This window comes from Girardinichthys multiradiatus, chromosome 3 (assembly GCF_021462225.1).
Source record: "Girardinichthys multiradiatus isolate DD_20200921_A chromosome 3, DD_fGirMul_XY1, whole genome shotgun sequence".
In the NCBI taxonomy this organism is placed as follows: Eukaryota; Metazoa; Chordata; class Actinopteri; order Cyprinodontiformes; family Goodeidae; genus Girardinichthys; species Girardinichthys multiradiatus.
In genome coordinates, this window is record NC_061796.1 from 31,437,697 (window position 1) to 31,559,164 (window position 121,468).

Sequence of the window (121,468 nt, forward strand, 5' to 3'; positions counted from 1 at the left end):
ACATCTGGGGGTTTATTCTTAGCAAATCATCAGCGGTTTTTTTCCAGCATGGAGGAGGACATATGTGAGGTCATAAATGTGAGATATAAGATGCTAAATGTTTTAAAACATGACGCTCATTCAGATGCAAAACAATCAATATTGGCATAGTTCTTTATTTTCTCTCTCATTTTAAGTCATCTTCTTCCTTTCTTTCTTTCCTGCTCCTTTTTCAGTTTGGTCATGGACCTGCATCCATTTAGTCATTCTCTGCGACTGCATGTATTTAAAGCTCTGTGTCATGTCGCCCAAAACATAAACCCACAGTGGAACATAGTAGTGGCAACATCATGCTGTGGGGATGTTTTACTTCTGCAGGAACAGTGAAGCTGGTCAGATTTGATGGGGAGATGAATGGAGCTAAATAAGAAATTCTGTTAAGGGCTAGAAAGACTTGAGTCAAATGTTCACCTTCCAGTAGGAAATCAACCTAAATGTACAACCAGAACTGCAATAGAATAGCTCCAATAAAAACATATTCATGTCTTTAATGGCCCAGTCAAAGTCCAAGCCTAAATCTAATCGAGAATCTGACGATGCTTGAAAACTGCTGCTCACAGATGCTCTGAATCCAATCTGATTGAGCTTGAGGTGTTTTATAAAGAAGAATTGGCAAAAAATTCAATCTCCAGATGTTTAAAGCCAATAGAGACAGCTCTACTTACAGTAAAAGTTGTTTTTTTTGAAGATATTTTTTCAGCACTTTTATTTTTTCAACAGTAGGTAGACAGGAAAGGGAGTAGAGAGAGGGGGAGACATTTGATAAATGTCACCAGGTCTGGGACTTGAACCCAGGACAGCCACCTTGAGGACTGAAGCCTCTGTACATGGTCGCGTGCTTAACCTCTACACCATCAGCGCCGTGCCAAAAGTTGGGTTTTTAAACAGGCTTCCTAAGTAGTCTTGAAAACTCTGAAACAGTGTGGAGTTTTATATTGACATTTTCCAGGAATGGAATAAAAGAAAGTTTGGGTTTCCAGACTTTATTTGTTATTCCATTATCTAAAAGATCTGAATCTGATCTTTATTTTCTGAAAATAAAGGTCTATTTGCATGATTTATACCTGACCTTCAGCTCTGGTTTGCTCATCACAACTTGAGTTTTCGTTCAGCACGTTGATCTTTTTGCTTTTTGAGTTAAACAGTTAAACACAAACTCTCAGTCATGGGGTTGGAGGCTGATTCATTGGCCTCTTGATCCTTTTACATCTGGGTTTTAAACTGGACCCATGGGCGGGCAACCTTGAACAGGGGATCAGTTTAGATGCCAAACCAAAACACAAATCCTGTTTTTTGGAATTGTGTAAAATGATGGTATCATAGATAAAACTGTTATAAAGAAGGTTAGCATTTAAGATGTCAAAAAACAGGGAAATACACCTTTACCACACTGCTGAATTGAAAGGCAGCTGTTTAAGGGTTTGTGAAAAAACTGATAAAAGAAAGAACAATCTAGGTAAATCTAAACATCCATAATAATATGAAAACTGACTAAAGAATCTAGAAAAAATTTATAAGAATATTATGCAAAGTTTTGACTCAGAAGAGCCGAAAACAAAAGCAGTACACCCTTCATCAAATTTTATTAAACTCTGTAGCCTTCCCCACTGCAAATTAAAGGTGATAGATGACAAGGGGTGGGTTGCAAAAATAAACCTCAGTTCCAGATTATAGATTCCCTTCGTAAGGCCACATGGAGACAAGTTCTTCTCACTAGCCTTTTGGAAACACTCACATCAAGTATTTCTCAACTATTTTCATGATCAACAAAACAGTGGGGCTACTAACAACTAAGTACTTTCTTGGCAGTTTTCGTTTAGCTTTGTTTCGTGTAGTTTAGCAGCCTGTCTGAGTTAAAATGCCATCTTCAGTAAATGATCTGTTTTATCTCATGTTCCTGTTTGTTCTTTTTACATTTTGAAGCTTATCAGCTCAAAATGCAAACAGTTTTAACTTTTCCGGGTCTTAAGATTTGGATCAGGAGTGTATTTGAGAAGCTGAATCAACATTGCTCTTCCTGTTACACACACTTGCTTGATTTTTACCGATCATACTAGAAAAGGATGAGGATGAGGGCAGAGTATGGGGCTCAATCATTTATAGTTTTTCTGTAGATAGTGCACTTTAATTATTTAAAATAAATGGAGATGATGCTGAAACATACATATTTGTATGTATTTTGTTTCTTGAATGTATAAAATACCTGTAATGCTGCCAGTTTGCACCCTCTCCTGCTTATTCTGCACCATAGTTCAAGAACTGCACAGGGAGAACATGCAAACTCCATGCAGAAAGAACCCCGGGTCAGGATTCAAACCCAGGACCTTCTTGCTGCAAGGGACAGTGCTAACTACTGCACCACCATGCAATCCACAACCAAAATGATTGATGGACAATTAAGTGCTTCTTTCTGTAGTTTAGGGTTGATTAGGTGTTGGTATTGTCAATCAATCATTTTCTACCACTTACTCCATTGTGGGTCACAGGGAAGCTGGTGCCTATCTCCAACAGTCTATGGGTTAGAGACAGGTCACCAGTCCATCGCAACACACAAGCAACCACACACACATTCATTCATTCATACACCTAAGGGCAATTTAGAGTGACCAATTAACCTAACACGCATGTCTTTGGACTGTGGGAGGAAGCCGGAGTACCCGGTGAGAACCCACGCATGCACGGGGAGAACATGCAAACTCCATGCAGAAAGACCCTTGGCTGGGAATTGAACCCAGGACCTTCTTGCTGCAAGGCAACAGTGCTACCAACTGCGCCACCGTGCCGCCCAATTATGTATTGTTTTAAAATAAATTTTAGAAATAAAAATCTGAAAAATGTAGCTTGAATTTGAATTCAGCCCTCTCAGTTTAATACTTATTAATTATTTTAGTGGGTTTGCTTGTTGCCCCCCATCTCGTGTTGGGGTTTACCCCAGTGGATGAGAGGGTCGTATCCCTGCGCCTTCGGGTTGGGGATAGGTCTCTGACTGTCTCTCGGCATACGGGCCGAGTGGTAGTGCGGAGTACCCGGCCTTCTTGGCGTCCCTGTCGCGGGTGCTGGATAGTGCCCCTCCCGGGGACTCCATTATTCTGCTGGGGGACTTCAACGCCCACGTGGGGACAGTGACACCTGGAGAGGCGTGATTGGATCTGAATCCGAGTGGTGTTTTGTTATTGGACTTCTGTGCTAGTCACGGATTGTCCATAATGAACATCATGTTCAAACATAATCCATCGGTCCATCGGTGCACTTGGCACCAGGATACCCTAGCCAGGAGGTCGATGATCGACTTTGTTGTGGTATCATCAGAACTTCGGCCGCATGTTATGGCCACTCGGGTGAAGAGAGGGGCTGAGCTGTCCACTGATCACTACCTGGTGGTGAGTTGGATCCGCTGGAGGAGGAAAAAGCCGGACAGACTTGTCAGGCCCAAGCACATAGTGAGGGTCTGCTGGGAGACATAGAGTCCGAGTGGACCATGTTCTCCGCATCTATTGTCGATGCTGCTGCCCGTAAGGTCTGCGGTGTCTGTCGCGGCGGCAATCCCAGAACCCGGTGGTGGACACCGGCAGTAAGGGACGCTGTCAAGCTGAAGGAGTCCTATCGGCTGTGGTTGGCTTGTGGGACTCCTGAGGCGGCTGACGGGTTACCGTGAGGCCAAGCGTAGGTATTTTTGGCAAATAAATTAAAGCATAACTTGAAAACTGAATTATGTATGTATTCGGGTTACCTTTCATATTTCAATATCTTTGATATAAAGCTTTTAAATGTGACAAACAAGCAGAAACAGAAGAAATCTGTAAAGGGGCACAGAGGTTTTCACAGCATTGTGCTGAATGGATTCCCCTTTAAAAGATGCAGACTGAGAACACTGACATTTCCAGAGAGGAAATAAATCCACACTCTTGGAGAGCGATTATATTAACGCGGCCAAATGCTTCGGATTTACAGGATGTTATGAATGAAAGCTGCCACTGCCCCCTACTGGAGTATAGTGGGATTTTTACTCTGCAACATAAAAGGGGGAAAAAGACAGACTTTTCAGAGGCAGTGGGTTAAATTTTTATTCTGAAATGATACATGGACCGTACATTACGTAAAAAGGGTCGTTTTACACAATCAGTTCGCTATTCATAATTAATGTACACAAGGCTTAATGGGATTCAAGCATACTCAGTACTAGATACAGTAAACCTAACACTTATGGTTTCTAATTAATTCATACGCGGACATGTAATTACAGTATAAATTTGCCACCCGGGCATTAACATGGACTTCATACTTGTACATTATCCCTCTTGTGCACACTTCTCACGTGTCTGCCAAGAGACTCCATCCATTTAAAGGACTTGCCACAGTAAGCACATATATAGCGTTTTCCCTCGGTGTGAATGGTCTGGTGTCTGTTCAAGGCGCTTGTGGTGATGAAGGTCTTCCTGCAGATGTCACACATGTAGGGCCTCTCTCCCGTGTGGGTCCTGATGTGGGCTGCCAGGTGGGAGCAGTTGGTGAACCGCTTCTCACACACGGAGCAGATGTAGGGCCTGTCTCTGCTCTCCTCGCCGCTGCTGCTGCCTCCGCCGTTGGCGTTGCTTAGAAACTGTTGGAAATGCAGGGCTTGGTCGTGCAGACTCGTTGCCAGGCCGGTGTGGGGTGAGATAAACACCTGCGCCTCTGGTTCCGGGTCCTCCTGATGCTCTGTAGGGTCGTCCACCATCCAGAAGTGCCTCTTGGTAGCCTTTCCCTGCTGCTGCTGGTCCTCTTTGACCTGCGAGGTCTCTGGGAGCTCCTGATCCACGCAGCAGACCTCATCCTCTTCCTCTTCCTCCTCACCCCGCTGATGCTCCTCATCATGGGGAGCAGCCACTGCAAGGGGTGACTGATGGGGCTGGACAGAAGGAGAAACAGAAGGAGGGGGAGGAGAAGGAGAAGGAAGCTGCTCGGATTCAAGATAAGTGTCTGATTCAGGCTCTACAAAAAAAAAAAAAAAAAAAAAAAAAAAAGATACCACAACAGTGTAACTTTTATAAAATCTAACACAATGGTACACGATTTCCATGAGAATTATACCAGAACCCACCTGACTTGAGGAGCTTCAGCTGCATCCTGAGCTGCCTGATTTCTAAATCTTTGGAGCGTAAAATCTCCTCCTGGTACACCACTATTGTCTTCTCCACCGCTCCTAAAATCTCCTCCGCCACCGCGGACAGTCTCTCGTTAAGGAAAACTCTGAGGGGCAGCATTTTGGCTGGTTAACCTGAAAAACGGAACGGTCTTAGCGGCGATTAATGAGGGATTTCTGCGGGTCCTTGAACGTCACGCTTCGCTTGTAAACACGGACGTGAAACCGAGAGTCACGTCAAAAAGGTACAATGTGAAATCACAGCCGCCCCCTTGTGGATTGGAGGGCAAAAGCTAAATTCGAGGCGTTAAATCCCATAATTAAGGCTTTCAGGTTTTGTAATCAAATAATACAAATTATTCTTTATTTTGGTATATCTAGGAAATAATATAGAAAGTGAAGTATTTTTATTTTGTATAAAGCTTGTAGTCACACATTGGCAAAACCTGTAAACAAGCGATAAATAAATGGCACATCCCCAAACATAAATAAAATTAAAGGGATTTTTCTGATGGAAATATTCTGACCTAAACCATTCTATTTTAGCTCTGCCCAGTCTTGTCAAAATAGTTCAAGCCCAGTCAGATTGAATAAAGAGCATCTGTGAACATCAATTTTCAGGTCTTGCCACAAGTTCTTGATTGATTCAGTCTGGACTCTTACTGGGCCGTTCTAACACAAACATGCTTGGACCTAAACCATTCCATTGTATCTCTGATTGCATGTTTAAGTATCCCCATAGCATGATGCTGCCACCACCGGCTTCACTGTCAGGATGGTGTTTTCAGCCACACTTCGTGTTTTGCAAGTTGGCTAAAATGTTCTTTATTGGTTTCATTTGAAGAGCTCCTTCTTCCACATGTTTGCTACACGATTTGTGCCAAAACTTTGATTGAACTTATCGGTTTCTCAAGATGGCTTTCTTCTTGCCATGCTTCCATAAAGGCCTGAGTAATGGACTGCACAACTACTAGCTTTCCTGCTTCTTCCACTTGATCTGTGGATCTCTACAGCTTCTCCACAGTCTTCCATGGGTATCTTGGCTTCTTCTCTGATTAATGATCTCCTTGCCCGACCCGTCACTTTAGGTGGAGGGTTATGTCTTTTTGTCGTTGTGCCATACGCTTTCCATTTTCGGACAACCGATTAAAACAATGCTCTTTCAGATGTTCAAAGCTTGGGATATTATAACCCAACCCTGCTTTAAACTTCTCACCATCTGTACCTTTGACGTTCCTGTTGTGTTCCTTGGTCTTCTTGAAGCCATTTAATCACTAATGTTCACTAACAAATCCCTGAGGCCTTCACAGGAGAGCTTATTTTATATTGACATTATATTACATATGGGTGAATTCTATTAATTAGGTGACTTCTGAAGGCAATTTGTTACCCCCACATTTAATTTCTCAGAGTAAAGGGGAGGAATAGAAATGCTCACAACACTTCAGATTTTTATTTCATTTTGAAACCTTCCAAATATGTGGAACTTTATGTTGGTCCATCATGCAAGATCCAATATTGATGCTTTATTGTGAAAATGACCCCTTGAACTTTTTGACAGTTTGAGTATTTTTTTGCAAAGTACTGCATGTGGTTGCATTCACTGAAAGGGCATCAATGTTAATGCTACTATGTGAGTGTTTTCAGTACCGTGAGATTATAAACTAGACAAAGATCCCCCATCTTTGCATTGATAGCAAATATTTGGGACCTTTTGTAACCAAGAACTGCAAGGAATCCTGGAAGATTTTGACCTCAACCAAAAAGTTTAAAAAGGCCAATTTATATTCTTACTCTACGTGGCCAAGACTTTATGTTGCATTTTTATTCGTCCCATCAAATTACCTTTACAGCAGCTTTATTTTTTTAAGTATTGTGGGGTGAAATAAATTGTTTCTATACATTAATCCAATTGACAATGCCATAGATGTAGAGTTCATATTCTTCCCCTGTTGTCTTACTTTAGCCTTAGGATAAAAATAGCAATGAAGTCTTTCCAGATATTGTCAGTTCTGTAATAAGACACCCTCATATCAAAAATACCAACCCCACAGCCATCCTAGCAACACTTACCAGCTTGATGACTCGGCATATGGACAACAGGACTTTCCTTTAAATAAACTAATCCTATCTAACATTTTATTGGAAAGTCAAGGTAGATGTCACAGAAACAACAAAGAAGTATCCTCTAAACCATTTATTAGAATATTTTCTTATAATTTTCTTTTCTACCCGTAGGTCATGACACAATACATCCAACACGTGATATCGGCATAACGAGTGAACAAAGTTGGATCGTGCACGTCTACATCAAGGGAAAAAGCCACAGATCTTCACAATCACACAAAGAGACACCAGAATAAAGACAAAGAAATGTAACGAGAGCTGAGGCACCGTTAAAAAAAAAAAAAGAACAACAATTAAAGAAGTTCGTAAACCTTTCAAGTAAAGGCGGAGGACTGCACGTCCACATCTGGTAGTCAGCCTTTACAGCTTGAGCACTTTGTGTGGAAGTTAAGTTTGCACCCGGGCTGTTCTCAGTAGACTCATCAGTGCAGCAACAGTGCATGTGTCAGCCTGTCCCTTTTTTCTTTATGGAAAAATGTACCAAAAGATAAAAAGGAAGAAAAAAAAAAACAAGGGAATGACAACAATACACAAATGGTTTAAACAGAGCAGGGGGAAAAGTACTGCGAGTTGAGGGACCTGATCTGGTTGGGTCTTTATGCCTTGGCATTGATGATGTCAATGAATTCTGGCTTGAGAGAGGCTCCACCCACAAGGAAACCATCGACATCCTTCTGGGAGGCGAGTTCTTTACAGGTGCCACCAGTTACTGAACCTGAGAAGCAGCATTGATGTAAGAAAGGCGAATAATGTGCAGCAATTATGTCATAAGTTAGTTTTTTTATTCATCCAGCTCACCTCCATAGATGATCCTTACAGAATTGGCTACAGCCTCAGACACGTTGGTCTTCAACCACGCTCTCAGTTTCTCATGAACTTCCTGAGCCTGAGATATCACACAGAAAACATGTTTGAAACCACAAAGCAAGGCCCTTTGTGGTGAAACATTCAGTTATGTGCAATATTTACCTGCTGTGGAGACGCAGTCTTGCCGGTGCCAATGGCCCACACCGGCTCATAAGCAAGCACAACCTTGCTCCAGTCCTTTACGTTGTCTGTCAATAAGATAAAACTTAGTATTGTGCAAGCAGACATGTTTCCAAATTCCTTCTCTCGGAAAGGAGGTTTAATCAGACCCTGTCCTGAAAGCTGCATACCTGCGATGACTTTAGTCTGGGCAAAAACCACCTTCTCAGTGATGCCTCCCTCCCTCTCGTCCAGCTTCTCGCCGATGCAGGCGATCACGCAGAGACCACTCTCCAGAGCATGAGCGGTCTTCTGACCAATCAGCTAATAATGCAGGCGAAAAAAAACTGCTAAATTTGTCTTCAATTTACCTCTTACAGGTCTAAACCACAGGAGTAAGATACGACCATCTTGAATTACCTCGTCGCTCTCTCCAAAGACGTGGCGCCTCTCGGAGTGTCCCAGGATAACCCAGTTCACACCGCAGTCCTTAATCATCGCAGGGCTGCAGGCAGGAAAATGGTAACGATGAAACCAAATCTGCATTAAAGTTCTGTTAAGGAGAACCAATTGGACGGTTCTCTTTTCCTTACCTGATCTCCCCAGTGAAGGCACCCTTGGGAACTTTGTAGCAGTTCTGAGCTGCCACACCGAACTTGGCATCCAGTTTAGACCTGGCGAAGTCCAGATATATGGATGGGGCACCACACACCACCTCTATTAACAAGATACGAAACAAATGAAAGTTTTATAAAACAAAACAATTCATCCAACTGCAATCCTCATAATGAAGCCTTAACGAAGCCCGGTTACAGGGTGTTATGACGTTCCTGCAAAAAGTGACGGAGTGGCTGTCGATTTTCATCACTATGGCATATTGAGTAGCACAGTTACCACTTCCCTACATATTGCTGCACATAGTCCAATTAGTTTTTTTTACTACAACTATAACATGTAAACAGAGGGGAAATATGCTGCAGGTACTTTGATAGAGGTAGCAGCTATTACTGCAACAGAATTTAAAGGAACTGCAACATTATAACTAAGAAAATGCATTAAGGTACAAGGTTGACGCATTTATTGAACAAAATATATTTGTTTTCCATTTTTGACCAGGCGATCATCCATCAAAGTCAAAGGAAGATTGACCTATTCAGATTCATTGGTACATCTCTATTTAAAAAACTAAAATCAATGACATTATCAGAGCTTTATAAACATTACTATTTAGAGAAATTTAGTGTTGAATATTTAAACCTCAATCTAGAAATGGTTAAAAAAAACTCAGCGTTTTAAGAATGTTACATTGCATCTTTAACACTGTGTAGCAATAATATGCTTTTAAAGATTTTGCCAGTTGACATCAATTTTCAACAACTTAATCTTGTGTTTAAGATAATTAAAATCAACAAAAATTAGATTAGTATACAGTTGATAATCTGCAACACTTTGTTGTGAACTTCAGCGGCATCAGTGAAGTGAGTACAGTGAAGTCAAGACACTGGCATTCACAATGTAACTGTATCTTTGGGGTTACGAGGATCTATATTAGACGCTGCATGGTATTACTAGTTTGGCGAAAGGTCATTTGTCCAGGGCTGGAGTCATCTGAATAAAGGTCTGAGTTCAGCTTTTAAAAGGTCACCGAGGAGGCTGCATTCTGCAGAGGTCGAAGACCAGTCATGACACCCGAGTTCAAAAGCCAAATGAGTAAAAATAACTAAAGTGAGAAGAAGAATGTTTGGGAAAAAGAGGTTAAAAATTTGACAGGTGGGAAGAGTGTATTCATGGATTAGGTTTAGCACTGTAAAGGGGTGGATTCATTTGGGGAGCAAGATCCAACGATAGTTCGTTTGCTCCTGAATAGGCCAGGCTTGTTCCACTCAATAATGGAGTTGCATAACGGAGAGTTGCAAGAGGGATTGACACATTCAATTTCTGCCAGCAGGCTCTTCCTCCGTCTGGTTTGTCTCCAGACTGCAGATGCAGGCAGCAACTGCGCAGGCGCTGCATTCAGTTCACGTTGGAAAAAGATCTGTAGGGCAACTTTTTACAAAATTGTCACTACAAATGTACAATGTGAGCGCTTGTGTTATTTACGGCCTTGTAATAGTGTATCGTACTGTATTGCCGGTTCTTAGATTACCACTAATAGACCAAGAAAGTGTAAAATGACGTTCACCTCCGCTTGAACATGAACGCACCCTGGCAGTCAGCGGGACTACGTGCTGCTGTAAGCGCACACCCACCACCGACATGACGGGAGCCCTCTGTGTCCTTCATCCGTGTCCCCTCGCACTGCTTAGCCTCTGATCTAAAGTCGGCTAAGTTACAAGATAAAATACCGAGTTTAACTGTTATTAAGCGTATGAGATTAAGGAAGAGGAGATTTGTGATGCTAAAAGTCTCACTTATTCATTGAATTACCGAGCCGTTTCCGGCGTAAAATTAGACAACTACATAAATTCAAATGTTTGGGCTTGTTAAGCATTTCAAATAAGAAAAATATGACAAACGTCGGAGAGGAAATGGAACTGCTTTCAAAAATCACTACGTACCGACATTGGGGTCCACTTTGCCTGCGTTCAGGGTCTGGATGAGCTCCCCGAGGCTTTTCTTGTCGCCATTCATTTTCCAGTTGCCACCGACAAAGAATTTCCTGCTCATGTTTGCGGTTTCTTTAAGCAAGACTTTACTGGAAAAATTAAAAACGACTGAAAGCCAGAGTCCTTCTAATCTGGGGCGAAAGAGCGGACGGCAGAGGGCAGCTGTGGGTATTTATGTAGACGGAAGTCCTGACTCCTCCTCGACTTTAGGGGGATTGGTTCGTGTGGCAGGACGCCCCTGAACGCATCTCCATAGACAAGAGACGAAGAAGGGGAAGAGACAAATGTCATGATACGTTCACGTGCTGTGTGAAAACATCATGTTACAAACCTCAAGCATTTACACAACATTGTTTAAACTCTCTCCAGTGTTAGCTGGGTTCAAAAAATTATGTAAATGTTTTATGTAATCTATCACAAAACTGGAAAACAGAAGCGCCTTAAAGCTTTTAGAATTGTCAGAGGAGTAGGCATAAGCTAAACGCAGTAAGGTTTATTACTATTACTCATAATATTTATTGCGCTTTTGTATTGTTTTGTATCGTCTTTCGTTTTGCATTGTATTATCTGCTACTACGAAATGGTGAGATGAATGTCTGGAATGCTTCAGTTGTATTTTTCAACAAACAAGCAGTGAAATGCATCTTCACTGAACTCCAACGTGTCACTTCATGCACTGCCACCTGCCGGCCAATGAGTATAAATTCACAGCTGTCATTAATGCACATCCGATGTTGTGACGCTAGAGGACGCTGTTTTTCTTTACACCTTGCTGCACTAACATAAAGAGCTGGCCTAAAATACTGATTGTTATTTATTCTGAAGGCGGAAAAGGTAAAAGGTTTTCGCCTTTCGCATTGCTGGGTCGTAATAAGGCTTTAAGATTAACTTCAAAACGCATTTAGGAAAAAGACGAAACAGGAGCAAGATACAAAAAAATATATAATGGGTAATTTGTTGCACGTGTAAATGTTTAAATAATTTGTGTATAGAGGCATTTTGCGTGACACCTGTTGCATGATTTTGGCTGAAAGAAAAAGAAAAGAAAGTTTTCAAAATGCATTCAAAGAGTTAAAACTTCACTAAAGCGTTACATTTCTGAGCTGCATTCAGAGATTTCTGACAAACGTATACAGTTATTACCAGGTGGGAAATATTTGTATAAAGGTCAGCTGTTGCTAAGATTTATATTCATGAATAAAAAATCCCAATGGTAAAGAGCAGAGTTATGAAGGCAAATATGATATTTTGTTAATTCTTAAAAATCCCGTTTGGTTGTGGAGTAACCGGGAAAAATCGCGATACGCCATTTGATTGGTTGCGAGGAAATTAGTCCCGCCTTTTTGCAACAATCGGGTACGTTCCAATTGGACAATATATGTAGCTCCTGTCGCTTTGTTTTGCATACCCAGGATGCATTGCGCCGAAAATAACGTGTTTATGCATCTGAACTGCTTTGAATTTATGTTTAGTGTATAGACGATTATTTTGTCAAAATCGCCTATCAGCATTATGTCTTAGTAAAGTATTGTTTTGCCAAATATGGTGGGTTAAAATTTGCACCGTGACGACGAGTGTGTGTCTGATTTATAAGTACTATCCAGCCTACAGTCTTGTCAGGAATCTTTGCTCTTAAGATATTTGTCTAGTAGGTTTCTCATAATGAGAAGCCCCCAATTTGTGTGTAAAATGATTTTATTTGATATAATGTGATCTTTGGTTTCTTTGCAGTGCAGAAGTGCACTCATAGTATCTAGAAATTAAGAAAAATTATTGGGCATCTGAAAATACATGATGAAAGAAAAGCTTTCCACTTAACAAAAATTAGAAATGGGACTTATGGCTCTTTTTTAAGAGAACCGAATCTCCAGGATCCGTTCAGTTCAAAGAGCCGTTGAAATGATCCGTTTTTGAAAATTTGCATATTTCGAAGAACAAGCCGTTTTACCCTTAATGTAGTATTAAATATATACATTTTTGGTAAACCTAGCATGTGTGGGTGAAATTTATAACTAAAGCTGAATCATTTGTATTGTGTAAAATGAACATTTCTATTTAAAGGGTGCAAAAGAGAACGACAGTATGTTCATGGAAAAAAATCTCCTATTTTCCATAAAATTAGGTATAAAATATCCAAACAAAAATATCAAATACCCATGTAGTTCTTTACTAAGTGTTGTGTGCATAAATAGCACTTTAATGCAATATGTAATATAGGAACAAAATAAAGAAAAATAAAACAAAAAGAGAAGAAGAGAAAAAAGTCAAAAATCGCCAACTGCAGCATTAAATATAACTATTAAAACGCATTCATGTGAACAAGACTAAACTGCAAACATTAACCAAATAAAGTGTGCCGACTTTTTGTTGCGTCACCCATTGTTTCGTCTTCGGGCAAGAAACACACTGTGACCGTACTTCTCCTCTCTCCCACTGCAGCCTCCGGACACACTACCGTCATGACAAGTGCTCGCATCTACCATTCTTTCGGTTTTCGTATTTAATTGCCTAATTAATATAACGAAATTTAAAATTAAATTGAAAAAGTAGCATTATAAACAAGCAAATTAGTAAAAAACAAAGAACGGTTCTCACTAAGACTCGAGTCCTATCGTTCAAGGTAAGGAGCCGTTCAAAAGAATCGATTCGTTCGTGAACTTCACATCACTAACAAAAATATAGATAATGAGACCAAGAACAATGCATTGTAATGTGTGCAAACGCTGGCTCACATGCCTCCATGTGTGGTCTTTAATAACGTTGGCCAAAAACGGATTTAGAGCTGGGCAGCGTTATTAAAGAAAATGAGATTTCTATGTATTTTAATTCAAAATCTGGATAAAAATTCTTCTACAGAAGGGGTGCCCAGGTTTAGTCCTCAAGAGATACTATCCTGCAGCTTTTAGATGCATCAAAACAACACCTGTACAGTAGCTCTGGAGAACAGGTGTTGACAGAAAAACACAAATTGTACACAAAAACATTTTTTTTTTTGTTCAAAAAGAACAAAAGAAAACTGCATGCTTTTTTTTTTACAACTTTTTCCAAAATAAAGAAATGTTGCATTCAAGGAAAATGTTTTCACTCTCTCTTTGTTAGAGATTTGCAAGCTTCATCAAAAGATTATACACAAATACAAATACAGTAGGAATGTCCAGTCATCATACTGCTCAAAGAGGATACAGGTTCTATTTCCCAAAGATTAATTTGTGTATCAACATAAGATACTGTTACATACTGACATGAGCTGAAAGGCCACTCAAGGAACAAGAAGCAATTACTCCAAAAGCAACATAAAAAGCTTCATTATGGTTTGCAAATGCACTTCGGGACAAAGACCTTAATTTTTGCTGACACGCTCTGTAATCTGATGAATTAATGAGCATCATTACATTTGGAGGAAAAAGGTAAAGTTTCAAAGCCTGAGAACACAATCCCAACTGTGACTCTTTTAAATGCTCAAAGAAACAGCCAGTCAGTTAGAAAGTGTCTTAAGGAAAACAAAGTCAATGTGAAGGAGGAGTGACTATCACAAGGCTCTGATCTCAACCCCATAAAGACAATTGTGGGCAGAGCCAGAAAGCAGTGTTTGACTCAGTTATACCAGTTCTGTCAGAAGGAATAGGCCAAAATTTCAGCAAACTATTATGAGAAGCTTGTCAAAGGACATCCAAAACTTTTGGCCAAAGTAATAGAATCTAAAAAGTGATTTGGAGAAATACTAAACAAATGTACATAAACTTCTGAATATGACAAAAAAAAAAATCCTAAATCTTGATTTCTTATTACCCTTGCAGTTAGTAAACAGGACATTTTTGGCAATGCTAACTGACCTGAAAAGATTTAATATCAGACAATGAGGAAAAAGAAGTTTATGTCTTTTTTATCAGGTGTATGCAAACATTTGTCCTTGTTTGACACGGAAAACCTACTCCTAATTGTTACGTGGAAGTGACAACAATTAGGACAGATATCTATTTGAACCTTATACAAACCAAATATGAACTCGAGTAACATTTTGTTGATATGGGTGAAGGGTCCCTCCTCTTTCTCATGCTATCCCAACAACCAATCACCATCCAGCCGGTAATATTCACACTCTGGTGGGAGTGGAGTATGATGGTGGGGGGTTGGATTCTTTTCACTTAAAATATATATTTTTCCACATTTCTTTGGATAAGATTTTTTTGGATAATACATTCTAGTTAGAAATCATATCAATAATCGGAATGAAGGAGCTTTATACATGTTTTCTAACAAGGTATCGAGTGTCGATATATGTTGTTCCCTCTTCTGGCCACATGGGGGCAGACTTGGGACAATATTCTCTCGTCTGGTTTCAATGAACGTTTTTCTTTTTCGCTTCCTTCACCATCAGGCACGCCAACTGCCTGCATTTGGATGACTCGTAACAGAAATTTTAAGAAATAGGATTCAGAAAGAAAAGGTTGATATAGTTGATAACGACATTAGAGGTGGACCTGTAGGAGGAGATGACCTGACAGTTGGAGGAGGCCAAGCCTTTAAAGCGTCCATATGGAGTTGAGCTGTTAAAAAAAGCGTACCCTCCAAAGTTCACTGACTCGTCGCTGAAGATAGGATCCCGCCCACAAGAAAGATGGCGGCTCCCTTGCTGGAGAAACTATCGGAGTCTTTAGGTTCGCCGGAGCCAGCGGTTCGCCTCATTTTATCGGTTTTAATAGGTGAGTTTGGCTTGATTTGGAGGGTTAGCTGAGAGAGCTGACGGCGGTCTGGGTGACAGGCTCTGACTGCTGCCCGTCTTCTGTGTAACTGTTAGTGTCAGGTAACTCAGCCAGACTCAAACCAGCCTTTATATGTGTCTGTGACTGAATCAGTGATATTATTTAAAAACGAAAACACCCGTCCTCGTTATATAAGCTTAATATCTAGGAGGCTAGGACTAAAACATTCAAGTGTTTTCCTACAAAATATCACAACTAAAGGTAACGATGTGGCTGTGGAGTTAGGTAAATCCATTTGGTGAAAATGATCTGTAGGGCTTGGGGTTCGGTTGTGAAGGTGTAATGTTGGGGGAGGGAGAACATGTGTATTACTGGCTACCAAAATGCACCCATTTCCCAGTTTGAGAGCAGTGGAGGTCAAAAAGTGCCACAATTCAACTAAAACCCATTGAAAAAACAGCTTGAAATTGTTACATACTGGTGCATCTTAATAAATTAGAATATCATAAGTCATTGTATAACAGTAAATCATAGAGTTGCGTTTTTCCAAGTGTTTAGTGGTATACAGTTAAGGAAAACCCAACAGTAGGTTTTTCAGAAAATGTCAGAATTACTTAAAATCAACTAATAAAGGTTTTAATACAGGAATGCCACCCTACTGGAAAGTATGTGCAGGACTCAATACTTGGTCTGGGCTCCTTTTGCATGAATTACTGCATCAGTAAAGTGTGGCATTGTGCCAATCAGCCTGGGGCTCTGCTGAGGTGTTAAAGAAGCCCAGCTCGCTTTAATGGTGGTCTTCCTCTTGACAATACAGCGTAAATTCTCTATGGGATTTAGGTCGGCGCAATTTTATGACAGAACGAACACTGTAATATCATGGTCATTAAACCAGACATTTGTACTTTGGGCAGGATGGGCTCTGACCTGCCCTGACTTTGGACTTGACAAAGGCAGTGCACCAGCACCACCAGATGTTGAATCTCCTCCACATTCTTGCATCACATTCCTCTTAAGGCAGTGGTTGCCCCTGTTGCTGGTGCACCTTTTCTTTCCGCGCTTTTTCCCTCCACTTAACTTTCCATAAACGTGCTTGGAAATAGCAGCCAGCATATGACATTGTACTTTTATGAGAAAGTGAATTTGGGGTTTCATTTGCTAAATAAGTAAATTATTTATTGAAATTAAAAAATTGACGTTATTATATAATATTTTTTATCCCATATAGTTGTATGTAGCAACATAAATTCTGCTTGCTTATTTTGAATTGTTTTTAACTGTTACCCTTACTAATCAGTCAGTGGGTAAGGCTAAAACCCCTTGTAGTGAGGACGAAGCGGACTAATGCCACGTTTTATTTGTCCTGGAAGTCAGTGCCTGGATCTGGGAATAAAGTTGCACCTGAGTTGAGCGCAATCTAGTTGCATTTCTGTAAGAAAACAAAACAGTAAAAAAAATCCAGTAAGATTAGCTAAATAATACTGCGTTAACTACTATCAGCGTTGAAAGTGGAAAACAGCAAATTTCTCTCTATTTTAGGCATCAACACACTAAAGTAATATGTTCACGAACAGATACTATGTAGTACTGTGTGCCAGAAGTGCTAATACATGCCTAAACCTGTACTATGTTTTCTGTGTGGCGGTCATATTGGAGTCTTAAGTGGGAGCTGGTTGGTGACCTTGGAATTTCAATTCCAGGCATTATTGTTGTATTTCTGACTGGGAACTTGAAATATTCCAACTAGAGAACAAACCATTGCTGTTCAGGTTAAAAACAAATCAGATGTTTATTATATTTTATTATGCACTGCAGTAAAAGAACCATGAAATTTGTGAATAAATACTGAAACATGCATAATAAGACAAACTCTTAGGTGGTTATTGGTAATTTAAATGCTAGGACAGGTAAACCACTCATTCTGATTCCTTTTAAAGCACACTTTAAAACCCTTGGCTTTACCCTCAGACCTGCAGGTTTATTATAGGTATAACAGGCAGTCCTGATTTGGATATTGCGGCTGTGTTGATGTACTAGTAAGGCTATTTTTGTGCATTCAAAGCAGGGCATGTCGATGGGTTATACAAACCCAGAGACCACCTCCAGCATATTGAGTTGGGAAGCGGTCCAGGTTTGTGAATGCAGCATGACACAGAGTAACTTTTCCAAAATGTGTTACAAATGTTTGCACCTCTGTGGGCTGGACTCTGAACTTTGCTCCAGCACATGGACATGTCTGATTTCCTCTGGACTCCTGCCAGTATTACTATATAGTCTGAACGTGGCCATTCAGATGAGACTTCGGTTGTGTTAATCTCTTGAGTCATCCTCTTGCATGTACATGCTGCCTGTTGCTTAAGGTTTTTTGCGTAATACAGCCGTCGTATAGTAACTGCCTAGCACTACTTGCATGAATTTGCAGGAGCTTCTCTTTTTTTTTTTTTTTTGCAGGAGCCTGCAGATTTCTTCTGTTTTTTTGTTTTGTTGCTTTTTTGACACACAAATGTTTCAGATCAACAAGCCAATTTTAATAAGAAACAAAAATAACAAGATGTAGTTTTGCAATGATGACTTCATTTATCAATGGAAAATGATTATTGGTAACAGCTACTTGCATGTGTTTGTTATAACTGGCAATGAGTCTTTTGCTGTGGAGGAATTGTGGCCCACTCTTTGCTGAAGTCTTCTAATTTGGTCACACTGACGGGTTTTTGAGCCAAAACGGTCTGTGTAAGGTCCTGCCACAGCGACCCAGTCGGATTTAAGTACAGACTTTGACTAGACCGCTCTAAAACGTTCCTTTTTATTTTGAGGCAGTCAATGGTGGGCTTTCTGCATTGGAGCATTGTCTTGCTACATAGCCTAAGTGGGCTTGGCCTTAAGGTAATGAACTGATGTCAGGACATTCTCTGAATTATCTCAGAAAGAGCAGAATTCATGGTTTCATCACTTACCGCTCGTTGTCCATGCCTTAAAGAAACAAAGCAGTGGGGTTGTTTGGGGATAATCTAGATGCTTTCTTTGCAAGTGTCAGATGTGCCTTTGTGCTTTTTTGCTCAACAAGGTTTTTTGGTTTGGAAGTTGTCCCTTGGGTACCATTTTGCCCAGTCTCTTAGTTATTGTTGAATCATGAAAACAGAGACAAGTGAGGCCTGTAGTGCTTTATATGTTGTTCTGGGTTATTTTGGAACCTCCTGGATGAGTCAGTAATGCTCTCTTGGATCCTGGTTGGAAGGCTGACCATTCCTGGTTCACCACTGTTTTTCTCTCCATTTCTGAATAATGGCTCTCAGTGTGGTTTGCTTAGAAATATCTTCGAAGCTGAAGCTTTGTTTTGCTTTCTTGAGATCTTTTAGCCTACTTCATGTTGTCAGACAGGTTGGATAGGTTTTTTTCGCTAGATAGGTACATTCATCATTTGAAAAGTAATGTTGTTATCTTTTATAAAGAGGTCAACAATTTATTGAATCATAATCATAATTGCAACTCATAAGGGATTGCTTCTATGTAATATTTGTAATATTTTATAATATGTAAATCTTGACATTCTGACTTAGAGTTTTCTCTCACACTCATTCTACTTTATGCACGTTTGTTTATCCTGCAGATTTTAGATTGTGCTCAATCCAATCAGATGAATTTATTCTCTGATAAATGTGAGTGAATTTGATTGCGCCCTCAGTATAAAGCCAGACCACATTCCCTGATTGAGTTTACATAGCTTCAACTAGTCCATGTTTTGTGAAAAATAAACTTTACACTGATCACAGTGTTAATCTTTCTCTCTGCCATGCATCAACATGCAACACATTCTCACCAGTGATTGTCAGGGGCCTCATTGTGGGTACATGCAACTCGCTTCACCACAAGGTCACTGCTGTTGATATCAGGAGGAAACTGTGGCTCTCTTGGCTGATGTGAAGACGCGCACTGTGGCCACACTAACATATTTTTCTTGTCACTCTTTTTCCCGCAGGGTATGTCTTCGCCCTGGTTTACCGGTGGTTCCTCTTCTACCAGCCCGCCACAGTCATCCACTTGTTCCACATTTGTTCTGGATTGTCGCTAGCAGCGTTTAACTTTGGTGAGATGAATATGTGTAATTGCAGAAAATATTTTCATGGTATAAATTGTTTATTTGCATCTACAAATGTGGACAAATTAGATCGCATCCCTGGTAACAATATGCAACAAGCAGAAGCATGCAGCCTTTAGTTTCTGTACATTTGTTCAGTAGGGAAAATAATCATGTTAAGAAATAAGAGTTTTTAGCAAAATCACCAGGGATGCAGTTATTAATACGTTCTTTTAACCACTGGCCACAATGCTGGACGAGGACCCGGGTTTATGGTCCCACCACGCACAGTAAGCAGGACAAGTAAGACTATCTACAAAGCTCACTGTTGGAGAGCTGCAACAAAGAGTGACATCTTGGGGTCAGCACGTCCACTATAATAACTATTTGGTGTTATCTAGAGACTGGTTGTTTGGAAGTCATGCCTTTACAAATGGAAACATCTGGTGTTTGGTAAACTTTATCTGGAACTATGTGCCCTTTAGCAACAAACGCTCCAGGTTTGTTTGGCACAAAACAAAAGATCAGTATGTGGGAAAACGACCTCATGCCCACTTGTAAGTATGGTGGAGGACTTGTGATGCTGTGGGCCTGTTTTTCTGGGAACCTTGTTAATGTATGTGGCATCATGAGCTTTTTTAAATTCCAGGACATTTTAAATAAAAATAAAATAAAAATCTGGTGGACTCTGTCAAACACCTAAAAGTGAATCAGCACTGGGTCTTTCAGAAGGTCCTAAATACAGGTCCTTCTCAAAATATTAGCATATTGTGATAAAGTTCATTATTTTCCATAATGTCATGATGAAAATTTAACATTCATATATTTTAGATTCATTGCACACTAACTGAAATATTTCAGGTCTTTTATTGTCTTAATACGGATGATTTTGGCATACAGCTCATGAAAACCCAAAATTCCTATCTCACAAAATTAGCATATCATTAAAAGGGTCTCTAAACGAGCTATGAACCTAATCATCTGAATCAACGAGTTAACTCTAAACACCTGCAAAAGATTCCTGAGGCCTTTAAAACTCCCAGCCTGGTTCATCACTCAAAACCCCAATCATGGGTAAGACTGCCGACCTGACTGCTGTCCAGAAGGCCACTATTGACACCCTCAAGCAAGAGGGTAAGACACAGAAAGACATTTCTGAACGAATAGGCTGTTCCCAGAGTGCTGTATCAAGGCACCTCAGTGGGAAGTCTGTGGGAAGGAAAAAGTGTGGCAGAAAACGCTGCACAACGAGAAGAGGTGACCGGACCCTGAGGAAGATTGTGGAGAAGGGCCGATTCCAGACCTTGGGGGACCTGCGGAAGAAGTGGACTGAGTCTGGAGTAGAAACATCCAGAGCCACCGTGCACAGGCGTGTGCAGGAAATGGGCTACAGGTGCCGCATTCCCCAGGTCAAGCCACTTTTGAACCAGAAACAGCGGCAGAAGCGCCTGACCTGGGCTACAGAGAAGCAGCACTGGACTGTTGCTCAGTGGTCCAAAGTACTTTTTTCGGATGAAAGCAAATTCTGCATGTCATTCGGAAATCAAGGTGCCAGAGTCTGGAGGAAGACTGGGGAGAAGGAAATGCCAAAATGCCAGAAGTCCAGTGTCAAGTACCCACAGTCAGTGATGGTCTGGGGTGCCGTGTCAGCTGCTGGTGTTGGTCCACTGTGTTTTATCAAGGGCAGGGTCAATGCAGCTAGCTATCAGGAGATTTTGGAGCACTTCATGCTTCCATCTGCTGAAAAGCTTTATGGAGATGAAGATTTCATTTTTCAGCACGACCTGGCACCTGCTCACAGTGCCAAAACCACTGGTAAATGGTTTACTGACCATGGTATCACTGTGCTCAATTGGCCTGCCAACTCTCCTGACCTGAACCCCATAGAGAATCTGTGGGATATTGTGAAGAGAACGTTGAGAGACTCAAGACCCAACACTCTGGATGAGCTAAAGGCCGCTATCGAAGCATCCTGGGCCTCCATAAGACCTCAGCAGTGCCACAGGCTGATTGCCTCCATGCCACGCCGCATTGAAGCAGTCATTTCTGCAAAAGGATTCCCGACCAAGTATTGAGTGCATAACTGTACATGATTATTTGAAGGTTGACGTTTTTTGTATTAAAAACACTTTTCTTTTATTGGTCGGATGAAATATGCTAATTTTGTGAGATAGGAATTTTGGGTTTTCATGAGCTGTATGCCACAATCATCCGTATTAAGACAATAAAAGACCTGAAATATTTCAGTTAGTGTGCAATGAATCTAAAATATATGAATGTTAAATTTTCATCATTACAATATGGAAAATAATGAACTTTATCACAATATGCAAATATTTTGAGAAGGACCTGTATAAGTTGAATTAACACAGAAACATTTCAGTTCCCAGGCCTAAACCATATAGAAAATCTTTGGGGTGAGCTGAAGAGAGGACCGAGGACTCTGAATGCTATCAAGAGACTATGCAAGATCTCTGTCTCTGTACCTGGTTAGATGTTATGAGTTACTAACCCTCTTAGTAACACTCCATCAGCACAAACTGAATGTTTGTTTAGGGGGATTGTTTGTTTTCTCCTTCAATTGCAATTGCACACAGTCAAAACACACCTTAACACTGAATAACTGCCGGATTCTGAAAGTGGACATTGTCTTGGTAAGATAGTTTGAAGCATTCACTCATTGGACATTTTTTTTATGTTTACAGCCTTAAAAATCAAAATAAACCCAGGTGGCCCTTATAAAAATAAGGCCATAGGTAGATTAAGTGATATTCTTTTGGCAAAAATAATAAATTTACAGCAAGGATACGTAAGATTTGGTTAAAAACAATTATTTCTTAAGTTCTTAACTACTAAATAAATGTACTTAAATTAAAGGTTTGATTTTGTTTTCTTCTAAAATGTTCAGTGTGAGAATATGCAATTGAAAGGTAACTTATCTTAAGGCTTTTTATACATCTGGACTCAACAAAATGTTTTCCTTTCATCTGATGTCTAGTAATCATTTTATCCCAACATTTTTTAATCTTGAATTGTAGAATAATGACGCCCTTTTTAACTTGCTACCCCCTCTCTCCTTTCCTCTGCTTCGGTTTCTGAATCATACTTGAAGGAAATAAGAAAGTCTTGAAATTATTTCGTAAATTTTAGCTGTTCAGAACTTATCGTTCAAAAGGCTTTATGTCTCAAAACATGCCAATGAAGTTAGTCATCATCAGCAGGCTGTAGGACTTTTGGAGAAAGATGTTAAATTAACTTTCAGATAGAAAAAAAAAACGAGCAAAAACAGCAAATTCTGACACTTTGAGAAGCAAAAATCAAACATGCTCAAAATAAATGAAACGGCTAATATTCAATTAAGTGGATGTTCAGTAGTTATTTCATTATATTAAATTTTTGCACCTTCCTCCTAAACTACTATAAACCTTTTATATGGTCAATATGAACCTTTTCTAAAAGGTATAAAAGTTTAAAAATATCAGTAAAGATTTTCAAAAAAGAGAACCGATTTCATCCTGCAGATTTAAAAACACAAATTTCTGACATCAACTTCTAACAATTTCCTTTTTTTGGATCCACAATGTGAGGTTGTCCTATGAAGCCTATTAAAGATTATTTAAAAATAATCTTCATTAAAACTTACAACGACAAAATAATTTTAAACAATTAAATCATTTAGAACTCTGAAGTTCAGCAAATATTTTGTTTTTATTAAATGCAGTCATATTAAACTAAATATTTTTTAAGTGTATGCATTTTTATGACAATAAATGATTCATGTTGAATGAAAGCACAATGAAAAGGTCAACAGCAGGTCTAGAGACAAATCTCAGCTATTTCATTGTGCAGTATGTGGAATTATAAGTGTTTATATTTACCGGCTGGTGACAGGTTTAAGTTAAAGGGTTGCTATTTAGATCACAGATTTTACAGTCAAAGGTTTTTCTGTTAAAAGCAGCCAAAAACCAAGACCCAACTCAGTGAATTCAACACGTCATCCAACCTGACTTCACTTCACAGTAGAGACGTGAATTCATCAGCTACTTCCGCTCGAGGTTTACAGGCATTAACTGCAACATATGTGCGAGGCTGTCGCTGCTTCTGCTGGATAAGTCTGTTTAAACATCTTAGCTTATTTTTCAGAGACTTGATAGAAACATGTAACTGTCACCGGTCTGAGACAAAATGTGAAGCCTGACATTATCTGTAGATCTACAGACCGGTCTCAGTGTTTTGCGTGTGGATGAATCATCAACTTCTGTTTAGTCATTTCTAAGAAACTCCGTTTGAGTCTCTTTGGCTTTGCCGGCAAGTTTGACCACAAGGAATGTGCATCTAAATGAATGTTGGCTCAGACATGTTGCCTTTGTGTACAGTACAGGTAAAATACTGTAAATAATTCATTCAGTTCTCTGAAAAAAAGCCAACATAATTAATCAAAACTTTAATTCTGTTTAGTTTAGATCTGAAGTAGATAAACAGAACAGTTGGTCTCTAACTTCTGCATTTCTTTTGTCCTTTTTTGACTTCTGCAGCTCTAATTTAAAATCTATTATATATAAAAATACTTTTTATATGTAATGGATAACAATCAAATCGTAATACTAATTACTTGAATATATTTAAATGCTGGACTTGTTCCTGGAAGTGTTCCTTCTTGAAATATAGACCAGAGGCGCTCAAATGTTTTATAACATGTACCACCTCAGGACAAAGCAGGTCTCTGGAGTGCCACCATTTAAAAACAGGGGAACAGGGCTTTGACTTTTTCACTGAGTTAGTTCAGTAAAACAGCAACAAAAAGAAGTATTCGTACAAATTTGGCACTTCAAGAATGGTTGAAGAATGTGGTTTAAACACACATTTCTTTAAACTGATAGGATTAATCTTGGTAGAAATATCTAGACAATACTACCAATTATTGTCTCGATAAATGAAAATAATAGTAATTCTAACTATAATAGACAATTACCCAAACGTTTGTCTATTTTTAAAGCTGTTGGTTTGATTAATTAGTAAATTACTAGGGTAAGAAACGTCGCCCGTTTCAGTATGGACTTAAGATCTGGTCTTTACTGTGTTCTAAAGTTACTTATTATTATTATGTAAATTATTATTTATCTAACCTCAAATGTGTCAAAACACAGACTTTTCATTTTTTTTCTAATCAAAATTAAATCAAAATGGAAAAGCTGTGTGTAAAATAAGTACACCCCAGCCTTTCACATATAATTTAAATGGGAAAGTATCAACCTGGTAACTTATCTTGACCTAGTGTGACCTTTTTCTTTTTTTATAAAAGCCGGGGTTTTGGCATTTTTCTGGTCTGGATCATAAAGGTGTATTTTAACACAATGCCAGGGTGGAAAGACAAGAACAATGACCTTATTGAAGCTATTGTTATTGTCCACCAGTCTAGGAATGTCTATAAACCCGTTTCTAAACAAGTTGAAGTCCAATATTTAGAACAGTTAACCGGTTTTCCCAGGTGTGGTTATTCCAGAAAATTCGCCTCAAGCTCAGATTGTGTGAAGCTTAGAGGAAATTTAAAAAGCTCAAAAGTTTTCCCAACAGTCAAATCAGAAAAAGTCTGAACAGGTATAACTTGTTTGGAAGGGTTACAACGGGATAACACACCCACTCAATCATTCACACACCCACAAAAAAGGGCATGGAAGTGTGGGTTTGGTTATCCGGTCCTAATGAATCACAAGAGTTATGGAACAATACCGATTAGACAGATGAGACCAAGGTAGAGGTGTCCAAATGGGAATGTTAGGTGTCATGTCTGACAAAACCCAAATGTTATCAGCACAAGCTCATCATAACAGCCTTTAAGCACGGTAGTGGTGCGCTGGTGATTTGGACTTGTTTTATTGCCGTAGGACCTGTGCACCTTGCAGTCCAGCACATGTCAGAGCCAAATGTGAGGCCGTCTGTTGGAATTGGAAGAAATGGGGTAATCGATTGAAAAGAATTAAGACGTGCAATGGTATAGTTAAAGTCAAGACCTCAGCCTGATTGAGATGCTTAGGTGGAACTTTACTAGAGGTGTGCAGAAGCAAATGTTTACAAACCCCAAAGAGTTAAAGCGAAGCTGCGAAGAAGAGCAAGCCAGAAATCTGCCACTAGAATATAGGAGGTTAAGAAAGTCATAGAGAAAACGAGTACTTTATGTGGTTACTGTTGAAGTTGGTTCTGAATAATGGGATGTACTTAGTTTTTAACACACAGCTTCACAAGTTCATCTTTGTTTAGTGAATAATGACTTTAAGGAATGACAGACAGTGTGGAATCCGTTGTGAGGAGTTTCTCCCCTTGAGATTTGATTCAAATAATTTTACAACCCATTAAAAACCAGATCATTTTCATCATGTTCTGATATGTAAAACCCAAGAACTGAAGCAGGGTGGAACATTATTTGTCTATTGTTTTGTGGCTTCACCTAAGATTAGACCGGTAAAACGTCTGCAGTGATAATAATGTGAACAACTGGGCCTCATTGTGGTCAAGAACTATGCTAGACTTAATTCTAATTCTAATTATTAAACATTTCTGTCTTTTGTTTCTTTTGTGGCTCCACTTGGATTTTACAGCAGGTCTGTAGCTTCTATCTTTCTCCTTTTAAAAACTTTCATGTTCTGTTTGTGTCTTTGCCTTTCTCTGTGTCAGCCGATACCGAAATGAGGAAAACGCTGTTGACGTTTTCAGTCCAACAGGTCACACTCAACTGCACTCACCTTCATCCCCTATCCCCCCCTTCTGTCCATCTCCCTCCCAGGCTCCCAGCTGTATCACTCCGCAACATGCGTCTTCGTCCAGTTTCTGATGCTGAGGCTCATGGGGAGGACGGTAACAGCCGTCCTGAGCAGTTTTACATTTCAAATGGTGAGTGCTTGCTTCCGTCTCATTTTCATGTGGCCTGATTACTTGAATTGTTTTCCAAGCACCAGATTCAGGCGACATGTTTCTAAAAGTAGACTGTGAGGTATTTGCATTTTGACTTTTCTTTGTGGCATACTGCAATATACTATACCATCAAAATTGCTTCCTTTTCAGTCTGGTATGGCTTTAAGTTTTTTATTCAGATGATTGGTTACCCGCAAAAGCAAAAATCGTAAAATCAAAGTGCTGCCCCTTTTTTCCGTAGTGGTATTATGGAAATACTAAGCAGACAGTTATCTTTAGGATATAAAAATAATAAGAAACTGGTTCAAAATGATAATTTGCTCTCCAGAGTTAGAATAACTGAAGTATTGCTAAGGAGGCCAAAACGGTTAGGATTTATTTTCACACAATTGTTCATAATTTAGACAGATTTTGTCACGACAACAGATAGTATGAATAGTATACAGGGATGGTTGTAAGCAACTTTGCCCCTTCTGATGTTATGAATTAGTATAGTAATAATTATCTTGTCTTCAGTTGCTCTTTAAAGTGAGCTGAATACAACCTGAGCAATAAAGATATAACATAACAAAATTAAACCAAATGCGGCAGGTAAAATTTAAACTCTTCACTGCTTTTGCAGGATTTAAAAACATAATTTGACTATTAAAATGCACTTCATAAAGAATTTAAGGAGATAATAAAAACTCAAATATTTACACACTTTGTATAATATCAATTAAATGAGTCCACTCCATGTATGATAATATACTACAAGCAAGGAAAGCTGTTAGTCGTCTTTGATTCAGCTGATTGACGATGCTCAGCAACAGGTGGGGGAAGAGCAGTTCTGCATTACTCTACCTTATGCACTTTCTCTGGCTTCTCCTTAAAAGGACTTTATGAACAGTAGGACTGCTATTCCGAGCAAGTTTAGCAGGTCTGAAACCGTTTCTTTTTAAAACCTTGGTTGTCATTTACACCCAGAAAGCAACCCAAGCCATTTAAAAGCGTAACGGACCCGCCTCATATAGCTTGTCCACTGCAGCTTCAAATATTTCCCAAAAATGTATCTTTCTTTTAAGCAACTAGGATGTTTACGAACCTTCTTTAAGCCAGCTGACGCGTAGAATGCTGCAACGGGTGGGGGAGGGACAGCGTTGCATTACTGTGTGCTTTACACAGCTGGAGAAATCTCCAGTCAATCTCTGGCTCTTTCTCTAACTTCTCATTAAAAGAAGTTCAAACCAACGGAATGCATGATTAAAAATTGTAGAGGTTTTTGAACCGTGGCGTTTTAAAGCTTTGAAATATCTTGATACCATCAACTGGCCCATGGCTACAGGAGGTTCATGTCTTGTCCTTCATCTTTGGCAGTTATCACATTTTAGAAGCTGTTAATGACCACGTTTTTTCCCCTTTAATTTTGTGGTAAAATATAAAACCTTAAAACTCGGGTGCTCGAGAGCCGATCTCCTGCAGTTTATAGACGTGCCCCTGCTTAAGCACACACGATTCAGATAATTAGCACACCAGCAGGGTTCTCTAGAACTTGAATCCGATGTGCAAGTAAGCTTTTGGTGTGTCAGACCAGGGACACATCTAAAAGTTGTAAGACACCGGCCCTGGACAGGAGCTGTAGACTCCTTGCCTTAGACTTTACAGATGCTGACTGTGGCTTGTTTTCTTTTGTCTTCCTGCAGCTGTACCTGCTGTCAGGGTATTACTATACAGCAACAGAGGAGTATGACATCAAGTGGACGATGCCTCATTGTGTCCTCACTCTTAAACTTATTGGTGAGTAGATCACAGCGCGGTAAATTAATGCAGTAACTTCATTTTCTCATTTGATTTAATATTGTCTCGATGCAGATGTTCTTCTGCCTTTTGAGTGAACCCAACTATGACGAGCTTAGATTAACTAGTTGCTGACAGCATCTGCTTGTTCTGATTCGCAGGTTTGGCGTTTGATTTCTACGATGGTGGCAAAGAACCAGTGAGTTAGTTATAGTTGGTCATTATATTATTCATCTTAGGGGTTTTTTTGTGTCGCTCTCTGTTTGCTCTTGTCCTTCACAGTTTCCTGTTTTTCTTTCTGGTTGGGTTGAGGTTTGTCTAACATATGAAGCATATCATATAGTTAAACTTGTGCATCTGCAGGCCCATATGTATGTGTTATAATGATAATCTTTAATACTCATATATCTAAAACTAGGTTTCATATAAGATACTTTTTTAATAAAAAGGTAGGCATGTAATTGCGATTATGTTGCTGAATATTGCATTGACTCCTTTTATCGCTCCTTTCTTTGTTTTCCTCTATCACATTGTGGCCAACACCTTTTTATGAGCTTTAGCATCTAATCCACTGAAATATATATCTAGTGTAGGTGCAGAGGGCAGTGAAAGCTAATCCAAAAAGCCTAGATATATTATTGTTGTTTATAATTTGTATACATGGCACTTAAAATATATTATCCTACCAAACATTGCATCCCAGCAGTCCTTCGCAGTTGTGCTATCGCTCACTTGGATAGATTGTGCGGCTCTCTTTAAAAAATATACCTTTTGAAAACTTTGCAAATTAATAAATGTAAACAAGTAGATGTGCTGGAGAGTATGTGAAGACCTTTTTTTAAATCTTCTCCAGACACTTATTCAGCAATAGTAACAGACAATTGGAGGCAGGGGGACATGGTTTATGGTAATTAAAGAAAAGCATCTTGAAAATGAAGATTCATCAAAATCAATATCATTATCGCAATTTTCAGCAACAGCGTCTCAATTCAATATTTTCCTGGAATCGTTCACCCCTAAATGAGACCCTATCTGGGACAGCCAGTGACAGATTTTACTACTGATCTGCTCAAACGGTTCATCTTCAAAACAACTAAAAACAGGACGGACTGCAATCCAGGCCAGGAAAACAAAAGGGCCTTTGTGTAGAGAGGAGCCGGCCTGACCCTTTACTCTGATCAAACCACAACACTTTCCCTTCTAATTGTACATTTCAGTACATGTGATAAAGCACAAATTGTTTTGTTTTTTTATCGTACAACTTCAGTCACAATTATCTGCAGTTATTTGTGCCTGACTTCACTTTAGGCAGCTTTGCACATTTAGAGACTGAAATATTTGCCCGTTACTCTTTGCTAAATACCTCAAATTCAGTCAGATTGGAATGGGAGCATCTGTGTGCATCAGTTTTCAAGTCTTGCCACAGATTTAGGTCTTGACCTTCACTGGTTGAGGATAACATGAATATTCTTCAGTCTAAACCCTCTATTCTAGCTCTGGGTGTATGTCTATAATCGCTTTCCTGCTGGATGTTTTTTGCAGCCTCTAATCAAGTTTCGCCACTACCATGTTTCACCATAGAGATGGTGTTTACAGGGTGATGTGCAGTGTTACGTTTCCCCTTCACAGTGTTAGCCAAAAATGTAATGTTGAGCACCTTGATGTGCCCCTACATGGCTTGTGACAAAGTTTAAACAGGATTTCTTGTGGCTTTCATTCAACCGTAGCCCTTTTTTTTGCCATTCTTCCATAAAGGCCAGATTTATAGATTACAGGAATAATAGTTGTCCTGTTGACAATTTTTTCCACCTAAGCTTTGCAGCTTCCCCAGATTTGCCATGGACCTTTTGGCTGCTTCTTAACGCTCTCCATGTCCGGCCTGGTAGTTTAGGTGGATGGCCTTGTCTTGTTAAGCCTGCAGTTGTTTTTATCTGTTTATTTTACTTTTGTATGTCTTATCTTTTTAATTCATTTCTGCTATTCTTTTTTACTTTTATTTCCTTGCTTCTATTTCTTTTAAACCCAATCAAAGCTGAACCCAGAGCAGAAGAAGGGCGCTCTGGCATCAGTGCCCACACTGCTCGAGGTCTTCGGGTTTTCCTACTTTTACGGAGGGTTCCTGGTGGGTCCCCAGTTTACGCTGCGCAGCTACCAGAGTCTGGTGGCGAGGGAGCTCACCGACTGCCCCGGAAAGCCTCCCAACAGGTACGTGTGAGGAAAATCATGAGTGATATAGAGAAAAATGAGCAGAGAGACTATCTTAATTAAATCTCCGGTTAAAAAGACAAAGCAGCCTCCCAGTGACACAGTCCTTCAGGTAACCTTTCTCTTTCCCCTTTCTCTCTTAATTTCTGTTTCAGTGTTATTCCAGCTTTGAAGAGGTTTGCTCTGGGCTTTCTCTGCCTGGCGATATATGCAATATTTAGTCCTTCTTATCCAGACAACTACTTTTTGACAGATGAGTACGAGGTGAGAACATGAGCCGTGATATGCAGTTTTAATTGATATACAAGAGAAAACATTTCTGACTTTGTTTTTTTATTGAAACTTTCTAAAATGATTTCAATTTCTGTAGGCTCAGCCATTCTGGTATCGCTGTGTTTTTATTCTGCTTTGGGGCAAAGTTATGTTGTATAAATACGTCAGCTGTTGGGTTATAGCGGTAAGTCATCTTTTTGTTATCTCAACTTCTACCAGCTTTAGTTCGGTTCGACATTTGTTGTAAATTTGCTCTTTTTTAATATTAAAAATAAAAGCATTTACATTTTTATGTGAGGAAGGAGCACTAATCTATAATCACGGACACCTCATGGTAACTGCGAAAGATATGAAAATCCTATAAGAGATCATATTGAGAGGGAGGTTACACTGTGAAGATGCCTCGAGGAGGTGATGATGTGGTGGAGGTTGGAGTAGCTTTTTAAAAAAAATAGTGAAGAGCTACAGGATAACCTGGAGCAATCTGCAGAGCTCAAACTATATCCTGCATACTAAGATCCATAGAGCAGAGGCCAAGGAGGAGACTAGTTATGAAAGAAAAACGTGAACTAACACTAAAGTTTTAAAAACTTCTGTAGATTATCTTTAAAAGACTTGTATTGTGGGAAGAGGGAAACTAAAGCAGACCTCCGCAGGACGCATTGTTGCAGTGTGTTTGGTGAGAATCTTTTCATAGTAAAATACTGGAGATGGCCTGTCGTGGTTTATAGGTGTGTTGTTGTCTTTTACTGAAGATGAAACATTTATATAATAAGGTTTCTGCAAGTTCCTTAAAGGTCTGGAATTAGTTTCAAGTCTTTTGCAGGGATGGAGGTATGATAGATGAATTTTTATTTTCCCATATTTCTTTTTCATTTCCAGACTAATTCTTGTCCCTCAATTTTCAGTGAATCTTATATAATATGCTGTTCCAATTAGGGCACATTTTATTCCAGGTCTGTAAAAATGATGCACATCGTTACCATGATGTCCTTCTTTTACTTCACACACCGCATCAGCTCTGCGTTTTTATTACTGGCATCCAAGTATCAGTCTATTCATCCATCCAGCCAGTGTTTTGAAGAACTATAATTAGACTAGTTTGAGAAAGTATGATCTCTAAAGCTTTTTAAATCTATTGAAAAACAAAATATATACATGCATATTTTTAAAAAGGTTCTATTGTTTTGTTTTAATGATCTTGCATGAAAAATATTGTGGTTTTGTGTTTTGTTTTTTTTGTCACAGGAGGGTGTTTGTATATTGGCTGGTCTTGGGTACAATGGAGTAGTGGATGGGAAACATCAATGGGATGCCTGTGCCAATATGAGGGTTTGGCTCTTTGAGACCACGCCCCTTTTTGGGGGAACCATTGCTTCTTTTAACATCAACACCAATGCTTGGGCTGCAAGGTCAGTGTTGAATGTGACTTCCCTAGGGTGAAGTCAAAGCGGTGTCCTAAAAGTTAAAAATTAATGAGCTATCAGTGAAGCAGTGAAAAACCAGTTCAATGAGTTATCCATTCATGGCTTTTCTTCACAACAGAGAACTAGCATACGATCAAGGTCCACACTTCATAGAATAGTCACAAGAAGGAAGTAGGCATCTAATTCAAAAGGAATCATTGAGTTTTCCAGCTGAAGTTGTACTCATTAAATCCCTTCACCGCCTGACCCAGTTCAATGAAGAACTCAGCAAACAAAGCAATTTATTTATCGAGCATATAGTTTATTACACGGCCCATTTCCACCGGATGCTGTAACAACTTTTGCTTACTCTTTCATTTTCCACTCTTCAAACTGCTTACGATGCAGAAAGCCGAGGAAGGAGGGCGGTTGGCTCTGAAATAAAAATTTTTATATTAAGGGGGTTGAAATGTAGCTGATAATCTGCCTTTAGTGAAAGCAGAACATACTTGGCACATGAATGATCTAATTAATTAACCTACAAATGCCTAATAATAGTCTCATCTGCACCACTTTTGCTGTTCTGCTCCCAGCACCTCAATAGAAGCTGAGTTTAGATTGAATGGCTTTGTGTTGGAGTGCTATATAATATTTAAAGCTAACGTCTTCAGCACCAGTCAAAGATTTACATGCACTGTTGATTTGCATCAATGTTATATTAATTTTTCTCTGTTAATGAGGTATTTGAACTGTTCTTTTATTCTGTATGGAGTGATTATACAAAATTCACCTGCTGTGAATTTTAAAAACTAACTGGGTGTGCAAATTGGAACTTACTGTGAATTTTTCTTTATTTTTTTTTTACTTCACATAGGTTATACATATAGGATAAAATATATACATGCACCTAAATAATATTTGGTTTATTTGCCCCATATCCAATGCAGAAAAGCCTCACTTTCTGTAGCAGTTGGCAGCTTCCTGGCATATTTTAAGCTTTAGGTTTTGACCACTTTTCTTATCAGAAATGGTGGAGTTATGATTTCGTATCATGAACTACAATGGCTACAATTTTACACATTTTTTTAACAGGATTGAGATCGGACCAATCCAGAACCGTAATGTCTGCCTGCTTCGCTCAAACCCAAACCAGTTTTGATGTTTGTTTTGGATCGTTTTCCTGTTAAGAATCAGCTGTGTCCAAGTTTTTTGTAAAGCAACAATAGGTTTGGTTTGGCTATGAACATCTATTAATAAGTGCCAGGGGCAATTATATTGAATTATATTACTGTTGACGGCTACAAGAATGTGTGGTTTCTCTGCAACTTGCTCAGGGACCTTTAATTAAATAGCAATTTAATTAAAGTCTGTCTGTATTCAGTCTCATTATGTTCTATTTTGACCCCTCTTTGGATTAGAGATAATCTCCAATGAATTCAATCTTGTGCACCTACATTTTATTTCAAAAAGAATCGAAGTTCTGTGTTGTATCATCATTCCACCTTGAGAAAATAAACGGCTGAAAAGCATAATGGAAAGCCTAGAATTAATGACATTCACTGCTATGATGAACTATTTACTTATGCAAAGGCAATAAACTTCAAGATAAAGGTAAGCATTCAAACAATCAGTGTATATTTTTATTTATTCATTATTTCTGATCATTAAGAATTGGGTTGTCGGTGTGAACTGGTACTTTCTAAAGCAAAGACAATGTCGATGTTGGTTTATGTTGGCATAAAATCCTGGCAAAGTAGAGAGAATGATGGGCGGAAACTAGATCCAGTTTCTTATCAGCTTTTATCAGTTTGAGGAATGTTACAAATTTCTCCTTAGTTTCATTTAGAAATAAAAAAACTGAGAGAAATGTATAAAAGTATGTAAGAGCTTATGGCCAAATCAAATTTTGAACAGGGGCGCCTCCAGAAGATGTAAGAAGGGCTGGTCAGATGGGAGCCACTGATAATATTTGGGTGGCCAACCAGTGGTGGTGTAGGGGTTAAGTGTGCGACCCACGTATAGAGGCTACAGTTCTTGAAGCGGCCGTCCCGTGTTCGAGTCCCGGGACCCGTGCCGAATGTCTTCCCCCTCTCTCTCCCCTTATTTCCTGTCTGCCTACTGTTGGAAAAATGGAAAAATAAAGGCTAGTGTTGCAAAAAAAAACACTTGATGAAATAAGCCTGCTGTTTGAGTGGTCATGTTTTCCTGTAAATCTGACCACAAATGTTACTTTAGTTAGCTAAGTAACATCCATCTGCGCAGATTTCTTATTTAGTCCCAAGATGTCATTGTGTTGCGCTCAAATCTCTGGTTTGGAAAGATGAAGGACTGATCTGAAACCAACCTGAAGCTCTGAAAGTTTCTCGGGGAGATTGTTAGCCATCTAACAAGCAGTGGGTCTGAATCATACTGAGGCATATCTGAGTCTTTTAAATGGTTGCTCTAAAGTTTCTTGTACTTATTTGTCAGGCCCTCGCCCAGCAGCTAATCTAGAAGCCTGTCATCAGTGCTTTGTCTGCGGGGAAGCTCTGATATAGAAACACAATGTGTGAACTTGAAATCTTTTATAAAGCAACACTGGATACTTTCATAGAAAATGTAAAGTTCAAATGTACTAATGAACTCAGTTGCTATGCAACAACGACTTGCAGCTGAAGTGTTTCTGACTGTTTTGTTCATATTTGTGCACAAATAGATGTTTCATGACTTTGGCTTTTCCCTCTTTTCAGACATGTGTTTAAGCGGCTGAAGTTTCTGGGAAACAAGACCTTGTCTCATGTGGCCACGCTGTTCTTTTTAACCATTTGGCACGGTCTTCACTCTGGATACATCCTGTGTTTCTCCATGGAGTTCTTCATCATTACTGTAGAGCGGCAGGTATGTTTTTTACACAGCAGAATTATGAGATACCATTAATTATCAAATTTTTAAAATAAAGGTTTTAGCTACTCCTAATTTCTCTATGCTCTTCTTCCATTTTTTTCACGTTTTTTGGTAATATTTCAAATTAGTCCTGATCCGTAGTTCTTCAGGTTTTCAGGTTTGTTTGTTTTTTTTGTCATTTTCTGTACCACACCTTGACGTGACAACATATTGTGTAGTGTGTGCTTTAACATGAGGAAACAGGACAAGTGGAAGACAAAAAAAAGAGACCTGAAAAACAACAAAAAGTACACCGCTTTGCTGGTCAGAAGTTTAAATAGCCTCATTATAGACCTGAAACTCTTTATTATGGCCTTTAAATTATTTCTTTAAACCATTGTTGTTCCAGGTTGAATTGGTCATACAGCAAACAACTATAAAGAAATTGAAAAACAAGGTGCACACGTTTAAATTTGGTGATGTTCTCTAATCTAAACATATTCAAAGTAACAGATACACACTCAATCATGAACCATACATGTATACCCAGCATATCTGGTTAAAACTGCATTAGCAAGTTGCACCTCTGCTTCATGCTTTTTGCAGCCTTCAGCAGGATCTGGCGTAATTCTGGCTGAATATTTGAAAAGTTGTCTTGGTCAAGCTCATTTAAATTGTTTAGTTTACTGAAACAGATTTTTTTAATATATATTTTTATTAGTTGAAACTTGAAAACAATTTAGCATCCAACAGGAGAACAATCCAAAGCAGAACTCTAATACGGTTTCGAAAAGGATTAAGGGGACCAACATCAGGCTACTGGAATGGTTATGACTTCAACCCAATTGAAAAGTTCTGGACTCTGTTTAAAAGCCAGGTTTGTGCTTTGAAACCAACCAATTTAAATGAACTCTACCAGTTCTACGAAGAAGAGCGGTCATATATTTAGCAACCGCTATACCAACAGCTTGCATCAGGGCAAGTATCATTATTCCGCCCTAAGAGGAAGAGTTCCAGCGCATCAATAGAAGATAATTAGTAGTTGTCAGAATGACTTTATGCAAACATTTGACTGGAGCAGCAGGTGAACAGTTTCCAAAAGTCACATCTTTAATAAATTAGGGGAAAAGTCCAGCTGACCCCTGAGACTGAACCTGAGAGATTCATCATTCTGCTGTTTGCCATGTTTTCAGTTTATAGTGCTTTGCTGCTAAAATACTGTTAGGTGCTTTTGGCTTTTTATATATTTCTTCAATAAACAAATAAGAATGATTTCTACTTGTGACTAGCTGCTTGTTGTATGTTATGTATAGACACAGTGTTTCCCCGGTTTTAGGAGCCTTTCTGTCTGATTCATTGGTCAGATTTAGGGACTGGGGTACCATAGGCCCTTATTCCACATAGACCACGAAAAACATGACTTGCCAAGAATGTCAAGATTTTAGGATTCTTAGGTGAATCGTAATAAATTCCTAACTTCGTATCTGATTCATATTTTATTTGTCATTTCTTGCAATGCTTTAGTGATCTGGAATTTGTGGCAAAGGTTTGAGCTGTTAAACATTTTGGTGCCGAACTCCCAAATCCCCAAAAAACTCAGTTTATTCCTAACAAACTCATGGATCATTCTTAGGTATAGTAATTGATTCCTAAATGATTCGTAGGCATCCCTATGTGTTCTTAACTCACTCAGTGATTCCTGAAGCATTACTTTGACCATTCAGGGCCACCGTACACACTGAAACTGCCCAAATGTCTCTTTTCCCCTGTCAAAAATGAAATCATTCATGGTCTGTGTGGAATAGTAGCATAAGGCAAAAAAGACTGAAGACCTTTGAACGTCACTGTAATTTAGCAGGTGCCTTAGTATTTTACTTGTCAGAAACAATTTTCTTCTTTTTATGCATTAAACACAGCAGTTTATGTCTAACATCTATTGTATCTTGTTAATAAAAAGCACACTGTTGCTGCACCCCACTTCTGACTCTGCTGGTTATTTTAAATCTTGGCTCAAGATGTGCCCTCTATATATATTTTTGTTGTGTTTTGACTACCATTCATGTATTATGTATGTGTGTGTTTGTGTAAACAGGCCCAAGCTCTAGTGCGGGACAGTCCCCTACTGACAAAACTGGCCAACAGCCACCTCTACCCTCTCATTTACGTAATTCAGCAGTTTATCCACTGGCTCTTCATGGGGTATCCTCTGGTGCCATTCTGCCTTTTCACCTATGACAAATGGCTCAAGGTAAGACACATCTCCTGAGGCCACACTACTCAGCAGATAAATCTGTTTGAGGATTTTTACTCCGCTTCTATTTTCCATTCAGCTCAGGTAGTGCTTTCAGTATCAAATGCAAAGCAGATCTTTAAACTCCAGTGGTGTACTGTAAATAAGAGCACAAAGCGCTTGGCTTGGGAGGAATTTGCTCCTAATACAATGTTAAAATATAGCCCAGGGTCCCATTTTAGTGAATTTCTAGTGTGCAGGCTGCAGCGGGATTTTCCTATGAAATATTTTCTCCTCTTTTATGATGGTTGGTTGGATGCCCAGACATTTCTGTCTTTTTTTTTCTCTCTCTTTTCTCCAAAAATATTCATACGCCTATACAACCAGTCTAAAAGCAAATGAATTTGTGAAGCATTTGGTCATTAGTTTTCAAGTTTAAAATTTTGCCATTAGACTACCCTGTGGTTTGCTGTACTGTTGGAGGCTTTCACAGTAAATCTTTGTGTAATCTGCTTGAAACAAATTAATTAGACTGAGCTCAGCTTTTGTCTGCCACGTCTTACTGTTTTGTTGCATCAGGTTAGCTAAACTCTTTGTGGCAAAGGACCTAGCACGCTTTTGAGTCAGAACCTCCGCTGAGCTAATGAAGTGTTTTATTAAACAGAAAGATGCTGCTTTACAAAGCTGTGTTGTCCATTTATTCTAGAGAGCCTTATTTCTCTATAAAAAATGGACATGCAGAAACAAGAAGAAAAGCTTAAATATAGGAAGCAAAGGTCAAGTTTATACCAAAAGAGAAATTATTTAGTCCTGATAAAATGTATGTTGAGGAAAGATGCACAGATCAGAATTGTGGCTAATTCAAATTTCTCTTTGAGAGCTATAAATACTGTATGGGATGCACAACTGTGTTCAAATTGATAGCAGACCAACATCACTAACAGGTTACTCACCAATTTAGGTAGAAATCATATTTCTATTGATCAAATTAATGAAATATAGTAGAATAATAGCAAAACAACCGACCCAGCAGTAACAACATGCATGCTGCCGGTTCTGTGTTATTGAATAATTTATTAAAGGGACGTGTTCAAAATAATAGAAATGTGAAGTTCAGTCAGTGAGGGGAAAAAACTGGAGTCAAACAGTTGGCCCTTATTAAAGCAGCATGCTAGTTATGAAGCTTTCCTCTCAACATCTGAGTAGAGGAGTTTATTCCAGACATTGTGCTGAAGAACAGTGTATTTTGATTCAAAGTTAAGAGTTAAAAAGTTGATTTGGAGAGGGGAAACCATATCAGCTAAAGTATCTGTGATGCCAAAACCAGACGATGTGGAGGGAAACCAAAAGCTACCAATTCAATGGACAGAATTGCAAGAGCTCAACGATCAGCTGCAAGGTGACTTAAGGAGGTCTACAGTTACCTGTGAGTGTTGTAACAGTTAGACGCCTTCCCCAAACAAGACCCAGTGCTAGAAACGCAATGTACCGAAGAAGTTACGTTTTGTCAGATAACACACTGACTGGCCGGCTTTAATGGACTGATTTTTTTCGTTTTGGTCACAGACAAGCCCCAAACACTGAATTCAAGCCAGAGTTCACTGTGAGGCGTGGTGACTGAGGTTGGTTGTATTGTGGTGTCGGGTCCATTACCAGGGGTCAGGGATCAGTTTGAATACATCAAAATGCTTGAAGAGTGCTTGTTGCTTTATGTTGAAGGGGAAACGCCCGTGACAGAAACCCCATTTAGATCATCTGTTTGTTCGACTGAAAGGTCCTAAAGGGAATAGGGGGTTGAAGTCAACCCACCAACATTACACCCACCTTGGGACAAAGTCACAAACCCATAACCGCTATGAACTGGAGGAGGTTAAATGGGGCTGCAAAACAAGCCTCATAGTCAGTCAGTCAGTAATTTTCTACCGCTTACATTGAATCATCCTCCACAGTCCGTTTGATCTGAGAAATAAAATATGTTGAACCTGATGCAGATAATAACATGCTGAGGATAACACTCAACAACTTAGCCTGTTTAGGGAAATCCCACACGCCTTATCCAGGTAAACGTTGCAATATGTAAACCTCAGCCCTTTTGTTCTTTAATCCCAGCTTCATGATCTGAAAGCTCACACAGAGTATGATGTCGGAGAATTACCTTGTAAGATGTAAATGTGGTCAACAACCGGGGAATTTTGGTTGTGTGTTTATTGTTGGATTGTTATCTGAAAACAAACCAGTAAGCAAAGTTAATGTTATGGAGCTGCCAGCCCAGTCCCTCAACCTTGTTTCAATAGAAAACCTTTGGGGTGACATCAAACATCCTGTTTCTGAGACAAAATCAAGAAATCCACAAGGACTGGTGAATTTAGTCCAGTCGTCCTGGGCTAAACTACCAGTTCACAGGTCATCACACAACACGGGAAAGAAGCAGTTCTCAGAAACAGTGGGTATACAACTAAATGTTAGTTCAATACGTCAGCGGAAAGCTAAACCTTCAGTATTTTTCAGTTTATGTGGAAAACGGTTCTGCATAAAACATCAATCCAACAGCTGTGTCTGATCCAGAACGCTTGCTGCTGCCCGCATGCAGGGCACATAAACCCAGTTCTAAAGTCCTTCCACTGACTCCCTGCGTCTCAGAGAATAAACTTTAAAATACTTCTGTTAGTTTATGAATCACTGAATGGCTTTGCATCAAAATACACTAAAGATTTTTGTCGTCTCAAACTTCCAGACCACTTGTCAACATGTGATTTTTCAGTCCGTTGTTGGCTTTTTTGTTTTTCAGGTGTATTCTTCCATCTACTTCTGTGGTCACGTGTTCTTCCTCATGGTTTATTTAATTCTGCCATTCCTCCGTAAGACTCTGGTGCCTAAGAAAGACCAGAGCGAGAAAAAGCAAAACTAAAACCTGGTTCTGAGCCCTGGAAAAGGTATGTAGGCATATTTTCACCTTCTGATCTGCTGTTTGCATGAACCCAGAGACAAACCATGTAAATGCCATCTCCTTTTTTCTTTCAGGTCGGAGTAAAGGCTGAATATCCTCGATCCTGAAAGGGAGATGTGACGTTCGAGGAGCAGAATAACAACCTATTTAAAAGCCTTTAGTAATATATAAATATGAATATATGTTCATGTAAAAATAAAATTCTATATATTTTTGTGTTTTTAAGTGAGAGAGCTGGTTTTTATAAACATTGTGAGAAATGTTTACAGGAAATTACCGCTGTGCCACACAGGGTAATTGTGAGCCAATTGGGGCAGATTCCTGCTTGTTTATCATTATCACTCTCTTCTTTTCTGGGGGGGATTTTAAGATGCGTTTGACTCGTGGAACGTGAGAGACTTTCCATGCTGCCAACACAGGATTGCACTTATGAGTCACAGGTTCTGAGTCTGTTTTTAGGCTCCTGTCCCATGTCTGGCACTCATATTTAGCAGCAACACTAAGCCTGAACACAAGGTTTAAGCACGGTGCCACCATATATATTTCCTGATGTCATAATACAACATTCACACATTTCTGGGGAAAGACTTAAAGGAAGATGGGCTTGTTTTCTCTGCAAATGGCTGCTAGTGGTTATACAAGCACTGTAAAATCACACACTGTACAACTAACACCCAACTCTAAATGGCCTTGAATCAATGAATGTTTCTGCCGTTCATTTTGTCTGATTTAATTTGATTTGTAATTGAAAAAAGGTATTGTTTTTTATGAAGTTTTATGAAAATGAACACTTTGTAGGTTGTGGATTAGATCCATCAGTCTCCTGCCTTTCCTTTTTTGATTCATATCAGTCAGTTTTCATCTCTCTTCCAACTCTGTGCCACCCCTTTGTCCAGGAACCCTAATTCAGTTACAACCCTCACTTTTAAATGCACAAATGTGAAAGTGAATCGCATTCAGTGATTCTAGTCCCTCTGAAGTCCAATCTGATCTGTGTGGAAAGAGGCCATACGCTGTTTTTGAACGTGCATCGGCCTGCTCCTGTGTTTCTAACAGCAGGTTGTAATTAATCAGAGTCAAGGATCATACCCCAAATGCCTCTTTGTAATGTATATATTTTCTAGGTAAGGGTGAAATATGCTGCTGCTGCCACCGTCCTTTCCCACACTCGAGGACAAACCTCACTGTAGCACCGGCCCAGATTTCAATGATATTTATACAGAACATGCTGATTATTAATTGATGACTTACTATTTCAAGGGACTCCTAATTTGCCTTATCCGAAGCAAATGTACAAATGAAAAAATTGGGATATAAGGGGATATAAGTGATTCTAAATATACTTTTGTACTGTTCAATAAAATGATGCATTTAAGGCAGGACCTCTGCTGTTTTTCTGTGGCATTTGTTTCTCCATGAGCAGTATAATTACAGCCCTGCAGTGCATTTGTGTTTTTGTTGACAAATGTGCATTGACAATAACACAGCTGGGTTATGAAGTATGGATTTCCACTGCAGGATTTGACAAAATACAGTTTTAAAAAGCATAGTGAAAAAACAGCAGTTTTCTGCTTTGTTTGTGCATGGGTTGATGACATGGTAAAAGCGCTCTGCACTTGTATAGCACTTTATGCTATAATCAGTCACTGGAGGCATTGGTAAACATGGTGGATCAGTGACTTGCCCAATTTCAGATTAGAATCTGAGGCATTTGAGATGTTTCTGAGCTGCAAGGGTTTCAGCCTCGTGTTTTGAACCAGAGTTTGACTCTGATTAGCCCCAAGCCATGATGGAGGCAGCTGTGGGTGGAAAATATGAAGATGATGGCGATGGTCGTGTTCAGAATTTTAAATGGTGTAAATCTTTAATTTCATCTTTAAATTTTTCCATTTGATTGGTTCTCATATATATTCACTAGTTGTATGTGCTATGCTTTGCTTGAATCGCCTCAAACAGTTATGTGATCTGCATGCAGTGTAGTTTTCTTTTGGTCTTCGACCAGACCATGTGGTGGTTATAATGAGAAGATGGCTGAAGATCTTTGATTAGGAATGTCACATCAAATGCTTTATTGTTGTGGCGCAGAATCTATAAGCTTTGTATGAGCTTGTTTTGGGAGAGCAGTTTTCAAGTTGATTACATAACATTTTACAGTATAATAGAAAAAACTGTTATGACTTGCAAAATCATTATTCACATTTTCTTATTCATGAAATAGTACAGAATAAAGTAGTGCAAATAATACAAGGTTTTCAGTTTTATATACTAAAAAAACTAGTGAGTTTGTGTCTTTTTGGGTATGTATCTGCTTTGCACATCTAGAAAGGGATACATTTATCCATTCTTTGCAAAATACCTCAAGCTCAGTCAGGCTGGATAAGGTACAAATACTCTACTGGAATAAGATCTGGACTTTGACTGGGCCATTCTAACACATAAATATGTTTGAGTCAAACCAGTCCCCTGTAGCTCTGGTTGTATGTTTAGGGTCATTGTTCTGCTGGAAGAAGATGAAACTTCACCCCAGCCTCAAGTCCTTTGCAGCTTCTAACAAGTTTTCTACAAGGATTGCACTGTATTCAGCTTCATCCACCTTCCCATTAACTTTGACCAGCTTCCCTGTCTCTGATGAAGAAAAGGATTCCTGCAGCATGATGCTGCCATCACCATGTTTCACCAAACAGCTGCTGTATTCAGGAAGTGGGGTGCGGTGTTAGTTTTGCACTACACATGAGATTTTGTTTGTTGGCTAAAAAGTTACATTGTGAACTCCACTTCTCCACAGCTTTCTCCCTAACCCTTCTGCTGTGTTCCTTGGTCTTCATGATGCTGTTTGTTCACAAATGTTCTCTAACAAACCTCTGAGGCCTTCAGAGAACAGCTGGATTTCATACCGCCCTTAAATTACACACAGGTGGGCTCTATTTTATAATTAGGTGATTTATTTAGGGGTTTCAGAAGAAAGGGGGCGGGCTTCGGAAGTATGCCACACTTGCACACAGGTGAAAAAACGCATCTAGAGTGAGTCTGTTTGCTTTTACAGAATTAGCTTTGGAGGAGGGCAAAAACGGGGTGACATGACGTCATTTTGCAGAGAGGCACAGACCGAGTGAGCAGCGTGAAATGCGTGGAAACGGATAAAAACACGCAGAAATAAAACGACGAGGTGGGCAAGTCAATACGAGCTGGCAGCTGAAAGGTGACGGGGCTGAGTCAGAGAGGAGGAGAAAAGAGTCAGGGCAGCAGTCTGCTCAGGAAGGGAGAGGGAAGAAGGACGCAGTGTGGGCGGGTTAAGAAACGCCGAGAGGGAGGGCACGCCAGCGAAATATTCCCACCGCTTTTTTTCCTCCTATCCAGTGGGAAATAAAGGGAAAAAACAAGGACGTCCGTCGGTCTCCTCTTCTTCCCCACATTTTCATCCCTGACTCCTAATAACCAACCCGTCCTTTCTCAAATAGCATCCGCCCGCTTCCTTCTCCTCCATCCACCTGCACCTCAGAGGCTGCGGTTTGGGTTTGTTGTCAGCCTACAGGAGCCGAGCCGAGCGGCAGGGGCGTGAGAGGCGGATGCTGCGAGCGTAGAGGCAGGGTACCAACAAGGAGCATCACCGCACTCACCACGGTAATATCCCACATTTTCCTGCATTAAAACCCGTTATTTCGGCAACATTTCCTCCTAAACGTCTTTACGCATTTACGTGCGCCCGCCGGTAATGTGTGTCATCTTGCAGGTTGGCTGGTAATTGTCGCATATCATGTTTTTAATTCTGAATCATCTTTACATGTCCCTTTTTTATCTTGTTAATAAACACAACGTTGGGTTGTTTGTCATGTTAGTAAGGGATAAAAAAAAAAACACGCAAGACCTAATTTTCCCATCGGCCTAAACAAACCAGGAGGGGAAACCATGATAAAACACGCAGCTCTGCCACATGCAGAACATTCCCCACTCATGACCAGGTTTGTGTGTGTGTATAAATATAATGCTATTCTGGGCGGCATGTCAGAGTTGCATAATGCTGAAATGCTCCTGGATTACAGCTCCAGTCGTACAACTCTGAGTTTAGTTTTGCAGCCCTCATCCATGACACTTCAATTGTGATTTATTGCACAGACAATGTGAAACCCCCTCTCCTCCAAGTGCCATCTGAAATGCCTGATCTGCTCCTTGTTACTGTTCTGTCCACTCCACTGCTGATCAGTTGTTGATGCATGAACTGTAACCCCCCCCCCCCATTCTCCTCTCTGGCCTCTTTCTTCACCCCCACCCTCTTATCCTCCCCTCTTTCCTCCTTCAGATGGACAGAATGAATTTTCTCACCTTCCTCCTCCTTTGCTTGACTTCGGTTGCCAATTGCAACAAAGGTCAGTTTCTCATCCTTTTTTTTTCTGTTTTTGTTTCTGACTGTCAAGTGTTGAGTGAGGTGATAGTTTGCATTGCCGTAGAAACACACTGACCTGTCGAGGGTATTTTTCCAGGAACAGCCATGAACCCAGTGACATATTCCTGTATTGCATAGCTTGAATTCCTCATACATAACCAGGTGCACACATAAACATCTTTGCTTCTCTTGTTTCCCAGCCTGGTGTGCATGCATGTGCCCTTTCTGTCTGCGGTGTGACTTGTAGATGATGGATCCGTTTCCCTGTCTGTGGCAGATTTATCATTAACTCTGATTCAAGATCATTGTTACTGTGATTGTCATGCTGAGGGGGAGGCAGACGAAACAGACGCCGTCGTGCAGGAGGAGAGGGAGAAGGTGGGTGAGGGCGAGGAGATTGAAGGAGATAGAGCAGAGGGTAAGATGAGGAGGGAGAGGTGGTACGTGAGATCAGGTGACGGGAGGGAGAAAAGAGAAGAGAAGGTTGAGATTCAGGTCCTGTTTGTTCATACAGTATGTGTGCGCTGGTGTAAAGAGGCTAAATAAGGAGGGGTTGACGGGTGAGAGCTTTGGCCTGATGGATAGGGTGACAGAAAGAGGAGCAATGCCACGGGGGGTAGACAGAGAGATGGAGCGAGATGCCTCTCAATCTGTAATCCCGAATGTAATCCACAGGCCTGATGCTCAGATTAATGCTACATAACGGAAAGGGGTGGGGGAGGGACGGAGAGAGGAGGGGAAGATGAGCAGAGGGGGACAGAGGGCATGAGATAAATGACCGAAAAAGAAACACATAAGCTGGGGCGTGGAAACACAGGAGGTGGAGGGGATGATGAATAACTGTGATTATGCCTGGGTGTTGACATCAACTAATTTTCGTGCCAGCTAAAATTTTTCCTAATCAGAGTTTTAAAAGCTGACTGGAATGGAAAGCTCAGGGAGAATTTGGGTTTTTCAGATATTTTTACATAATTAAATCCAAATGTTGTGATGATTAGGGTTTCTGCTGGGTTTTAAAAAGTTATAGAAAGTCTCTCATTTAAAGTTGTTTAAAGTCACTTTAAGGCCTTAAAAATTTTTTTAATATGACAGATATTCATAATAGGCCTTAAATTAAACATAGTTATGTCTTGGATTTGTACTTTTTGTCACTCGTTGCTTCTTTTAGTCTTTTAGGCCTGGGGATTCACCCTTCCCTAAATTTTGCTTTCTGATGTTTATTTTGTGAATTAAAATCAAAATTATTAATGCAACAGTTTTAGGTTTAAAGTAATATTTAAATTTCACCAAGATATTTCTGCTGACTAAAAGTCATTTTAACATTTTGAAGTTGTTCAGCCATAGTCCTGACTTGAATCTTTGGAAGAAGCTAAAGATTAGGGTGATGGTAGGGAGGCCTTCCAACCTCAAAGACTTGGAGCTCAACACCAAATATAAATTGTCAAAATATCAGTGGAAACATGCAAGACACTGGTCAACATTGTAGGAAGGGTTCAATTGCTGCAATGCAATATTTCCACCGATTATTGAAAATGGTGTGAATAACTAATAAATATAAAATATCTTTTGAGCGATTCCTCTCATTTCCGATCAGAAACAAACTTCTTGATTGAATAAAAAATTTAAATCTAACTCTGCCAGGGGTTTGAAACTTTAACCTTATTGATTCTCACATGTTAGTTATTAACTCACCCGAGTTTATATTTTGCAATTCGTTTAGGTCTTTAATTTAAATTTGTAGAGTCTGAAAAACATCTAAAAAGTTATTAAATTTACCTCACTGAAACTATAAAAATATCTATGCCCTGAGAAGTTTTTCCCATTCTGTGATGTTACGTCCACAAATTTCAATGGACCTTGCTGGTATTTTATGTGAATGGCCAACACAAAGCAGTTGTGGAGATGTTTAAAGCAGAGTTGGGGTTAAGAAACAATATCCTAACTTGGAATGACTCAGAGACCTGTTTAATGCATAATTTAAAAAATGGAAATAGTTTGGCACTAGGGCTGAATGATATTAGAATATACTGGGATGACAATATCATAAGCAATAAATCCACATTTTCCTCCCTTTACTCTTTCTCATCTGTCGTTAAGGTCACTCTCTGTGACATTTAGTATCATTGGCACCATCAACAGTGTTAGATGTGTGATGTTCTTTTGTGAGACTCCATCCAGATGTTGAAATATATTACTGGCATGCAAAGCTTCAATTCCTGATACTTGGAATATGTTAGCCAACAAATATTTCATGGCTTTGCCATATTAATATTGACACTGATGTGATTATACAGGGGTTGGACAATGAAACTGAAACACGTGTCATTTTAGTGTGGGAGGTTTCATGGCTAAATTGGACCAGCCTGGTAGCCAGTCTTCATTGATTGCACATTGCACCAGTAAGAGCAGAGTGTGAAGGTTCAATTAGCAGGGTAAGAGCACAGTTTTGCTCAAAATATTGAAATGCACACAACATTATGGGTGACATACCAGAGTTCAAAAGAGGACAAATTGTTGGTGCACGTCTTGCTGGCACATCTGTGACCAAGACAGCAAGTCTTTGTGATGTATCAAGAGCCACGGTATCCAGGGTAATGTCAGTATACCACCAAGAAGGACGAACCACATCCAACAGGATTAACTGTGGACGCAAGAGGAAGCTGTCTGAAAGGGATGTTCTGGTGCTAACCCGAATTGTATCCAAAAAACATAAAACCATGGCTGCCCAAATCACGTCAGAATTAAATGTGCACCTCAACTCTCCTGTTTCCCCCAGAACTGTCCGTTGGGAGCTCCACAGGGTCAATATAAACGGCCGGGCTGCTATAGCCAAACCTTTGGTCACTCATGCCAATGCCAAACGTCGGTTTCAATGGTGCAAGGAGCGCAAATCTTGGGCTGTGGACAATGTGAAACATGTATTGTTCTCTGATGAGTCCACCTTTACTGTTTTCCCCACATCTGGGAGAGTTACGGTGTGGAGAAGCCCCAAAGAAGCGTACCACCCAGACTGTTGCATGCCCAGAGTGAAGCATGGACGCAAAAGGAGGCCCTACACCATACTAATAAATTATTGTGGTCTAAAACCAGGTGTTTCAGTTTCATTGTCCAACCCCTGTACAGGTCCTTCTCAAAATATTAGCATATTGTGATAAAGTTCATTATTTTCCATGTCATGATGAAAATTTAACATTCATATATTTTCGATTCATTGCACACTAACTGAAATATTTCAGGTCTTTTTTTGTCTTAATACGGATGATTGTGGCATACAGCTCATGAAAACCCAAAATTCCTATCTCACAAAATTAGCATATTTCATCCGACCAATAAAAGAAAAGTGTTTTTAATACAAAAAACGTCAACCTTCAAATAATCATGTACAGTTATGCACTCAATACTTGGTCGGGAATCCTTTGGCAGAAATGACTGCTTCAATGCGGCGTGGCATGGAGGCAATCAGCCTGTGGCACTGCTGAGGTCTTATGGAGGCCCAGGATGCTTCGATAGCGGCCTTTAGCTCATCCAGAGTGTTGGGTCTTGAGTCTCTCAACGTTCTCTTCACAATATCCCACAGATTCTCTATGGGGTTCAGGTCAGGAGAGTTGGCAGGCCAATTGAGCACAGTGATACCATGGTCAGAAAACCATTTACCAGTGGTTTTGGCACTGTGAGCAGGTGCCAGGTCGTGCTGAAAAATGAAATCTTCATCTCCATAAAGCTTTTCAGCAGATGGAAGCATGAAGTGCTCCAAAATCTCCTGATAGCTAGCTGCATTGACCCTGCCCTTGATAAAACACAGTGGACCAACACCAGCAGCTGACACGGCACCCCAGACCATCACTGACTGTGGGTACTTGACACTGGACTTCTGGCATTTTGGCATTTCCTTCTCCCCAGTCTTCCTCCAGACTCTGGCACCTTGATTTCCGAATGACATGCAGAATTTGCTTTCATCCGAAAAAAGTACTTTGGACCACTGAGCAACAGTCCAGTGCTGCTTCTCTGTAGCCCAGGTCAGGCGCTTCTGCCGCTGTTTCTGGTTCAAAAGTGGCTTGACCTGGGGAATGCGGCACCTGTAGCCCATTTCCTGCACACGCCTGTGCACGGTGGCTCTGGATGTTTCTACTCCAGACTCAGTCCACTGCTTCCGCAGGTCCCCCAAGGTCTGGAATCGGCCCTTCTCCACAATCTTCCTCAGGGTCCGGTCACCTCTTCTCGTTGTGCAGCGTTTTCTGCCACACTTTTTCCTTCCCACAGACTTCCCACTGAGGTGCCTTGATACAGCACTCTGGGAACAGCCTATTCATTCAGAAATGTATTTCTGTGTCTTACCCTCTTGCCAAGGAGAAGCAACCAAAAGGCCCACGCTAACTCTGGAGGAGGTGCAGAGGTCCTCTGCTCAGATTTACCTTCCAGCGGGAACTACTATTATGGGTTTGGATCAAGGAATATTTAAGTTAGAATGGTCCAGTCAAAGTCTAAACTTAAATCAAGTCGAGCATTTGTTTAAAAAACTGATGTTTTTTCTTATTCACAATTATGCACTACTTTATGTTGGTCAGTCAATAAAATACATTAAAGCTTGTGGTTATAATGTGTGAAAATGTGAAACAATTTGAATACTTTTGCCAGGCTCTGTAGATATTCTTGATTTTGGTATCAACAGGCTGATGCAACTGATCTCTATTAAATACACGTGTCAATGTGCAACTCTTACAAAACCAGTAAAAATGTGTCATCACGGCAATAAACAAAAGACGTGAAAATCTTCCCTGCTGCTTTAAATATTCATATTACCTGAATGACATTTGCTCTATCCAAATCAATTGTTTTTCTCAGTACTGCTGCTAAGCAGTAAAGCTGTATTATTAACATTTCAGCTCAAACACACGAGGGTCCTGCCAACTAACTTATTGGATGAGGGTTTCTGTTTCTGTGAAATTCTCATCCAGATCCATTAATATCCTGGTGACTCATGGAGCCGTTTCTGGTTTTTCATTAAGTTTAAATATTTTTATAGTAAGTGGATGGCCATAAACTACCTGAAAGATCATTAAAACCAGAGGCACATTTTCTTGAATGTCCATTCGGATCAGCTGCAATGTTTTTGTTTCTTGCGTCCATCTTTAATGCAAAACAAGCATGTTTAATATGCAACCACTTTCAAGCAAAGTTTTATTGAAAAGATACTGCCTTCCATATAGACATCTAGAAAATGTCAATAAAAAATGAGAGTTGAAAAGACTTTTTTAGGGTCAATTTAGTAATAATTTTCAAGGCTACATAAGGACTGATCAACCATTTAGGATATGTCCATCCAGGGTTCGAATTGATGGCATATACATTTTCATTTTTGGACAAAAGTAACACTCTACAGTTTTTTGCGAGAGCCAGGGGCTAAAAATAAAAATAATTTTCTTTTGTTTTCTGTAATTCTGGAAAACCAAAAGGTTAAAAAAGGCTGTTTTATAACAATTATTTGGGTTTAGAGGACCCGTAAAGCCAGGTTCACACTTAGGGTATTTTGGACAAAATCATTGGTAGTGAGAGAATCCTAAAAACGATTTTAATTTTAATTTTGAACTGGTGGAATGAGATCTTTGGAAAACAAGCAGTGTTATGGCTGCACCTACAGACGTCTGACTGTTTCTTTTTGTTGTGGTCAAAAATGTGGTTAATCACAGTTAATTTATTATATAACTATTATTCTTTCGCATAAGTCCATGTTAGTTTCAATAGTTCTTTTTCTCTTTATATATAAAACCATGATTTTTTTTTACATCTTTTGTATTTAACTCAGGTTATATTTGTCTGCTATTAAAATTAGTTTGATGACAGCATGTTCGATGAAACATTTTAAATGTGAACAAAAAAGCAAAAACTGAAGAAATAACTAAGGGGGCAAATATTGTTTTACATCTCTGTTTCTGTTGGTAAAAAGAAAAACTTGATAAGCGGGTCTAAACTTGAGGACATGAAGTGCATTTTGTGTAACATCATGTCCTCTGTTCTGTGTTGTAGGTTAATTTTGCTGTGATGTAATTCTCATGTTTTATTTTAACTTTCCATATTTAATGATTCCCGGACCATCTTGGACAGCTCACTGCTGTGTGCCCCCAAGTGGTCAAATAATTATTATCTGAATTAATCAAAAAATAGATTATACTGCCCTTGCTGTTGGGACCACTTTAAGCATTCATGCTAAGGAGAGTGATTCTTCATCAGTGTAGACAGAGCGTCTAAGCTCTAAAGGGTCAGTGTTCTTTTTCAGGGGGCACAGAAAAAAGAATAAAACCAAAAAAAAAATAATTTCATGTATTAAGTGAGCCATAGAGCCACTCTGGAGGTGCAGGCCGCACACCCTTGATCTAGAAGATGGAAATTGTGATCCTATCTCAATATGGTTGAAGCTAAAAGTGCAACCTCTTAATTTTGAATTCATTGTTAAAGTAAAACTGTAAAGTCAAAAATTAAATTGGTCCAAGGGACCAATCAGTTACAGTTTGTGTGCAGGTGCATATCATCAAGGGAAAGTGATTTAGTATTACAGGTCCTTCTCAAAATATTAGCATATTGTGATAAAGTTCATTATTTTCCATAATGTAATGATGAAAATGTAACATACATATATTTTAGATTCATTGCACACTAACTGAAATATTTCAGGTCTTTTATTGTCTTAATACGGATGATTTTGGCATACAGCTCATGAAAATTCCTATCTCACAAAATTAGCATATTTCATCCGACCAATAAAAGAAAAGTGTTTTTAATACAAAAAACGTCAACCTTCAAATAATCATGTACAGTTATGCACTCAATACTTGGTCGGGAATCCTTTGGCAGAAATGCGGCGTGGCATGGAGGCAATCAGCCTGTGGCACTGCTGAGGTCTTATGGAGGCCCAGGATGCTTCGATAGCGGTCTTTAGCTCATCCAGAGTGTTGGGTCTTGAGTCTCTCAACGTTCTCTTCACAATATCCCACAGATTCTCTATGGGGTTCAGGTCAGGAGAGTTGGCAGGCCAATTGAGCACAGTGATACCATGGTCAGTAAACCATTTACCAGTGGTTTTGGCACTGTGAGCAGGTGCCAGGTCGTGCTGAAAAATGAAATCTTCATCTCCATAAAGCTTTTCAGCAGATGGAAGCATGAAGTGCTCCAAAATCTCCTGATAGCTAGCTGCATTGACCCTGCCCTTGATAAAACACAGTGGACCAACACCAGCAGCTGACACGGCACCCCAGACCATCACTGACTGTGGGTACTTGACACTGGACTTCTGGCATTTTGGCATTTCCTTCTCCCCAGTCTTCCTCCAGACTCTGGCACCTTGATTTCCGAATGACATGCAGAATTTGCTTTCATCCGAAAAAAGTACTTTGGAACACTGAGCAACAGTCCAGTGCTGCTTCTCTGTAGCTCAGGTCTGGGGAATGCGGCACCTGTAGCCCATTTCCTGCACACGCCTGTGCACGGTGGCTCTGGATGTTTCTACTCCAGACTCAGTCCACTGCTTCTGCAGGTCCCCCAAGGTCTGGAATCGGCCCTTCTCCACAATCTTCCTCAGGGTCTGGTCACCTCTTCTCGTTGTGCAGCGTTTTCTGCCACACTTTTTTCTTCCCACAGACTTCCCACTGAGGTGCCTTGATACAGCACTCTGGGAACAGCCTATTCGTTCAGAAATTTCTTTCTATGTCTTACCCTCTTGCTTGAGGGTGTCAATAGTGGCCTTCTGGACAGCAGTCAGGTCGGCAATCTTACCCATGATTGGGGTTTTGAGTGATGAACCAGGCTGGGAGTTTTAAAGGCCTCAGGAATCTTTTGCAGGTGTTTAGAGTTAACTCGTTGATTCAGATGATTAGGTTCATAGCTCGTTTAGAGACCCTTTTAATGATATGCTAATTTTGTGAGATAGGAATTTTGGGTTTTCATGAGCTGTATGTCAAAATCATCCGTATTAAGACAATAAAAGACCTGAAATATTTCAGTTAGTGTGCAATGAATCTAAAATATATGAATGTTAAATTTTCATCATTACATTATGGAAAATAATGAACTTTATCACAATATGCTAATATTTTGAGAAGGACCTGTATATTGTGATGCCCTGTATGGTGCAACTGCAAACCTACCATAACATGGCCGCCAACCTGAATTGACAGGCCACGCAGGGAGAATGTTACTTTGGAGAAGCAGCCAGGAGGCCCATGGTAGCTCAGGAAGAGTTGCAGAGATCCCCAGCTCAGGTGGTAGAATCTTTAACACTTCACACAACCCTTAACACACTGCCTTCAATGTGAGACCAGGTAGTGGCAGCATCATGCTGTGGGGAGGTGTCTCATCAAAAGAGAACAGGAAGTTGGTCAGAGTTGATATAATTATACTGTAGGGTAGAACTACAGTATAATGGTGTGGATCAAAGTATGTTTATGGTTAGTTAGTGAGTCCCAGTCAAAAACCAGGCTTAAATCCAACTTAGAATCTGTGATAAAACTTGATCATTGATGTTCACTGACGATCTCCATCCGATCTGACTTGCCTTAAGCTGCTTTGCAAAAAAGAATGGGCAGATTGTCCTGCCCCTACATGTGCAAAGCTAGCAGAGACATCCCCCAACATAAAATTCTTCTGCAAACTTCTAATTAAAGAGGTGCAGGTCCAGACCACACTTTTTAGATCTGTGGTGTGCAAAGATCTTTAAAAGCCGTGCATCGCTTTCCTTCCATTTCACAATTATGCACACCTGTGTGCTGATCTATCATATAGAATCCCAACAAAATATTTTGAAGTTTGTGGTTGTAGCATCATAAAATGTGAAAAGCGTATGAATACCTCTGTGAGCTACTGTTTATTTGGCCTGGTTGATAGAGTTTCACTTGTCTTGATGCCCACTGGTGAGAAGCAGAAGCTCATGGAGACTGAGGGAGACATTGTGATGATGAGAAAGAAAGAGAGGAGAATAATGTGGATTTATAGTAAACAATATTGTCACCACAGTATTCAACAGTTCCTCATACAGCGCAACATCAGCCAAAAATGTTTATCTTTAAAACATTTCTGCATAATTTTTTTCTTTTTCTATGGTTTTGTGAGCCACAACCAAACATAATTCATTCCTTACCACTCAAGAAAAGCTGGTTTGGTAGCTTGGATTATTTACATTAAAATAAAAAAAATTACTGCAGCTGCAGATTGTTTTTCTGTTTGAATCTTTGATTTGTTTAATTTTTACATTCTTGACACTGCATGTGCATAAGAAACTGCATTTAGATTTTAAATGGATTTCAATTTCATTGGATTTTATATTTTATTTAACTTTAGTATTTGTGGAGAACTGTTTTTTAGTCATGTTTTATTTGTTCTTTTACTTATTTTTACCAGAGCCTGGTTTTATTTTAGCTTTATTGGAGTTTTTTGCACCGCGAATCTGATTATCTATTTATTTATCTTGGTTATCAAGTCTTGCTCTTCTATTCTGTGTAATTTGATTTAATTTGTGGAATCTTGAGCATTCGGCGCAGTGCGATGGTTCTGTTTTTGTTAAGATGTTTTCTTTTTTACTGTGTGTTTAAGCGTATTTTGAATCCTGCAGAACAAATCGTCTTATGAGTACAAATACAGTAACCTTGAACCTTGGTAAGAAAAGGAGTTACAGGTCAAACTGCAGTGGTATAAATGGTACCTTTAAAATGCATAAATATGAAAAAATAAAAAACATTTTTTCAGTGCATGGTTGCATAAAATAGAAGTGCTTCAGTAAAATACCTCTTCTGCCTTTTTTTCGAGCTATTTTCCACCAGCAATAGAGAAAAACATATTTAAATTCAGCAGCAAAGGCATGTGAAAGGCTTTTGTACTTTAAGGCAAAGTGAATTCAAATGATACCCGGCTTTGTGTTTGAAGTGAACAAAGTTTGATCAGATTCAGAACCAGAAGCAATTTTTATTTATTCTTCTTTTCCTCTTGGTGGCACAGAGACTGGAAAAATTAGTTCCAGTTAGATTTTCTGGAAAATTCACTGTGGCGACAACAAAGAAAAAAATCTTATGGCCGTGTCTGATTTCAAACTCTGCAGCCTTTGAGTTAGGAGATTGGGGACAACAGAATGGAGGGCGCTCTGCCTTTTGTTTTTGCTCGTTGCCGGAGTGTAAAATCGTCATCCTTCTGGCTCATTAACTTGGCCTTTGATCAGTTAGCACAGAACATTCTGCACAAGGATTAATAATTATTTTGCATTTAAAGGTTGAATTCTGAGAGATCCTTGAGCGTTTGATTCTGACTCCCTCCTGTTGCAGAGCACTTTAGCTGGCAGATATGAGCCGAATATTTCTGTCTGTGTCTGTTTGATGGAAACAAATCAGGACTGTCGAGCTGGAGGGTGCTTGAAATAAAAATGGAGGAAAAACATCAACTATGAACGTTGTCTGACTCTCTGTGGTCACACATTACTTTCTGTGTGTGTTTTTTTTCACAATCAAACGTACTCTCACCATGTCCCTCTCCCATAATTGACTGTTAAAAATAGACGCATTGGTTCCTTGTAATTGTTCCATTTAACCCAAAGCCTCTTTGGTCTTCTTTCTCAGCCAATAAGCACAAGCCATGGATTGAGACAGAGTACCAGGGGATTGTCATGGAGAACGACAACACCGTCCTGCTCAATCCCCCTCTCTTTGCCCTGGACAAAGATGCTCCGCTTCACTACGCTGGTAACACTACCTGCATCGATCATAATACAACTAAAATCTGATTTTCACATACACAAAAAAATGACACATAACCTTTTTTCCTCACAGTCTAACATTTAATCCGACTAAGCTCTTCTTGTTTTAGGTCAGTTAGGATTACCATTTGGATTTCTATTTGCTAAATCCCTATTTTTTCACTTGCGTCTAACAGTCAGTGTCCTTCCACAGGCCTCTCACAATAGTTTTCTTGGATTTTGACCCATTCTTCCTAACAGAAAAGGTATAACTGGGTCAGGTTTGTAGGCCGACTTGCTTGTACACATCTTTTCAGATCTGCCTATGAATTTTCTATGAGATTGAGTTCAGGGTTTTGTGCTGACTGCCCACTAGCATTAAGATTGCCGCTATGCTAATGGTCATTGTCCATTTGGAAGAGACATTTGTAGCCAAGCTTTAACTTTCCTTCTCATATCTCAATGTTGCCTCTATATTTGCACTAAGTGTTTTTTCCTCATGATGCCATCTGTTTTGCAGAGTGCCAGTCCTTCCTGCAGCAAAAAAGCCACAGAGCATGATGCTGCCAACCCCGTTCTTAACATTTAAGATAGTGGTCCCCGACTTGTCATCTTACCACTTTTTCCTCCAGATATAATGGTCAACATTATGACCAAACACCTAGAACTTTATGTTCATCAGACCAAAGGACCTATCTGCAAAATGTAGGGGTTTGTCCCAGAGTTCATTTGCAGATTGTTATCTGGCTTTTTTATGTTGCTTTCTGAGTAATGGCTTCTTCTTCTCCGAGTTGCCTTTTAGCCCATGCCAGTACAGGACTCATTTCACAGTGGATAGTGACACTCTCTCACCAGCTTCAGCCAGCGTCTTCATACAGTCCTTGCTTTTGTTCTGGGAATGATACACACATCCACACCAAACTCCGTTCATCTCTGGGACACAGAACCTGTCTCCTTTCTGAATGGTATGATAGCTGGACATTCTCAAGGTGTTTATACTTGGATATAACTATTTGAGCGGGTAAATGTAGCACTTTCGGGCATCTGGAAATTGCAACCCTGATTCTACTCTTGATACCTTGCCTGATTTATTTAGATTTTTCCCAGAGAATACACATTGTGTTTTTGGTGTAGCCTTAAAACGCATTCAGAAGGTGTGTCTTCATTTAACTCCGATGTTGTGAGTTAACCTTTCAGCTTCTTAGAAGTCCATAACACCTTCATCTGGGCTTTCCCAAATTTAAAGGCAAATTAATTGTAGTATATTTAAACTTGAGAATTTAAAGGAAGTAGTAAAACATTCTCTAAAAACTTTTCTCATTATTCTGGCATTTGGGAAATAGAAATAATTTTGATAATCTTTGCTGGCCTTAAACAGAAACTTTCAATCTGATTTAATGTCATAAAGTAATAAGAGAAAGGTGTATATGTGTGTGTAAATATTTGGTTTAAGCTGACAAATAAAATAATAGGTCAGATCATTTGCTTGACTAGTCTGACAATCATAAAATTTTCATTCACACGACTGAATGATGTTGCAGTCATGTGATTGCTATAATTATGATACAGTTTATGTTTGTTTGTTTGCTTGATTGCGTTGAGCTTTTAGTAGTAAATGACATGCCTGTTTATTTTTCCATTTGGAGCTATAATACTACTTGCAGCCAGCAGCAATATTTCCCTAAAGACTCTCTAAATATTAACGGCAATGTAAGTCCACTATTTTTAGCCCATAGTGTAATTCAAGCCTTTGCTGCAGGAGCAATCAGCAAGCGCTGTGCCTTTCTGCTGCGTGCTGGAATAAGATGATCATGTTTGCACTCCGAGTCCTGAAAATAACCATGTTCAGTCAAATTATGAAAGATCAACTTGAATTACTCTGGGCCTTCCTGAAATATATGGAGCCGGTGTCAAGACGGAAGAGGAAATTAGCTGCTTGAGCACGAATCTTTGACTTTCGTCAGCCGATAGTGATCTGCTGCTATTCTGAGGATTTAATATTTTCAGTTGCTGTTGCAGGTTTGTTTTTATCTGTTCTGGTGATAAAAGACTTTAGAAGATAAATAGATAGATAAAGGCATTTCTAGATGTCAATGTGCTCAATATTACCGTAGATTGGTGCAGTTTTGCAGTAATAGAGACATGTTCAGGGTTTTTAATGCCTCATTGCAGAATATTGATTTAGTGTCTTGAATCAAACTTATACCTATTTGAGTTTGCATTATGTAAAAATGAAAAACCATAAGTTGCAAAAAAATAAAAAAACTTTATTTATTGAAACTGCTGAAAAGACGACATATCCAATCTTGTAAGAAATACAACTGCTAAACAATGCATGGATGCCTATTTTTTTCTCAACAACATGTTTAACAAGTAGGAAGAGGGGCAACAAAACAGTGGAAAATGTTCTTTGTCAGTAACAGGTCAGTAACACTAGTGGGTCTAGTGGAAATTCCCACAGAGACCAAGTCTTCTCGAAGATAAACAGGGCTTCTCCATTCTTTGAAGGACTGCATCGCTAAATAATTTAGCAGTTTCGGAGAAAAAGCTTCTTCCCTCTGTCAAAGCCCGACACCAGAAAATGCGTCAGTCTATAAGGTTTTAGCTTGTCGTCCTTGTTTTGTGATCACAGTTTACTGGTGGATTAACTAAAACACATATCATTGCAATTGCATAATTCTGCATACAAAACGATAATTTTTAACAATAAGACTTTTGCTACATTTATTCAATGCAGGGGGACAAAATTCATAGTAGGAACTTATTGATTTTTCACAAATCACTGCAACTGAAGCATTTTATCATGTATATTTTGCTTTTTTTAAGTTTATCAGAAAAATGCTTTTAAAAAAATACAATAGAAAAACCTGAGCATCAAATAAATGAAAGTGTTAAATTACATCACTGTTTTTAGTCTTGAGTGAAACGAGCCAACAGTTTTTATGTCAGGTTGTTAGGTGACACTGAAATATAAAGTTGTGTCATCAGCATATGTGTTGTAGAAATGCTGTAGTACTCTCCATGAGGTGAACGAGAACAGCTTTATTGGACAAGATTGTTGCACAAACAAAGAATTTAATCCCAAGTGCTCACAGTGTACAGACGTCAATTGTAAATATATAAACTTTAAGAAAAATGAAATAAAGGATAACTGGAGAAGTATGTCTGTGTATGTACAGCCATTTTTTATAAAGAAAAAGGAAAGGCAAGTTGTGTTAGTGTAAATATGATTATTTTGCAGAGTAGCTGTAAGGTGTTCATCAGAGAGATAGCCTGGGGTAATAAGCTCTGTGGCATCTGGTTGCAAATAGCATTGTGTAGCTAGAGGAAGCATGTAGATGTTGAACAAAAGTGGTCCAAGAATGGAGCCTTGAGGAACCCCGCATGTATTATTTGTTAGCTCCGGTCTATAATTGCCAAATGATAAAAAGCTTTTTCTGGTCTGCCGATCAGAACTAATCTAGCACAGTATCAGACAATCCCACCCACTTTTCTAGTCGATCAGTGTGTTATTAGCAACTGGGTGAAAATCAGCACTAAGATCCAGTAATACCAACACAGAGATTTCAGATGCATCACTTTGTACAGTAATAGTAAATAAAGTACTTTATTAAAATAGAGAACTGTGCCAATAAATTTATTTTACAGCTTGATGGATTCTGGCAATAAATCGGCAGACTTTTTTTTATCTTTTAAACTATTTATGAGTGTTTCGCATAGAGATATGTTGCACAAATATTAAATAATTTGCCTGTTTGAATAAACCCACAGAGTGCTTTATAAATCAAGAGAAAATCAACACTTGTTATTCAGAAGGATGCAAGGTAATAGCTGCTCACATAAATAAAGGAAGGTGTTGCAATAAGCTGGACAAAATAAAAAAGAAACCATGAGTGGCTTCTTTGAAATCAGAGGGATTTTAATAACCTTTATATAATGTCATGTTTAGTTATTTTTTTTAATAGGTGATTTCTCAACCCAGGTGAAATCTGTGGATTTCGGGTTCATAATGGCCCCTCGGGCTCCGGTTCAGTCCAGTTTGAAGCTGTGGTTCTGGATCGCTCCACCGGTGAGGGTCTGGTCCGGTCAAAGGAGCCGCTGGACTGTGAGAGCCAGCGGGAGCACAGCTTCACCATCCAGGCTTACGACTGTGGAGAGGGACCTGATGGAGTCAACAGCAAGAAATCCCACAAGTTAGATGTTCTCCATCCATTTTTCAATACCGGCAGCCAGTAGATGTGCAGTGTGTTCCTCACCTCTCTGCTTCTTGGCCTCCCACTTCTCCTTCCCTTCCCTCAGGGCCACTGTGCATGTTCGTGTGAACGACGTCAACGAGTTCTCCCCAGTGTTTGTGGAGCGTCGCTACGAGGCTTCGGTCCCAGAGGGGCGTCTGTTCGACCGGATCGTGCGCGTGGAGGCCCTGGACGCCGACTGCTCCCCGCAGTACAGCCAGATCTGTTTCTATGACATCATCACTCCCAATGTGCCCTTTGCCATTGACAACGATGGTGAGATGGTGCACATCCTGCAGTTGCATGTTGTACTAACATATTTACTGTCCTTTGCAAAAATATTCACACCCCTTTCCACATTTTACAGATTACAATTACACATTTCAGTGTAATTTATTATGATTTTATTTGATAGACAAATGCAAACTAGTGCATCACTGTGAAGTGGAAGGAAAATGCTACATGGTTTTTACTTCTTTTTTCTGTGCATTTAGCCCCCTTTATTCCTATAATGCTTAATAAAATCCAATAAAACCACACTGGGCTATGCACAGTGTTTATTTTCCACCATAATTAGCATTTGGTATGTATATAATATGTCAGTTGACCAGAGCATCTCATTTCACATGTCTCCATGTTGACCTTTAATGGCTTGGGACAAACGGCAAACAGGACTTTCAACGTTCAGTGTGAAAATATGAAAAAAACTTCAGGTTTGCAAGCAAAATGGTTAGAATCTCTCAATTTATTGCAGAATTGCATAGATTTAAAATCCTAGGTACAAACAAAAAAGTGTTAAAGTAGACCTTGTGGGGCGGACTTTGTGTTCTGGTTCTGTTAAATCTATACTACAGCTGTTTTGTTTAATATATCATCTCTTATTGTTTCTGGCTCTTTTAATTCTCTGGATTTTACAGTCCAGTGTTGCACAGTCGGGGCTCAGTTGTGCCAGTTTGGTAACGTGACCCAGTAGTTGAGGAGAACCTATTATAGCATGACTCTGCAGAATTTTCCTGATCTAGAAGGGCTCTACAGAGGATGAGTGGCTTCTTTCTGTTTTCATACAGTAACACAGAGATCTATTGTTCCCATTGTGCTGTCTTCTTTTTATTTTTGGAATGGCTCTTCTGTTTCCACCTTTGTTTCTTAACTCTTCGTGTCAAAGCATCTTCTTTTCCCTACCTGCTGTTTATCAGGCAGCATGTAGAGTGCTGTCAGCCCTTCACAGATATTCACTTTGTTCACCCTTATCTATAAAAGCAGGAAAAACCCATTTGTTTTTATCCTGCTTGGTGTTATTCATCTTCCTGCTTTTGCCCTGAAAGTGAAGCTTTAAACCCCATTTTGACTCTGTCAGCACACATGTGTAGTTCCAGGAGTTTTTTCACTGAGTTGAATAAGCTCGTTGTTGGTGACTAATCCTCCATTTCTATTTCTATTTGTCTCATTATGTCATTCCTCTTTCTTTGTCATTCTGTCTCCTAGGTAACATCAAGAACACTGAGCCTCTGGATTCAAAGCGCCAGCGTGTTCACACCTTCTGGGTGACCGCCTTCGACTGTGGGAAGAATCGCGCTCAGGCTGACGCCCAGGTTGTTGTCACGGTCAAGCCGTCCTGCAAACCCGGCTGGATCGGTAATTGATCTTTTTTCCTGTCCTGGTTTTTGTTCTGGAGTAACTCTGTGGAGGCGTTAGTAGTTGTGTGATTTACTTTTTTCATTCAATGATTTTTGGATGCAATTTCCACTCTGAGTTAGAAACTGTGTGGGCAGCTATTTGGCTTAATCATGGTTGCATCATTAAATCACGAGCTGTGTTGCATATAGATGGTCTTAAGTCCTAGTAATAATACAAGGCGGTAATTAAATTAAATACAACTCCTTTAAATGTATTTGTATCGCACCAATTCAATACAAATATCATCTCAAGGCACCTTATGCAAACACACATCTAATTCACCTCCAATTATATAGAATCCAATTTGGTCCAAATTCAGTTTATATCCATCCAAATCAGCCCAGTACAATCCAATCATGTAGGCAGATTCATATCTAGTTATATACCGTCCAATTCAACAGGATGTAGTCAGTTTGGGAAGATCATTTTACAGCATTTTGTAAATCTATGGAAGCCCAGTCAGTTGCACTGAGTCATTAACATTACAGCAATTCCTCGTCCTGTGCAAGCATGTGGCAAAAGTGGAGAGGAACTCTTTCCTTTTAATGGGAAGAAACATCGCGTTTAACCAGTCTAAGTATGATTTTGGTAATTTACCATGACAGAAAGGAGGTTGAGAGGAAAGAAAAGACAAACACTGGCAAACACTGTGTTAGGAGTTTCTTCTATAGGAAAGTACAATATACATTTAGGCATTTAATGTTGGCAATAGTTCCTTCAGTTTCTCTATCCAGGAAACAGGAGACAACCAATTGCAGTGTCACTAAGCTAGCTCCACTTTATATGGGAAATAAAAACAGGGAACACAAAGTTCATGCCAGCAATAGCTGTTATTGGCTCCATACAGGAGAAAAACATAAACGAACACTGAATCGCTGAGCTAGGACTAGAAAACTAATATTTCTGGCTCAGAAAAAAGACAGTTAAACAGAATCATTGAGCCAGGAGTATTCTCTTTGTAAAGGATAAAACTGAGAGAATATACACAGTTAATGGCAGCAACACCTCTGTCGATGGCTTCATCTTGCAGAGACACACAGGCAAACAATTAATTATTGTGCCAGGAAAGCCTTCTATGTTAAAAACAAAGCAAATACTCAAAAGTAATGATAGCAATGGCACTTTCGATAGCTTTGACCCAGAAAAAGACCCAGAATCAATGAGTACTTTTTTATTGACAGAAAGAAGAGCAAGAGAGCATAAAGCTAATTTCAGCATCAGCTTAATTGTTGCCCTCATCTAACCATTGGGACAAGCATACTTTCTATCTAAAGAAAAAACAAAGAGAAAACTCAAAAACAATGACGGCTCTTGCAGCTTAAACCTTTAACGTACACTTTGACTATACATTTTAGATTATACACTGTATAGGATAAGTGACATCACAGTAAAAAACTGGTTATGACAATAAAACTACAAAGATTTCTTAAAGTAATTTTAAGATTATGGACGAAGGAATTCTGTAAATCAGGATAAATCATTCCTGTAAACTCACAAAAAGAGACCAATGAACTCCCCTGTGTCAGTCTGTGTCAGTATGTGTATAAAATGAAAGATCTATGAAAGATCTTGATTATTTTAATTACAACCAGATTGTGGTTAAAACAAGAGGTGATAAAATTCATCGTAATGCAAAAGATTCAGCAAAGCTGTCATAGTTTTCAAAATGAACTAACATTTTTTAAGCTTTGATGTCTTGTCTTCATGTTATTTTCATTTTAATGCAATCTTTGCCTAATTTTCAAAATGTCGCTTTCTGTTTTCATAGACAGGGTTATGTTATTTGTTTGATTTTCAAAGCCTCCCATCCAGTTTGATCCCAGTGTGTTAAAATGCGAAGTTCTGATCCAGTTTTATTTTGTGTGTGTGTGTTTTTTTTAAGGATGGACAAAGCGTGTGGAGTATACACCCGGGTCAGGCAGCATTCCCCTGTTCCCGAGCCTGCATTTGGAAACATGCGAAGAAACGGTGTGGAACATCCAGGCCACCGTAGAGCTCCAGACCGGCCATATTGGGAAGGGCTGTGACAGAGACAGCTACTCCGACCGTTCTGTTCGCAGATTGTGTGGTAGGTTGATTGTGTGGTAGGTTTTCAGTTTAGATCCAAAAATCATATTAAACTGGAAGTAAATATATATATTTATATATGTGTATATATATATATATATATATATATATATTTCAATAAGAAAAAGAAAGAAAAACATTAAAAAGGAAACATATAATTTTGTTGAGGTGTTTCCTAATTTTTTATCAGGTGCCGTCAGGGGCGAAGTGGACCTCCTCCCGCCTCCGTCTCCGGCAGCCAACTGGACCTCGGCTCTGCCCACTCTCCCTTCTTCCGATTCTTCTCTGGTGTTCTCCTTCAATGGGTCGAGTCACGTTGCGGTGGTTCCCGATTTGATTGTGTCTGCTCTGTCGGGCGATCACTTCACCCTCCAGCTGTGGATGCGAAGGGGCGCCACCAACATTCAGCCATCAACTCCTCAGTCCAGAGGAAATCGCAAAGAGGAGGAGACTATTGTGTGCAGCACCGTCAAGAACGGTGTGTTTAATCTCTGGGATTTTAATGATGAGGTGGTTTTGGAGGAATTTCAATGCTTTCATTACAATTTAGTGTAAAAACTGTTAATTTAAAGGTCAATACATGTGAATCAAAACTTTGCCAAACAAGTGTTTTAGCTGCTTCTGCTGGACACATTAAAACTCCCACTAATCAAGCCTAAAATAGAATAAAAAAATTACTCATGTTTGATTTACATGAGCAACTTGGATTGAAACACAACCCTTCTGCTGCAAATAAATTCAGACTGTTCAGGTCTAAAGCAAGTCAATAGGTGTCTTTATTCCCCAAAGCAATGGATCCAACAGTTATCATTTTATTTCTCTGCTCAACAGATGACTCTTACTCCCATTATTCACTTTCTGTCCACGGCTGCCGCCTCTCCCTCTTCTACTGGCCCGATGTCTCGGCCGCACGGCCTGTCAAGTTCCTTTGGAAGCTGGAGCAGGTACCGGTGGAAATCCTATTCCCACATTTTTAATTGTTTCCCTTTTTTTCAGTCTTAAATGTTAACTGAAACTGAGGAAGTTTAGTAGTTAATTTCCTTTCTGCAGCGTGCTTAATGCATAATCTTTGATGTAACATGGTGCAGTATGAAGATAGAACCTATTTCCCTTCTTACCTCAAAAGCTTTATATAGAGTAACTGCCTAATTTAAACGTTTTATGCTGTGTGCACCATCTGTCTTTTGAAGCTGTAGTCTGACTAACAGATTGTGCAATTATCTACCTGTGAAAGGATAATAGAAATCAAGACAGAATTCAATTTGTGCATCGACCACAGAGCTTTCTTTTCCATTTTCGACATTCATTCTCAGTTGAATATAGAGATATTTGCCTTTAGTTGCCGGTTTCATTATCTTACACATATTTCTCATCATAGGAAGAGGATTATCAGCAGTTTTAGCCACAATTAATCATTTCCTTCATGTTTGTGAAACCATTAGGATGCAATAAAAAAAATCTGCAGCGGCAGTGTTTTAATCAATGAGGAAGGATGAAGCTCTCGGCCTGATAAAATCACTGTTTTTCTATTTCCTTCTTCATAACCACAACAAATAAACAGAAAATAGTACAAGGGCATGCAAAAGCAAATAGTTAAGCAGCCACTGCAATCAGCAAGTAATCAACGTATTTATTACCTGCACTGTTCACGTATATTCTCAGCTGATTGGCATTTTTAAAGATTTAATTCTTAGGAAATTGCTGCACAATGTCAGCATAAAGTCATATCAATTCTAAATGGCTAAATAGGTTTTCATATACAGCCATTCCTCAAAATCGTCAACCTTCAGTGCATCTGTGAAGCACCTGGCCACATTTATTAGCACCCCAGGTAAAAAGTCTTAAAGGAAATTAATCTTTTATTCCAGTAGGATAATCTCACATTGGACATTTTTAAAAATCGACCTTTTGACTAAATTGGTTCAGTGAGGAAAGAAATCCAGTGTTAAAAGATAACTGATTAAATGTTTTGTACCTTGTTACCTTAACTTTGTTTCCCTGGGGTATAAATATAATGCGACTCTGAGACCTGATGGCCGCTAGGCTGGATGTGAACCCAAGTTTATCTTCCTACAACTCCCTAACCCAAAGTGAGCAGATTAGTGAGGCAGAAGAAACAATCTCAAAAGCTAACTGCTCAAGTTGCTTGTCATTATTTACGCTGTCCTGCCATCACAAATGTAAACATTTTGTTGGGACTTTTACTGGAAATTGCCTGGTTTACTCGGATGTGGCCAAAAGTGAGCTTTTGGGCAGAAACATACTAACATAAACATAAACCATTAAAACCAAATGTTTATACACACTGCATAAAAAAAACCCACAGAGTTCATTTAAATCCTTGGGTCTTTCAATAGGATAATGGTCCAAAATTTGGCTGAAGAGAAGAGGGCATAAGAGAACCCAGGACTCTATAGTAGGGGTGTCAAACGTCATTTAACTTTTAGATGTGTCCCTGATCCAGCCTGCCTGAATCAAAAAGCTAAATTGCCTCCCAAGCAAGAAGTCAGGTTCTTCATAGTCCTGCTAATACCCTAATTATTTGATTCAGGTCATATAAATGTTGCCGGACACAGGCCCTTAAGAATTAGAGGTTGACACCTGTGATCCAGTGGATCCTGCAGAAGTTTTCTTTTTACACATTTTTACCTGGGCTGCCAATAAATGTGTCAGATGCTGTTTATTGAAATATAATCATCATTAACATTAATTTAAGGGCATTATTAGCTCATCAGAGTACATAAAAACGAGAAGTTAACTTCTGAATATTGATAAGAGCGGTTGTGTTCCTGTGGTTTTATGTTTTGATGTGTGACTTGTTTTTTGGAGTAGGGAGTTAGTTTAGATTAAAGCTTTGGTCTCAAACAGATTGAAGTTGGTGGGATTAAGAAGCTGAGCTGATAAAGGGGAGATTTGTTAAAGCCTTCTGTCTGCCCCACGTTATCATGTTACCCCAGTCTTTCTCCAGGCTCCCCACCCTTATCTTTATGATTCCCTTGCCATTCTTTCAGTCTTTTGCTTCTGTTTATATCAATAAATCTAAACAAATGTTTAGAATAACTAAGAATTAAAAAAAACATTCAGAGAAATTAGGAAAGTATATTTAAGCAAGTATTTTTCTTGCGCCTCATTCTTGCGTTTGGATCTTTACTGAAAGGAAATGCCTAATTTAGTCTCAGTGGTGGGATTAACAGATTGTACAAATGTTTTCCTTCAGTTGAGCCAGCCCTTTCTGTTGTATTTTATCATTATCATGAGTCCTTGAAGGTTTTTTTTTAAATCTTTTATATTTTTTCAATGGAATTTTGCAGCTTTTTCTTCTCTGCTTCAGTCCTGTATCTGAACTTGACTAAATAATTGAGGAAAGTCATGTTAAGTGTAAAGAGTCTACAGCAGAGGAAAGGTTTCAGAGGTGTACGAAGATATGCTACTTTGGAGATGGAGACTTCATGGCAAATGTAACACACCTTCATCTGATTCAGTTTCAGACTGTACATTTTACATCCTACACAAAATTGGGCACTTCATTAGTGACATACATACTGATCAGATGTGACAGAACTTGATGTACTTGATGAAACTGGTATACAAAAGTAATACAAAACTGAAAAACCTACAACTGAAGACATCTGCTGTATGAAAATGTTCCAACTAGTTGCTCTTTCGGAATCGCTTTGTTGGAGATAAAATAAAACTAGTGAACCTTGGTGTTTTTTTCATCTTTTCCTCTAAAGAAATTGAAACAAGTTGTCTCTGTGTGAAAGACCGCTGACAAAGTCTGAAAACTTTCAGGTGCTGGACTAAAAATGAGTGACAAAGCTGTCAAAATCTCAGGAATGCATCTGAAAAACCTTCAGAATGCCTGGAGAGCTACTTGCAAAGTGCTATTTAAAATATTACAAGAACTGGGTTCATATGCCTCCTTGAAAATTCTGGAAAAAATGGATGGGTAAGGAAAAAATGTAATTATGAATGGTGAAATGTTTGATTTTCCAGACTGAATGTCCTTGTAATTTTCTAAAGAACAAAAATCTAATAATGCTTTAAATAACAGTGAATTGGGCTTTTTAAAATCTAAATGGCATGCTTTATCTTTGATTTGCTACCACACCACTTGATTTTAACAATTTTGCCCATCAGTATTTTGGCTTTTGTTTTACTGACAGAATCCAAACTCAGAAAAAATTTGAAAAAGGGAAATTTGACAATTTTTTGGCTCAACTTTAAATTCATTAGCTTTCAAGCATCAACGCATTTGTCCACAAATGAAATAAAGACATAATATTTACAAACTGTTAAATAATCTACGTTTAATGTAGGATAATCTAACCCTTATTTAAGAGTCCTCTAACAGAATATATTTTAGTCAAGATGTCAAAAAAGTTGGGAAAGAGCCCCATGACACACTCTTGAAATCAGAAAACCATTATCTGCGTTTTTTTGTTTCCTGATAGTGAAAACGTAAAGGCAATGAGATCTGATTACTATTAAAGCAGTTGAACGTCAATATATGGTAAATATCTGGTGGTAACCCTGCAGTAATGCTTCCTAAATATAAGAAAATTGGGATGACTCTAGACCTTGGCACAGTACTGTATAATTTGTCACTATTACACTAATCCCCTAATAGATGTATAAGCTGCCTAATAGTTGGGAAATTAAAATTAAAACAATTAGCATAATAGTATTTTTATCGTTTCTTGTTTATTTCTTTAATAATCATCTCCCAACCTCTCTGATTTATCTTGTGAGCCCTAAGCGAATGCTAACATTTAAGTTATTACTGTGAATAAAGAAGATAAAACCTTTTCCTCAAGCATGCATGTCCAAACATTCAGCAATCATAATGCAGCTGCCCAGAATACATTTTTCTTTTTTGTCTGGCAGAGAAGTTCTTTAACTAAAATTGAAAACAAAAAAGCTCAAATGTTTTCTCAGATCTGTCAGATCTTCCGGTGGATCATATTTATTCTGTGTTATATCCATCCAACAGGTGTGTGACAGCGAATGGCATCACCTGTCCCTCAGTGTCCAGTTCCCATCAGTGACGCTGTATGTGGACGGCGTCACTTTTGACCCTGCCCTCATCCATGACAACGGAGCCATCCCGAACCCCGCAGCCCGACAGAGGATGCTCATCGGTGCTTGCTGGGGTAAGTTATTCCTTTCAGCTTAATGATGCATTTTCATTTTTACATTCCTCCAAAGCTGAAATGTCATTTTAATCAAATATCACCACCAAAGATGGCCAGCTGCGCGTCCTGAAGCCACCCATGAGGCGTCTCAAGACGGACCGTGGAGACATATTACATCGTGCTCCCCATTTTACTCAGTGTGGTTGCTGCGTCGTGTCTTTAAGGTCTAATAATATAAATGACTTATCAATTATTTAGAGCAACAGAACAACACAGGGGGAAGACAGCTATGAGCCACTTACAGCAGAACCGCTCGTTAAAATGGGAAGTTCTGGCTGCCAATTACCATAGAAAAGACACACACACGTTCAGTGTTTCATCCACAGTGTCAGCTGCCTGCATGGTGGCAGCTACTGCCAGATAATGAGGAGATGTTGCATTTTTATAATCCACCGCAGTTTTCTCACTTCTGCATGTTGTGATATTTATTTTGTTACTGTGTATTTCCTGCTTTCTATGTGTCTTTCACCTTCTGTCTGTTCATACCCCGCTCCATTGAAGAGTCTTTCTAAGTACAACTTGTCTGTTTTTCTGCCTCTGTGGTTTTCCCCGTAGAGCCTGAAGAGAAGCAGAAGGAGATACTAAACAACACAATCCCAGAAGGAAAAGACTCAGGTGACCTCATTGTTTCAAAGAAACACTCAGCTGATTGGCCTTACTGTTGGAACAACAACGTGGAAATTACAAGCTGTATGAAGTGATAGCACTCGTGTTTGCACTTTAGTGAAGTACGTGGGTGGTTACCACGGCCTGTTGTCGGGGGTGACGGTGCGTCCTGGTAGCGTGGAGCCTCACAGCGTGGTGGAGTGCTTGTACGCCTGCAGGGAGGGGCTGGACTTTGGAGACCTGGAGACTCTGGGTTCTGGGATGAAGGTAAAGCCCTGGGAAAGCTGTAGATTGTCAGAACTGTGTTTGCTGCCAGAGGGAGTGATAAACATACAAAATACCCAAAGTTCGGGATTTTGTTTTGTTTGGATAAAACGTTTATTAAAAAAATTATCTTAAGATGTATTAAATGCATTTGCCGTGTTCTAATTATTTAGCCACTGCCAGAGCAGTGCCTTGCAAAAACATTTATACCTCTGAAGGGCAAGTTATGCACAGTTTTAGAAGTTTTCACTAAAAACAATGTGTGAAGTGAGGCATCCATTTACATTCAACCCTCAACTCAGTACTTTGTAATAACCATACTTCAACTACCAATTTTGCACACCGTAAGACTAAAATCTTTGCCCAGTTTTCTTTGTAAAATAGCTCAAACTCCATTAGATTGGATGGAGAGTGTCTTTGAACATTAGTTTTCAAGTCTTGCCACAGATTCTCAATTGGATTAAGTTCTGGACTTTGACTGGGCCATTGTAACATGAATATGCTTTGATCTAGACCATTTTATTGTAGCTCTGGCTGTATGTTTCAGGGCATTGTCCTATTGGTTTCACATTGTCCTGTATTTCGCTCTACCCATTTTCCTATCAGCTCTGATTGGATTCCCTGTCCCCACTGAAGAAAAGCATCCCCAAAGCACAATGCTGCCACCACTGTGTTTTACCATGGGGATGGTGTGTTCAGGGTGACACATATAGCAGTTTGAATGAAGGCCAAGGAGTTCAATTATGGTCTCATTTGACCAGAGCCGTTTCTTCCACATGTTTGCTGTGTGAAAAACAAACCCCTGAGACCTTCACAGAACAACTGTAATTATACTGTTACAGAGACAGGTTATGATACTATTAATTAGGTCACTTCCAAAGGCTGTAGGTTTTGCTGGATTTTATTTTAGGGTATTAGAATACAGGTAGCTGAACACAAATGCATTCCACACTTTTCAGATTTTTATTTATGAAAAATTATAAAAACCATATATAACTTCCATCTACTTTACACTTATTTTCTACAAAAAAATTAACTGGATATTTTGGTTGTATTAATGTGTCAAAATGTTTAAAAGACCACAGGGTGTGAACTCTTTTGCAAGGCACTATATCATCACTGTTCCATCAATAGATTGCTCTAAAGTGACCTTAATAAGAGTGAATGCTTAATTGGTTTCATGGAGGGTAACTTCTATGATACATATTTTGATTAAATTAACTTCCAGGTCCACGTGAACCCAAGTCAGTCTGTCCTGGTGCTGGAGGGAGATGACATCGAAAGCTTCAACCGTGCTGTTCAGCAGGTCACCTACAGAAACTCGCTTCGCTTTGCCACCCCTGGAGTCCGTCCCCTCAAGCTCACCACTTCCCTCAGGTAGAAGAACCCAATTATGAATAAAAATGTTTATTTTTTTTATTTTTTTTTTTTTTTATTCAGATAATTTTTAGAGTTTCCCCACAACAATTACTGAATGTAGAAGGGACATTTACCAACAAACTAAGCATGTCTTTTGATTGTAAAAAGGAAACATTTGTCCCCTGAGTGCTCTTAAAACAGGATTTTTGACACGTAAAGCAGCAAAAAGGGGATAGATCAAATACAGATAACTACTATGAAAATGAAAGTCATGCAGAGACCTTTAAAGGAATAGGTGCTCAACGTATAAAAAGGGGCCATATCACACACAATATAGTTTATATCAAACACATTTGTCTCAAATTATAAGTGAAACTGAATTATTGAAGAGGTTAGAAGGGTTACATTTGAAGCCAAATATTTGCACACAGTGCATCAAAACGTTTTTTTATAAATAACAATTTTTTCTCACTGTCTCTGACAATAAATCAGACTAAACATTTCCTTTCTTTAGGTCAGTTAGTATTACCAAAATTATTTCTGCATGCTAAGTGTTAAAATAATGATAGAGAGGAGTTTTTAAAAAGGAAATGTAATTACTTTCAGATTTGGAGGTTTACACAATGCCTTTAAACAATTAGGGAAAGCCCACATGTCATGCCTTAGTAAGCCTCTGTTGAGTTAAATGAAGTCACACCTGTGGACGTATTTTAAGGCAGCCCCTCAAACATACTGCTTCCTTGGGTGGCCAAAAACCATCAATCAAGCTACCAGGAAGAGAATTGTGGACCTCCAAAGCCAGGTTCTGTGTCCTAGAGATGAACGTGTTTCAACCCCAGAACAGAAAAGAAATCCTTGCTGACTAAAGCTGGTAAGAGAGTGTCCTTTTCCACAGTGAAACAAATCCTGGGCCAACATGGGCTGAAAAGTCACTTAGGAAGGAAGAAGTCATTATTCCTAAAGTCAGATTACAGTTTGCAAATGCCAGCGCATATGGAGCATGGATGGAGAAACGGGTAATATGAGGGGGAAGCAACAGGTAGCACATTGTAGCAGGTAGCGCAAGGATCCAGTGGAGAACAATGAGAATCAGAGAGATTATATTTGATTGACGTGTGGAGAATGACATAGATGTGAGTAATCAGGAAAAAATGTGGAACAGCTGAGATAGAGTAAAAGCAGGGAGCTGATGGAGAGAGACTAATTAACCTGAATGAGCTACACAGGGATAGAAGAAAACCCAAGAGAAATATCTAACAGAGATCTAACATGAAATAAAGAATACAAAGAATACTAGAATAAACTAGGAAGCTAAACAAATGAATGAAATAGTGAGGCGACTCCTATCTAATAGTAAGAACATAAATGGACAAGGAAATGTTAAAAACACTAACACCAATGATAATCTAACACCTATATATATATATATACATATATATATATATATATATACACTGCTCAAAAAAATAAAGGGACACTCAAATAACACATCCTAGATCTGAATGAATGAAATATTCTCATTGAATACTTTGTTCTGTGCAAAGTTGAATGTGGTGACAACAAAATCACACAAAAATCATCAATGGAAATAAAATTTATTAACCAATGGAGGCCTGAATTTGGAGTCACACACAAAATTAAAGTGGAAAAACAGACTACAGGCTGATCCAACTTTGATGTAATGTCCTTAAAACAAGTCAAAATGAGGCTCAGTATTGTGTGTGGCCTCCATGTGCCTGTATGACCTCCCTACAACGCCTGGACATGCTCCTGATGAGACGGTGGATGGTCTCCTGAGGGATCTCCTCCCAGACCTGGACTAAAGCATCCGCCAACTCCCGGACAATCTGTGGTGCAACGTGACATTGGTGGATGGAGCGAGAGATGATGTCCCAGATGTGCTCGATCGGATTCAGGTCTGGGGAACGGGCGGGCCAGTCCATAGCTTCAATGTCTTCATCTTGCAGAAACTGCTGACACACTCCAGCCACATGAGGTCTAGCATTGTCCTGCATTAGGAGGAACGCAGGGCCAACCACACCAGCATATGGTCATCACAAGAGGTCTGAGGATCTCATCTTGGTACCTAATGGCAGTCAGGCTACCTCTGGCGAGCACATAGAGGGCCGTGCGGCCCTCCAAAGAAATGCCACCCCACACCACTACTGACCCACTGCCAAACCGGTCATGCTGAAGGATGTTGCCCTCCTACGGCCTCCTTCACATCTCCTGGTGTACTGGCCTGTCTCCTGCTAGCGGCTCCAGGTTCTGGACACTACACTGACAGACACAGCAAACCTTCTTGCCACAGCTCGCATTGATGTGCCATCCTGGATGAGCTGCACTACCTGAGCCACTTGTGTGGGTTATAGAGTCTGTCTCACCACCAGCATTCAAAAGTGACCAAAACATCAGCCAGAAAGCATAGGTACTGAGACGTTGTCTGTGGTCCCCACCTGCAGAACCACTCCTTTATTGAGTGTCTTGCTAATCGCCAAAGATTTCCCCCTGTTGTCTATTCCATTTGCACAATAGCTGTGAAATTGATTGTCAATCAGTGTTGCTTCCTAAGTGGACAGTTTGATTTCACAGAAGTTTGATTTACTTGGAGTTATATTGTGATGTTTAAGTGTTTCCTTTATTTTTTTTGAGCAGTGCATATATATACATATATATATTAGATTTGCTGTTTGTTTCACTTATACCATCCTGTGCAGATATTCTCATTGCTATCTTTGGACACTAGTTGCATGTTTTTATAAGATTAAGATAATTATGAATCCATGCATCCAAGGTTTTTTTTCACTAATGGTTTAAAGACACCAGGATTCAAGGGCAAGGAAAGATTTTTACTCCTTTGCTTTCTGCTCAGGAAGAGTTATTTTTTTCTTTACTTTGCCATGTTTTATTGCATGTGTGAAAATTAGACTGATTTGAGCCCAGGAGTCACCCAGATGGCTGAACAGCAGGCCCTTCTGGAGAGGCTGATAGAAGCAGCTGCTTACTCTGATAGTGGATATATAGCACACAGACTTACACCACTTAATCAGCTTAATGCCCTTTCACATATGATGGTGAATTTTAGGACAAATGGGTACATACACAGTAGCAATATGGCACCGATTTGATGTTTCTTTTCTCTATTTCTGACATTTGTAACAACAGAAATGTTTTGGTTGCACATTTGTTATTTTCAACGTCATGACACGATGAATGGCGACACGGTTGAGGAGAAAAAACAGCAGGGGAAAAGGTCATTTTGTTATATCTAGCCACAATGTTGCTCTATCGCTTTCTGCAGCAGAGCTGCTTCGAGTTAAATCCTAACATCAAGATGACATAGTTTAGCCAGTAGAATATATACTAATACTGTTAAACTGTGCAAATTTTATTTAGCATGTCACAGACTGTTTAAAGATGTTGACTCGTGGGAAGAGGAGGAGTGAGCTGTCAGGGAGGTTTGCCTGAAGTCATGTTCAGCATCGGTTTGATCTCCTCCCCATAAGCCTGCGGGCTTTTTAAAAATTAAAGCCAAAGAAAAATTCCCTAATTTAGTCAGTACCTGCTGCAGTATCCGGAACAAAAGTTGAATTTACTGATACGTGAATCTTCGGTTTAATCTTAAAATTATCTTGCCCTTGTCACCGGTCCATAAGGACCTTTTAAACAAACAAAAAAGAAAGGAAAATAAAAATAACTGAAGGGATTTTTGTTTCTTCCACAATTAAATAGCTAATGAAAGGATTAACAGCCTTATACGCCCATCACACTACTGGGTATCTGTCCTTTGTTTCTTTGGTGTACAATGAAACACAGTGTAACACAGTACAATCTGTCTGACTGGTTATTAAAAATGTAATCAGTATTTTTAGTGTGTAAGGCATGAATTATACATTTTTGTTGAGTTAACTGTATTTACCAAGAAAGGGAGATGTCTTATGTTTTGTAAAGGTAAACATTGAATGAAAATTTGGAGATCAAAACAACACATCTAATAGTAATCAGTGCATCATTGCTACTAATCAACAAAAACTACAGAAAATAATAGCTACTGTTGATTAAAAAACAGTTTATAAAAAATTAAAAAAAATTGTCGTTTCTATAAGAAACCTAAAAGTTTTCAAGAGTCTGTTTAATTCTTTGATATAATGAAATGTTTATTATAATGGTCTAATTCAGTTTTCTATGACCTCAGTCAGTCAGTCATTTTCTACCGCTTATTCCATAGTGGGTCGCGGGGGAGCTGGTGCCTATCTCCAGCAGTCTATGGGCGGGAGGCAGGGTACACCCTGGACAGGTGGTAGGTTCATCACACAGCAACAAAGAGAAACACACATTTCTATGACCTATTTTAGTTTAAGAGAAAAACAAACATGAGAAGCAAAACCTTTTTTGAGCCACCAGGATAATTCACCAACAGTAGGATGGTGAAAGATGCCTTACTTTTGGTCCGGCTTGTCCAATTGTTCACCTTTCGTTTCGGAACCAGTTAGTGTCTCATTGCTTTGTATCACATTAAAACAGGCTCATTCATGCAAAGAGGGCACACTCAAAAAGTCCCATCTGAGAAATGAAAAACAAAAACATCAGTCTGGCTGGGTTTCACTCAAAAATACATGAACTTGTGTGTGTGTGTGTGTATATCCTGAATTTTTCATAGTGAAATGTTGCTACTGCAAAAGAAATGTGTTATTGTCGGGCTTTTTAACACATCTTTACCAGAGGTTTCAATAAGTGTAAATTGACTTGTATATGTCTGATTTCATGGGTTTATCTGTTTAGAATCTATAATAAATTATAATATAGATACTTAATTCCAAAGATGTTAGATAAATATGAGTGTCTGGTCTGTCTGTAATTCTCTTTTAGATGTTTCAATGAGGAAAGCTGCTTGTCTCTAAAACAGCTGGAGGGGTACCTGGTGGTTCTCCAACCTGATGCCCCTCAAATCTCTCTGTCTGGGGTTGGCCCACATCTGGCCCGTCCAGCCCCTGAGTTTGAAGGTTCCCGTGGCGTTCCCCTCTTCCCGGAGCTCCGGATTGTCTGTTCCCTGTCGCATGCCGTCAACACCGCTGCCCAGGGGATGGAAGGTGGAGGTGAGTCAGCCCTCCCAGGAGCTAAAATATTGAGATTTATGTTCATATTTCTGTCAACCTCTTTTAAATTTCACTGAAAAAGAGTAATGTTCATGTTTGTCTTAATATTCTGCATGGCCTCTTAGCTCTGATGTCTGATGCCGTGGCTCACACTTTGGATGGATGTGAGGTGCAACCACTGGGGGAGGAGCTGAATCCAGAGAGGGAGGAGCTTCTGGTAGACATGGACGTTGTGCGAGAGCGAGGACTGGAAATCATCAATACTACAGCTTACATCGCAATCACAGGTAATGCTGATCTGTAATACATTTTTATAGAAGATGCTGGAGGAAGAACAAAACTGTGCAGGCATCTTGAATCTTGTCATGTCTGACTTTCTTGTTGATTTTTAAAGTGGTTTTTGGCGATGTTTCCTCTGTCTCTCTGTAAGACAAGTGCCATGACAATAGTCAGAGTATTTGGAGATCTTGTCCTTAAGATGCAGTTAAATCAAGCAAAGATACAGGACCTCTTCAGCTAACAGCTCTTTGGGAATTACCTTAAATTTAGTGAAAAGCAGCCAAAGCCCAAAGAAAACCATTGAAACAAAGTCATTCAGAGAGCCTGAACAACTATCATCCCCTTTGAAAGATAAAAAAAAATAAATTAGAAGCAAATTATAAAGATGTAGACATCACTAAAGACTTTGTAATAGTGCTATAGATGGGTAGCAACAACAAGGTAACAGCAATATAAAAAAAAAACCAAACATCTAAGCATTTAAAGGTCATTATTCCTTACACCTGAAAACACGTTTTATATGCATTTTCCTGCATGGAAATAAAGGAATTTACCATTCACAACACCAAATGTTCAATATAATTTATTCACAAATTAAAGCTGGAGGTCAGTTTAAGTAGAAAGACCTGCTTATTATTTGAACCTTTTCTAATTTTGTGTACAATACAGTGTATTTTATCTGGATCTTATGGGATGCATAAGCAAAAGGCTGTGCATTATAATGAAGTGGATGGAAAATGATACAAGGCTTTCTTGTTTTTGTTTAATCATTTTGCAAATCTGAAAAGTGTGGTGTGCATTTGTATTTGGCCACATGTAGGGCCACCTTTTCCATTCTTCTTTGCAAAACAGTTCATGCTCTGTCGGACTGAGAACATCTGGAAACATCAACTTTCAAGTCTCAGTTGGAATTAGGTTTGGTCGCTGGCTGGCCCATTCTCACACATGAACATGCTTTGATCTAAAGCACTGTAGCGCTGGCTTTATGTTACGGTTCTGCTGGAAGGTGAACCACCACCCCCAGTCTCAAGTCTTTTGCAACCTCTGGCAAGTTTTCCTTCTAGTATTTACCTGAATTCAGTTCCATCCATCTCTACTGACCCTACTGAGAAAAGCAGTCCCACAGCATGATTTGACCACCGCCGTGTTACACCTTGGTCCAGGGTGATATGTAGAGTTTCTAGTACACATAGTTTCATGTTCATGTTTTACTGATTAGGTGATTTCTGAATACATCTGCATGCCATACTTTTGACGTTTTTGTGTCGGAAAATCATTTCACTTTTCTTCCTCTTCACAAAAATTTGCTGCTTCATGTTGGTCTACTACATAAAATCCCAGCAAAACATGTTGAGATTTGTAGTTGTAATGTCACAAAATGTGCAAAGGTTCAGAGTGTATGAATACTTTTGCAAGGCACGGTATATCTTTCTTCTGCTGTGTCTTTCTCAGTGTTGACTGCCTGTCTGTTTTCTTAGCTCTGTCATCTTCTTTCCTTACCGCCTCCTCCAGGTGCTGAATCCATCTCTGTGTACGAGGACGTCCTCCGCTCAGTCCGATACCGCCTGGCCAAAGGCTCTGCGCGCTTCGAGAGGCGGTTCCGCCTGTCGTGCTCTGAGATGAATGGCAGATACACAAGCAATGAGTTGACTTTGGAGGTAATGAGAAACATCACTCAAACAACATCCATAAAAGCCTTCAGTCCTTAGCCATGACCTTTTGAAACACTATTTGCAACAAAAGCTGGAAAGCTGAGTCTAGATGATTGAGTTATAATGAATGTTCTATATTAGCTGTGTTTCTTTGTAAATTACAGTATGAAGTTTGCAATGTTTTTGTTACCTCTAGGTGAACTTCCTCCACTCTTTGGACAGTCTATACCAACCTTCCCACCTGCTGGCCTCACAGCAGCAGTTTCTCCATCCATCTCATCATTCTGGGGAGCTGAGTGGACACACCTTGCCGAACCCACACCGCAACTCAGGTACTTTTTTGTTAACCATCTGTTTTCCAGCTAATTTCTTTCCTGAAAAATGTACTTAAAGCTTCCACTTACATACTAACGTTATAGGTTTTTACACCAAAAACAGGATGTAACAGGAAATGTATTAAATATCAGCACTGGACTGTTACTCAGTGGTCCAAAGTACTTTTTTCGGATGAAAGCAAATTCTGCATGTCATTCGGAAATCAAGGTGCCAGAGTCTGGAGGAAGACTGGGGAGAAGGAAATGCCAAAATGCCAGAAGTCCAGTGTCAAGTACCCACAGTCAGTGATGGTCTGGGGTGCCGTGTCAGCTGCTGGTGTTGGTCCACTGTGTTTTATCAAGGGCAGGGTCAATGCAGCTAGCTATCAGGAGATTTTGGAGCACTTCATGCTTCCATCTGCTGAAAAGCTTTATGGAGATGAAGATTTCATTTTTCAGCACGACCTGGCACCTGCTCACAGTGCCAAAACCTCTGGTAAATGGTTTACTGACCATGGTATCACTGTGCTCAATTGGCCTGCCAACTCTCCTGACCTGAACCCCATAGAGAATCTGTGGGATATTGTGAAGAGAACGTTGAGAGACTCAAGACCCAACACTCTGGATGAGCTAAAGGCCGCTATCGAAGCATCCTGGGCCTCCATAAGACCTCAGCAGTGCCACAGGCTGATTGCCTCCATGCCACGCCGCATTGAAGCAGTCATTTCTGCCAAAGGATTCCCGACCAAGTATTGAGTGCATAACTGTTCATGATTATTTGAAGGTTGACGTTTTTTGTATTAAAAACACTTTTCTTTTATTGGTCGGATGAAATATGCAAATTTTGTGAGATAGGAATTTTGGGTTTTCATGAGCTGTATGCCACAATCATCTGTATTAAGACAATAAAAGACCTGAAATATTTCAGTTAGTGTGCAATGAATCTAAAATATATGAATGTTAAATTTTCATCATGACATTATGGAAAATAATAAACTTTATCACAATATGCTAATATTTTGAGAAGGACCTGTAATACTAAATCACTTTCCCTTGATGATATGCACCTGCACACAAACTGTAACTGATTGGTCCCTTGGACCAATTTAATTTTTTACTTTACAGTTTTACTTTAACAATGAATTCAAAATTAAGAGGTTGCACTTTTAGCATCGACCATATTGAGATAGGATCACAATTTCCATCTTCTAGATCAAGGGTGTGTGGCCTGCAGCTCCAGAGTGGCTCTATGGCTCACTTAATACATGAAATTATTTTTTTTTTTGTTTTATTCTTTTTTCTGTGCCCCCTGAAAAAGAACACTGACCCTTTAGAGCTTAGACGCTCTGTCTACACTGATGAAGAATCACTCTCCTTAGCATGAATGCTTAAAGTGGTCCCAACAGCAAGGGCAGTATAATCTATTTTTTGATTAATTCAGATAATAATTATTTGACCACTTGGGGGCACACAGCAGTGAGCTGTCCAAGATGGTCCGGGAATCATTAAATATGGAAAATTAAAATAAAACATGAGAATTACATCACAGCAAAATTAACCTACAACACAGAACAGAGGACATGATGTTACACAAAATGCACTTCATGTCCTCAAGTTTAGACCCGCCTATCAAGTTTTTCTTTTTACCAACAGAAACAGAGATGTAAAACAATATTTGCCCCCTTAGTTATTTCTTCAGTTTTTGCTTTTTTGTTCACACTTAAAATGTTTCATCGAACATGCTGTCATCAAACTAATTTTAATAGCAGACAAATATAGCCTGAGTTAAATACAAAAGATGTAAAAAAAAATCATGGTTTAATATATAAAGAGAAAAAGAACTATTGAAACTAACATGGACTTATGCGAAAGAATAATAGTTATATAATAAATTAACTGTGATTAACCACATTTTTGACCACAACAAAAAGAAACAGTCAGACGTCTGTAGGTGCAGCCATTACACTGCTTGTTTTCCAGAGATCTCATTCCACCAGTTCAAAATTTAAATTAAAATTGTTTTTAGGATTCTCTCACTACCAATTATTTTGTCCAAAATACCCTAAGTGTGAACCTGGCTTTACGGGTCCTCTAAACCCAAATAATTGTTATAAAACAGCCTTTTTTAACCTTTTGGTTTTCCAGAAAACAAAAGAAAATAATTTTTATTTTTAGCCCCTGGCTCTCGCAAAAAACTGTAGAGTGTTACTTTTGTCCAAAAATGAAAATGTATATGCCATCAATTCGGACCCTGGATGGACATATCCTAAATGGTTGATCAGTCCTTATGTAGCCTTGAAAATTATTACTAAATTGACCCTAAAAAAGTCTTTTCAACTCTCATTTTTTATTGACATTTTCTAGATGTCTATATGGAAGGCAGTATCTTTTCAATAAAACTTTGCTTGAAAGTGGTTGCATATTAAACATGCTTGTTTTGCATTAAAGATGGACGCAAGAAACAAAAACATTGCAGCTGATCTGAATGGACATTCAAGAAAATGTGCCTCTGGTTTTAATGATCTTTCAGGTAGTTTATGGCCATCCACTTACTATAAAAATATTTAAACTTAATGAAAAACCAGAAACGGCTCCATGAGTCACCAGGATATTAATGGATCTGGATGAGAATTTCACAGAAACAGAAACCCTCATCCAATAAGTTAGTTGGCAGGACCCTCGTGTGTTTGAGCTGAAATGTTAATAATACAGCTTTACTGCTTAGCAGCAGTACTGAGAAAAACAATTGATTTGGATAGAGCAAATGTCATTCAGGTAATATGAATATTTAAAGCAGCAGGGAAGATTTTCACGTCTTTTGTTTATTGCCGTGATGACACATTTTTACTGGTTTTGTAAGAGTTGCACATTGACACGTGTATTTAATAGAGATCAGTTGCATCAGCCTGTTGATACCAAACTCAAGAATATCTACAGAGCCTGGCAAAAGTATTCAAATTGTTTCACATTTTCACACATTATAACCACAAGCTTTAATGTATTTTATTGACTGACCAACATAAAGTAGTGCATAATTGTGAATAAGAAAAAATATCAGTTTTTTAAACAAATGCTCGACTTGATTTAAGTTTAGACTTTGACTGGACCATTCTAACTTAAATATTCCTTGATCCAAACCCATAATAGTAGTTCCCGCTGGAAGGTAAATCTGAGCAGAGGACCTCTGCACCTCCTCCAGAGTTAGCGTGGGCCTTTTGGTTGCTTCTCCTTGGTTGGTTTGTCAGTGTAGGTGGAAGGCCATGTCTTGGTAGGTCTGAGCCATACTCTTTCCAGTTTTAGATGATAGATTGAACGGTGCTCTGTGAGATGTTTAAAGCCTTATTACCCAACCCTGCTTTAAACTTCTTCACAGCTTTATCCCTGACCCGTCTGCTGTAGTCTTCAGAATGCAGTTTGTTTATTAATGTTCTCTAACAAACCTCTCCTCATCTACTCATTCGGGGATGACTAAAAGCTGTGTTTTGCACTCGATTTTAAGGGTATATGAATAAAGGGGCTGAATGCAAATGCACACAACACTTTAGATGTTTATGTGTAAGAATTTTACAAAAACCATGTAATTTCCCTATGACTACTTTTGAAAGGCATTCCTTTTATGCACAGCTCCCAAATGTTTCTGCTTTTCATTGCAGTGGTTCCAGGAGCAGCCACTGTCATCATCATGGTATGTGTGGGTTTCCTGGTTGTCATGGTGATTCTGGGCGTCTTCCGAATCCGCTCCATCCATCGCCGAGGTGAAGGCGCTAGGGCCGGGCCTAAGGAGGGCAGCAGCCAATGGGATGACTCGGCTCTCACCATCATTGTCAACCCAATGGAGGTGAGATATTTTCTTGATTGGTGTGTTAGCAATAAAAAGATTTTTTTGACCACACTGTCCTTGTGTTTTCTCACAGTCCTATGAGTCTCGTATGGGCATTTCTGCCGACACGGAGGGCGAGGGAGAGGAAGAGGAAGAGGAGGTAGCGGAGTCACCTGACGACGCGAGCGACGACCAGCGAATCATCATCAAGAAGGAAGGCAGAGACGGAAACGCCCGTCGCTACTGAGCCGCACCGTATCCCTCCATAAATCAGCTCCCCAGTCACACACTCCGACACTTTTAATATCAAAACTGACGGCACTAGTATAAGGAATGTATGCTTACAAACACTTCGCACAACAGAATCACCGTAATACTCTTGATGCTCAAACGCCATATGTGACCTATAGCCGACAACAGGCTGTTGTTCTCCACTTAAATGTTCAATGGCACAATGTATACAGTTAATGTAATTTACCCGCCTAAATAAACCCCCTCCACCAGAATCGTTTGTGGTGCACTAGTTCTAAATCACAAAATGGTGTCTGTATAGTGTAATGCTGGTTGAAAGGGACTGTTTTACTATAAATAAAAATATTGATTGTATTCTATCCTTAATTAATGAAAAGAAGGAAGCAAAACGTCAGCTGGAACAAGGCTTTGAGTCGATCCTTAAGCAAAGACACAATCCGTGATCCTGGTACATCTGTGAACCTCTTTATTAGACTCAAAAAGCCTGTGCACAAGCTCTGTTCTCCCTCTTTGCATTTATCTCTTCTAACAACAGAGTGAAGACAGAGAGGTTAGACATTCTCATAGCTATTAAAAAAATCACCTCATTGTCCTTGCAGTTTTATTTCCATTTATGTAATAAAGTGGATCTCAAATGTACACACACCCCTGCTAAAATACAAGGTGTTTGTGATGTGAAAACGTAAGACCAGGATAAATAATTTTAGAACTTTCTCTACCATTAATGCCACATTTATGCTGTACAATTCAATTGAAAAACAAACAAATTAATTCGAATGATGAAAGAAAGTGACAGATTTGCATCTACCTGGTTGCATAAGTCAGTCAGTCATTTTCTACCGCTTCCTCCATAGTGGGTCGCAAGGAAGCTGGTGCAGTCTATGGGCGGGAGGCAGGGTACACCCTGGACAGGTCGCCAGTCCATCGCAGGGTTGCATCAGTGTGGACCCCATTATATAATACATTTTAGAGGCACCTTTTAATTTAATTTCAGGATTCAGCCATTCTTGGTCAGAGTCTGTCAGTACACCACTTGCTGTGATGCTGAGAAATACAATTCCTCTTCATCTTCAGCTTTTGAGCAGACAACTGCAGACTTTAGATCAGAGCTGACTGGCATTTGGAACTGTTTGTAATTAAATCCATCTAGATATAAAAATTTAAAACATTTGTTGCACTTGATGCTAAGTAGCCACACAGCATGATGCTACCACAATCATGCCTCAGTGTGGTGTGGTGTTTGGTCAATGTAAACTGCTGTTTCTGTGCCAAACTTACCTTTTTGACCTGCAGCTCAAAAGTCAGGTTGTTTAATTTAGCTTTTTTGCACCATTCTCCTGAATCATACCTTTTTTCCAATAAGATCCTTTATAAACTCTCTGCAAACTGGGGTTTTAACTAAGGGATGCAAATGTCATCAAAGTCCTATGACAGCTGAGCTTTATTTCTGGTTAATTAAATTAGCTTTAATTAGCTTTAATTAAATTAGCTTTAATTAACAAAGTTTATTTTCAGGGTGCAGGAAAGAGACCGGGTTATTGCAACTTTTTTTGCCAACTTTTATTGCCAAGTTCGTACATACAACCAAGAAATTTGTTTCCGGTACACTTTGCTCTCTGGGTTGTTTTTTGTTGTTGTTTTTTTTTATGCGTTATAAGATATATTTATGCATATATCTTTATGTCCTTATATACAAATATACACATATACAAAGGTGCATTTGCAACTTCAGTATGCAGTTGTTTGGTACTCTATTAAACGTTCATCAGAGAAACAAAGAGTTTAAATTTCAGAATAAATGTCACATTAAAGGTAGAAAAAGAATTAGAATTATCATTGTCTTAAAAACCTGGCTTTTTAGGAGGGGATGTTCACGTTTGAGATCCAGTGTAAGACTGGTTTACTTTGCAGTATTCTGTATGGAGCTCCTGAAAACCAACCACAGACCTCAAGCTTCAACACAAGCATTACCGTACTTCTGCAATATTCCAATTCAAAAGCCTCTGACATGCAAAAATCAGAGTCATCAAGGTTTCAGCTTCAAACTGGAACCTTTGCAGCATTGCAGCTTGTGCCACAAAATAACAAAACAGCACCTTGACCTCTCTAACCTCCCTATAAATGACTCTCATGTCGCTGTTTTACTCGCTGTACACCACTACACTCTAGTGCAAACACACAAAAACACCATCCATGACCCGACACCGCCCTGCTGTTTCCAGAATGTCCGTTCAGCTTGGGCAGTTTTGATTGTACTGATTGTAATGAATTTTTCTGTACATACAACAATGACTATTGCGATGTTATTGTTATTGCTACTGTTCTTATTGCATTCACTCTTTCTCTATTTCTGCACATTTCTGAGAGGGAGCAGATTATGATTTATTTTTCCATTTAAGGAATCACCTTTCCAGAATCAGAAAATAGTATAATGATGATAACTATAATAAAGAGTAGTATTAGTAATAAGGATGATCATCTTTGGCTTGATGAGTGTATCCTAATTTGTGTGTAATATTGTTGTAATTTAAGAATTTGCCATTATATGTCACCGAAAAAACAGGAGGGCACATTGTTGTGATGCTTCAATACGTCTCGCTCATTTTATTTCATCGGGGGAATTTTTTTTTTCCACATTTCAAAATAAAATGCTTTTTTTGTGTGTTGTTTTTGTTATTTTTCTGTTTGCTTCCCTCACCATCTGTCATCTTTGGTTCAGTGAATGTACAACTGTGTGCTTCTCCTCACCTTTTCCTCCCTCCCACCTCCCAACCTTTCTCCCCTTCACCTCTCCCTCCTTGTCTCTTGCTGTCTGTCTGTGTAGCCTATTAATGTGCAGTGCTATAAGGCTCTCAGTGAAAATAATAAAGCCTGTTGTTTTCGAGTGTTACGTTAAGAAGGAATAAAAATTGCAACGGTTAAAAACTTATATTATTACTATGTTACAATTTGAACATTACCTGTAATTAATGATACAACGCCGACATGGATTATGCAGAGTAATTGTTATTGAGAAGTGTCAGAAAACATTGCAAAATTCATAATAAAAACACTATGACGTCTCCATGAGAAAGTTTTACTTTTTTATTTTGGGGGGGTTATGTTTTCTTGACTGTTAATACATTAATACAGGAGGAATTAAGTACACCCCATCACTCAGTTGCTTGCTCTAGAAGCAATAACCTGAAGTAATCATTTTCTTTATGATTTTAACTGTCTCTCAAATGATATTCCAGTATTCTGGCCCACTCCTTTTCCAGTGTTGCTTCAGTTCACTGAGGTTTACAGATATTAATTTCTGCACAACTCTTCTACGGTCCCACCACAGTATCTCAATCAGGTTTAAGTCTGGACTTGATATTTGTGTGTGTTTCAGCTATTCTGTTTTAGAAATGGAGCCATGTTTGGAAACGCTGTCTTGAAGCATACTTTGGTATAGTTCATGCAAAAACATGGCCATATATTTAACTTGTGCTTGTGTGTGTCTGTATTAATCTGTTTTACAGAACAACTGAATGACTGCAAGGTGCCAAGTTCCTTTGGCTATAAAATAACCCCTAATCACCATCCCTCCACCAACATGCTTAACAGTTGGTATGGGGTGTTTGTGCTTACGTGTGGATATGTGATGTTCTCCAACTATGCATATTGTTGAGCCTCTCTACTTTGGCCTCATCTATACAAAGGACATTGTTCCAAATAAAACTTTGCAAACCTAACTTATTGCCATATTTCTGCTCTTTTCTGGCAATTGTTCCACATTTCTTCAGTCTGTCAAGTTGTACTATAATGAACTTTTACATTTTACATAATCACCTAGAGCTCTTGTGTTTTCTCTGAGCTTTGCATGGATTGACAGCCTGTTGGAATTTGCTGGATCGCCAACTCCTGGGAAGATTTTCAACTTTAAGTGTTAATGTAATTGTTTTTTAAAAAGTCATAAAATTCCTCCCAGTTGCTTCTCAATGGTCCTTGATGATGTATATCATCTTTGGCTCTGTGTTACCAAACACCTGCATGCTCCAGACCAGCAAATTGCCTAAACACCTGTCTTATAGAGGTGGTCAGATTGACGATGATCAAATTATCAGTACATTTGATTGGCAACACCTGGCTGCTACCTTCCCATGTAAAAAACCTAGTAGGGTGTACTTAAATTTCCACATGACAGTGGGGACTTTTGTTTCGCTTATGTTACTCTTGCACCCAAGCAGCTGATGTGAGTGCTATGTTTACCTGTAGGAATTTGCATTCAACCATTTTCTTTTTCAACACAACGTTTTAGTTTTAGGATTACATTGCCTTCTGTTTAGCATCCTTGCTAAAGTTAGTGTTCATATGCTTCACACCAAGAATACGGAACCTAAACTGACTGTTCCTGTTCCAAGTGTTTTACTGGCATTATCACAAACCTATTGTTGACAACATTATCAAAGTGGAAACATATTTATCTAAAATGTTGCTGCATTTGGATCATTTACTGCTAGTCCAACAAATCCCTGCTTCTTCTGCATGACCTCCTAGTCTTATCATTGGACCCTCATGCCCTTGAACGCTTTTTTTATTTATTTTTTTATTAGGATTTTTGTAGCTCTGGCTGCATGTTCAGGGTCATTATTTGCTAGAAAATGATCCTCCGCCCCCGGTTTTAAGTTGTTTACAGGATCTAATAGGTTTTCTTCCATGCCCGGTATTTAGCTCCATCCATCTTCCAATCAACTCTGACCAGCTGCTATGTCCCTACTGAAGACTCCCATGTCTTCAGTAGGGTCATAGTTCTTCAGTCGGTCTTCAGTTGTGCCATTTTTGGGTGATGGATTGAAGACTTCTCTGCTCAAAGCTTGGGACAATTCTTTACAACCTAAACCTGATTCAAACTTATTCAATTAACTTATATCCTCTAATTCATGTTGGTTTATCATATAAAACTACATTAAAATACCTCAGGGTTTGTTACTTTAATGTAATATTAAATTAAAGCAACAAACCCTGAGGTATTATACATTCCCCTAGACATTTTTAAACGTATAAGGGGAATGAATGCTGTTGTAAGGCAATATAAACGGAATACTTAGCTGAGCTCTGAACATTTGAGTAAAACAAAACACTGTTGCATTTTCAATATACACCTCTGTCTTGAGCGTACCTTCAAACAGTTTCAAAAAACTCACGGCCTGGAGATTGTTTCAACACATATAATCCCAGATTCTAGATTTATCACCAGCCTCTGCCTTTTTCATTTTTGGTATGTAGGTCCTGCTTGCACTAAAAAGCAGATTTGTTACGGAACATGATGTCTTCCTGTCCATCTGGGATAACTTTTCACCCTTGCAGACAGTCTTCTTGGTGTTTTGACACTGAGTTTATAAATAACTTCCTTCCTGCATGTTGTGTTTTTCATTCCTTGGATGCAAGGATAGTTTGAGTTGAGAAATAATGGTGTTTTTTAAAATATTTTTTTATATTTTCCCAAACCATGTCGCCTGAGAATCTAGAAGTCATGTGTATTTAACAGCAGTTTGAATTATTGACCTTTAGGCACTGAGAAAATATTAAACACCCTGAATATTTTTATAATGTGATACAGTTCATATGTTAAAACAATTTTGTCTTTTACACTAAAAATCACTGAACCCATAAAGAAACAAAACCAAAACACTATAAAATAATCAGAGTGAAAGTCTCAAAGGATGCTCAACATTTTAACATTTTTACTCATTAATCTAATAAGATGAGAAGTAATTTTTAAGTTATTTATTTCACATAACTCTCCCAGTTAGTTGGTTTGGTCCTAATTAATTTTATTAGCAGTTTTATTAGCAGTACAATAAAAATAAACTTTAGCATTTCTTTACTCAAACCAGTTTTTTATTCCATTTCCAGAATTAGCAGTGTCGCAAAAGTAGGCTGTTATAGTAAAGACAATCTCATATCTGTTTACACTCTTAACTGTTCTGTATGTTTGCTTCTTTTCACATTATCTAATTTATGTGTAACAACAACATAAATTAATTTTAATAAAGAAATGGAAATGAGGACTGTCAACCAAGATTTTGCTTAACAATCCTCTCAAGGCTGCGGTTAGCCTTGTTAGTGCACCTTTCCACACTTTTTCTTTCCACTCAACTTTCTATGAATAGATTAGTAATGACTTTTTGTGGCTTGCCTTCCTAGTGGAAGGCAATAACTTTCTTCTAGACATCTGTCAAGTCAGCATCCTTCCCAATGACTTATTATGGGCATTACATAACATTTATATAGTTAAAATGCATGTGTTATGTTATAGTCAAAATTTCCAAGACAGTAAATTTTGGGTTTCATTATCTAAAAGCCATAATCATCAAAATTACAAGAAATAAAGGCTTGAAATATCTATCTATCTATCTATCTATCTATCTATCTATCTATCTATCTATCTATCTATCTATCTATCTATCTATCTATCTATCTATCTATCTATCTATCTATCTATCTATCTATCTATCTATCTATCTATCTATCTATCTATCTATCTATCTATCTATCTATCTATCTATCTATCTATCACATGTTTTCGTTGTTATTAGTGTGTTTAGTTGTATGTGTCCATGGGGGCTACATGTGTTTTTGTATCTATGCTCCTGTTTCAGGACTTTGTTCCATTCAGCACATATTTTACGTAAACGTACGTTTTTTGAGCCTAGCCTCCTCTGACGCCATCCTACGTAAAACGTTTAAAGAATACGCGTCCGTCGTTACGTTCCTAGTCTCTCCGGGCTCTCGGTGAATGGTTCTGCGGGTCATGGAGGAGGAAGGTAAATAAAGAAGGGGCGCTGAGAACACACAGCAGTCGGTGTCTGACGGTTGCTGGAGGGTTTTCTTCTTGTAACGGTGCATAAGCAGGAGACGGACAGGACGTGGAGAGATATCCCGGAGCGGAGCTACTGTGGTTGGGCTTCATCCGGAGCTGTCGGCGGTGAGATGAACATCACTCTACCCGTGTGCTCACACTCCTCCTCGGGGTGAACACTGCAGGAATGATCGATACTCATGGCACAGTAGCTAGCTTGTTAGCCGACAGCAAGCGGCCTGTAATTGTTTATAGCATTTCTTATTCCCTTGTTATGTTATTAGCTGCATATTAGCTAAATAATGACATATCCACGAGTAACAGCTCTAATGTTGCAGTTTGGGTCTGTAGCTACAGTTAGCTTCAGGTTGCACCACTTTAATGGTCCTGAATACTGCCAGGTGTGCACAGTTTAACATTTCCTGGGTTTTATACTTAGTTTGCATGTAAACGTAGGCCATGTGTAACAAGAACTGAATGTAGATCTGCTGTGTATAAACAGGTGTCACAGTGGCCTATCTGTGATAATGTGAGCATTAATATCTTTGTCTAATCCTCTTACTTTGACCCTAATCATAATGCAGCAGCTGCGTGGATCAGTAGGAAAACTGACATGCTGCACACCTGCTTGTAGAGTAATACTCAATGTAGTGATTTTAGTTGAGTGGAAAAAAAAAAAAAAAAAAGGTTTCACTTTTATTGAGTAGACGGGGAATTAAATTTCTCTTTCACACATTTCATTATGGAAATTGTGGCTGAGTTATGTCCCTCCAGGGAGGTTAGGGATTTGAAGTAGGTCAGGATATGACAAATTGTTGTCATCTGCTCATACACAAACCTAAATAAACTGCAACATAGTTTTTGTATATATTTATTTATTGTCTAAGTTTACATTTATAAAAGGAAACTAGAGATGCATTGATCAGAATTTTTCAGCCGATTTCAAATCTCTTTAAAAACTATGATATAACGTAACACCATATAGGAGAAGCACTCAACGTGTTTTTTTCAAGCCTTCCTGGTGTGAGTGATCTTTAATTACTTGTTTGTGCAAGCAGAGGCGAGGTCACACCATGTATGTTGCTATAAGACATAGACGACATTATTACGGAGTTGACATTTAAAGTCTTTAGTGTCCTATATTAGCCATTAGCATAGTTAGTGCTAACTGAGAGAAAATGTAGATCCTAATCCTATCTCTGAGATTTCCATCAATCAGCCAGCATATTAAAATCCACCATGATCCATGACAGACGTTGAAAGCTCAAAAATCTGGCCTTCCTGTTATCTGTTGTAAGTCGTGCTCTCTTCCTCTCTGTCTTGCAGCCTGAATGAACTGCTGACATGGTGATACGTGTATTAAAATATGCATGTTTTTTTTAAATGTCTTTATAAACCTCTTGTGCTTTATTTGGCTATTTTTTTTTAATAACAGCTCAGTGACATTCACTTAGCAACAGTGTCTACACCAAAAAGTGGTTGGCCTTAGGTGTGTCAGATTTTGGTCAACAGTCACTATCTTGTAAGGCTGCCACTAATAATTATTTTGCTATTATCTGTTGACTATTTTTTTTTCGATTAACGGATTAATAATGGGATTGCAAACGTGCTTAATAGGAGATTTTTTTTTATGAATTTGAACCAGGTGAAGCTACAACTATACCACTTGAGGAGTTCTGGATACAGGATTTTTACTGACAAAGAAGGTTTTTCATCTTAAATCCAAAATATATTTATTTTTTGTACAATTTCTGCCTAGTTACTGCTCTGAGTGGGTTGTTCTTTCAGCAAATGGCATGTTTTAGAGTCTGTATACTCCAGTTAATAATTATTCAATTACTGAATTAGTTGACTATTATTTCAGTAATCGATTAATCACGATTAATCCAAAAAATATAAAGATTAAATGCAACATAAGAGAATCGTTTCCATATAATACTAGTCATTGTTTTTTGTTTGAAATGGTAATGTTTTTTTTGTGTTTTATTTAAACATTTCAGTAGCATTAAAAGCTCAACATTGTCTGACAGTAGCTGAAATACGCAGCCAGTGTCTCCGTGCCTGCTGGGCCTTCATGTCCTCATTATTAATGGCTCACATAAGGCCAGAGAATGTCATGTAAAACAGCAGATGGTGTTTGAATGGGTTGATGTGACATAAGCCTTTTTTGTAGCGTTTAGACCCTCCAGATTTGGATTTGCCTGTTCTGTCCACTGTGAAAAGCATAACTTTTCTTCACCTTTTCCTGAGAAACATTAATGACGAGTAGTTTAATGAAATGTAAAAAAGAAAAGTTAGCGTATTATTTTCCATATTAATACTCCTTTTATATTTTATTTTCTTCTGAGAGATCCCTGTCTCATTTTCTATCAAAAACAAATTTCTATAGATTTAGCTGGGGTTAAAAATGGTTTTGGGTTCAGTTGTAGAAGTACCAGAAACAGCTGCAGAGCAAATCTGCCAGGACACACACCAACAATAAGCAGTGTTAAACTTTATCAGATGCAAAAAGGATATTTAGCGACTGTCCTGCTAAATAAAAATCATCGCTTTGTCAATAAATACAAATAAGTAGTTATTTTACCACCTCTCTAGTTCAGTGAAAATTATCGAAATTCTCTTCTTAGGTTTTAGGGGATCTGGTTGGCTTTGCCTCGTCCTTGTGTTACCATGGCGATGCGGGAGTTGGTGGAGGCAGAATGCGGGGGAGCCAATCCCCTCATGAAGTTGACTGGTCATATGACCAAGGACGACGGCGCGTGGCGGCACCGCTCAACACCGACTGTGAGTTTTATAAATATAATGTGATCCACAAACTCTGTTTTTTTAGAGTTTTATCATTAAATCACAGTTTAATGAACTCCACCACACTTGGGTTTCACTATAATACACTTTTTCTTTCTCTCAGATTGCCCCCACTCCCATTGAAATTGCAACAGAGGAAGAGGTCAGTGTTGATTTTACTTAAATGCTATTCTGACTGCAGACAGCCAATTCATTCCAGATTTTCATTTTTATGTTCTTGATTTCTTATCTTTAATGTCTACTTTTTGCTTCAGCTTGTGAATGAGTTTCTTCATGCTCCACCTCGACCCCCACACACGTTTGACATGGGTCAGCTCCTAGAGGAGATGCAGCAGATTGACCAGCAGAGCTATAGACAAGCCCCGCAGAGAGGTACCTTTCCTTCTTAATGCTTGTTTCTACTCTGATTTTTACTAGTTTAATGTATTTTTATGGGCATGTTGTGAAGGTTGCATAAACTATTTGAAGAAGTATAAATGTTTTTTTTTTTTTCTCATAGCTCCAGATGTGGCAGCTCTGGCCCTCTCAGGCGACTGGGCAGCAGAGTTCGTCTCAGGTTCTGACTCTGCTGCCACTAATGCTCTTGGGGAAGCAGCAGATGCTGATTGGACAAGAGAATTTATCGCTGAGGCTGCAGGTAATCTGAGTTTCTGTCGGTTTGCGTTTCACTCAGGGTGCTCATACAATGCTGGATGTGCAATTCAGCTTTTTGAGTCGTCTTTAGTTTGCCATATGTCTTCAGTTTTTAATTGGATCAAAGTAGGCATATCTAGCATCAGTCCCTTTCAAAACTATTCATATGCCTCAAAGGTTTTCAAATTTAGCCAAATTACAACCACTTATAAACATGTTTTAAAAATGTTTTGAAAACTTTCACTGAACACACTATCCTCATGGTAAAACAGGGTGGTGGCAGCATCATGCTGTGGTGGATGATTTTCTTTAGCAGAGACAGAAGTAACAGCACACACTAACCAAAGTTATTAACATAAAAGTTTGAGAATAATAAAAACATGAAAAAAGAATGAAATTCAAGTAAAAGTAACATTAAGAATACACAACAAAGACATCAAGAGAATGACAAAATCAAAATAGAATTAACTGGATTAAAGCCAAACCAAAGAGGTGGGCCTGAAAAGCAGATTTAAAAATGGCTTTTAAAGAGGTTTTTCCTGTTTGTCAGGGCCAACTGTTCTGTAACTTGGGAGCAGAAGCCCTTTCCCCTCAGAGTTACAGAGTAAAGGGGCCGGAATACAAATGCACGCGACAATTAGCAGATCTTTATTTGGAAAAAAAGAAAATATGCGGTTTGTCTTCTTCTTTACATTTATGTGCTGTTCTTTGATCTGTCTCATAAAATCCCAGTAAAATACACTGCAGTTTAAGTTTGTCGCCAAATGTACATAAATTACGGGGTATGAATACTTTTCAAAGCCGCTGTACATGATGTTCAGACTCGGTGCCATTTTTAACACCTTGTTTACCTGTTTCTGCTTCAGATCCAGGACGCTGGGCAGAGGAGTATCTGGAGCAGTCTGAGGAGAAGCTGTGGCTCGGGGACCTTGGCGACAAGGAGACTGAATGGTGAAAGCAGTGTCTGCTTTGAGTCTATTCAAACAACACATGGCTTTTCTAAATGAAAAACCACAATAAACCCGTAGCTCAAGCACAACACATAAAAGAGGAGTGGAGCACAGAAAGACACAATGGTAGCACATCTGAATTCAAAGCTAAACCTTGAAAACATTGTTGACGTTTTGTCGGACCAATGTGTCGATTGAAATTTCATTCATCTAACTTTTAGCCTTATCCACCCTTTTTTCCTGAATATGTTTCTCTTCGAGGAAAATCTTTTGTGAAATCCATTTAAACACGAATAAAAGCTGCTGTGGAGGATATGAGCCTTGGCCTTCATTAGCTTCATTCATCAAACAACTATGCAGTCCTGTGTTTTCAGCCTGGGTTCATTTGTTCCAGCTTTCATAGCCACAACAGAAATTAAACCCCTACTCCTCACTGAACCTCTAGCCTGAATTATGTTGATATTTTAATTATTTTTTTTTTTATCTTGACAGGATGAAGGAGTATCAGCCTGGAGATGAGCTGAGGCAGACGGCCAATGAGCTTGTTTCAAAGGTTGATGACCCCAAGTTACAAAACACAGAGGTGTGCAGCATGTCTGTCCTCTCAGTCTTCCATATTGGTCATTCTTTCTTCAACATCTGTCACCATTTTCCTTTTCTGTTTCTTTTGCTCATTGTAGACTAGATCTTTGCAACCGTGTCAAAAATAATCAAGTTTATGTTACTTTTTTTTGAAGTCACTGTTGAACTGGTAGAGCCTGACCCGTTAGAAATGGTAAACACATTTTTTGTTATTTTTTTTCCGTTGTTGTGTAGTTCCTGCGATTCATTAGGCAGATTGGCGAGGGCAGTGTGACAGTGGAGAGCAGAACAGACAAAGAGCTGACAGATAAAGCTCAGGCCAAGGAGGCTCAGAACTGGGCCTCCAACCTCAACCAGGTATGAGTCACTGCCCACTGAGGATAGAATGGTTTTAAACTGGGAACACAGCATATCAAGGGAGCAAACTGGTTCAGTTTTGCACAGCGCAGGCTTTGTCTTGTGACTCATTGGTGTAACATTTTCCACAAATGTAACCAAATAAACCCACAAGTCTCCCTGTAATATAAATCTCAAGGCTGCACAGCTTTGGAGATTAATTTTGTTTTACAGAGAGAGAACCTCTATGCATGTCAGCTTCATCTCTTTTATCTTTGTTTTCTGTATGCTTGCAGCAGAGCTCAGTTTGTTTTCATGTTGACTCAAAATTTCTTTCGTTCCTGATTTTCCTGCAGTTGTAACATCGTTGTAGAGGTTTGAAAGGGGGATGTAGGGTTTTAGGTCTCTGTTAAATATGCTTATGGCGTGGAATACCAATTATGCCACAATAACAAAAATAATAAACAAACCAAAAAGTTGGTGTGAAAAATGACTTTCAACTTTATATAGTACAGCCCCTACTGTCCTGGAATATAGAGGTTACTTTCTGAAACTTAGTGGATGCTTTTCCTGTAGCTTACAGGTTTCTTCAGGAAACTTGAGATAATTGGTCCTTTTCCCAGACCTTACAGGTTACTTCCAGGGATTTTCAGGTTAAGTTCTGGAACTTGGAATTTACAGATGGTTTCCCTGGAACACATTGGTTACTTTCTGAAACTTTCCTAAAAGTTACTGGTAACCTTCCTTGAACATACAGGTTACTTTAGCTTAACTGACATTTTACTCTGTGAACTAGAAGGTTACTTCCGAAACCCAAAGTTTCTTTCCTGAAATTCACAGGTTACCATCCCAAACGTTAACAGAATTTTCCTGACATTTTCTGAAACTTCCAGGTTGCTTTCTGGAACTTTTTCAGAATTTATAGATCATTTTCCTGGAATTTACACGTTGTTTTCCTGAAACCTTGAGATTACTTTCCCAAACCTACTTGAAAATTCCAGATGTTTTTGTTTAAACCTAACAGGGTACTTCTGAAGGAAATTGCTGGTTACTTTTTAGGACTTACAGGTTACTTTCCAGAGCATACGGGGTACTTTAAGTAACATGTGAAGCAGGGTGTGTGTTATGTAGTGGTACCTCATGTAAACTATACCATGTTGAAATTCAAAGTTAGTATCTGATATTTAGTTGAAATAGTTTTGACTCCTCTCTTTTGTTGGACTTGGGTCACATTATCAGCAAACTTGTTTACATGTAATGTAAATACATTTGATTATAAAATTTTACTTTTTTTCCTTCAGAAATAATAAGGAATTTCGAATGATTATCTATGCATGAATTAGTGTTTATTTTCTACCTAGCAGTATATTTTTTAAAAACCTTCACATAAATCATGAATGATCCTGCCTTAAAAAAATGTAATCGATTAATTTATTCCCTGAAAGGTGGAAATTCAACTCAAAAAATAACTCTTGATTCATATTTTGACAAATATGTGTAGAAAAAAGCAGAGAAACTTAGAGTGCTTACTGGTTTTAAATCTGTTACTGGTTTCACTAAGTTGGAGGGTTTTTCACATTTAGCTCCTTTTTGTACTCAGAGCTGCTTCTTGTTTTTAAGTTTGCCTTTAATTTTTTAAAGCTTAAGGAGGAGTAAATAATATTGAGTTTAATTATTTTAGCAGAATTGTCTGATGTGTTGCCTAATCGCTTTGCTTTAAACAAAATATCTTAAAGATGATTGAACTCCTGTAAATTATCTTTTTTTAAATACGTTCTAATATGATCTCCCATCATATTGTCAATATTCTCTTATTTATTGTAGTTTAGATCTACATTTTGCTATTTCTGTTAAAACTGGGCTTGAAAAGTATGTTTTACATGAGAGTTGTGTTGATGTTATGATTCCAAGGCTTAACCTTCAAATATATTGTTTCCATTTTTAACCTTCCCCTAAACTCCTGGCATGCCTTTTCCTCAATTAATAACTACCATTTGTTAATTACTTACACTCCTCAAAATTAATGCTTATTCCACCCACTTCTCCCTAAAAAAAAACCTTTCCACAAACTGCTTCCTACCCCTCGAAACATTTATCCATCTGCCACTGCCACCCCTCATCGCCCCTTATCATAGTTCCTGACGGAGACGGGGGGAGGGAGTCTTCCCTTGGAACCTCCGGTGACGAATCAAAGGATTGAGAAAGTTAAAGCTAAACAAGCACAGCAGTGGGCCAAAGTCGTCAGGCAGGTAGGACCTCTGTGGTCGTGGCAGCAGTAGGCTTTTGTTTTTTAAATTATGGCCATTTTTACTTCAAAGCTGTTTGTTCAGGATGCATTAAGCATTTAGTAACCTTTCTGTTAAGTGTCTTTCTTTCTTATTCAAATTTGAGATGTTAAGTAGGAAGATGTAAAAGCACAACTAGAAATGATCTTTCTTGTGTCATTTTGCATTCATCTTTGCTTCCTTTACATTCATCTCCTGGCTCTTTCCTTTCCTTTTTTTTTAAATGTCGCCGTCCTTCATTCCTGTAACAGTTTTCTTAGACTTGTGGCACCTGTTGTCATTGCTGTTCATTGCTATTCAGGTGTCGGAGGTGTCCGCTGAAGCCTGGGTGGACGAGTTCACCTCAACGGGGCCAGATTTTCAACAGGCCAAAGCTGCAGTGGAGGTACGAGAAGAATGTAGAAGTGGAAACTCAAACATAAGTCCATTAGTTTCATTGGGACGGAAGCTGTTGAAAACATTGTTTTCTGCTGGGTTGATAGTTAAAACTGACAGAAAGATGAGGAAACATTCCTAACCTTTCTGATGCACAGAGTTTTGCGGTTGATTTGCGATCTCTTATTTTTAAACGTTGACAATGCAAAGCAGTAAATAAATGTGCATTAAAACCAATGTTGCTGCTAATCATTGACCCATCTCAGGACCTAATAATAAACATCAAATAATTTTATGGACATTATTTTATGATTGTAGGTGCTTTTTTTTTTTTTTCAAATAAGAGTGGAGCTTTGTATACATCCTGGCATTTTAAAGGTTGACAGTCCCCAACATATTCTTATTTTAGTTTAATATTTAGTCTTAAGTAGTTTTATACCATTAACTTGTTTAAAATGGAAGACATGATTTGTGATTACAGCGGTTTCCTGGAAGCTTGTTGTCCCTAGAACCTCTAGTGTGAGTTTTTCTATTGATTTGACAATGTTAAAAATATATTGATGCATCAATATCATTGTTGCTGCCAGTCATTGATCATTCTCAAAGTCTAATACATCTAAAAGCAAACACTCATTAACATTTATTTTATGGAAATTATTTTTGTATTTAAAAAAAAAATCAAACACACTGGCATTATAAAAGATTAAAACCAGCAAAAATATGATTAATATTTGATTTGGAGATTTCAGACTAAAGTAACTTTAATAGATTGCAATGCTTAAAATATTGTTTTAACTGTTTTGGGGAAGCGGACATTTTGTTGTCCATGGAGACAAAAGCGTTAGGATTTTAAAGGAGTTCACTCTGAGATTCCTGTTATTTCCTAAAAGTAGAGGTCTCTCTCTTGTAGCTTGAATGAACCACAGTCAGTGTGACCTGGTAGCTTGGGTATGGTGTGTTCACTCTGACTCGTTCAGGACCAATCGAGCCGAAAATCATCCAATTCTGGTGATCAACTGATTTCTTGGTTCATCATATTTCAAATCTCAATCAGTGCACTGGTCTTTTCCTTTGAAATTAAAAAATCAAACATGTCTGATGTGAACAAAGCAGACAGTAATAGTGTGTGTGTGTGTTGATTTTGTCAGAGTGATGTTGATTTCTGGGAGAAGCTGCAGCAGGAGTGGGAGGAGATGGCCAAGCGAGACGCAGAAAGCCATCCCTGGTTGTCCGACTACGATCAGCTGCTCAGCTCCTCTTATGACAAGGTAGAGATGCCGTACAGCAATAAATCGCATCCGTTTCTGTATCTGAATAATTTCTTAGCCCAGCACTTTTCCATGTGGTTCTCACAGGGGTATCAGTTTGAAGAGGAAAACCCCTGCCTATCCCACCCAGACCCTTTCTCAGAAGGACTGAAGAGGATGGAGGCGGGCGACATCCCAGGAGCTGTGCGGTTCTTTGAAAGTGCCGTTCAGAAGGAACCAGACAACCAGCTGGTGAGACTGCAGCCCCCCTGACATTTGATCTGCAAGAAACTGGTTAAAAAATATTCAAAAATGTTTTTTCACTCAAATGCAGATAAAATTATTGAGGATGTTTTCAGTCTTATATATTTTTTCAGTATACTAAAACAAGGTTCCTATGCAGTCTGGAAAAGTATAGAAAAAAGTACAGACATCATTTATCTTTACCATGCCATGTTAAAATACTGTGTTTTTATTTGTTGATGGTTTTCTAAATTACTAACAGAGATTCCACTACTTTTAGTTCTTAACCCAAGTCTGATTTAGAAGGAAAGTAGAAGCATGCTCCTGTTTTTCATTTTTGCAAAAGCGTTTTTCAGATCACAAACATTGATTTAAATAATTCTGTATTTTTTAATATAATCCAACCCAGACCTTTTTAAGTATTTTTGAATTTTAAATGGTTCAGATGCCAAAAAAAGCAGTAAGATATCCCAAAATCTCAAGCCAATTTCCACATTTTGTTGTTTTAATGGAATTTCACCATGGAAAATTTGTAGGAGCCCTTTATAAACAAAGGAGGAGGGAAAAAAATACAGATAAAACCAAGGTGTTTTTCTTTTGCAGGCTTGGCAATATCTGGGAACCTGCCAGGCAGAGAATGAGCAGGAATTTGCTGCCATCAGCGCCCTCCGGAGGTGAGACCTGAAAATTGCAGAATATCATTTAAAAGTTTTACCTTGTGTGCATACTAGGTGCAATGTTTAGTTTGAAGTGGAAGACAATCAAAATGTATTGGCTTTTAATACTTTTTCTTTTGATTATTAAGGGTCTGGCAGATTTCTTGTCTGCTTTAGAGTTGACTATTAATATAAAGGTGTCACATCATGCCTTTTTAGGTTATATCTGCCTTTATGTTTGATGTGTTAAATTCAGAATAAGACGAGATGATAAAACATACTTGTAAAAAATAATTACTAAATATTAAGGAATGAACATCTTTCTTTCTGGAATTTACTACTGGAAAGACTACTAAAGTCTGCAACAGTATAACTAGGTTTTAAAGATAAAATAAACATTTTTATAAAATAAGCAAACAGGGTTGCTAGGCAGATAAAAAATTTTATGTTTTATGTGAGGGTATACTGTATTTTTCCGAATGTGAATCCCTTGGAACCTGAAAATGGCCACCTGCTCCGCCTCCTGCTCTCTTGTCCTGAGTGGCAGGCATATGTCATGTCTTGGCCTGATGTCGCAGATTGGCTCCTTTTGTCTTTCCGATGTTTATAGACATCTCTGCACACCATCCTGTCAGTCTGCAGACTTCATCCCCCGTAAGCTGTCTCATTGCTATTAAAGATGAGACTCACAACAGTAATGTTTTCCTCGGACTGGGTGATCTTGTTTGTTGGATTAGTGGGTTTGTTATCACCAATATAGAGCAGGGCTGAATACACATCCTTGTGGTGTTCCTGTGCTAAGGGATGTTCTTGTTAACCCAGGTTCTGTAGCTTTCTGACTACTATCCTGGGAACGGTCGAATTAAAGGCAGAACTAAGATTCTCACATACACCCCATTTGTGCTTTAGGTGAAATATGCAATGTGAAGGACTGTGTTTAAGGTATCATCTGTAGATCCTTTAGTCCTGTAGATGTTCTTATGATGGTCCATGTTGGGAGAGAGGGAGTTCGTCATGAGCCCCAGAACAAGTCTGTAAAAGCACCTTGAGTTGGTTGATCTTAACCCCACTGGTCTTTAATCATGAAGGCACTTGATGCACCAGAGTAATGGTTGATTTTAGACAGGCCATGATGGTAGTATGGGATTGACTGACAATCCATGACCGTTTCTGTTAGTTGCATCTTTTTATGTAACTTTTATAACTTTTTGGTTTTCTGTTTTGTCCCTTTTTCTCAACAGATGTATAGAGTTGAAGAAGGACAACCTGACTGCCCTGATGGCGTTGGCTGTCAGTTTCACTAATGAGTCGCTACACAGGCAGGCCTGTGAGACATTGCGCGACTGGCTGAAGCACAATCCAAAATACCAGTCTGTGTGGGAGCAGTATGAGCGGGATCATCAAAGGGATGGTGGTCGGGACAGGGAAAAGGACAAGGAGAGGTTCGGATCATTGTTGCCAGAGTGAGTATGAAGCATGACAGATTTTCAGCTCTAACGTCTAGCAACAATGCAGAAGTGACTCTTCTCCTTATTCTTTTTTTGTTTTGTTTTTCTTGCACAGATCATTGTTCACCGATGTCCAGAATCTGTTCCTACTTGCAGCCAACTCTGACCCTTCCCAGGTGGACCCCCAACTGCAGTGCGGTCTGGGGGTTCTGTTCAACCTGAGCGGAGAGTACGACAAAGCGGTGGACTGTTTCAGCGCTGCTCTCTCTGTCACTCCACAGGTAAGTATAGAGGTTAACCCTGAGATTTCTACAGTAACGTTCTACATAACGTTTGTACAGTGTGTCAAGTCTTTCTGACCTCTACTATTTTATGGCATAAAAAGGATTACCTGTTGTGGAATAAGTTGGGTGCCACACTGGCCAATGGAAGCCACTCAGAGGAGGCAGTGGCCGCCTACAGGAGAGCTCTGGAACTGCAGCCTGGTTTCGTTCGCAGTCGCTATAACTTGGGAATCAGCTGCGTTAACTTAGGGGCACACAGGTGAGGAAATGGCTATTTATGAAAAATTATTATGCAAATAATATTGAAAATTTTGAAAACATGTCAGCTAGTAAATCTGCGCAGCTTTTATTGGGTTAATTTAAGTTGCCATTTTTTGGCATTTTAAAATCCTCTATGGCTGGCTTTTAAATTAGTAGATCAGCAGTTTGTTTGTAAGACGTATAGATATTATCTAGGTTCAGTAGTATAGTTCTTTGCCACCTAGCCCTCTAAAGTTGATTATTAGTTTACAGAAAGCCAGATATTCCCATCTAGACATTATGATGTGAAATGATTACAGTAAATTCTAATTCATTGTCATTATTACCCTTCTCATTCAGGGTTTGTGTAGAATTTGAAACATACTTAATTTTTAGTTTTCCTATTTCAAACTGCTACTACTTTTCTAAATGGGGAAATGTCACATGTCACTATGTTTATTGATTTACAATAATATATGTTTGCCTTGCAAAAATATTTAGAATCTTTGAGCTATCTACAACCTCATTGTATTTAATGGGGATTTTATGTGACACAAAGTGGTGCATAATTCTGAAGTGGAAAGAAGATGATCTACGGGTTTTCAGAATTGTTTACAAATAAGTCTGAGTGTGTTCTGCATCTGTGTCAATGCTGAGTAGTACCAAATTACACCAGCTTTTTACATCAGTGGACTAAAACTTTTGCCCATTCATCTTTGCAAAGCAGCTGAAGCTCAACTTGTCTTCTTTAATTGAACTTGATTTTGGCTCCATCCTTCAAGTCTAACCAGCTCTCCTCTCATCCCACAGCATGATGCGGCCATCACCATGTTTCAAAAGTGGGGATAGTTTGTTCGGAGTGAAGTTTAGTGTTACCCCCAATTTACACAGAGTCAGTCTTCGCTCTGCCACAGAACGAACTCTGCAGTATTAAGCACGCTTTCTGGTCAATAAGAGCATTTACACTGCCTCCGTAGGGTGGTGCCCTGCCATCTGCCAAAATTCAACCCTAGCCTATTTTTGCCAGACACCTGAGCGAGTTCGGAGTCAATCTACACAGATCACGTTGCCCCAACAGAACACTAAACGCTATATTAATAAAATTACACATCTGTTTTTACATCTATTCTGCCTAAATTAATCATTTATGGTTATGCATAATATACACACATAATATAAACAAAACATGGATTTTATTCTGAAATCTATTGCGTCAAAGCAGTTTTAACGGTTGTTTTATGTCCGCTTCCACATAATTAGTGTTCTTGTCTGACTTTATCACTGGCTTTTATTGCACGATCGTGCTTTTCCCACGCATGTTTCGCTTTGGTGCGGAGTGGATTAGAGCACTTCAGATGTAAATCAGGACAAGAGTAAATGGCGGTGAACTGCGTGGCGAAGTGCATTGTGCAGCGGAGAGTTTTGCAAGTCAGTTTAGAAGTTATATTTTTCAGAATCAGCTTTATTGCCAAGTTCGTACATACAAACAAGGAATTTGACTCCGGTACACTTTGCTCTCTGGTTTTTGTTTTTTTGCATTAAAGAATATACAAATTTACAATGTACAATATACACATATATAATAAAAAGGTGCATTTGCAACATCTGTATGCTGTTGTTTTGTACTCTATTGAATGTTCAACAGAGAAACAGCCTGGGGGAAGAAACTGTCTCTGTGGCGGCTGGTTTTAGTAAACAGTGCTCTGTAGCGGCGGCCTGAAGGTAAAGCTCTGAACAGTTTATGTGCAGGGTGTGTGGGGTCTGCAGAGATTTTAGCAGCTCTTTTCCTGACCCTAGACCTGTATAAGTCCTGGATGGACTTACACAGGTCTAGGGTTCTCATTTGTCCAGAACATCATCTTCCACGTTGTTCTATGTCACCTAAAAATCTTGTAGCAAACTTTAGGCTTTATGGCTTTCTTTTAGTTCTAGTGTTCTTCTTGTCACCCTTCCATAAACGTCAGATCTGCAGAGTGCAAGATGAATACAGGTCCTTCTCAAAAAATTAGCATATTGTGATAAAGTTCATTATTTTCCATAATGTCATGATGAAAATTTAACATTCATATATTTTAGATTCATTGCACACTAACTGAAATATTTCAGGTCTGTTATTGTCTTAATACGGATGATTTTGGCATACAGCTCATGAAAACCCAAAATTCCTATCTCACAAAATTAGCATATTTCATCCGACCAATAAAAGAAAAGTGTTTTTAATACAAAAAACGTCAACCTTCAAATAATTATGTACAGTTATGCACTCAATACTTGGTCGGGAATCCTTTTGCAGAAATTACTGCTTCAATGCGGCGCGGCATGGAGGCAATCAGCCTGTGGCACTGCTGAGGTCTTATGGAGGCCCAGGATGCTTCGATAGCGGCCTTTAGCTCATCCAGAGTGTTGGGTCTTGAGTCTCTCAATGTTCTCTTCACAATATCCCACAGATTCTCTATGGGGTTCAGGTCAGGAGAGTTGGCAGGCCAATTGAGCACAGTGATACCATGGTCAGAAAACCATTTACCAGTGGTTTTGGCACTGTGAGCAGGTGCCAGGTCGTGCTGAAAAATGAAATCTTCATCTCCATAAAGCTTTTCAGCAGATGGAAGCATGAAGTGCTCCAAAATCTCCTGATAGCTAGCTGCATTGACCCTGCCCTTGATAAAACACAGTGGACCAACACCAGCAGCTGACACGGCACCCCAGACCATCACTGACTGTGGGTACTTGACACTGGACTTCTGGCATTTTGGCATTTCCTTCTCCCCAGTCTTCCTCCAGACTCTGGTACCTTGATTTCCGAATGACATGCAGAATTTGCTTTCATCCGAAAAAAGTACTTTGGACCACTGAGCAACAGTCCAGTGCTGCTTCTCTGTAGCCCAGGTCTGGGGAATGCGGCACCTGTAGCCCATTTCCTGCACACGCCTGTGCACGGTGGCTCTGGATGTTTCTACTCCAGACTCAGTCCACTGCTTCCGCAGGTCCCCCAAGGTCTGGAATCGGCCCTTCTCCACAATCTTCCTCAGGGTCCGGTCACCTCTTCTCGTTGTGCAGCGTTTTCTGCCACACTTTTTCCTTCCCACAGACTTCCCACTGAGGTACCTTGATACAGCACTCTGGGAACAGCCTATTCGTTCAGAAATGTCTTTCTGTGTCTTACCCTCTTGCTTGAGGGTGTCAATAGTGGCCTTCTGGACAGCAGTCAAGTCGGCAGTCTTACCCATGATTGGGGTTTTGAGTGATGAACCAGGCTGGGAGTTTTAAAGGCCTCAGGAATCTTTTGCAGGTGTTTAGAGTTAACTCGTTGATTCAGATGATTAGGTTCATAGCTCGTTTAGAGACCCTTTTAATGATATGCTAATTTTGTGAGATAGGAATTTTGGGTTTTCATGAGCTGTATGCCAAAATCATCTGTATTAAGACAATAAAAGAGCTGAAATATTTCAGTTAGTGTGCAATGAATCTAAAATATATGAATGTTAAATTTTCATCATGACATTATGGAAAATAATGAACTTTATCACAATATGCTAATTTTTTGAGAAGGACCTGTAGTTGTCCTTTCCACAGTTCTGACACATGAGCTGTGGGTCTCTGCAGCTCCTCCAGAGTTACAACGGACACATTGGACAGCTACTATGATGGCCATGTCTTCGTAGGTTTCCAGCTTTACCATACTGCTTCTGTTTTCAGGTTATGAAATAGGTATTATTAATATATATTATTGTATATATGTATTATTGAGCAGCGCTCCGTTAGATGTCCTAAGATTGGTGTATTGTTTTGGAACCCTGTTTTAAACTTCTCCACATCTTTTTCCCTGTCCTGTCTGCTGTGTTCCTGGCCTTCAAGATGCTGTTTGTTCTCTAATGTTCTCTAATAAACCTCTGAGGCCTTCACAGAACAGCTGGGTTTATACTGAGGTTAAATTACACACAGGTGGACTAATTTATTTACAAATTGGGTAACTTCTGAGGTCAGTTGCACTGGATTTATTAAGGGGTATCAGGATAAATGGACCCTAATACAAATACTACAACTTCCAGATTTTTAATTGACGGGTATTATGGAATGTATGAGTTATTTTCCTTCTGATTCACAGTTATGTTGTGTTGGTCTATCAAAACAATTCAAAATCACAGTTTGTGGTTGTGATTGAACAGTCAGCGAAGGTTTAAGGGTATTGGGTACTTTTGCAAGGCACTTAATTGATTAAAAAACAGTAATATGCAAAAAAGAACAATGGTCTGTTTAGATTTATATAAAGTTATAGACTTTAATATGTGTGTATAAATAATTTGTCCATAGAGAGGCTGTGGAGCACTTCCTTGAAGCGCTGTCTCTTCAGCGACAGGCTGCAGGAGATGGCGCGAGAGCTGCAAGGGGACCTGGAGGCGCAGCAGCCACGGTGATGTCTGATAACATCTGGTCCACACTGCGGATGGCTCTCAGCATGATGGGAGAGAGCTCTTTGTACGCCGCAGCCGACCGAAGAGACTTGGACACGTTGCTGGCTCATTTCAGCCAGAGAGAGGTGGAGGGTGGAAGTAAATGAGAACCAGCCAGGCAAGGGTTTATTGAGTGTGAATGTGCTCAGATGGGAGGTCAATGTTTGGGTGAAATCATGGCAGTTAACAGTTGGAAATAAATGGCAGACGGGGACACTGTGACATCAGAGATGTTGGATCTTCATGTGTGTTTTAAATAAGTACTTATAATGCAGTATCCGTCTCCATCTGGAGAAAAGCAACCAGCAGTAGTTCAGTCAAGCTGCTACTGTGCTTCAGATGTTTGCCCTTCCTCACATTTCCCTCGTTGTTGTTCCAGCAGATGGGGTGTAACGGTTCCCTTTTGAAGTTTTGAGGAATAAAGTAAACAACACCAAGCATGTCGATCATATCTGTAGCCAACAACGTTAAGTCGGTTTGTGTTATGACACTCAGTACTCTCCCAGCCTTCATTACCTATCAGTACATTTCAGGATTTGGGTGACTAAAGGTACAGTGCTGCTGAAATATCAAAAGAGTTCTGCTGTCACCCAGAGGTGCTCTCAAGAGAGAGATGTTATGCAGTTAAGAGAATAAATACATTTCAAAAAGTGCTTCAGCTTTGTTTTTATATAATATGTAATTTCTTAGTGGTCATTGACCTTCCAGGACGGTGAACTTGCAACCAGCAAGACTGTTATTAAGATCAGGTGTGTGTGTCTTTTCATTGTGATTAACCTGGGCAACATGTAAAATCAAATCATGAGAATGATTGTTGTGGCTCCCCTCTGTTTTGCTCATTTTCATAATGCTCTTAAACTAATTCTGCTTCATTGTAAAATAATCCTGTATGCCATACTGTGTATTGTAACATAATTGATGCACTAGAATTGTTTTCAGGCTACTTGGATCCTGATTGCAATCTTTAATATAATATCCAGCAATAAAGCTTTGATTCCAAGCATTAGGTGATGAGAGGTTGTTTTTTTTTTCTGATGGTGAACTTAACCACTATGTTGTTGTAGATTTCAAGAAGTCATGCAATTATAAACAACAATATACTTTTTTTGTAAATATTGACAAGAATGTGTTTAACTATACTTGCAAATACAAAAGCTATGCACCGAGCTCTCAGAAAGAATTGTCCAGTTTAGATGCAACTTGGTGCTAGTGTGGACCACAACTGGATATTTAATTTGCAAGGAACTGGCATCAATAGGTAGGAGTGAGATGAGATTCTGGGAACTGCCTGAAACACTGTCTCATGATTCCAGATGTCACCACCTTATGCTCTACAGTAGAGCTCCCTGTTGGAAGGTGAACCTCCGTCCCAACTACAAGTCTTCTGCTGTCTCTAATAGACTTCCCTCCACAATTCCCCTGTGTTCAGTTCCACCCACCAAATCTGACCAACTACCATTTTCCTGCTGAAGAAAACAATCCCCATGGCATGATGGCTCCACCACCATGTTTCATCTTGGGGAAGGTTTGTTCAGGTTGATATGCTGTTGAGATCTGGACCTGCCACTTTCAAACTGAAACATTTATATACAGATCCTTCTCAAAATATTAGCATATTGTGATAAAGTTCATTATTTTCCATAATGTAATGAAAATTTAACATTAATATATTTTAGATTCATTGCACACTAACTGAAATATTTCAGGTCTTTTATTGTCTTAATACGGATGATTGTGGCATACAGCTCATGAAAACCCAAAATTCCTATCTCATAAAATTAGCATATTTCATCCGACCAATAAAAGAAAAGTGTTTTTAATACAAAAAACGTCAACCTTCAAATAATCATGTACAGTTATGCACTCAATACTTGGTTGGGAATCCTTTTGCAGAAATGACTGCTTCAATGCGGCGTGACATGGAGGCACTCAGCCTGTGGCACTGCTGAGGTCTTATGGAGGCCCAGGATGCTTCGATAGCGGCCTTTAGCTCATCCAGAGTGTTGGGTCTTGAGTCTCTCAACGTTCTCTTCACAATATCCCACAGATTCTCTATGGGGTTCAGGTCAGGAGAGTTGGCAGGCCAATTGAGCACAGTGATACCATGGTCAGTAAATCATTTACCAGTGGTTTTGGCACTGTGAGCAGGTGCCAGGTCGTGCTGAAAAATGAAATCTTCATCTCCATAAAGCTTTTCAGCAGATGGAAGCATGAAGCGCTCCAGAATCTCCTGATAGCTAGCTGCATTGACCCTGCCCTTGATAAAACACAGTGGACCAACACCAGCAGCTGACACGGCACCCCAGACCATCACTGACTGTGGGTACTTGACACTGGACTTCTGACATTTTGGCATTTCCTTCTCCCCAGTCTTCCTCCAGACTCTGGCACCTTGATTTCTGAATGACATGCAGAATTTGCTTTCATCCGAAAAAAGTGCTTTGGACCACTGAGCAACAGTCCAATGCTGCTTCTCTGTAGCCCAGGTCTGGGGAATGCGGCACCTGTAGCCCATTTCCTGCACACGCCTGTGCATGGTGGCTCTGGATGTTTCTACTCCAGACTCAGTCCACTGCTTCCGCAGGTCCCCCAAGGTCTGGAATCGGCCCTTCTCCACAATCTTCCTCAGGGTCCGGTCACCTCTTCTCGTTGTGCAGCGTTTTCTGCCACACTTTTTCCTTCCCACAGACTTCCCACTGAGGTGCCTTGATACAGCACTCTGGGAACAGCCTATTCATTCAGAAATGTCTTTCTGTGTCTTACCCTCTTGCTTGAGGGTGTCAATAGTGGCCTTCTGGACAGCAGTCAGGTCGGCAGTCTTACCCATGATTGGGGTTTTGAGTGATGAACCAGGCTGGGAGTTTTAAAGGCCTCAGGAATCTTTTGCAGGTGTTTAGAGTTAACTCATTGATTCAGATGATTAGGTTCATAGCTCGTTTAGAGACCCTTTTAATGATATGCTAATTTTGTGAGATAGGAATTTTGGGTTTTCATGAGCTGTATGCCAAAATCATCCGTATTAAGACAATAAAAGACCTGAAATATCTCAGTTAGTGTGCAATGAATCTAAAATATATGAATGTTAAATTTTGATCATTACATTATGGAAAATAATGAACTTTATCACAGTATGCTAATATTTTGAGAAGGACCTGTACCCACAGTCACCACTTTAAATCTAAATCTTAACTTAGTGCTTTACTGAATCAGTCAGTGGATAGAAAAGAAAATAGAAGAGAAAAACATCTCATTCTGATTGTTATGAGCCAAGTCAGATTTTAAGCTAAATTTCAATACATTATTGAATTTTTGGGTATCACAAGTAAAATTAATAAAACTAAAATTATTTCAAAATAATAATTAATGCTGTTTACACAGAAATTTATGTTTTAGAGATACATTTCAGAGAAAGAGAAGTAAAACATATTTTTGCTTTATCTAGACTACTTTTCTAAACATAGATTTAAAGATATGTACGTTAAATTATTTTTTATTAACTAAAAGACTGACATTTTTTTGACAAAGTACAGAGCATGTTTTTTTTCCTCTAATATTTTTATACGTAAAATTAATGTATTTAAATGGTGCAAACGAATGTTATTCTCAACGATTTCGAATGAATATTTTATCTGCAGCGCGTGCTGTTTAGTTTAACGTTCAAAAGCACGTAGTCACTTAGAGACTACGCCCATTTCAAACGCAGTTTGCTCTAAGCCAATCCGAACCGAGGAGGTAAACCGGAAGCGTACGCCTATTGGGTTGTTTGAAAGAGCAAGGGACGCAACGCCACCATTTAAATCTTTTAAAAAGTCGTGTGTTCCTGTTTATCTGAAGGTGAAGCTGCTAGTGAAAGGGGCTAAAAGCATACGGTTCGGCGTCTGGCTTTGACTCGTTTAAGGTAACGAAAAATATTGGAAACTTAAACTTCACTTATTATTACGTATTTTTCCCAGGTTTATCATTAAAACTGAGAAAACTGTTAACGTCTCATTGGCTGAACTGCATTGTTTTTGGCCTAGTGTCTTAAATTTAAACGCTTAATTGCTTAGATGAATCAGTGTTTTTTGTGGGTTTTTACTACTGTCTATAAAAACCGTTTATTCATTAGCATTCAAACTAAATGCAAGGTTCCTATGCAGGCTTGAAAAGTTTGAAATTATATATTTTTTATTTTTTTTATTTTAGTGTTGTACAGGTATTGAAAGACTGCCTGTGTCTTTCATGCAAGCAAGCAGCCATTGCAAATATGCAATATCCAATTTTAAGACATCAGCAGTGTAGGAGCCCTGTAAACAAATGATACACAAAATTTGCTTTTAAACATTTGTTTTAATTTTTTTTATTGTCAATATAACAGTATATTGGGTTAACTAGAAGCATGTTGACTTGAGGTCATCTTGCAGAGCTTTGCGTCAACTCACTGAATACGATTGCCAAAATATTTTAAGCTGCATTGTATGTAACGGTGAAGAAGGCTTGTTTAATCCATTGCGTAGTTTTCATGTTCTGACTAATATTAAACTTTAATGTCATTCAACTGTGCAACAGGTAACTTATAAGAATTATGGGGACAAGTGAGAGCAAGATGGCCGCATCTGCAGAGACAAAACCAGAACCAGCCATCAAAAAGACACACGCGAGTCATCTGATAGACCCACGCTCTCCCTCAGCTGGGATTGATCGAACACCTATTCAGGTTGGTTATTTAGTTCATTTTGCTACTAGACATGTAAAGGGGATAGTATCTAGTCTTCCTTCACATATTGTTACATCACAGCAACACACTTAAATGCATTTTATTGACAAAGTAGCAGTTCCTGTAATCTCAGTATAAATACATGGTAATTCTGGAGGAGATGCAGAGATCCATAGCTCAGGTCTAAGAATCTGTTGTGTGAAAGCTTTTGGTGGTTTACTTTTATGCTGTGGGGATGCTTTTCTGCAGCACAGACAGAGAAGCTAGGTAAGAGCTGTTGAAAAGATGGATGATGCTAAATTCAGGGGAATGCTGAAAGAAAACCTGTTTAGACCACAAAAGGCTTGAGACTGGCGCAGACGTTCACCTTTCAGAAGGGCAAAATTAATGAAAAGTTTAGATCAGGGGTGTGAAACTCCACTCCTAGTGGTGCATTGTTGCACAGTTTGTAGGTGTGGATGTGCTTCAACGCACCTGAGTCAAATAGTTAGGTCATCAGCAGCACTCTGTAGAACCTGACTGCATGCTTAAAAACGCAATTTGATTCAGATGATTCAACCAGGGAGTAGGGCTGCACAATATTAGACAATCTTGCAATTGCAATAATATTGGTAAATATTGCAATGACAGTTGCAGTATTTCTGTTTTTCTTCTTTCCTCTATCTATTCTGTGCTCCCATCATTCTGTGGCCTTCAGTATTTTGGGTAATGCCACTTGTGTCGGTGTGAGCATCTGCAACTGTGAGACTGTCTAATTCACAAAATTTTACATGAGGATGTAAAAAGCAAGTTCATAACTCTTGTACTATATTAGCCAACAATTATTGCATTCAAAACAGATACTGGATATGATGTCTTTGTCTCTGTTAGGTTTGTGGACAGGAGTCCAACACTACTGCAGCATTGAAAAGTGAGTGTGCGCTGGCCTCAAACGATCCCCGCTCACCTACTATTGGTATCACCCGCACCCCTATGAGAGAAATCATGAGAGGTAAACATTTTGTAAATAACTTCCAGCTGGGCTTTTCACAGCCTCAACTGTCTGACTCGAACTTCTGCTTTTTGTTCCCCTAGTGACCGTTGGGTCTTTTGCTCGCCGCCTGGGCATGCTCTTCCATAATGAGGCTGAAGGCAAAGTCCCTGAAGCCCCTCAGAAACGCTTTAGTGATCCTGTAGATGAGGTCATCAGAGATGAAGAGCTGTCCTCAACCGAGCCGCTTCTCACTCCTCGCCAAACAAATGATTTAAGCTCTTTAGCTAAACATGCAAACCTCTTGGCCACTCCTGTCCCAACCCCTCAGCAGTTTGTTGGCAACTCAAGCCCCTTTGAGCTTCTCTGGGACCCTCGGGTGGAAGTGGAGATTGAGACTGAAGCAGATATTAGCCTGGAGGAGGCAGAAGAAGCAAGAGAGACCCCATTGCACAAGAGACTGAGCATGAGCCTTATAACATGCCATGAGGGAGCAACTTCGTCTCAGGTCTTTGTTGATGTTCACCGTGAAAGTCCTGCTTTCTCAGAACCTAATGTGGACAAGGACCAACTCGGGGATTCCGTGGATCACTCATACGCCCTTCCTTCTATTACAGTCCAGCCAGAGTTCTCCACTGAGTCTCTAGAGGAAGCACAGAGACAGCCATCCCCTCAGGAAACTAAATCCTCTCTGCCTCCCTCAGAGCAACCAGCTGTCCCCAACCCAAAGCAGCTACCGGTGTGCACAGGTATCCGCTGCCCTTCCTTCGACACAAAGAGTCCAAGTCAGCTGGTGTTCAAGCCACAGTGGTTGGGGAAAGGTTTTGGTGCCACTGGGCTACGATCCAGAGGAGTGCAGGGGAACAAAGGGGGCTCGTCGCCTCTCGCTGTCCATGTGGCGGTAAAGAACGTAAACAATGAAAACAAGGGGCAGACTGGAAAACTGAAGCCAAAAGGTGTGTAAGGCAGAGGGAAGATTTAGTATGAAGACTTGTTTCTGTTCTGTTCTTTTTTTTTTTTTTTTTGAATGCTCGCTAAGTTTTGGCGTGTCTCTTCTTCTTTAGGTACTGAAGGCCGCTCTCCACTGCAGATCCTTAAGGAGACCAACTCTCCCTGCGACAAACGTTCTCAGGTACAAATAGGCATTACCTTATATTAATACTAGGGCTGCACGATATTAGAAAATCTTGTGATGGCAATAATATTTGTAAATATTACGATCACCATATCAGGTGTGATACATGTTTTTTTGTTTATTTTTTTCCCCTCCCTTTCTACTCTATACTTTCTACTCTGTGTGACCTTTTAGCAGGTTTGGCAATGTCATTTGTGTCTGGGATGAGCTTTTGGTGCTGTGAGACTTTCCTACTGGACAAATATTGCATTAGCATGAAAAATACAACTTCAAAACTCTTCAAATGCATTGGTCAACAATTATGCACTCTAAGCAGTTCTTTGCAATATGAATATTGTGCACACTGATATTGCAATGATATATTTGCAGTGTATTGTGCAGCCCTAATTAATGGCATTGTCTTTTAAGCCCATATTGACTTGTTTATAGTAGGATGATCTGTGATATTGATGTGTACTTTCATAAAATGAATAATTTAAGTGACTTTCTTTGCAGATGAAGCTAAAGGTGTCCAATCAGTCCAAGCAGAGACTTGGACATACGGGCCACAGAGTGTTGGCAATGTCTCTGGATAAGGAGAACCATTAAAGGAAGATGTACAAAATTTGCCCTCTTATACTTTTCTTTAAAATATGCTTTTTATGTGTATAGCTATTGGAAACCTATGTTTGGAGTATGTGTATATATGACTTACCTGCTTCAGTTTTCTACTTTGTTTAGTATTTAACCATTTTCTGTTCTTAACTTCCTTTTTTTTTTTTTTTTTTTTATGCTTGTGCTTTACATACTTTTCTTCTGGGACCTTTTTAAAACATTTCTGCAATATGAAAGTTGTAAAAATCTTTTTATCAACAGAATAAAGATTTAACACTAAATGTTCAGTTGGCTGTCTTTATATGCTGGTACTTTCTTTAGGTTTATCTGTAACTGAAGTACTCTCCACTCTTGCTGGCACCCATGTTAGAGGTATAAAAAGCCTCAAAACTAATTAGGCCTGAGGAGGTAGGCCTGCAAGGGCCTATTGTAATTGCTCCTTTTATTATTATTATTCCGGCGACAAATGAATTGCCCTTTTCACGGATTTAACATATTGAAAAACTCACCAAATTTGGCAGAGCCATCAGTCATGTGTGAAATTTACGTATTTTAAGGGTTTCGCGAAAGTCTGGCTCAACAGGGACCACCGCCCCCCGAAATTTTCAAAAAAAACTCTGCATTGACCTTACTTTATCATAGAGTTATGGAATTTGGTACACTTGTAGAACTCCCCGAGGACTACCTAAAACTCTCTTGCACCCACGTCCTACACCAAACAGGAAGTCGGCCATCTTGGATTGAAGTTTCGATTTTGACCCCATTTTTGCTGTTTATAGCTTTCGTATTTGATCGAACTCTTAGAGATTTTGATCGATCAGCTTGAAATTGGGTCAGTTTGCTCAGATGGTATGGGGGATCTAAGGTTACTTTTTGAGCATGTTGAGGGGGCGGAGCCAGGCCTCAAAAGTTTGACGACTCGCCAAAAAAAAGGAAATTGTTATAGCTCTTACAAGGAAAGTCGCAGAGACACAAAACCTTCTGGTATTGTTCCACATCTGGTCCCGAACAATATTCAACGGTCAAATCCTGACATCTAAGCTCCCTCACCTGAGAACAGGAAGTGTCATGTTTTACTGTGAAAGGTCCAAATTTGACCCCCGTCACCTAATCAACATGAAACTCTCCAGTAACAGATAACAAGATGGTCTAAGTTGGTTTCCAGTACTAACAGTTTGGGCTGGAGGGTATGGCTGTGGCGGCGTGGCGAAGCCTGACGTTACGCCATGGCCTTACGTTTGCTTCTTATTTCCACAATTTTGATCCGATAAGCACCAAATTATATAGGATTTTTTATTGGTCCAGCCCCCTACAGATATCCAGTGAAATAGTTGGTAGAAGTGGCCTAATGGCTCCACAGCACCCTCTAGAAGAACTAAAACAATGAGCCCCAAGGCATGCTTTGTCTGAGGTTTATGAAATTTGGTACACATGTAACTTGTCAGGACCTACAAAAAAGTCTCTTGGACCCATTGTGCAAACCCCACAGGAAGTCGGCCATTTTGGATCAAAGCCGCCGTTTTCTCTCAATTACATATGTCATATTTGAGCGAACTCCTCCTACAGCTTTTAACTTAGACACTTCAAAATCAATGACTATAGTCTTAAGACATTGGGGATCATAAGTTATCAAAAGCTCTTTAATACATGAAAGTATGTGGGCGTGGCCAAGCCTCAAAATTTGACGTCTCGCCATAAAACACTAAACTGTTATAGTTCCTACAAGGAAAAACAGACACATGAAACCTTCTGGGATTGATCCATATGACACCCTGATCAATATTCAATGGTCAAATGCTGACATCATGCAGCCCCGCCCCCTGAGAACAGGAAGTGTAATGTTTCACTTAATCAACATGAAACTGTCCCAGGTGACAGATAACATGATGGTTTAAGTTCGTGTCTAGTATTCAATTCAGTTCTATTTATATAGCGCAATTCACAACACATGTTGTCTCAAGGCACTTCACAACAGTCAGGTACATACATTCCAATTAATCCTAACCATTGAACAGTGCAGTCAGAGTTAACTTTTTATTCTAATTGGATAAAAAGTTTTTCTATCTAAGGAAACCCAGCAGATTGCATCCAGTCAATGACTTGTAGCATTCCCTCCTCCCGGATGAGCATGTAGAGACAGTGGACAGTCACTGGCGTTGACCTTGCAGCAATCCCACATACTGAGCATGCATGTAGCGACAGTGGAGAGGAAAAACTCCCTTTTAACAGGAAGAAACCTCCAGCAGAACCAGACTCGGTGTGAGCGGCCATCTGCCACGACCGACTGGGGGTTTGAGAGAACAGAGCAGAGACACAAAGCGAACACAGAAGCACTGATCCAGGAGTACTTTCTATGGGAAGGAAAAGTAAATGTTAATGGATGCAGCTCCTTTAGTCGTTTCACCTAGAAAGAAAGAGCAGATAAACTCTGAGCCAGTTTTCAAGTCTAGAGTCTGAAAGAGAGCACATAGAGTTTGTTACAGTTAAGCTCAGTCAATCGCTATGTCTAGGAGAGAGAAAGGGTTAAACATTAAAGACAGAGCTATGTGGATCATCGGTAGAGGGTGAGCATTAAGTTGTTGCCAGCAGAAGCTCGGACGATTCCCCTCTCCAGAAAGGTGTCACAGGTAGACACAGAGCCAGGTGTGGCTTCTAGGAAGAAAACAGAGAGAACAAGGTTAAAAGCTGAAATAACAGCAAATAATGCAAAATTTGTGAGTATTGTGAGAATGTAGCGAAGAGGGTGAAAGTGGTCATTATGTCCTCCAGCAGCCTAAGCCTATAGCAGCATAACTACAGAGATAGTTTCAGTTCAGATTATTTAATTAAACGGCGATCATTTACAACAATGTCGTCTCAAGGAACCCCACAAAGGGTCCCACTGATGGTCACTGTTATACTAAAAACCACAAGGATTGGGATACCTCTCTCTGTCAGACTGATTATAACCATTGGAAAAGAGAAGGGGTCATAGAGGTAGCAGAAATGGAGGGTGTGTTTGCCCTCAACCATAACTGAGCCGGTTTAGGCTAAACCTGACCCCCCCTTACTCCAACCATCAGGGAGGGAGGAAGGCTCCCTCCCTGATAAACTAAGCCACTCTAACTACAGGTCCTTCTCAAAATAGTCCTTCTTAAAATTGATTCTATTAAAAAGAAAATCTTTGACATACTCCCGAAGATGATTACTTCATCCTCAGCAAGTGAGACAACATTGGAAATAACTGCAGAACCTGATTTGTGTTTGGACTGTTTTGATCTTGTGAAGCTTCCTGAGTTATCAGAAATATTAGCTTAATCTAAACCTTCAACTTGTATGTTAGATCCAATCCCAACCAAATTATTTAAGGAAGTGTTCCCTCTGATTACCAGCCCCATTTTAGATATGATTAATCTATCCTTAGTAAATGGATATGTACCACAAGCTTTTAAGGTAGCTGTAATTAAACCTTTACTTAAGAAACCTTCGCTTGATTGAGATGACTTGAAAAATTACAGACCTATATCCAATCTTCCATTCTTATCTAAAATTCTTGAGAAAATAGTTGCTAATCAAATGTGTGAGCATTTACACAGCAATGACCTGTTTGAAGAGTTTCAGTCGGGTTTCAGAGCTCATCATAGCACTGAAACAGCTCTGCTGAAAGTCACTAATTATATTCTTATGGCCTCAAATAATGGACTTGTGTCTGTTCTGATTCTGTTAGATCTCAGTGCTGCATTTGATACAGTCGACCATAATATTCTCTTAAAAAGGCTGGAATATGCTGTAGGGATCAGGGGAACAGCGCTAGGCTGGTTTAAATCCTATCTGTCTGACAGATTCCAGTTTGTTCATGTAAATGATAAATCATCTTTAAAATCCAGGGTTAATTGTGGAGTACCACAGGGTTCAGTTCTTGGGCCAATTCTATTTACTATATATATGCTTCCAATAGGTCAAATTATCAGGCAGCATAGGATAAATGTTCACTGTTACGCTGATGATACTCAGCTTTACTTATCCATAAATCCTGATGAGCCCAACCAGTTAGATAGACTACAAGCATGTCTTGAAGATATAAAAACTTGGATGACTTTAAATTTTTTGCTTCTACATTCAGACAAGACAGAAGTTGTCGTCTTTGGACCGGAGTCTTCACAAAAGAAACTGCTTAGTCAATCACTTAACCTGGATGGCATTAAATTGACCTCCGGTAATAAAGTAAAAAACCTTGGTGTTATTTTTGACCAGGACATGTCATTTAAATCCCATATTAAACAGGTTTCTAGGATTTCCTTCTTTCACCTCCGGAACATTGCCAAAATTAGAAATATCCTGTCCAGGAGTGATGCTGAAAAACTAGTCCATGCATTTGTTACTTCAAGGCTGGACTATTGTAATTCTTTACTATCAGGATGTCCACAAAATGCAGTTAAAAGCCTTCAGCTGATTCAGAATGCTGCAGCAAGAGTTCTGATGAAAATTAAAAAGAGAGATCATATTTCTCCTATTTTAGCTTCCCTTCATTGGCTCCCTGTTAAATCCAGAATAGAATTTAAAATTATCCTCCTCACATATAAAGCCCTTAATGATCTAGCTCCATCATACATCAGAGATCTGATTGTTCCATATGTTCCTAACAGGGCACTTCATTCTCAGACTGCAGGTTTACTGGTGGTTCCTTGAGTCTCTAGAAGTAGAATGGGAGGCAGATCCTTTAGTTATCAGGCTCCTCTCCTGTGAAACCAGTTTTAGTCCGTGAGGCAGACACCCTGTCTACTTTTAAGACTAGGCTTAAAACTTTCCTTTTTGATAAAGCTTATACAGGTCCTTCTCAAAATATTAGCATATTGTGATAAAGTTCATTATTTTCCATAATGTCATGATGAAAATTTAACATTCATATATTTTCGATTCATTGCACACTAACTGAAATATTTCAGGTCTTTTATTGTCTTAATACGGATGATTTTGGCATACAGCTCATGAAAACCCAAAATTCCTATCTCACAAAATTAGCATATTTCATCCGACCAATAAAAGAAAAGTGTTTTCAATACAAAAAACGTCAACCTTCAAATAATCATGTACAGTTATGCACTCAATACTTGGTTGGGAATCCTTTTGCAGAAATGACTGCTTCAATGCGGCGTGGCATGGAGGCAATCAGCCTGTGGCACTGCTGAGGTCTTATGGAGGCCCAGGATGCTTCGATAGCAGCCTTTAGCTCGTCCAGAGTGTTGGGTCTTGAGTCTCTCAACGTTCTCTTCACAATATCCCACAGATTCTCTATGGGGTTCAGGTCAGGAGAGTTGGCAGGCCAATTGAGCACAGTGATACCATGGTCAGTAAACCATTTACCAGTGGTTTTGGCACTGTGAGCAGGTGCCAGGTCGTGCTGAAAAATGAAATCTTCATCTCCATAAAGCTTTTCAGCAGATGGAAGCATGAAGTGCTCCAAAATCTCCTGATAGCTAGCTGCATTGACCCTGCCCTTGATAAAACACAGTGGACCAACACCAGCAGCTGACACGGCACCCCAGACCATCACTGACTGTGGGTACTTGACACTGGACTTCTGGCATTTTGGCATTTCCTTCTCCCCAGTCTTCCTCCAGACTCTGGCACCTTGATTTCCGAATGACATGCAGAATTTGTTTTCATCCGAAAAAAGTACTTTGGATCACTGAGCAACAGTCCAGTGCCGCTTCTCTGTAGCCCAGGTCTGGGGAATGCGGCACCTGTAGCCCATTTCCTGCACACGCCTGTGCACGGTGGCTCTGGATGTTTCTACTCCAGACTCGGTCCACTGCTTCCGCAGGTCCCCAAAGTCTGGAATCGGCCCTTCTCCACAATCTTCCTCAGGGTCCGGTCACCTCTTCTCGTTGTGCAGCGTTTTCTGCCACACTTTTTCCTTCCCACAGACTTCCCACTGAGGTGCCTTGATACAGCACTCTGGGAACAGCCTATTCGTTCAGAAATTTCTTTCTGTGTCTTACCCTCTTGCTTGAGGGTGTCAATAGTGGCCTTCTGGACAGCAGTCAGGTTGGCAGTCTTACCCATGATTGGGGTTTTGAGTGATGAACCAGGCTGGGAGTTTTAAAGGCCTCAGGAATCTTTTGCAGGTGTTTAGAGTTAACTCGTTGATTCAGATGATCAGGTTCATAGCTCGTTTAGAGACCCTTTTAATGATATGCTAATTTTGTGAGATAGAAATTTTGGGTTTTCATGAGCTGTATGCCAAAATCATCCGTATTAAGACAATAAAAGACCTGAAATATTTCAGTTAGTGTGCAATGAATCTAAAATATATGAATGTTAAATTTTCAGCTTTAATTTCTATTGCAGTAGCATAATGTCTCCCCTGCTGTTAATGTATTGTGCAACATGTTTTTGCTAGTAGGATGGCACTTGGCATTTGGTGCGTTCGGGATCGGAGCGGCGCAAGGCGGTGCGAAGGAGACGAAGGACACGGTGCGGAACGCGTGCCGAGCGAAGCGGTAGCGATGGACGAGTTGAAAAATCAGAACTTTTTCCTAAATTCGCGTCGCGTCAACCAATCAGGGACTGGATGTGGCAGTGACGTAGGGTGAAAGACTGCAGCGGAGAAGAAGCGGTTGTCACTGAAGATGGAGAACCAGATCATAGTGCGGCAAGCCAGAGTTGTATGACTCAACTAATTACTTTTACCGAGACAAGTACAGAAAGGACCTGGCCTGGTTAGGCACAAATATCTTATATTTAGGAGATGTGGACATTAAAAACCGGCTGTTTTTTTATTGAGCTGAGATTTATTTACTCACCAAAGACAGATGGACAGGCGTTCAGCAGCGGGGATACAGCGTCAGTAGTTGGTGTCCCGGAGGCCGATTCGTCTCCCAACGCTTGACAGCAGATCTTCGAACTGGGTCCTGGATAGATGGAAGTACCGCTGAAACCGACCGTCATCCAGACACAGCTCCTGGAGTAGGTGGTGGTACTCTCCAAACTGTTCCTGTCCCTGAAGAATCTGGTGAACCCAGGGAAGTCGGCAGTGTTTTTCGGCTCTCCACAGGTAAAACACCGTAATTAGGTCCATGAAATCCATGTCCGCCATGTTCAGTTGAAACCAGCAAGCAGCAGATAGAAGCTCCTCCTATTTGATGATGCGGCGAAGCGTTGCCGGTTGTTGCCATTTGGCAACACAGAGTTCACACGGAATGTGAAGCGGGCAAAAGCACACAAATGACGCGAAATATTCGCAGAATCCGTGTTCGGTGTGAATGCACCATAAGGTAAATGATCCGACCCACACCGTCATACATCCTCTACAGTGGGCATAAAGTGCTTTTTCCATGTACTCATCCTCGGTTTTACATTAAATCTATGGAAGCAAATCGTTACCATATTTCAAATGAAAAAGCATTTTCAGAAATGCTTTTTCATTTTAAGAATGTGGCTGCATTGTTTGACTCATAAATGAAATTAGTAATCAATAATCCTATTTGCATTTTAATTTTCTTCTTCAAGACTGCTCATTCTTTCACTTAATTAAAATGAAAAAGAAAAAGACATTTGAGATTTATTTTTCAAAATGTACCCCAGCAAATAGATACCAGAATTCAATTTGAAATGTAAAATTTGAAAATGAAAAAGCATTTTCAGAAAATGCTTTTTCTGGAAATGTGGCGGAACTGTCACAGCCTGCTGCAGGGTGGCAGGGGATTCCACGAGGATGCCAGAAGGTGCCAGACCAGCTGTATAAACTTGCCAATGCAGTTGCCGCTGTTTTTGCGGAAGCTGATGCTGATTATCGGCAAACGGGATGTCATTATTGTTATAGCCTGTCACCTTTACATAATGATTTCATTATTGATTATTATTTAATAAACAGCTTTAGACCCATAACATAAGGTGATTGTATTTACTTGACATGGAAAATAAATAGCACTATGTGTATATGTGACGTGTTGAAAGGATGATGAAGATTTATTGCACAAACAGCCGGTTTATTATAGAGCATGAGCGGCTATTCTGAATCGTCACTCACAGAAAAATATAAATAAATGCTTAAAAACATGCTGGATGTCCCAGGCCATGAGGATGCCACCGGAACTACCAGTTCTGCCTGCCAGTGCCACAAATTGAGCTCGGCCCTGCTGCAATTCAATCAATTTCTCGGCACGTTTGCAATGTAATGCAATGCAGACATGCTCAGCGCCCCCTACAGAACAAGATGGGTAGCTCGGTCAGCAGGGAGCTGAGGAAGAGCGGCTGCTGACGTCACTCTTCTGCGCCCGCAGCTCGGAATGCTTTTTCGTTTTCGAGTTCTGGGCAGTACTTTGCGGGCAGACCACGAAAACGAAAAAGCAATGTCTGCTTTGTTTTCTTTTTGATTATGGCATAAAATGTGCAGTCATGAAGAAGAATATGCAAATGCAAATAGGATGATTGATTACTAATTTTATTTATGGGTCAAATAACGCAGCCACATTCTTAAAATGAAAAAGCATTTCTGGAAATGCTTTTTCATTTTCAAATTTTACATTTCAAATTGAATTCTGGCATCTATTTGCTGGGGTACATTTTGAAAAATAAAT

At 39.4% G+C, this 121,468-nt stretch overlaps 6 protein-coding genes and 1 non-coding gene across 10 annotated transcripts; 5 read left to right on the forward strand and 2 right to left on the reverse strand.

Annotated features, from left to right (window-relative positions):
• Positions 1-4,089: 4,089 nt before the first annotated feature.
• LOC124865490 (zinc finger and SCAN domain-containing protein 12-like) lies at positions 4,090-5,480 on the reverse strand. Its single transcript, XM_047360611.1, has 2 exons — positions 5,120-5,480; positions 4,090-5,010 (listed from the first exon to the last, which is right to left on the reverse strand). Exons 1-2 carry the CDS (start codon positions 5,280-5,282, stop codon positions 4,316-4,318), a joined length of 858 nt encoding a protein of 285 aa, XP_047216567.1. The 5' UTR covers positions 5,283-5,480; the 3' UTR covers positions 4,090-4,315.
• Positions 5,481-7,343: 1,863 nt separating this feature from the next.
• On the reverse strand, positions 7,344-11,037 carry tpi1b (triosephosphate isomerase 1b). Its single transcript, XM_047360612.1, has 7 exons — positions 10,813-11,037; positions 8,848-8,971; positions 8,675-8,759; positions 8,446-8,578; positions 8,258-8,343; positions 8,087-8,174; positions 7,344-8,003 (listed from the first exon to the last, which is right to left on the reverse strand). The coding sequence occupies exons 1-7, from the start codon at positions 10,919-10,921 to the stop codon at positions 7,885-7,887; spliced, it is 744 nt and encodes a 247-aa protein (XP_047216568.1). The 5' UTR covers positions 10,922-11,037; the 3' UTR covers positions 7,344-7,884.
• A 1,441-nt stretch (positions 11,038-12,478) lies between these two features.
• Positions 12,479-12,535, forward strand: LOC124866429. Its single transcript, XR_007037810.1, has one exon. It is a non-coding gene; the product is annotated as a U7 small nuclear RNA (small nuclear RNA).
• Positions 12,536-15,209: 2,674 nt separating this feature from the next.
• lpcat3 (lysophosphatidylcholine acyltransferase 3) lies at positions 15,210-41,628 on the forward strand. 2 transcript variants are annotated; one of them, XM_047360608.1, is made up of 13 exons: positions 15,210-15,563; positions 19,540-19,647; positions 26,417-26,526; positions 28,230-28,323; positions 28,485-28,522; positions 30,356-30,528; positions 30,684-30,792; positions 30,899-30,985; positions 32,050-32,213; positions 34,937-35,084; positions 37,162-37,317; positions 40,088-40,232; positions 40,321-41,628. In XM_047360608.1, the coding sequence occupies exons 1-12, from the start codon at positions 15,479-15,481 to the stop codon at positions 40,205-40,207; spliced, it is 1,392 nt and encodes a 463-aa protein (XP_047216564.1). In that variant the 5' UTR covers positions 15,210-15,478; the 3' UTR covers positions 40,208-40,232; positions 40,321-41,628. The 2 variants fall into 2 exon arrangements, with proteins under 2 accessions (XP_047216564.1, XP_047216565.1); XM_047360609.1 differs by having other exon boundaries at positions 15,212-15,563; positions 26,420-26,526.
• Positions 41,629-43,260: 1,632 nt separating this feature from the next.
• Positions 43,261-82,736, forward strand: clstn3 (calsyntenin 3). The gene is made up of 19 exons (XM_047361086.1): positions 43,261-43,867; positions 44,544-44,610; positions 55,220-55,342; positions 59,318-59,528; positions 59,635-59,843; positions 61,053-61,202; positions 63,127-63,312; positions 63,502-63,789; positions 64,143-64,255; positions 68,305-68,464; positions 69,062-69,121; positions 69,231-69,379; positions 70,605-70,753; positions 75,605-75,831; positions 75,957-76,118; positions 77,623-77,768; positions 77,959-78,094; positions 81,730-81,914; positions 81,991-82,736. Exons 2-19 carry the CDS (start codon positions 44,544-44,546, stop codon positions 82,141-82,143), a joined length of 2,874 nt encoding a protein of 957 aa, XP_047217042.1. The 5' UTR covers positions 43,261-43,867; the 3' UTR covers positions 82,144-82,736.
• A 6,141-nt stretch (positions 82,737-88,877) lies between these two features.
• pex5 (peroxisomal biogenesis factor 5) lies at positions 88,878-106,518 on the forward strand. 3 transcript variants are annotated; one of them, XM_047361608.1, is made up of 17 exons: positions 88,878-89,103; positions 91,605-91,761; positions 91,886-91,924; positions 92,037-92,154; positions 92,282-92,419; positions 93,282-93,366; positions 93,858-93,948; positions 94,182-94,304; positions 96,419-96,532; positions 96,870-96,953; positions 98,092-98,211; positions 98,299-98,442; positions 99,037-99,107; positions 100,331-100,552; positions 100,653-100,818; positions 100,923-101,080; positions 105,373-106,518. In XM_047361608.1, the coding sequence occupies exons 2-17, from the start codon at positions 91,648-91,650 to the stop codon at positions 105,617-105,619; spliced, it is 2,034 nt and encodes a 677-aa protein (XP_047217564.1). In that variant the 5' UTR covers positions 88,878-89,103; positions 91,605-91,647; the 3' UTR covers positions 105,620-106,518. The 3 variants fall into 3 exon arrangements, with proteins under 3 accessions (XP_047217564.1, XP_047217562.1, XP_047217563.1); XM_047361606.1 differs by lacking the exons at positions 88,878-89,103; positions 91,605-91,761; positions 96,419-96,532 and having other exon boundaries at positions 91,798-91,924; XM_047361607.1 differs by lacking the exons at positions 88,878-89,103; positions 91,605-91,761; positions 94,182-94,304 and having other exon boundaries at positions 91,798-91,924.
• A 2,741-nt stretch (positions 106,519-109,259) lies between these two features.
• On the forward strand, positions 109,260-113,194 carry cdca3 (cell division cycle associated 3). The gene is made up of 6 exons (XM_047361312.1): positions 109,260-109,410; positions 110,061-110,208; positions 111,079-111,199; positions 111,283-112,134; positions 112,243-112,310; positions 112,809-113,194. Exons 2-6 carry the CDS (start codon positions 110,077-110,079, stop codon positions 112,899-112,901), a joined length of 1,266 nt encoding a protein of 421 aa, XP_047217268.1. The 5' UTR covers positions 109,260-109,410; positions 110,061-110,076; the 3' UTR covers positions 112,902-113,194.
• The last annotated feature ends 8,274 nt before the right edge of the window (positions 113,195-121,468 follow it).

Bases quoted from the DNA above. Each gene is read 5' to 3' on its own strand.
- clstn3 (XM_047361086.1), top strand. From the start codon at position 44,544: ATGGACAGAATGAATTTTCTCACCTTCCTCCTCCTTTGCTTGACTTCG. The intron at 69,122-69,230 runs GTGACCTCATTG...TTTGCACTTTAG, and splicing joins CCCAGAAGGAAAAGACTCAG to TGAAGTACGTGGGTGGTTAC. The intron at 70,754-75,604 runs GTAGAAGAACCC...ATTCTCTTTTAG, and splicing joins AAGCTCACCACTTCCCTCAG to ATGTTTCAATGAGGAAAGCT.
- cdca3 (XM_047361312.1), top strand. From the start codon at position 110,077: ATGGGGACAAGTGAGAGCAAGATGGCCGCATCTGCAGAGACAAAACCA. The intron at 112,135-112,242 runs GTGTGTAAGGCA...CTTCTTCTTTAG, and splicing joins TGGAAAACTGAAGCCAAAAG to GTACTGAAGGCCGCTCTCCA. The intron at 112,311-112,808 runs GTACAAATAGGC...CTTTCTTTGCAG, and splicing joins CCTGCGACAAACGTTCTCAG to ATGAAGCTAAAGGTGTCCAA.
- lpcat3 (XM_047360608.1), top strand. From the start codon at position 15,479: ATGGCGGCTCCCTTGCTGGAGAAACTATCGGAGTCTTTAGGTTCGCCG. The intron at 19,648-26,416 runs GTGAGATGAATA...CCATCTCCCTCC, and splicing joins GCTAGCAGCGTTTAACTTTG to CAGGCTCCCAGCTGTATCAC. The intron at 30,529-30,683 runs GTACGTGTGAGG...TTTCTGTTTCAG, and splicing joins CCCGGAAAGCCTCCCAACAG to TGTTATTCCAGCTTTGAAGA.
- pex5 (XM_047361608.1), top strand. From the start codon at position 91,648: ATGGCGATGCGGGAGTTGGTGGAGGCAGAATGCGGGGGAGCCAATCCC. The intron at 94,305-96,418 runs GTATGAGTCACT...CCCTTATCATAG, and splicing joins GGGCCTCCAACCTCAACCAG to TTCCTGACGGAGACGGGGGG. The intron at 101,081-105,372 runs GTGAGGAAATGG...ATTTGTCCATAG, and splicing joins GTTAACTTAGGGGCACACAG to AGAGGCTGTGGAGCACTTCC.
- LOC124865490 (XM_047360611.1), bottom strand. From the start codon at position 5,282: ATGCTGCCCCTCAGAGTTTTCCTTAACGAGAGACTGTCCGCGGTGGCG. The intron at 5,011-5,119 runs GTGGGTTCTGGT...TTTTTTTTGTAG, and splicing joins GCTGAAGCTCCTCAAGTCAG to AGCCTGAATCAGACACTTAT.
- tpi1b (XM_047360612.1), bottom strand. From the start codon at position 10,921: ATGAGCAGGAAATTCTTTGTCGGTGGCAACTGGAAAATGAATGGCGAC. The intron at 8,175-8,257 runs GTAAATATTGCA...GTGATATCTCAG, and splicing joins AGACTGCGTCTCCACAGCAG to GCTCAGGAAGTTCATGAGAA. The intron at 8,004-8,086 runs GTGAGCTGGATG...GCTGCTTCTCAG, and splicing joins TGTAAGGATCATCTATGGAG to GTTCAGTAACTGGTGGCACC.